Consider the following 139,632-nt stretch of genomic DNA (forward strand, 5'->3'; position numbering starts at 1 on the left):
TCCGAGCGAAAGGGTCTGGGGCCAGACAAGGGGTAGTGCTGGACAAGGCCCAGACCCTGTGCCCCGCTAGAGGCTGCTGCAGTGAAGAAAATTCTCCGTGAGCCAGGGGCCTAGCTCAGGGCACGGTCAGGCGGCTGTGTGTTTATTAGCCAGGTGGGCCAGGAGCATGGCTACATTCTGTGGGCTCTTGCAGTGGGTCAGAGGGGGTGGTGCCCAGGCAGGGGCAACAGCAGGGAAAAAGGAGCTCTGGGCTCACAAGGGCCACGTGCCAGCAATGATCGCCAGCATTTCCCGGAGCTAAAGCTTTACAGACTCCCCCACCCCCAACAAGTAACTGTCCTAGGAGTGGGAGCTATAAAGATGCCCATGTAGAGATGAGGAAAACAGCAGTGGCTGGGGACCAGGAATGATGTAGCACGGCCACCACCAAGGACAGAAATTCAAGGGGGAAGGCACCTTGGGTCCTCGTGTCCTTGAGGAGCTTGAATGGGGAGAGCGTAGGAGGATCTCTCTTCTTCACTGTGGGGGTGAGACACCCCACGACCAGACGCCCTCCTACTGGCTTCCCCTGCGGACCTGGTGTGCTATGGAGCTCTTTACACAGCCCCCTCCCGAGGGCCACCCCACCCAACATGTCCGTGGGAAGCACAGCCCAAGCCTCAGTTCGGTCTCCTGGAAGGTGGGGTTCTGGTACTCTCTTCCACTACTTTCTTTTACTCTTGGTGTGGCCCCGAGAGAAGGCGACATTGTCTAGGAAGAGCTGCACACCGGGCGCCAGGGTGCCCTCCAGTGCGAGCATGACCCGACCCCTTTCCAGGCCTGAGGGTGGGGCTCCTCCCACAGGGGAAACGGAGGCTGCCTAACCCAGCAGTGCGGAGCTGTCCACGGTGCTGACAGCGCCCAGCGTGCCCAGGACAGACCGCCACCCCACCGATGTGTCCAGGAAGGAGGAGCCACCTCCTGGAAGCTCCTATGCCCACCAAGGGACCCACTGGTTCCTTTCCTAACCCTGATCCTTCCCCCATCCTGGCTTGCAGCATGCTGGCCAGGAGGCTGGGTCAGGAAGGTGAGCACCAGGACCTGCCCGAGGTTGAGTCCCCTGGGTGTCCCACATCACGTACTGGGAAAACTATTGAAAGGACCACTACCTGAGGAAAAAAAGGGACAGAGGGGTCTCAGAGCCCCAAACCTGGCCCTAGCTTCCACAGGTGGCCCACGCCCACCCCTCCCACCCATCTTCACCAGAGCCTCCCACCCCCAACACAGGCCATGCCAAGGACTGACTGACTCCTCTTCCAGAACACAAATTTATTTGGCATTTGGATGAAATAGTTCTCACAGCATCTTAAGGATTAGTGCCAACCCAACCAAAAAGAAACCCAAACTAAAAACCCTTAGTGAAAGGAAAACATAAAAAACAGGCATTGAGACAATGTACAGATTCGACCCTCACTTCCACCAGGCAGGTCAGGTCCTGGGGGAGGGGGCCCCTCCCAAGACCTTGGCCTGTCCCTCTGGAGGCCCAGTGTGCACGGGGCAGAAAACCTGCCTCTCCCAGGGACACAAGTCACAGCCAGAGTTGGACTGTGGAACACAATCAGATCTCACAAAGGGTGCGACTAGACAGAAGGCCAAGGACAGCTGGGTGGCCCACGGGGTTCCCCTGGAAGCCCTCACAACTGCCTTCCAGCAGAGCTCCGCTCCTGGGGACACGGGCAGCAGGTAGCCTTCTGCCCAGCCCAAGGATGCCAGTGGGCTGGACACCCTCTGCAGCCCCCATGGCCTGCTTCAGGCCACCTTCTCCTTAGTACCTTCTCCATGCCTGTCCCCAGTAGTCCTTCAGTCTGCAAAGGAAGCTCCCCAGTTCCACGTATCTAGTACCAGCTACCTTGCCTCGCACACAGTGGGGGCCTGTGCTTGGGGGCCAGATCCTGTGGGGCTCCACTGGGGTGGTTGCTTCAAAGAAGGCCCACTCAGGATCCTCACCCAGCACCAGGGCCTGCAAATGCTGTTCTGGGACGCAGCTGCCCTGCACCCAGCACATGCTGACGGCACCACATACTTCCTGTTTTGTTTTCAGCAGCTGGCATGGGGCACATGTGCCCAGGATGCCATCTACCTCCTACAGGCTGAGCCCAAGGACAGGGAGTTCAGTGACAAAACTCACACCTCTGGCCGGCCTGTGGGACAACTCAAGAATCTCATTCCATACTGGAAGAACAAAATGGGCCTTCCACCTGAGGTGTGAGAATGTGCCCGGGGCTGAACTGTGCCTCCAAGGTCCACCACCACAGCAGCAGTCCCCGTGAGTCGGCTCTCCTGTGCTGCACGCTGGTCTGGAAAGGCTGGAAGGGCCACCAGGAGCAGGGCTCTGCACTCTCAGAAGAGGCACAGGCCCAGCCCCAGTGCTGCCCATGTGGCCACGGGTGGCCTGGGAAATGGAGGACTGAGTTCCCATGTACCACCGCCAGCTGCAAACACTTGGACACACATGTACACACACAGACACACGCACACACACAAAAGACCTAGACATTCAACATAGAAAAGATATGGATGTGCTGAAAAATCGCACAGAACCCGCTTAATCTCCAAACCTCAGAAATGCGAAAAGCCTGGTGTCAGGAGATGAGACCACTGCCCAGGAGTAGGCAACAGGGTCCCTCAGTCGAAAGGCCCCTGAGCAGGGCACCCAGCACCCTCTGCTGCTGAGGACAGGAAGGTGGCATACAGCCACCGGGCACTGGGGTCTAGCAGTGGCGGTGGCATGCAAGAAGTGGACTTTCAGGAGGTGGACACAGGCCAGGACTTTAATGTCAGTCACTCCCCCAAAGAAACAACCCTTTATGGCACTAAAAAGTGGGGTGGGGGCAGGCCAGGCCCAGGGGCAAATTTAACAGGAGGAGGGCTCCAGAGGGTAACAGAGAGGAGCTGGCTTAGCCCCAAGACCCAGCGGAGGACCCAGGGCCAGGACGCTCATGCAAGGCTAATGGCCTCAGCCTAGACCCAGAGCCGCCTCCTGGGGGGCCATGCACAGCGATGTTGGGGAGAAATCCAAAGGACTAGGGGTGGGGCTTTCTGGCACAGGACTGGGCTTTGCAGAGCCCAGCTGGAAAGACAGAGTGGAGAATTCAGCCTCCTTCCATGCTCTCCTTCTTAGGGTCTTGGAATCAGAGTCCCAGGCCAGCCGCCAGGCCGGGCAGGGTCAGCCTCGATATTCAAGCTCGACCTGTGGGGGGGACCACCCCCAGCGCAGCCACCGTAGCACCTCCAGGGCCACCTGCCCAGACAGCCCCGACAGCTCCCACGCACGGGTGCCCCGAAGTGCCTTCCTGAGCAGTGGCCAGTGAGGCACACCACAGCGGCAGCACTGGGGCGCAGTGGCTGGGTGGCAGGCCCTCTGGACGACGTGCTGCAGGGAGCAAGCCCACCAAAGCCCAGGGCAGTCTGGCCCCTGCCCAGGTCCGCAGTGCCTTTTTGTTCCCTACTTCTGAAACATGTGGTGTGAACAAATTTTGTCATTCTTCTGTCATTTAAAAAGAAAAAGACAGTGACCCAAAGCTACGCATGTTCTGAAGCCCTCAAGGAGATGCGGCACAGGCGCCTGCTCCCTCAGGAGGCTGGCGCAGTCTCTGAGCGCACTCGCACACCCCCGAGGGGTGCAGGAGTGTGGCTGAGTCCAGGCTCACACAGGGCCCTTCAAGTCCCCCTAGGGACCAGTTTTCCTGACAGCAGACGGGTGCTCCAGGCCGCTCAGGGTCGTGGGCTGGGCACCCTCTACACCACGGTGTTGAGGGAACTGCGGCTGTGGCTGCCACCTCCTGGCAGCGTCTCTGTGGCCGGGGGGGTCCCGCTCTGGGCAGGGTCAGGAGGCATGAGCAGGGTGCTGCTGCTGCTGTCAGCTGAGTCTTCCAGGTCTGCCAGAGAGACCCCTGTGGTGGGCAGAGGCTGCTCCAGGCGCCGGGGCGATGCCCCTTCGCTGTCACCATCCCCTGGGGTTGGCGGGCTGGCCTCTGTGGGCTCGAAGGCATCGTCATCTGCAGGAGGAGACAGGTGTGTCAGCGGGGGACGGGGGTGGCACGAGGGAAGAGGGCAGGGAAACAGGCTGGGGGTCGCTTCTCTCGCCTGAATGGTCCCACCGAGGCTGCGGTTCTGCTGTGCCCACCCCTCTCCCTCATCGCAGATGCAGGCTGTCTCGGTGCAAGGTGCAGGGGACAGCTGGTGTGTGGTGGGGGGCACACACTTCGGAAGAGTCCGGAAAAGGAACGCAGGGGTGAGAAAATCATCTCAGACTCAGCAGGGGTTGAATCAGGGCTCACGTGACATTCGGGAGTCAGCCAGTGGGAATATGGGGATAAGGGCCCAGAGTAGGCAGCCTACTTGCCTGGGAGAGCCTACTCCTTGGCATCATAGGCTCTCCTTGAACTCAGGGCGTGGGGCCCTTTATATGCCCCTCTCCTGGCCACCCCCCATGGCCCCAGCTGTCCTGCCAGGGGACCATTTGCTCCTCTGGTCTGTGGAGCGCCTGCGCCCCCAGCAGCATCCCCGGCAGGAAGCTTGTTCTACCCTGGTCCCCTTGACGGCAGATGGTGACAATGACCTGAGGGCTGGAGTGAAATCCAAATTTCTCCTGCCCACACCCTCCAGGGGCGGTACCAGCTGGCCAAATGAACAAACAGGACGAAGACCCCAGCAGAGCTGGCCTCACAACGCCATGCTGCTGTGCCGCGTGGGCGCGCCAAGAGCCAGCTGGCCTGGGGCAGGACACCGCCTGCGACGTACGGCGGGGTGTGTGTGTGTGTTTTACAGGGAGTGGCAGACACGGAAAGGGTGGGACATCTGCACTGCACACCGGGACAGGGACAAGCTAGGCAATGGGCAAGGCACCTGCAATTCCTTCTTTGCTGCGCAGCCCTGGGGGGAGCAGGCTCAGTAAGTGTCCCAACATCACAGAGCCAGTGTTTTCTTCCTGTGTCACAAAGCTTCCTCAGGACACGAGGGCTGTCACGTGGTATCTCTTCAGCTCACCACGTGTGCACAAGCGTCTTTACAGCCCCACACTTGGCTCTGGGCCAGCCCTGCCCCCAGGGGGCTGACGCCTGGTCTCCAGCTCTCCAGAGCCAGGACTGGGTGTCTGAGGGCTGTTTACTAATAGGTGTTCCCGGGAAGGATGCAAGGGGCAGTGTGACCACTGTCAGCGGTCACCTGCACACGCAATCCTGGGAAGAGCCTGTTCACCAAGAGGTGGCAGTTCGCTTTAAGGCGAAAACCAGAGATAGCAACAGAAGGCCGGAAGAGGTGGGGTCCACAGCCCTGTGCACCTGGGAGGACCCCAGGGCCTCAGGCCCTGCAGGCCAGGTGGCTGGTGGCAGGCTGCCCCTCTCCCTGTGGGGGAAGCACCTGCAGGGTCGTAGAACACGCTGTCGGGGTTGATGGAGGCCTCATAGGGTGGCGGTGGATCATCAGGCTGGTCAATGTCTGGGTACTTGTACGCAGTGTAGGGGGGTGGAGGGTCGTGGAAGTGGAAAGTCCCGCCTTCTCCATCATCAGAAAGGTGTAGCGGCGTGAGGCCTGTGCCGAACCCGTCTGGGCCGTAATCAAAGCCGGGGATCCTCCGGCCAAGGTTGAAGTGGTGCACTGGGCAACGGAAGCCAGAAACAAGCAACAGGGTCATGTCACTCGATGCCTACTTCCCCCAGGCCCAGGGTGCAGGCATCCTGACTGTAGCACTTCTGTGCCTAGCTGCCCACATGAGAGCCTTGAACTTGCCCAGGCCCCTCCCGTCGGCACCTCCCTGACCGTCACCTGAATGCAACAGGTCTTGCCTGCTGTGCTCCAGCCCTCGCCACACCCTTCCGCCTCTGACATGTTTCTGGGTGTCTAATCCATGACTGCCTTGGGGTTCTGCCCACCCTGCAGCTCAGTGAGAACTTAGGAAGGTCTCAGGAAAACTGTTGGCCACATGGATGTGGGGATGTCAGACCTGACCTGGGCTCCCTGGGAGGCGCCAAGGCCCCTAACTGAAGCTGGTGAGGTCACTCAGCATTCTCGCCACCTCGATTCTGAACTCTCTCCTGCCTCCTGCCCCACACAGGACTGGAGAGCCTAGGCTGGCTCACTGAGACACAGGGTGATTTCAGAAGTTCTTCTGGGGCCTTAAGTCACTGCAGGCAAATTGGACCAAGGGGGCTGACATGCACTAAGGTGCCTATGGCCACAGGCAACTGCTACTCCCTCTCCTGGCAGGAGCCTGGAGTCGGCTGGCACTGGAGGTACGCCCTTTCTCCACGTGCCCATGGCCTCTGATTTCGGGTCCTGCAAAGAGCTCCTCTAGTGCCCCAGGTGTGCCCTCAGCCCAGGAGCAGGTGGGTGGGTGGGACAGGGATGCCTTTTGGCACCCTCTCTTATGTCCTCCCCTTCCTCCCTGCCCCTTCCTGCTTCCTGTGTCCCCATCGCCCCTGGGGACACAGCCTTGGGCAGGCCTGCACTGTGACCATCACAGCAGGGGCTGGGGCACTCACGGTTTGCTCCAATCAGGGACTCGATGCGCTCCCGGCGCCTCTGGCGTAGCCGGTGGACCATGAAAAGCAGCAGGGACAGGATGAGGAAGGAGGAGATGCAGCTCACAATGAGGCGCATCCCGCTGGCCATGGAGTCGAACAGGCTATTCCCATCTGTTAGAGAAGAAGCTGCTTCAGGTGCTTCGTGCTGTGAGAAGGCACGGCCCCCACCACAGCATTGAGGACAAGGCAACCCACTGCCTGACGCACTCTCATCCCAGCGGAGACAAAAGAGCTGAAGATCAAGAACACTGCGGTAGCAGCACGAAGAGCAGCAGATCATGGGCCAGGAAACATTTTCTAATGTGACATGGGCGACGAGCTCCTCCGCCTGCTGCAGGTGTCAGAGAGGGGGCCTGGCCTCCCCCGGCTCATCTGTGTTGGGTGACCAAACACCTTCCTTCAAGAGCAGCAGCTCTCTGATACCTGCTGCATGCAAATGTCCAGGAAGCCTGGTGGGCAAGGAAGCCATGTTCCAGGACCAGCAACTCTGAACCCTTCTCCCCCTGGGACATTTAGCGATATCTAGAGACACTTTTGACCATCACTGGGAGGCGGGGGTCGGGGGGAAAGGTGTGTGAGGAGGTCCTACTGGTATCTGGCAGGTAGAGGCCAGGGACGCGCTCAACACCCTGCTGTGCACAAGCCAGCCCCACAGCACAGTGTTTGGCCCCAAATGTCAACAGCACCGAGGTGGAGACACCTTGCCTTGCCCTGTCACTCAGTGGGGTTTCGCAGGTGCTCACCGTGAAGCTGCTGAGCCATGATGCTCAAGGACGAGGCGTGAAGGAAGAGAACTTGTGCTGGCCAGGTGTCTAGATGTGAGAGCCACGGCCAGGTCCTTTCACCTAGGTGAGATGGGCCACTAGCACCGAGTCACTTGTGCTGGCCAGGTGTCTAGATGTGAGAGCCAGGAAGGGGTCCTGGGGATACCCGTCTCCACAGACAGAGGGCAGAGGCAGGAGGCATTGCGGGGAGAAGTGACCCGGAGCCCTTGGAAGCAGGAAACCTCTGCATGCATGGAAGGGCTGAGGACTATCAAGTCTCACCTCTGTGACAGCCACATGGGCAGGTCCCCAACCACACTTCACAGCCAACACAGGCCCCACGTGCGAGAGGCCAGGCTCTCAGGGCCCTCCTGCCGCTCTTGCCGGCCCAGTCTGCTCTGTGTCAACGCAGGTGGCCAGAGCTCACCCCTGCCCTGCACTCCCAGGACCAGAGAGCTTCCTCCGAAGCTGCATTTATTGGTGACAACACCTTGGAAATGAGCACATGGAAAGGGTACATCCTCTCACCAATCACCTGCGTTTTGTGAGGCCTTTAATCCTCTTCCAGTTTCAAGGGAACATTTCGGCCCTGCCCCGGGAGGAAGTCCATCAGCCTGGGGGCTGCTGACATGTCTTGTTAATTGGCAGCTAGCTCAGTGAGGTACCTCACGTACCTGCCCCTTTGCAATAACTAACTCATTAGTCCTAAAACAAACCCAAGGACATGGTCAAGATGCTTGATCATCTTTCTACAGTGGTCACCGGGAAGAGGCACGTCCTAGAACCAAGCCACATGTGGTCAGACACAAAGAGAGCACTTTCCAAGGAGCCAGAGGCCAGCCCAGGGGTCCCTGAGACCCATGACATGACTGGTCCTTCCACGAAGCTCTCGAATCCACACCTAGAGGACACGTCCTGCTAGGATAGATGCTGTTGGAACTAAAGGCACCCCTAAGTCCACCAGGCCTGATGGCCGGTCTGATGTCTGAGTCACCCCCAGTGCTCCCAGGCTAGATGTGAAGAGCTCCACAGTGTCATTGAACTTGGTGATCTCTGCTCACCAAATCTCTGCTGGAGAGCGCAGATGGGGCAGAAGCTTAGGAGGAATCTTGTGTCCTGGACCCTAACATGTGCTCTGCTACAGGCTGTTGCGCAGCGGGGCACCCAACAACAGGAGGGGAGAGCCCTGGGAGAGAGGCGCTGACACGCAGTTCGCCTGCCCGTTCGCCGTGGAGCCCAGCGTGGGCTCGCTGCTTCACCAGTGACCTCTGCTGAACGCCCTTTCAGGTGCTTGGCTGCCGACTTGCATTTTCTTTGGTGAGGTGTCACTTTAAACATTTTGCCCATTTTTTAAGAGGGTAGGTTGTTTTCTTTTTTGAAATATTTATTTTTCAACTTGTTGACGTACATTATATTAGTTCCAGGTGTACAACCCGGTGATTAGACATTTATGTAACTCAGGGATCACCTGATCAGTCTAGTCCCCACCTGACACCACACGGATTTTATAATACTATTGACCACGTTCCCTGTGCAGCACTTCACATTCCCCATGACTGTCCTGTAACCGCTGCTCTGTTTTTAGCCCCCTCACCTTCTTACCCTTTCCCCAGCCCCTCCCATCTGGCAAACATCAAAATCTTCTCTGTATCTACGAGTTCATCTGTTCCGCTTGCTATTTTCTTTTTTAGATTCTACATACAAATGAGACCATGTGGCACTGGTCTTTCTCTGTGTGACTTATTTCAGTCAGCACAATATCCCCTGGGTCCATCCACGCTGTTGCAGATGCAAGATTTCTTCCTTCTTTTTACGGCTGAGTCATACCCATCGTGTGTATGCGCCACCTCTCTATCCACTCGTCCATGACGGACACGGAGGCCGAACCTTGGCTGTTGTAAATAATGCTGGAATAAAGGCATGGGTGCACATGTCTTTTCAATGTAGTATTTTTGGTTTCTCTCAATAAATGCCAAGAAGTGGAACTGCTACCTTCTTTGTCTCTTGTTTTAAAGTCTATTTTGTCTGGTATAAGTATGGCTACCCTAGCTTTTTTTTCAGTTCCATTTTTACAAAGTATCTTTTCCACCTCTTTACTTTGAACGTGTGTCTTTCTGTCTGAAATGACTCTCAGAGACCGCATATGTAAGGGTCTTATTTTCTTTTCCAGTCAGCGACTGTATCTTTTGATTAGAGCATTCAACCCATTTGCATTTAAAGTAATTGTTGATAGACATGTATTTATTGCCATTTTTTTATTCCTATTTTTTATCTTTTCCCCCTCCTTCAAGAAGACATTTCTTGTAACACTGTTTTGGTGGTGATGGACTCCTTCACCTTTTTCTTGTCTGGGAAGCTCTTTATCTGTCCTTTGATTCTAAAGGAGCTTTGCTAGGTAGAGTAATCTTGGCTGTAGGTTCTTGCTTTTCATCACTTTGAGTATTCCACGCCAATTCCTTCTGGCCTGCAAAGTTTCTGTTGAGAAACAGCTGAACATCTTAAGGGAAATTCCTTGTAAATCACTGTTTTTCTCTTGCTGCTTTTAGTATTTTCTCTCTGAGGCCTGGCCAGGTAGCAGCTGGTTAGAGTGCTGTCCATACACACCAGGGAATGAGCTGATTTTTCTCTAAAATCAATCAAAAATGTTGTTTTTGTCTTTAACCTTTGGCATGTTAATTATGATGTGTCTTGGTGGGAGCCGCTTTGGGTGCATCTCGTTTGGGACTCTGCACCTCCGCCACCAGGGGAGGGAGGTCTTCTGACGTTATTTTTTCAAGCAGGTTTGAATCCCTCGCTCTCTCTCTCTTCTGGCACCCCCACGATGCGGCGGATGTGGTGCACTCGAAGTTGTCCCAGAGGATCCTTAACTAGTCCCATTTTTTTGGATTTTTTTTTCTTTTCTGATCAGGCGTTTTCTGCTTCTATCTTCTGAATCACTAATTTGATCCTCTGCTTCATCTACTCTACTTCTGGTTTCCTCTAACGTATGCCTCATTTCAGTTGTTATACTCTGCTTTTCCGTCTGACTCTTATATTTTCTATCTCCACGTTTGTTGAAGTTCTCACTAAGTTCATCTACTCTTTGCCTAAGTTCGTTCCACCTCCTTACAACCAGTGTCACCAGAACCCTGCATCTGGTAGATGGGTTGTCTCCCATTTTGTTTGTCCTCCTCCTGGAGTTTCACTCTGTCCTTTCATTTGAGATGCTTCGTTGTCTCCCCATTTGGGCAGCCTCTCTGTGTTTGTTTCCGTGTGGTAGGCAGAGCTGCTACATCTCCCGGTCTTGGGAAAGTGGCCTCATGTAGTAGTTGTGCTGTAGGGCCCAGAGGTGCAGCTTCCCAGGTCACCCAAGTGGAGGCACTTCCGATACACCCCCTCACCCCCATGTGGGCTGTATGCACCCTCCTACTGTAGTTGAGCCTTAATGGCTGTTGGCACGTCAATGGGATGGATTTATCCCCGGGCCATGAGCAGTGGCCACAACTAGTGCAAGGGCCGACCCCACAGAGCAGAACTCACTTAAATGTGTTGTTTGCGCACACATTTGGGTGGTTGGGTGACGCTCTGACTGAAGCTACCCACTGGGTGTGCTGGCTCTGGGGCTTCCTGGGAGGCACAGGCCAAGGTATCCCTGCCCAGGGTCACCCAGCATAAGCCACAAAATGATCTGCAGATGGCTGCCACTTGTGTTGGGCCCAGAGGTGCCTGGAAGGGGCTAAGAAGGAAACTAAGGCTGGATGCTGCTAATGCTGGACTTGGGGATGCTTAGCAAGAGGCACGAAGCATGCTGAAACCAGAAGCTGCTTTGCTTGTCATGTGTGGGGTCTTTGAGATTTTAGCAATGACCTGAGATAGGTCATTTGTATGCAAAAGCCACTAGGAATGGTGTGGGTGGGCCTGCAACCTGGACAGGGCAGGGTCTCAGTGGGTCACCAGGGTGGGCCAAACTGTGCTGGCCAGGTTGACGGAGACTCAGACTGGCACCAGCCTGCAAGCTCTGTGTGGGGAGGGCATAGTAAAGGAACAACAGCCTCTGCCAACACTTCTGCCTGGGAGAAAGCTGCCCCTCCAGTCCCCGCCCCAAAGCCAAACCATTCATTTTATCCCCACGGATCCCCAGCACTGTTTGAACTCCTGCCCCAGTGCTGGAGCTCGGAGCACAGAGCCAAGGTGAGTCTGTGCAAGCTCCTGCAGAGCAACGCCAGGGACTCGAGCAGCTCCCAGCCTCACTCAGCCACAACCCCCACGGGTTTTCACAGCAGCAGTCATGGGGACTTCTCTTCCCGGCACTAGAACCCTGGGCTGGAGAGCCTGGTGTAGGGCAGGAATCCTTGCTCCTCAGGGAAAACCTCCAAAGATGAGATATCCCAATTTTAACCACCACACGTGGCTGTGGGAACAGTCCATTCAGTGTCTCTGGCCCCCCTCCCAGTCTTGACATGGCTTCTTTAACTCAGGCGGTTCTCCATAATGGCTACTCTAGTTTATCTGTAATTATGATTCAGTTGTGGGAGGATAAGAGCACAGCATTTTCTTACTCTGCCACACTGACAGGAAGCCCCCAACTGGCAACCTGTTTTCTCCTTACTGAGCTTTTAGAGTTCTTTTATATACTCTGAACACAGACCCTTTGTCTGATTTGTATTTTGCAAATACTTTTCCTTAGTGGCTTATCTTTTCATTTCCTTAAATGTCTTTCAAAGAATAAAAATTTTCGATTTTACTGAAGTCTAATTTATCAGTTTTTCTTCTGAGGGCCATACATTTGATGTCGTGTCGGAAAGTGTCGCCTGGGTACCTCTGTCAGGGAAGAGTCGACCGTGTCAGTGCGGCAATACTTCTACACTCTGTTCTGTTCCACTGATCTACGTGTCCACCCTTTCGTGAATACCACGCTACTTCGACTACGACGACTGTAGAGTCATTTTAAACCAGGCACCGTGAAACCAACCTTGTTTTGTTTTGCTTTTTAAAGATTTTATTTATGTATTTTTAGAGAGGGGAAGGGAAGGAAAAAGAGATATCAATGTGTGGTTACCTCTCATGCACCCCATACTGGGGACCTGGTCTGCAACTCAGGTGCGTATCCTGACTGGGAATCAACTGGCAACCCTTTGGTTCGCAGCCCACTCTGAATCCGCTGAGCCACACCAGCCAGGGCAGCCTTGTTCTTTTTAAAAAATTGTTTGGCTGCCCTTACTGTTATGGTTCAGCGGATTAAGCACAGTCCTATCAACCAAAATGTCACAGGTTCGATTCCCAGTCAGAGCACATGCCTGGGTTGCAGGTGGGGTCCCCAGTAGGAGTCGTGCGAGAGGCAACCAACATGTATCTCTGGCACATTGAAGTTTCTTTCCCTCTCTTTCTCCCCCTCTTCCCTCTCTCTAAAATAAATTAAAAAAATCTTTTAAAAAATGCTTGGCTACTCTAATTCTTAAATTTACGTGGAAAGGCAAAGGCATCTACTTGCCAATGCCTACAAAAAGCATGCTGGCATTTTGGTTGGGACGGCATCGAACCTACGCTGACCTGGGGAGAGTTCACCTCCTAGTGACACCGAGTCTTCCGATGCAAGACTGTGGAATCTCTCTCTCTTCTTATTTACATCTGTAATTTTGGTTACCAGTGTCTTATTGTTTGTGGCGTAGAGATAGTGCACATACTTCGTAAGATTTATATCAAAGTATTTCATGATTTTTGGTGCTATTGTAAATGACAGTCTTTTTAAAATCTCAATTTCCAACTGCTGACAGGTAGAACAGGGTAGGACAAAAGGTCTACAGATGTTTGTATGAAGTATTAATAATAATGCAAGAATAAAATATGTGTTTTGCACACTCACAACTGCAAACCTATACCTGCCCCATCCTGCATATATAAATACAGTGGGTTTTTGTGTATTAGCCTTGTATCTGGACGCCCTGCTAACCAAAGTTATTAGTTTCCTGTAGATCCTCTGGGATTTTCTATGCAGACAATCATGTTGTCTACAAGAGAGGTCATTTCCTCGCTTCCTTCCTGATCTGGACGCCCTCCCATTTTCTGGCACTGCCCTTGATATCCTGTACAACTCCGGACAGAACAGCGAGAGCAGACACTCCTGCTTTGTTAAAATGGACACTGTCCCAGTGGCCCCAGTGTTGGTGTGGTGGCAGCATCTCTACCCTTGGGGCAGTGCGGACACTTTCCAGGCGAAGGCACTCGACTGGGGAGGCTGTCAGGAGCCTGCGGAAGCAAGACTGAAGCAAGGGGCAGGGGAAGACTCTGGCTGAGCTGCTCTGGCTACACGGGGGGAGTGGCCTGCAGCAGCTCTGGGCCTGCCCAGATGCCCTGAGGGCCCTGCTCAGGGGTTCTCAGAGATGGAAGAGCTCCCCAGGCCACACGTGCCTGTACAATATACGCCTGGTCACACACGGCCTCTGCCCTCTCTGCAGCCGTATGTGCACCTTTGACGGGGGCACCCCCTTCTGCTGCGTCCTAGGCAGCCTCTGACACTGCCCTGCCCTTTTGCCAGCAGCCTTCCTCCTGTGCGAGGACAGACAACTCTCCACTCGGGAGCAGTTCTGGCTGGGCCCTCCTGTGCCAGCTCCAGTTGTCACTGAACCAGCCCCTCTTCCACAGGGACCCCACCCATGCTGCTTTTCTGCAGAGTCTGTGAGTCCAGGGCCTTCCACAGTCTCTGCCCACGTCACTCTTGTACTGTGGCAGCCAAGAAAGAAAACAAATTCATGCTTTTGGTTTACATTTCTCCTGAGACCATGAATTCACAGAGATGCCAACTGCACTGGTGTGGGAACCGCCCAGTGCCCTGTGTGAAGTCCGAAGTGCCCTAAAGGTCCTGCAGAGCAGAAGCCCCACCTGCTGCTCTTTTTTTGGAAGTGGAAGGAATGTCACTCAGAGACCACATGGCTGCATAGTGTCCACCCACAAAGCGCCACCTGGTGGGGAGTTTTATCATGAAACTGAGGATAATGATTGATTATTTATTTTTCTTACAGATTCTAACAGAAAAAACTGATGATGACTGTAAGCAATGACAACTGTCACTGCCCACACATCACCATACTGAGAACAGAAAGGACTCAAATGGGGATGTTGGTTTGGAAGTCTTTCTCTTAGTCTTAAAAGGAGAGGAGAAAGACAGGCCTGAAGACATCAGTAACAGCTGATTTGGGAACATACAGCCCCACTGAAGTTCATTAGTGAATGAATGATACCTGTAACCTGAGAGCTAACCTGCAGGCAGCCGTTGGCGGAGGCCAGGTTCTGTGAGAGAGACACGCGCTCAGAGTATTTGCCATCACAGCTGGTGAGACAGCTGTGCATGCAAATGCTGCCACTGCGGCTACGCCATGTGTCGTGAGCTCTCACAAGTCCCCGCCACCGGGGAAGCCACAGGTCATGCAGCCTCTGGCCCCGAAGGGGGAGGCTGACTTGTGACCTACCATTGGTCTCACCTGGGTCCAGGCACATGAACTTGCAGCACTCCTTGGGGTCCTTGCGGTACTGCTGGCAGCCCTGCGGCCGTTCGCAGAGGGCAGCCACGCACATCTCTGGCTCCCCGCGATGGCAGGTGCAGCTCAGACACGGGTCGTCTCCCTTGGGGGTGAAGTAGAGCCCTTCATCCACCACGTTGTCCTTGATGTCGACACACGTTTGACCTGCAATGGCACACACACACACACACACACACAAACGTGTGTGTCACCAGCAGAACCAGCTCTGACTCACCCCACAAACGTGACAACGGAGGAGCTGGCGCGATCAGCCCGAAAGCCCTCTGTTACTGGTTGTTCAAGAGAGGTCACTGAAGCACTCTGCTAGGAGCCCGTGGCCATGCGCCTTGACAGCCAGGACGGAGGAGAGCATCAGACGCCAGGGGAAGACACATGGAAGGGTCTGGCTTTTGGGTCATGGAAGTTGTGAGCCAGGTACAGTGCGCCTGCTTCCGGCTACAAAACGGCAAGCCCACTCAAGGTCAACACCAAGGATCAGAAATTAGAAAACCACATTCTCACAAGAAGCACCGTTCCTTACAGCTCACTAAAGGAGCCGTGGTCAGGGTGGCTTACTTCTTTTACACAGAAACGAAGACTTCTCGTAGCAGTTCTCGGCATGCCAGCTGTGCAGGTCATGGTGGCGGAGGGTGGGGAAGTGGAAGCAGTGGAGCTGGGCGCAGAGCACGCTGTCACTTTCAGACATGGCCGAGGCGAGCTTGGGGTCTGGGGGCAGGAACACCTTTGAGGAACCTGTGGGGTAGTCAAAAGGGAGGGCCATTTCAATGTAATGTCAACACCCCAACCATGGGCAGTCTTTGTGGGGACCAAGGCCCTCCCAAACGGGACCACCAAGCAGAGTTCCTTCACAGTCTCCCTTAGCTTCACAGAGCACAGGTTTGGGCACTGGGCCGACCGAGGCCGTGCTCCTGTGGAGCCAGGGAGGTGAGCACACGAACAAACCACGCTGGGCTGAGAGCCAGAGGACTGTACTGGGCCGGGTATGTTTAAAGGTACAGCAACAACACGAAGGGGGAGTAATGGGTTATAACACAGTAATGAAAGTGTGTGAGTCCATAGGATAAAATGAACATAAGTAAGTAGGGGAAGGGAGAGAAAAGTTCTCCCTCACAACGGAGTATCGACTGTTACAGAAGGACTCAAGAAGGAGCCCACTGTCCTGCCACAAATGCATTACTGCAGGCAGAACTGTGGCTCCGACACCCACCAGGAGTCACCAGCAGGCCCGGTGAACTCCTGGAAAGCGCTGGCTCCCGGGGACCCACGCCCAGCTCCACAGAGCCTCTTTGTCATCCACTTAGCCACTGCCTTCCAAGCTGGAAGTCAGGTGATCAGAAACCACCTTGCAGCCCAGGTTGGGGTGCAGGGGTGTTGGGGGGGCAGGAACCCCTGAGCCTCTTTTCTAAGTCCCAAGAATCGAACACAGCCTCCCGGTCATTCTCCCTCAGGACTGAACAAATACTGGAAAGGCCCAGACCTGTAACAGGCACTCCGGGTGCACTGGGCAGCCACAGCTTGCCTGGTGGAGCTGACATTTGAGCGAGGGGTGTAAGTGGTGGAGACAGATGCCGAACAACAGAGTAAGTGAAGCATACACGTCGGAAAGTCAGGGCTGCTACAGCAAAAAGCAAGCTGGAGCCTGGAGGCGAAGGCAAGCCTCAGAGCAGAGAACGTAGGCAGAGGGGCACGTGACATTCCTGACGCTGCTTGGCTTGGGGGTCTCACACCATCCACAGGCTCACTGCCTTGCTAGGGATCAAGGGACACTGCATCTAGCCCTAGCCACAGCACAGCTCAGATTTATTACAGCGATGTGGCAAGGAAAGAGACAGCCCGGGGGGAGTCGGGAAAAATCCAGGCCAGGCTTTCCCAGCACTCGCCCTCCAGGGAGGAAGGTGCGGTGGAGCAGCAGGTCGTTGCCAGCAGCCTGCAACATGCCTTCGGCTCAGAAAAGCCTGGTGCTGACCCCTGCCCATCACAATTCCACACTCACTAAGGGAAGCAGGGGTTCACCAGAAATCCCTGTCTGTGCAGTCCAGGCTGCCTGGCACAGCAGGCTCCACCCAATCTCCAGGCGGCTCCAGGTGCCAGGCAGGGCTGGCCTGGCTACACTGCCTCCTCCTGTACTGCACTGGAATGAGCCCTCCCTGGGCCGGGCAGCAGTGGCCCAGGGAGGGCAGCAGTGGGAACAAAGGTGACCTGTGGGAAGGGCAGGCATCCCTGTGGCTGAAGAGGAGGGCCAGGGATCAGAGTGATGGAAGGGGAGAGCAGAGGGAAAGGGCACTGCAGGCCTTGGTGAGGACAGTGCCTTTGTGGGAGGGGAGTCATGAACAGCTGGGGACAGAGGAGTAGAGGACCCTTGGGCAGCCAGGTGAGGAGATGGGGGAGGGTGGGGGGGCGGCAGCAAGGAGGCCAGGCTGGCGGCGGCCGCAGTAAGGTAGGTGAGGGACAGCATATCTGGTGGCTGCGATCTGGCAACGAGAGGAGGTTCCGGATGTGTCTGAGAGGGTGGGAGGGACAAGAGGAGACAGGGAGGGCCCTACGTCTGGGGCCCCAGCAGAGTCCTCTATTTTAACGTTAGCTGCCTGACAGCCTTCCTTCTGAGTTTTGGATTTTTGAACTTCACTCGTCCTAGAAAGCTTGTCCTTCCCTCCCTAGCACATGCCAGCTGCACAGTTTGTATGCTCCTTTTTACGCCCTAATTGAAGTCCTCAACTATAAAGGAGGCTGGTTGGTCTAGAAATCTGGCCAGAAAGAACTCAGCCCGAAGAGGGTCCTGACCCTGGGGCGCCTGCCCATCATCACAGCCCTCCCCGTGATGTGGGGCCCATTCCTCTCCGTGTCCGCCGAACCAGGTACCCCAACAGGCCAGGCACCACTGATGAGAAGGCGTGGAGGGAGGAGAGGAGGCCCTAGCAGCATACCCCATTTGGGATGGTAGACCCTGATTTCAAACTCAACAATGCTTCTGAAAAATCAGGAAGGCTTACCTTTGAATGCTGCCACCTCCCAGTGACCCTCTAAGGAGTGGTTCTGGCCGGTGATGACATACTGGTAGCCAACCCACAACCTGCGAGAGGGCAGAAAGGCAGAGCACCTCAGCACGGCAGCAGGGAAGTGGCCACTGACCGTGCGCGAGCGCGTTTCAATAGTTGCATTGACCACTACAGTACTGAACTGCTACAGTACTAACCCCTGCCCATCACAACGAGGTTTAAAAGTTTTTGATACTTCATTTTAATAAAGTACATTACAATGCTAAACAATGAACTCACAGGTCAGAAAAAATTTTATCTTGACTGACTCCTGCCAAGACCGTCCTCATTCACTGATCTGATAAAGCGTTCACATCCTAGGCAGGGCCAACCTTACTCGGGGTGGACACAGAGCCCTGGGAACGCAGCTCTGTGAGTACACTGAAGGGAGACAATGGTGCCCTCTGAAGGAGTGACTTTCCCAGCACGTCAATTAATCTCGACAAAAACAAAAGCCCTGTAAGCACACACTGCAGTGGGGTGAAAGCTCGCTCACGGCCTCCTGCTGGGTCACCTGCTCGGGCCCAGCTCACCCAGGCCTGCAGCTGCTGCAGAGCGCACACCCCAGAGCACTGAGGGCCCGGTGTGCCCGGACCTGGGCGACTGCTACAGCCACTTGAGTGTGTGCCCCTCACCCCAGGTCCACTGCCGCTGGGGAGCCCTGGCAGGGTGCCACACTGCCCCTTTGGCCTACTGCCATACCCATGCCTGCCTTGAGAAGACAGAGGGCTTCCCCACTCATGGGGCTGAGCCCTCTCGGTTTATCATAAACTTACAACCACCCTATGAGCTAGGAGTTGTTTTTCTCACTTCGTAGCTGCAGAGAAAAAACAGCACGGTCTCAGTTTGCCAGTGTCATGGCTATGATGGCAGAGCCCAAGCCCAGGTCTGGTCTTAAAAGGAAGGCTGTGTTCCCCTGGTGCGGTCACCTTGTTCCTGTGGTGGCAGGGCAGCCTGTGCTGTCGCTGGGAGGGAGTGCAGGGTCTGGGACCCTGCAACTCACACTCCTGCCCCCAGTGGTGTGGACGGGGCAGCAGGAAGCTGCACACCACAGGTGTCTCACACACTTGTGCCCACGACCCAGGGGCTAGGAGATGCCGGCAGTCGGCCAGTCCCCGCAGTCCTTCTCAGTGCTGCAGAGCCTGGGGGTCAAGGGCCGGGCTCTGGAGTCAGACTGTCTGGGTGGGAACCCAGGCACAGCTCAGTGAGTGTGAGCCCACAGTCACGTGCTGGCCCACCTGGGCCTCCGCCTTCTTGCCCACTGGCCTCTGTGGTTTCTGGGAGGACTGAATGAATGAGCCCACGGAAGGCACTGAGCAGAGGGCCTGGCATAGCCCATCTTCTCAGCAGGGACTACTGCCCACCTGTGAACCCCCTGTACTGGGCCCACAAAGGCCCACACTGAGTAGCCCCTCTTGATGTGGGCTGGGTCCCCTTGTAGGTGAGCAGCAGCACCTGAACCTACTGAGGAGGACCAACAAAAGGGACTGGCCCAAGGGGACACAAGGTGGCAGCCCATCTCTGCCTTCCTAAGACCTCCCACCCCATCTCAATGCCCACTCCACACTCCGAATCTCTCTGTTTCCAGGGGGTGGAGCTGCTCTCCCAGCATTTGCCGGCTGCTGGCTCGGCTTTAGGATTGCCACAGTGACCAAGAGCCCATGTGCTTGGTGGGCTGTGGCCTGACCCTCAAGGCCCTCAATCCCCACCCAGGACTTACTTGTGCTGGTCCTGCCAAGCAAAACTCCGCTCTGGCTGGTCCCATTCCTGAGCCAGGACGAAACGCAGCTCCTGGTCAGTGGAGAAGGTGGCGAGGGAGCCGTTGACGCGCTGGCAGGTCTGCGCGGCATCCCAGTAGTTCTCCCCACTCAGGTAGACCCTGTAACAGCTGGCCGTGCCTTCATAGTGGTGCCACCCTGTCGGGCACTTCCCTAGGAAACATGAAGGACAGAGGGGAGTTGACCCCCAAAATTAGGATCCTCACTCCAAAACAAAATTATATATGCTGCTCAGAAATCACTCTCAAGAAATGGGGAAACTGAGGCTCAAGAGGAAAAGCTCTGCCTCTGAGACCACACACTAGGCGGAATGCCTGTTTCTCTGATACAGATGTAAGCAAGGGTCCGAGTGTATCCAGTGAATCCTCCGCTTCTATAAGGTCTTTAGTTTACTTGATAGTAAAGACTGGCTGCCGAGTTCTTCTGCTAAAGTAGATTTCATTCTCTGATTGAGTCTGGCTGACTAGGTGGCAGAACGGCCTACACCAGCTCCCTGCAAGGCCTGGCGGGAGTGAGCACGGAGGCTCCCTGCCCACACTGCCCTCATGGCCCTCACTGCCCCAACGCTGGCTTCCTGAGTCTACTCCTCAGCTCTCCTTTTCTGTCCACACGGGTGCTGGCCCGCACTCTGCTAAAACAGGGGCTCGGGAGACCAGAGCTGGAAGGGCCACTGAGATGGTGGGACCAACTCCTGCCTCCCACAGACGAGAAAACGAGGCCCCGGCGGTTCCACAGTGGGTGGAAGCCCAGCAGTCAGTCAAAGTCAGAGCCTCTGCTAGATGAGCCGGGCGATATCTCGTCAGGCGGACGCACCCCCGGGGTCGGCAAGGCTCCACGTCACACGCTGGCCGAGGATAAGGCCAGCGACCTGTCCTACAGAATCTGTAACCTTCAAATGGTGGGACACTTACCTCCTAACTATGAGTGCACTGGTGAACGGTAACAATTTTTTAAACAAAGCCAGTTAATAAAATAGAACTTTTTGATGTAGCTACGTCATGTGGAACTAGTAAAACTTCTTAAAGCTCATGTTCTGATTATTTAGAGCACGTGTGTGTGAGTTACGAACAGCGGGACTGAGATAACCAGAGAGGAAAGGTACCGCTGGCCCCCGAGCCAATAAGGCCCGCCCCAGCACAGCTGCTGTGCAGACAGCCGGGAGGGCCTGCTCTCCTGAAACGGAGCGCACAGGGAGGCCTTCATGGGAGACGGGAGCCAGCCCTCAGGACCACCGAGCAGGGGAAGGGGAGGCGTGTGGTGCGTGTGGCCCGGGTGAGAGTACAAGGGGATCAAGGGGATCACCAGGCCTTTTACTGCATGTTTTCTAAGTCCCTACAACCATGATGTGTTTAACCCGCCACAGCTCCCACACGTGGGTGTCATCCTGTCTCCGGGTTAGAGATGGGGACACCGAGGTGTGCAGAGGCCACGCGTCTCAGGGTTCTATTTTCCCTCCTCACCCACATCTTGGGATGAGAACAGAGCAAGTCCCCTGGGGACAGACGCCAGTAAGTGGGGGCAAGGGAGAGAGGGGACATCTTTATTTGCCTGTTGAACTTTGAGGAAGTACTCCCTAGGTGCTGCATCACCCACCCGGAAGAAAGCAGTACGTGATGAACAGAAAGCGCACGGGGCTGAGGGTCACGCTTCCACGGGCTGCCCCACTGGCGGTGTGGCCTGTCAGGGGCCGTCTCCTCACTCGCCAAGTTTGCATTACGCCCCTGTGAGAACCCCGGAGTTCTCAGTTATTCATGCCAAAGCTCCCCACAAGGAGCACTGAGCATCTGTGTGGTCAGGAGTGACAGGACCACCCAGCACCCAGGCCCAGCATCACGAGTCATGTCAGTTCCTCGCACTGCATCATGCCTACGCATGTCTGTTGGCTGTGGTTCTTCTGCCTTCCAACCTTCCTCAATTTTGTTATGTTCCTTTAAAATCTTACTGTCATAGGGAACCCGTGAGTAGTCACTTAAAAAAAAATGCTTATAAACACTGGTAGAGCCTTCCCAGCCACCAGCTGTACCTAGTTTCTTGGAGCCTGTTTCCATCTACGGAAGGGCTTTGCGGCCCTGCTCTGAAAGGCCGCTGTCTTGTGAAAACAAGCAGCCTGGCTCAAGGCCTCACCATTCTCGGCCTGGATGGCCTTGGGCGGGTCATGGTACAGCCTCTTAGCAAAGGAGGAGGATACCCGAACTCCCGGAAGGGCTGTTTAAAAAGACACCCCCCCCACGCCCTCTGCACAGCCAAGGGGCACCGGGAGAGCCAGGGACCGCATGGGGCTGTGGGGCTTCGGTCACCAGCAGGGCAGGTCTGCAACTTACTGCTGAAGCGAACAGGCTGCGCCACATTCACTGCGTGGAAATGCGTGGGGTCGCCACCTCGTGCCCGCCCCTGCCTCGAATCCACAGCCTCCTTCCCATGGTAAGGACGCGAATCCCCGGTCACTTCTGGAAGCAGAAAGAGAAGTGGCTGTGAGCACATTCTCGCAGCAGCGTGGTGAGACTACTCGAGGCTCAGAGGACCAGCTGTGGGTGTGACACACATCCCTTTATTCAGGTTTTAAGAGCTCTGTGAAACATTGCTGTTTGCATCAAAAGGGCCGCATGCGTGTCTTATTAAAACTAGCTCTCAGCAGTCTTCATTTCCCCCGCTACCGTGAAATGAAGTCTTCCCCTCAGCACAGTCTCTAACGGGCTGCTGCTGGCACAGCACAGGGTCAGCTGTTCCTGCTGACCCTCCCTCAGGAGCTCTAGGCTGCACGGAAGTTTCTTCCAGACCCTCAGCTGCCCTCCCACCCCCAGAGTGCCTGGGAGCCTCCCGTTAGCACGAAGGGGGAACTGCTGTGTGTGACCCTCTCGGCACTGGGCCTCGGTACATTCCTGCTGGGCTCCCTGTGCCTGGCATAGGACCTGTGTGCAGCAGGCCTTGATGCATGGTTGGCAGTGTTAGCAGGAGGCTGAGGACGAGGAAGAATTCTAGTTTTCTGTATCATGGTTTAAGAGTAACTTGCAGGGTGGTAACTTGCAGTCTCTCTCTGGGCTTCTCCAACACCCTGTGTAGGAAAGAGGCAGAGGCAATGTCCCACCTGAGCCACCCTCCTTCCCACTCTGCCTGCACAGGGGCACCTTGGTGCACAGCGAAGGCTACCTGGCGCAAGGTCCAGACAGACAGTGACAAATTGGGTTTGCACCGCTACACACGGACAGAACCACAGACAGCGAGCCCTCGGCATGCAAGGCTGGCCTGAGGCAGAGGATATGGAGGCGTGATTTGGCTTGGCAAGGGGCGTGGCATGGCGTGGGGACCGTGGTGATTTAAGGGCAAGGGGTTGCAGGGTAGGGCGGTGTCCCATAAACCCAACTTCCCTGACTCTGGCTGGCAATTAGCCCCACTGACTAAAGCTTCGCTAGCCATCTGGTTCTGCTAGTATCGCAGACTCTAATAACTGCTTTTATCATAAATAATCTACTTTTTCTCATTATAATATAACAACTATTCAATGTGAAATACTTGAAAACTATGTAAGTTTGAAAAGAAAAGAAATATTAATCATTTCTATGTCAGGTCCACCTTTCAGTCTCTTTTTTTCTACATAAATCTTTAAAAATAGATTTTTAGGGATCACATCAAGCATTCTATTCCAGGGTTTGCTTTGTAAGCTTAAGACTATAAATAGCCCTGGCTGGCATAGCTCAGTGGATTGAGTGCCAGCCTACAAACCATAGTGTCGCTGGTTCGATTCCCACTCAGGGCACATGCCTGGGTTGCCGGGGCCACGAGAGAGGCAACCACACACTGATGTTTCTCCTTCCCTTCCCATCTGTCTAAAAATAAAATAAATAAAATCTTAAAAAAAAATAAAGTGGCAATAGTTAAAAAAAAAAAAGTTTAGGTTGTTGGCATTATTCCATTACTCTGTGAAGCAATTACTCGTACAGAAATGTTTGTGCCTCATTATTTCCTTCTGAGACCTGGGCAGCTACGAGCCCTACCAGATTTGGTTCTGTCCCCTGCTAAGTATTCGGGAGAGTATTTCCAGCTTCATCTCAGGCCATGTGATGGGAATCAGGTGCCATTTGATTGTGAATCATTCTAATATATATAATGTTCTACCACCGTCTGAGATAAGCTCAACATAAAGCAAAGACCTCAAAGGAGAAGCATCTTTAAGGCTTTTGGAGCCACTTCACCACCAGCACAACCATCTCATGTGCTGCTTCCCCCGCAGAAGGCGCCTGAGGCTGTGGCTGCTCTCGGCCATCGCCCAGCCCCGGGGGCCAGCGACACCCTCTCTCTAGGACTGGAGTGCCCCACGCACACATCTTGAGCACACTGCTCCTGGGTGGAGATGGACAACTCAGGCACAGGGACAGTACCACAAAGCCCTCCTCTCCCTTTCCCTAGGCAGGCGGAGGATCAGGAAGGTGCCCACTGGCCTTCTGAGGGAGGGTGGACTTGGATGAGGGAGGCGGGCGGAAGCGCTTCCCAGCAGAGGGCACAGGTTGGGCACAGGCAGGCATGTCTGGGACAGGCTTGAGGACAAGCCTGGGTGTAGCAGAAGCTACGCCTAAATTTCACACCTCCCTTCTGTCTACTTAAATGAGCAAGACCTGTGATTCCACTTTGCGTCTTGGCCTCTTTCCCGGACCAACAACAGGCTCTGCCCGGGACAGGCCACAATGCAGAAATGGAGATAGACCTAAGACAGTGGTTTCGAACCTTTTTCATCTCACGACACACGGACTAATTACCAAAAATCTGTGGTGCACACAAAAATGGATTTTTTGCCAACCTGACCAAAAAAAGTGTGATTTTGATTCATTCACACTGGATGGCCATTGTTACAGTGACTCTTGTCATTTTTATTTGACAATCTAAGGGAAAAGAGGTCAGTGTCCTTGACTAAATAGTCAGATACTGTATGTTTTAAAAATTCTTATGGCGCCCTGGGTGAAAAACTGCTGATCTAGGACAGAGGGGCAAAAGAAAGAAAGGTAACAGGGTGTTCTGCGGGGTGACATGGGTACTGAATGCCAACAGGTGGCCTGGATGCCGACTCTGCGGGGGGGAAGCCATCTGCAGCACGCGGGTGAGGGGGCAACAGGTGAGACAGTTAAGGAAAGGCGGCCTAGTGGAGGTGGAAGAAGTTACTTTGTGCTGAGCAGGCTTCTCTGTGCTTTGGGTGCAATTTGGAGCCCTTCTCTTTTCCGTCACTCCTCTTCCTACCCAAATGTCCCCATCTATCCACTCATCACTCATTTATTCTGTGCCCCTTCCTTGCCGCCAAGGAAACCCGCCAGCACAGACATAGGCCTTTGTCAGCAAGTGGAAGGGCTTGGCCAAGGAGATGGTGATGACGGACCCGGGGTTTCCAAGTGTCCTGAGGAGCAGGAGATGGGGGCAGCTGGGAAGGAGGCAGAGCAAGGATTAGCATACTCAGAGACCCTGACGACCACCTCTGACCATCAAGAATTTGCTTCTGAGACCCAGACAGTATTTCACCACTACGGCCAGCTGGAGGGCGGGCAGCTCTCACAGCCAAGCCGATTCCCGGGCAGCAGCTCTGCAGACACCCCAAGCAACCTTCCGTCTCGCGCCAGTGGGACAGGTTCTCCCGTGGGGAATCAGGCCTGCACTGTACCTGGGCTGCTATGAGACTTGCTTTTGCTATAACTCCCTCACCCTGGATTGAGGCAACACATGTTTCCTGAGCATCTCTAACTTCTTAAGTCTGTGCTAAACCACCCAAGTATGGAGTGTTAACCAGTTCAACCACTTTCCCCCTGGAGCTGTAACACCCTTCTCTTTGAAGTAATTAGCAGCATTCTGTCCTTTGTTGTCTGTAAAAGGTGATCACCTACGGTGAACCTGTGCACTGTCAGTGAGGACCATCCTGGATGTAATGTGCCCAGAAAGGCAATAAAAGCCTGTCCAGGCAGGGGTCAGGCTCTCTCTGGTCCTCATGCCCTCTCTCACGTGGACAGTGGCCCTGCTGTCCCTTTTTCTCCACAGGATGTCTGTAGTCCATGTAAATTGGTCTACTGGTGCCACAGCACACGGATCCCACGGGCCGGGACCCGCATCACTCACCTAACTTCTGGGAAACTCTACGGATCTTCCACTCCAGTCCTCACCACTGCGAGGATCGCTCTGTTTTTCCATCCATAAGGGAGTCCCTCCCCACCTCAGTGTGCCAGGTACTGTCCCGGGCACAGGGAACAGAGCAGTGGGCAGGGAACAGCAGTGGATGATCCTGTTGCCCCTCAGCAATAAGACGCCCTCCTCTTCCATCCAGCAACTGGCTGTGACAGCCAAATCCAAGTGCATAATCCAACCCCAAGCCCAGGCACGAAGTCCTGCCATTGGTGCTCTTCTCTCTCAGATGTCCTCACCAGGACTTCAGAGCAGCTCCAGCCACCAAAGACTGAGTGGGAGCCTGCAGAAGGAGATGTGAAGCAGCCAGAAGCCAACATGGTTGACCTGCTACTGGAGAAAAGGAGTTAAGGGAAATGTTTAACCGGCGGGAGAGCAGGCTCAGAGTATTAGGAGACCAGCCTCTGAGCAGAAGCGGAACGTCGGGAGGTGGGGGCTCCTCCTCCAAGTCCACAGGTCCTGAGCCCCTGCCTCCACCTGACCCCCTGGGCAGCCACCTGCTCTCTTGGCTTTCAGCTCCACTGGGGCACCAGGCTTTCTGCTTCCCCAGCACACGCCTCAAGGGAAAGCTGGGGGCTGCTCGAGAGTCTCAAGCCCAATAGGCAAACTGAGTCAGGGCAGGGAGCGAGCGGCATGCAAGTAGAAGACAAAACGTGATTCTGATTTGTGTTTCTAGGACCTGTCCAAACAGGGCAAAAGACTAGAGCCTCTCCAGCACTCCAGGTTGTCAGAACACGCATCACTTCCCTACCCGATATCCAAACAGGTTTAGAATCATGGTCAAAAATCGGATGTTACTTGGGAAGTCAAATAGCGCCTGCTTACCAAGACAGGATTTCTAACATGAAAGAGCCTAAAAACATGAAATTCCTAATGGTATTTCCATCAGGTCACGCCTGTTCTTTAAACCGATGCTTCTCCCAGCTAGGGCCGCGGTGGCCTGGCTAATGAGAACGCCGCTGAGGCTCAGGTGGGCTGGCCCAGGGGCCGCCACCTTTGCTTCTGTCCCATCAGTTTTGAGACCCGTGCTTCTGAAATACCAACATGAGCACTTTTGTTCTCCCACTTCACCCCCCACGGGGACACACATAACACAGCACAGAGAGAATCACATCACTGCAAAAAGTCGGCCCTGTAGGCTCCAGAGCCTGCCTCCCTTCCATTGCTTCTGGGTTCACAAATGTCTCCCGCACAAGTTCACAGAGGGAGGGAGTGGCTTATCTTCTCTTACTGCCCCTGACAAGACCTGAAGCCACCAGATAGTCCTACTACACTCAAGCTGTGGCCTTGGGTCTCAACTGCCAGACGAGATATGGCAGAAGCAGACTGACCTGGGTAGAATACCTCACCCCACGTCTTAATTCTTCCCATGTTCATCACAAGATTAAGCAGAAAGCCCTGTTTACCCTCATCCCAGCCCCTTGTGCCCAACCCACTTCCCAGAGCCAACTGTTTTCCTTTATTTTTTCTGACATTTTCCTAACACTGACTTGTGTTAGGGTGGGTAATGGTTTAGCTCACACATGCTCTTACCTCCCCAGCAGAGTAGAATCAATTTCATAATTAAAGCCAGTAGAATAATGTAATAATGTATCTTCACTTGTGAGCCAAATAGGATACTAAGGTTATTTTAATTCTCTAACAACTTTCTCCCCCAGCCCAGAGTTAATATATGCATCAATTTTAAAATTTACTTGGTTTTCTGTACAGCAACCATTAATTTTTTTAGCTGCTATGTAGTAGATAACAATGGGTAGCAATAAAAATGTTAAACACTCAAAAAACGCTGCATCAGAGTCTCTTGCTCCGCTTTGTTTCCAGAAAGCCCCTCCTATGCCCCCACCTTCTAGCACCAGAGTGAATGGGTGGTGGACACCTGGGCTAGAGGAGGGCTGGCTGGGATCCTGGGGGCGGCCGTTCACTGCTCTCCTGTTCCGGGACCCCGTTTCCGGGACCCCAGCCATCTTCTCTCTTGCTTCACTCTCTTTTACAAGACCACACCTTCCTACGAAAGGGCAGGGCAACTTTATGAGTCTGTCCAGATCTGAAAATTTCTGAAAGTTGAAGCTTCTAGTTAAAGATATCATAATGAACAAACGTATTTATTAACCTCTAGCCTCTCCTGAAACTCATTAAAACAACAGCAATAGGACTTTTTAAAAGGCACACAGCCCCAAAGACAGACAGAATGTGGAAGAGGATGACAAAGCTCTAAAAACTGGAAAGCAGAGGACGAAGTGGTCATTGACTCAGAGGAGGCAGCCACACCTTGTAATTTGCCTGGGGACGATGCCTGTTCATGCTGCTGTCCTAGGACCCTATTCTGAAGTTTTTAGTATTTGCCAGTCTCAAAATTGTTTTATTTTAGAAGCAAGTATCACTCTAAACTTATTTGAGCCCAAAAAGCTAAATCCTAGGCCAACAGCTTTGAAAGTGGAAAAGGAAGGAATCTGGTAATATTTAGCAAAAGTACATACACACTGACCCAGCAATTTAACATTTAAGAATTCACAATGAAGACACATCCCGGACAACTTGGGGGCGGGGCACACACACGCACAAGGTTGTTCATTGTGGCATTACGCTTAATGGCAAGGCACTGAGCCCATACACAGAATGCCGGTTAGACAAAGCGCGGTACGTCCATAGGACGGAGTGCAATACAGCTGCAAAAAAGAACTGAAAAGATCCTATGAATTAACAGAGTGACTTCAACAACATCTTGTTAAATTAAAAAAGGAAGAAAATCACAGTGCAGAGAATATACACTGTAAAATACCTGTTTATGTAAGAAAGGGGCAAAAAAAGGGAAGTAAAATATGCATATTTTCTTATTTTTGTGATAATTTTTTAAAAAGCAAAACCAAAAACTCAGGAAAGATAAGCCAGAGACTATTCAAAATACCTATAGGAAATGAGTGGGAACAGAGCAAAGGGACAGGAAATAGAACTTCTAAGAATATGCTTTTATGTAATTATGATTTCTGAATCTTGCCATGAGACTGTAGACTGTAAAGGGGTGAATTTGATGGTATATGAATTTATATTTCAATACCAAAGTTAAAGTAAATTAAAATAACAAGATGAGGCAGTCCTAAAACTGGATACAAACACCATTAAATGTTAACATAATCCAACAGAAGACAAGAGGACGAATCTTAATGACTTTTGAGCAGAGAAGAGACTACACACCCACCGTGGGAAACAGCCTAGCAACATAAAGAACGGAAAAGAAGCCCCGGACTTTACCCAGCAGATTTGCTCTTGGTAGTAGTACAGGAGTAGTAATTCCAAAGATGTGTAATGTGTATTTCAGGACTGGCCAAATGAGTACACATACAGAGGGTATTGGAAACCAGGGTTCTTACTGTGGGACAGAGAGATATAAACATGAGATGCACGGAGGAGAGGCGAACTCTAGTGCAGATTAGAATCGGAATAGGAGGTGTCAGTAAGTATGAACTTACTATTTTTAAAAAAGGTTTTCTAGCTATATCCAATGAAAGTGCCTAGAAACAAAGAAACCCAGATAACTATGAGCACAGCTAACACTCAGATCTTGGTTTTTAAATACCATTCCTCACTAAAAGGAACAGGCCTCCTTAGAAAAATGGCCGCCTCCAGGCCTGGAACATCTTGTGATGCCATGAAACAGGAAAGCTCCTTACAGGAAATACCATTTACTACGAATCATCAAGAAAACACTTGGGAGTAAGGTTGTTTGACAACAGCTAGAATACCACGCCAGATTTGTTCATTACTTATTTCACAGATTATCCTTCATTCCAAAAGGGGAAAACACATTTCCAGTAATGAAGGCATACATTAGCTCAACCAAGTGATCAAATTTAACATCATCGATAATGGGACAAACTGACCTCACGTGCCCCCTGACATGATACTTCGTGACCCGCTTAAAAAGTCTCACTCTGAAGCACCATGGAGCTTGGGCAAGAACAAGCACCTTAAGAAAGGCGGCAAAAGGGGAGCCAAGAAGAAAGTGGCTGACCCATTTTCTAAGAAAGACTGGTGCGAAGTGAAAGCACCAGCTATGTGCAATGTAGGAAATACTGGGAAAACACAAGGCACCAGCCCACGTCTGACTGGTCTCAAGGGCTGTTTTGGAGTGAGCCTGGCTGACGTGCAGAATGACGAAGCTGCACTTAGAAAACTCACGCTAATTACTGAGGAGGGCGTGCTGGGCAAAACTGCCTGACTCACCCCCACGGCACGGATCTTGCCTGTGACAAAATGTGCTCCACGGTCAAAAAATGGAAGGCCCGCCTGGGCCAGTGGCTCGGCTGGTTGGAGTGTCGTCCTGTAGGCCAAAAGGTTATGGGTTCGATCCCTCCCCACGTATGGGAGGCAACTGATTGATGCTTCTTTCTCACAGCAACGTGTGTGTGTGTGTGTGTGTGTGTGTCTCTCTCTCTCTCTCTCCCTTTCTCTCTAAAACCCAATAAACACACCCTCAGGCGAGGGTTTAAAAAAACAACAACAAAACCCGGCAGACCATGACTGAAGCTCACCATGACTGAAGCTCACGCTGATGTCAAGACTGGCGATGGTTATCTACTCCATCTGGTCTGTGCTGGTTTTACTAAAAAACACAACAATCGGACTCAGAAGACCTCCTATGCTCAGCATCACCGTGCCCGCCAAATCCAGATCATGGAAGTCCTCACTGAGAGGTGCAGGCGAACGACTTGAAAGAAGTAACTGGTCAGTAACTGGTTCTAGACGGCACTGGAAAAGGCAGAGGAGAGGCCTGCCATCTGTTCACCGGCTCCACGAGGTCTTTGTTAGAAAAGCCAAAATGCCGGAGAAGCCCAAGGCTGAACTGGGAAACTCAAGGAGCTACGTGGTGAAGGTCGCCGTTCTGTAAAAGCTACTGGGGGTGGGATGGGGGCTGAAGTAGAACGGATGGATATGAGCCCCCAGTCCAAAAATCTGTTTAAATTTCAGACATTTAATGGTGACAAATAAAAAATCCCATTTGTGATGTTTAAAAAAAAAAAAGTCTCACCTAAATGAATCATGAGTAAATAGACAAGTCAAAATGGAAAGACATTCTACAAAACTGGCCTGGACTCTTCAAATATGTCAGTGATGTGTACAATCAATTAAGAGAAAAAAAGCTAGGACACTTCTTGATTAAAAAACAAAGCAAGATGGTGAGAACCTATGATATGTCACTTCTGAATAAATCCTGGCTTTAAAGAAACAAAACAAAAACCAGAGCCTGTAAAAACCATTTTTGGGGCACAATTTTAAAAATTTCAACACGGGCTATATATATAATACAAGAGTGCAGTAAGTTTTTTTTTCCGTGTGCGAGTGTATTGTGATTATTATGGGCCTGTTCTCATTCTTAGATGACAGATGCTGTAAGTGTGTGTGTAAAATGTCTATCAGTAACACACTCTCAACAGGTTCAGGAAAAAAACCTATGTAGAGAAAGCAGTTGTGGCAAAATGCCATCAGCTGGTGAATGCAGGTAAAGGCTGTGTGAGCATTCATTGTACTATTCTTGTAGCTTTTCTGCAGAGCTGAGATGTCTCACATTAACATTCAGGGGAGAAGACAGCTGACACGCCCAGACCCAGACCCCATCCTCCGCACTTGGTGTGGTCAGGCAACCCTCCCCTCCCCCCACTCTAGCAAAATATGGGTGAGTTACTGATAAGGAGGTAAAGAGGTGTTGCTGGGCTGTGGGACAAGTTCAGCTGAAAGTCAGAGTTCTGCATTTAGAGAAGGGAGGGCAGACTCCCAGCTCCTTCTCTGCTAAACTCCTAGCACCCAGGCCTCCAAGCAGAATGAACATTCCTCTATGGGAAAATCTGGCCAGCCCAAATAAAAAGTCCAAACGGGGAGGAGATCCCTGGTGGAGATGGTCCAGTCGGTTCACCCTCCAGGGAGGCCGGGAGGTTCAAGGGGCTCCGCCCTATGTGGCAGACAGGCCAGGACCACCCACGTGAGTGAGGGGAGTCTTCAAATGAGAGACCAAGACCATGAAGGAAAACAGAACGTAAAAAACGAGTATAAGATAGATGAAAAGTTAAACACACTGTTAACATCCTCAAAGTGAGACTATATTGTACCCACAGAACAAGACAACACCCTTCCAAAGAAAAAGCTCTCTTGAAAATAAATGCAAACATGACAGCAAAAATAAAAGCTCCTTAAAAGGTGTGGTGCAAGTAGAAACTTCCTAAAAGCAAAATAAAAAGATGAAGAGATGGCAAACTGGAGAGACTAAAAAAGCTGAACATTAGTGCCAGAGCTCCAATTTCCAATAACCGGAGTTGTAGAAACAAAGACTAAATACATGGAGGAGAAAAAAAACTAGTGGTTTCTTTCCCTAAGCTGAAAGGCATGTGTTTCCAAAATAAAAGGTCCACTTAGTGGCCAGCACAAGGTACCAAAATCACAATTTCCAGGGAGAAAAAAACAGGTCACGTACCTTCAAAGAACCATCAATAATGTTGGGAGCTTGTAAAAGATGGAGGAAAATCTTCAAAACTATAGGGGAAAAGGATTTCTAGCTTATAGTTCTAAAATTCAGCCCAACCTATCATATTCAAGGATAAAATAAAGGCATTTTCAAACAAGGAATCAAGAACTTTTGTCTCCTGTGTTCCTTTTCTGCAGAAGGAATCGGAGGAGGCAGTACACCACTTAAATGAGGGAGTAACCCGAAACAGGAAACGGGAAGTGAGAGAGAGACACAGGGAGGAGATGATGTCGATGATGCCGAAGGGACGGCCCTCGAGGGTAGGGGGACAGCGGGCGGCAGGCCCTGCCAGCCCTCCCTGACCAGTGAGTGCAGTCAGAGGTCTCCAGGAGAGAAGGGTACAAAGCGACTCTGGCAGAGTCTGTGACAGATCTACAACTGGGGGGAAATTAGGACAGAGGTCCTGCTAAGGAGATCTTAATTGGCAGTTTTTTAAAGTTAAACATAAACTTACAACATGACCCAGAATTTCTACTCCTCCGTATTTGCCCAAGAGAAACGCAAGCATATGTCCCATCAAAAACGTGTACACTGAGGTTCGCAGCAGCTTCATCCACAAAGGGGAAGCCACTGAAGTCCCCACCAGAAACGGAATGGCTACACAAACTGGCGTCATCCACGGAAGGGTGAGGAAAGGGACAGACTACTGACGCGTGGATGAACCTCAAAAACAGTACGCTAAGCGAAAGCAGCCAGGAACAAAACAACACCAATTATATGATTCATTTTATGTGAAGTGTCCAGAAGAGCAATTCTGTAAGAGACAGAAAACAGATGAGTAGGTCACTGGGAATGGGGGAGGGAACAGGGAGTAACTGCAAATGGACGTGGGGAACTTTTAAGGGAGATGAAAGTTTTCTAAAATCACCGTGGCAGATAGCTGCAGAATTCGGTTAATTTATCAAAAGTCACTGATCTGTAAACTTTTAAAACCAGTGAATCTTGTGGTACAGAAATTATATCAATAAAGCTGTTATAAGTTGAAAGACTAACAGGACACATACAAGTTTTTTTAAAGTATGTAATAGGTTTAAATAAAAGTAAACAAAAAGAAAACGACATGGGCGAACCTTAAAAACAGTATGCTAAGTGAAAGACGCCAGACACAAGCAACCACAGGGCGTGTGACTTCAGATCTTCACGCACAGAGGAGGCAAATCCATAGAGACCCAGGCAGACTAGCGGCTGCCCCGGGCTTAGGCTTGGCAAGAAAGGGAGAGTGCCTGCTCACCATTCTGGGGTGACAATAATGTTCTAAAATTAATTGTGGGATGGCCGTACAACTCTGTGAATATTCTAAAAACCACTATGTGATAATGCAGCCTCCCTAAGAACACAGGACCGCCCTGGTCCTTTGCCCACTGGGGAGCCTGACACTTCGAGGTGCCTGTGCGGAGCCCTAGCTCCTCAGGAACAGAGCTCCTTTGTTCGGGACCTCGCCCTGTGCATCTCCATCGGGCTGTTGATTCGTATCCTCACGTCCTTTGTAGTAAGCCAGTAATCTAGAAACCAGACAGGGCGTTCTCCTGATTCTGTGAGCCATTCTAACAAACTAACTGAGCATAAGGAGGGGATCTTTGAAGCCTCCAATCTACGGCTGGTCAGTCAGAAGCACAGGTCAGAGAGCCTGGGCTTGTGGGTGGTGCCATGAAAGAATGTTCAATTTTTACAAATGCTTTTTCTGCATTTAGATGCTCGTGTGTATCCTCCCCCAACCCAATAATCTGTTATTCTTTTAGTGTGGTGTATATATATTGATTTGAGCTTGCTGAACCATCTTCGTATTACAAGAACAAATGCATTTGGTCACGGCGTATAATCCTTTCCATGCGCTCTTAAATGGTTTGCTAGTATTGTCCAGGATTTTTGCATCAGTGTTCATGGGATACTGGCCTTTAATTTTCCTTTGGCAGGTTATGTTTCTAGGAACTTGTCCATTTCGTCTAGGTTATTATCCAATTTGTTGATACACAATTATATTCTCTTATAATCCTTTTTACTTTTACAAAACTGTTAGTAACATCCCAACATAGTTATCTGGACGTTCTCTCTTTAGTTAACCTAGCTAAAGGTTTGTCTATTTTGTTGATCTTTGGTTTTACTGTTTTTTTCTCAACTCTTTTCCTTCCTCTATCTTCTGCTACCTTTGGGTTTAGTTTATTCTTTTTCTAGTTCCTTAAAGTGTAAAGTTAGGTTGTCGATCTGAAATCTTTCTTTTTAAAATTTAAGCATTTACAACTATGCATTTCTCTCGGCGTTTTTGGTGCCTCCCATTAGTTTCGCTCTGTTGTTTTCATTTTCACTTGTCTCAAGATATTTTCTAATTTGCTTTGTAATTTCCTCTTGACACTGACCTCTTAAGAGTGTGTTGGTGAAATTCCATGTGTGTATGCATTTTCTAATGTCCTTCTGTTAGCTTCCAGTTTCATTCTATTGCGATTAATAAATCTTTTAAATTTATTAAGACTTGCTTTGTAGCCTGATATATGGTCTATCCTGAGAAATGCTTCATGTGCACCGGAGGAAAAAATGCGTATTCCTCTGCTGTTGGGTGAGCCTCAAGTCCCCAAGGTCTGCTCACCTTTCTCTGTTCATTTTGTTCCAAAGACTAATTGTTACTTCGGGGTGGTCATGGGGGCGCTGGACTCCCCTGTGGCCAGGTTGGCGGTGAGGGAAGGTGCTTACACTGAGCAGGTGAAAAGCCCTCCCCTACCTGTCAGACTGGGGTGGGACCAGGGGAAGACAGGTGCATGCACTATAGAAGTCAAAATGGTGGCAGGGGGAGGTGCTGGACCAAAGCAACCTGTCAATCTAGCCTGGGGAAGGAAGGGATGGGTTGGGAGGTGGACCCACACAAAGCATGGGACAATTTGGGAAGCTGGTTGATCATTTTGAAAGAGCACCTGGCCTGTTCCTCACCCAAGTTAATACAGTCCTAGGGGAACAAAGAAACGCTTGCTCTCTGCTGCTCCTGGCTAGCTGGCTTGTGACCTGCACTCTGATGGCGGACTTGCCTGTTCTCTTCCCATGGTCCATGGACAGACAGGAGGGTGACTGTCTCTTTTTTGCCGAGCGTACCCTCTCTAACCATAGTGTGCGACCTTGCAGCCCAGCAGCTCCACACAGGAGGGAGCCTGAAACAGACAGCAGCTGGGAACAAGCTAGGCCACCTGGATGACCACACAGCGACTGCTGTGGGCTTCAAAGGACTGTATTTTAAGTTGGAGCAGGGCCCTGGCTGGTGTGGCTCAGTTGGTTGGGCGTCATCCTTCCAGGTGGGGTCACTGGTTCGATTCCCAGTCAGGGCACACTGCCTGGGTTGCAGGCCTGATCCCCGGTTGGGGCACGCAGGAGAGGCGGCCTATCAATATTTCTTTCACACATTGATGTTTCTCTCCCTTTTCTCCCTACTTTCCCTGTTCTCTCAAACAATGAATAAACAAAATCTTAAAAAATAAACTGGAGCAGCAATTCTGGACACTGGCTTTTGTCTTGGTATTGCTGAGGAGACAGGCTTTGAGATGGGGAGTCTGCCGTCCTCCCAGATCACATAGCACCTGAATGAAACTTCCCTTTTACACCAGCACCTGCCTCCGTGTAGCTTTTGGGGTGGCAGGCAGGCCAACACCCTTTTTTGTTTGGTAACACACTGTATTTTGCCATGTATAATGTGTGCCCACGTTTTTGTGCACATCACACACGGGATTATCATACCCACGGTATGTAATCATTATGCCCGTGTATAGTGTGCATCCTTATTTTTCCCTCAAAAAATTGGGCAAGAAGTGCATGTTATACATGGCAAAATATGTAATTTCAAATGTCATTTTCAAGTTCATTCAGTTCTGGCTGTGGCCGGGTAGCTCAGTTGGTTAGTGTCACCCTGATATGCCAACTTTGTGGGTTCCGTGGTCAGGGCGCATATTAAGAAGCAACCAATGGTCCTGGCTGGTGTGGCTCAGTGGTTGAGTGCCTGCTTGCGAATCAAGGGGTCACAGGTTTGATTCCCGGTCTAGAGCGCATGCCTGGGTTGCGGGCCAGGTCCCCAGTAGGGGGCGCATGAGAAGCAACCACATATTGCTGTTTCTCTCCTTTCCTTCCCCTCTCTAAATAAATAAATAAAATCTTAAAAAAAAAAAAAGCAGCAACCACTGAATGCATAAATAAGTGGAACAACAAATTGATGTTTCTCTCTGCCCACCTAAGAAAAATCCATTTTAAAAAAGTTTTTTAAAAAACATTCGTTTAGTCTTTCTTCTGCCCGTTGAACCCCACTAGTGCATTTTTCCATTCAGTTATCGTATTTGTCTGGTTCCTTCTAATAATTTCTTTCTCTTTGTTGGTATTCTCATTTTTTCCATATATTGTTTTCCCAGTTACCCTTAGTTTTTTGTATTTTCCTTTAGCCCTTTGAGCCCATTCAATATAGTTTTAAAGCCTTTGTCTAATATGTCAGGGCTAGTTTTTGCTACTTACTTTTATTCTTTTAAGTGAGCCAGGTGTTCCTGTCTGGTTCCATGCCTGGTGATTTTGCTGTCGTTGAAAATTAGGCATGGGAAGGAAGAGCCACCTCTCCTAGTCTTCGCAGACTAGCCTTGCACTGGGGAAGACTTCCACTAATTAGCAGGCTTGTTCTGAGCTTAGAGCCTTCTCAAGTCTTTTCTGCACTTACATCTTATCTGGGCCTAAGTGTGAGCTTTTTTGATTCCTAAATAGACCTAACTGCTTTAAATGTCTTAACTTCTCCGACAGTGCCAGCCAACTTCTCAAAGGCCTTAGATATTCTATTGTATTCCTCCACCATTAGTCCTTTGCCCCAGGCATCTGAAGCTCTGTGGGCCCCCACTCCACCTCTGTAACAGTTTCCTGAATTGTTTCCTGAATTGTTTCCCCTGCTTTTCACAGCCTGAAATCTGGGTTACGCTGGTTTTCCCTGCTTGAGCTCTGAGTCACAGGGAAATCAGTGGCTCAGGCAATCTCCAGACAGGTTAAAATGTTTCAAGTCAAGTCTGCCCTGTTGCCTCCCTCCTGTTAGAGGCAGGCAATTAGGTATTGGGCTGTTGCTTCCTCAGACCTATATGCCAGGTGGGGAAGGAGTTGGGGGGCAAAGGTGAGTTGATGATACAAAATTTCCTACCATTTGAATGTGGCTTTTTCTTGACTGGGTGCTCCTGTGGCTGGGTGTCCAACCCACTGCCCAGGATGGCTATGAATGCGGTCCAACACAAAACCGTAAATTTACTTAAAATCTTTTTTTGCTCACAGTTTTCATCAGTGTTTGTGTATTTAATGTGTGGCCCAAGACAACTCTTCTTCCAGTGTGGCCCAGAGACACCAAAAGGTTGACACCCCTGCGTGTAGACCTCTGACTATTTCTAGGGCTTCTAAAGTTATTTTAGCCAGTCTCTAGTTGCTTTTTAAAATTTTTCCTAAATATTTTATTTTTTTATTTTTAGAGATAAGGGAAGGGAAGGAGACAGAGGAAGAGAAACATCAATCGGTTGCCTCTCACCCCCCCCCCCCCCCCCAGGGACCTGACCTGCAACCCAGGCATGTGCCCTGACTGGGAATCGAACTGGTGACCTTTCTGTTTGCAGGCTGGCACTCAATCCACTGAGCCACACCAGCCATGGCTCTAGTTGCTTTTTAAAAATGTATCTGTAGGGGAATGAGGACTTGGAATTTCCTAGACTGCCATTTTGCTAATGTCAGAGTATATTTTTAAAGTTTTCTTTTATTCCCTGAATTTATTATAAAACAAGAATAGCTGCTAATATGTACTGAGGCACTATTCTGTGCCGTGCTCCGTTCCAAGAACTGTCTGCGGGAGGTGAAGTTCCCAAAGCAGCCTGCCCACAGGGCCACAGCCAGTGGAGGCAGGGGTACCAGCCCCAGCAGCTTGGTTCCAGGCCCTCGCATTTAACCACCGCTTTACACGCATCAGAGTTGGCCACCCCAAGCCACTCTGTTCTGGCCCTTTTGGCCTAGAATGCTTTGCCCAGAGTCTGGTGAGCATGCCGCGGATGTTTTCTTCCAGTCTAGAACACTTGCTGCCTCTCATGCTTAGGAGGAAGGTAGTCCAGCTTCCCAGAGGCTCTGTGAACACTAAAGGCCAGGTGTTGGTAGGGTCAGGTGAGCCTCAAGGTGGGGACCAGAACCCTCCATTATGTTGTCACCTTACACCTCTTCCATGTCGTGCAAGTTTCTCCAGGAGAGACCCCTCCAATCCCCTGCCTGGGGAAACATCTGGGTGCCAGCAATGGGGGGCAGGGCAGAAGAGATGGCCGAGGTTCTCACTTGCCCCCACAGAGAATTTACTTTAATTCCTCTGTTTTCCACCTGCATGGCTCCCCTCTGCTGGGCCTGATGCCTCCTATTTTGCTAACTGTTAAGTCCAGGCGCTAATGGAAATACAATGCAAGCCACATTTCAACAAAAGATGAATTTTCATTTCATTTAACCCAGTATATTCAAAATACTGTAATTCCAACATGTAATCAATATAAAAAAGTATTAATGAGACATTTCACTTTTTTAAAACTCAGTCTTTAATATCAGATGCACACTGGACACTTTAGCGCACCTTCGTTCCAAAAGGCCAGTTCAAGTGCTCGACAGCCCTGTGTCACCCATGGCCACCGCACGGGCCAGCGTGGGTTTGGAAAATAAACTTCAGATCCACTGGTGGGAGGAGAAGTCACCCAGCTGTGATGAGTGAGGAAGGGAGGCGGACGGGGAAGAGCATTCCACCGCTCCTGTTCTGCCTCCGCCCCAGGTGCCGCCAGCAGTGGCACTGAGAACTTCCACGTCTGTCAGGGTTCTGCTGGTCAAGCAGGTCACTCCCTCGTGTTCTTTCTCTCAAGGAAGCCCACGGTTGCAGTTTCTGTGCTATGCTAAGTCGGTTTCACTCTCTCATCTATGGGCTTTTCTTAAAAAAAAAAAAAAATGACTGTATAATATCTGAAATACTGCAAAGAATATACATGAAAAATAATGCCTAATAATAAAACAGTTACAAGCACCCACCCCCACCTGACTTCAGAACTCAAACTCAGCTTAGGACTGACTACGTGCTTGCTTCTTCTAGTCTTATTCCTCTGTCTCCCCACCAGGGAGGGACTAGGAGTGCAAATTTTGTATATCACTGTATTACCTTTTTTTTCCTTTCAGTTTACCATACATGTATATATCTGTAAATAAGATAATAGTCAGTTTTGCTTGTGTTTATTGTGCTATATGGACTTTTTGGCAAACTGCCTTTGTCACCTACATTCTGGTTTTAAGATTCATCCATGTAGCTGCAAGAACCTGCCATTCCCTTGCTGTCTGGGTTCGGAACGCGCCAACGAGTGAATGCAGACGTTTGGGTTGTCCCAAGACGCAGACCAGTATGAGCGGTGCTGTAAGAGTTCCTCTCGAGCGTCCCCAAGCAGAAACCCAGGATCAGAGCCGGAGGAGCTGGGCATTCCACAGGCCGTCGGCCTCCTCACCCCTCCTCCAGTACAGCAGACCCTCCTAGGCCTCAGTGAGCCTGCTCACACTGTCATTGTCATCACGCCCTCAATGGTCAGGGCCTAAAACATGCCATCTGCTCAGAATCTGGGCTCCCGTAGGTCAGACTTTATTATTCTGTTTGGGGAGAAGATACAGGAACCTACGTAACGTCAAGTCAACACTTAAAGTACGCGACTTGGAACCCTCTGTACCAACCACATGACCCGAGGAGAAGTCAGATGAGTCCCTGCCTTCAGCAAGTCCACACCACATGGAGCAACGAGCAAGGTGAACCATGATGAGGCGCCCACCGTTGTTCTCAGTATCTATAGCAGGGCCATTATCACACACAACCTTAAGAGCTAAGCCAAAGACGCTATGAAAGCAGCAGGTAAGCCATGCTTCTGTTTTAAAACAAGCCAAGAACCATTTGGTTCTTCGTTGAGAAAATTCCGCAGGAGGCTAGATATGAAGTTTCATCCTGTAAGTCAGAGCAGGTGGCACTCCCAGGCACAATCACCGGTTCCTCACCAGGCTACCAGCACCTAGTACCCACATCTCAAGTACTGGGAAGGTCACGCCCTCGGCTGTGACCCAAGGAATGACCAGGTAGGCTCTCAGACACAGGCCTATCCCAGAAGTCCCTAACCCAGACAGCAGCATCCTGCCTCTCATTTGGAAAGGCAGACGGCTCGACTACAGACATGCACATCCAGTGAAGGACGAACAGGCACAGGGATGATTAAAAGGAGTCCTTTTCCAGGGGTCCTCTTTACAGGCAAATACAGTCCGAAGACACCACCTCTATTTCTTATTCTGGGACCCCCCCCCCCCCCCCCCACGCACTATCCCAAGCTCCAATGTGGAATTCCACTTGATGTGCCTCCTGATGCCCTGGCTGGATTTCATCAGTTTTCCTCAGCACTTGGCCTATAGGAACCACAGCGCTCCTGTCATTGGCTGAAGGCTGAAGAGAAGCCCACACTAGGCCAGGCCCCCTGGGGAAGAGGACTGGTCTCCTGCCCTGAGGGAGGCTCAGCCTGGAAGGAGAGATCAAGCACTGCACAGTGATGGTAAGAATTACCAGAGGCTCTATCTATGGGCGGTTGGAGAGAGAAGGGCAGGTGCTGGCAGAAGCCACCCTACAGCCAGCGGCCCAGAGATGCTTGCTTGTCGTGGAACCATCTAGCCAAGCCTGGAAGGATGGGGCAGGACATGTCCACGCAGAAACGAACAAGGGGATTCCAGGAGGGGAGAAAGGTATAAACAAAGCATGTGGCTAGGAAATTCTTAATGGGGTGAGCACAGGAAAGAGCCTCCCTGAGTCGTTGAGGGGAAAATAGGGATAAACTGCTTTGGCAAAAGACAAGGCAGACTGTGAAGAAATTCGAATGCAAGGCTGAAGAGTTTAGGTCTGAGACTGTCACGCTGGAATAAGACACACCTTCCTCTTAGGGCCTTTATCAGAACCACCTGGGTCTTAAACACATTAGCGTGTGCGTGAGTGTCTGTCTCACACACATGCAGGAGCACACACGAGACACTACAACCCAAGCTGAGAGCCAGGGATGCAGTGCACACCATTACTCGTGGGTGTGTTAGCCTCTCTGAGGGCGCTGGACCAGAAGCCAGGCGGAACCCCAGCAACTCAGACTTCTGTGGCGTTCCCTCTCTACGCAACGTGCATCATCGGGAGAGAACCCCCAGTGAAAAGTGACCAGTGACTGAGTGAGCAGGATGGAGGGGGAGCCAAGGTCCGTCTAAATGACCCTCAGCAGGGTTCCAGCCATGTCGCGAAGGCACCCACCTCCGAAGCCGGGCAAGAGGGAAGCAAGAGGCCGCCACACTTCAGGGCGCTGCTCTCAGGGCCAGAGGCACCTCTCAAAACATGGCATCACAGGCGCCCCTCACGCCTCCCCACAGCCCTGACCCTGCCATCTCACAAGTTCTGAGATCCATCTGTGTTGGGCATCTTTCTTAAAAAGACAGAGAAAGAGAGGGGAGGAGGTGCTCAAAATAACCTTCCAGCGCATGGATATAGTAGCATGGGGTGCTGGATGACACCATCTCCCCAATGGGACGCAGGGGCCATGTGCTTCTGCCTGCCCGACACACTCACCTGGACAGTCGGCTTCGTCGCTCTCATCCTCACAAGTCACCCAGCCGTCACACTGCCAGGGGAGGGGGATGCACTGGATGGTGCCGCTGCGACAGGCAAACTGCCCAGGGTTGCACCACAGCTCTGTGAAACCAAAGGGCAAGAGGCCATTGAGGAAGCGGCAGTAGCAGTGGAGACCTGGAGCGGCCAGCTGCCACTGCCCGGTCCTGCCACTGCCCGGATCCCGTGAGCGTGAGCCGGACACCAAGCAGCCTGACGACAGCCCGCCTCCTCGGGGGTCTGCACACATGCCCTAAGGACGAGCCAAGAGCTGTGCCCCAAATGCCACAGGTCCCCAGAGCATCGCATCCCCCCAAGACATTGACCTTCACGCTCAAACTCAAACATACATCGCCACGTTTCTGCTCCGCGTCTGCCTGCGTTGCTCGGCAGGGAGACAGAAACAAGAGGGCACACTTCTCTCTCCTGAGGGGTTCTGGGTCAATAGAGAAGACACACACACTCCATACACACGCACGGACACACACACACACTAGGTCACCACCACAGGGGCGCTCGATGTGACGGAGACTCTGCCTCCACCTGCGGGGCTGGGGTGCTTCTTAAAGACGGTGGGATGTGAGCAGGGTTCCCCAGGCAGGTGGACGGTTTCAGAGGCACACATGCCATAGTAGGAAGGGAGGAGCAATCCAGAGACAGCAGGGCTTAAGGGAATATCGCAGGGCAGCAGGGCATGCCAGTTACACTGTGTGGAGTCACTGGAGATGAGGTGGGAAATGTAAGAAGGACCAGCCTGCGGAGGCTGTGAGGGAAGGATAATTCTGACCTTTATTTGGTATGCTGTATCTATATTTTAAGCAGATATCACTGGCAATGGTTTCTGGAAGCAATTAAAATAGGGGACCAGAGAAAAATATTAAATAGCCAAGAAAGGTCTTGAACTGAAGCAGGGGTTGGCGAATTGCAGCCCACGAGCCAACTCTTGCCCTGCCCGCTGTTTTTTTAAAATAAAGTTTTCTTGGAACACAGCCACAAACATACATAGTCTGTCTGCTTTTGAGCTACAACAGCAGCGTTGGGTGGGTGCACCAGAGACCGTATGACCTGCAACGCTGAAAACAGTTACTCTCTGGTCCTTCAAGAAAAAGTTGGCAGACTCTAGGACTGAGGTGGCAGCTGATAAATGGGCAAACCTTGGAACCCGTGGGAAACACTGAGGTGCGAGGGACAAAGTCCTGCACACCGGTGTGATGACACAGGAAGAATGGATGGAGTTGAAGGAATGAATTTAACTGTCCACCTGCAACACGGAGTACATAAAACCCCAGTCCTTCGGCACTGGTGGTCGGTCATCGGGCGAGACAGAGCAGTGATTCCCTGAGAGTCGGGAAACACGCAAGTGAGCCTAACTGCCCAAAGAACGTTTCCAGGCGACAGAGCAGGCGGAGGGACTCCAAGGGGACCCGGAAGACTCTTGGGGATGAGCGGAAGTGGCTAAAACCTAGGGGAAACTAAGGCAGGTAGCACTCACAGCGCAGCACTGTGGGATCACAGGAAGAGAAAGAGCGCACAGACAAGACTCTGGAAAGGCACGGAAGGACCCTGGGGCAGTAGGCATGGTGCTGATCAGTGTATGGTGGGAGGAAACCACCCCAGGCTGTGCAAAGAACCACCCGAAAGGGTAAGAGGGAAGAGTAACCAAAATTCAGCAGGACCACAAACAATCCCTGTTCTGCAGCAGTCAGAAACTCCTAACTTGTGGGACATGGATTCAAGTACTCAGAATAGTTTTGCATCATTAGTGGGGGAAAAAACGAACTCCAGACTAAATGCTGCTCAGTCCTAACAGAGATTAAAAGCAAGGCCTGATGAAATCAGCCCTGGCTGGCGTGACTTAGTGGATTGAACTCTGGCCTGTGAACCAAAAAGGTCGCTGGTTCAATTCCCAGTCAGGGCGCATGCCTGGGTTGCTGTCCAGGTCCCCAGTTGGGGGTGTGCGAGAGGCAACAGATGGATGTACCGACCACACATTGATGTTTTCCTCCCTCTCTCTCCCCCTTCCCCTCTCTCTAAAAGTAAATAATAAAATCTTAAAAACTATAAATGTTAAAAACGATAACAACAACAACAATCGTCTGACATCCTGGGGAAGGTTCTCTCCCTTCCTGAGTCACCTGCAGTACAGGAGTCACCTGCAGTACAGGGGCTGTTCGGAAATCAATCCAGTGTGTGAGTCACTGGTTCACACAGGTGAATCACGCACTTGCAAAGCATTTACTGAGCTCCTACTCTGAGCCAGGCAACTCTCCAGGTGCCTGGCCAGAGTGGTAAACAAAGCAGGGTAAACCCGGGACCTGTACTGTGTGGGGGAGACTGACGTAGTCAGCTGCTCAGCACGTCGGCCAGGGGTTCTGCCGGCTCCAATGGGCCTCACTAGCTGTGAGTCGACATGCCTTTCCTGTCTTCCTTAGTATCCTCTTGAGGACCTTTGTAAAGCATCCAAAACAATTTCTGCCTCAAAGTTGCTCAAACAGTCACCTCCTCTTCCCAGTACTGGCTTTGCCAAGGCCCCTGTCCCAGGCCCTCTGCTGTGATGACTGTCCCCTGGGTGTAAAGCGGGAGAGCTAAGCGGGCTCTTCTAGCCAATGGACTGTTGCCGCTGTTTGAAATAACCCCCACCCCCACCAAGTAAGTGCAAGGCCACAGCACCAACGAGAACCTTTATCACATTAGCTCTCCCCAAGCCTTCTGCTCCCAATACCCTTTTACACACTTAAAATTTCTGAGAACCCAGAAGATCTTCTTTAGTTTATGTGGGTTAAACATATGGACACTTACTGTGTTAGAAATCAAAACTGAGAAATGTTTTTAAACACAAGAGTCCCAAGCTCGTGCTCAACAGGTTACACACAGAGCTGCTGTGTTTCAGCAATCCCACTCCTAGGTACGTGTCCAAGAGCGCTGAAAGCAGGGACTCGCACACACCCATGCACTGGTGTCCACAGCAGCGTTACTCACCCCGGCCCAGGGCGGACACAACCCCAGCGTTCATCAACAGATGAATGGATAAGCAAAATGGGGCATCGCTACCCTAGGCAACATTACTGGGTCGTAAAAAGCAGGAAACTGACACATGCTACAAAATGGATGAAGCTACAGGACGTTCTGCTGGGTGAAAATAAGCAAGACAGTGCAGGACAAATGCTATGTGACTCCACTTACATGAGGTCCCTCCCCAGAGTAGTCAAATTCGTAGGGACACAGCTGCCGGGGGCTGGGGCAGAGGTGATGGGTATGAGTTGCGGTGTGGGAACGAACGCTGGGTGCCAGCCACACAACACTGTCGACGATGTGCTTGACGCTGCTGAGGTGCACGTTTAACAGTGATGAAAGTGGTAACTTTTGTTTCTTTTTTCTATGTACTTACTGACTGAGCTTAGAGAGAGAGGAACGGAAAGAAAGAGAGAGAGGAACATCCAACCGCTGTTCCACTTATTCATGCGCTCACTGGTTGACTCCTGTATGTGCCTTGACAGGGGACCGAACACACAGCCCTGGTGTACTGGGCCGGCGCTCCACCCGACTGAGCTACCTAGCAATGTCCAAAGTGCTTAAAATTTATGTTATGTGTATTTTACCACAACTTTAAAAAACCCTTTAAACAAGAGAGAAAAGGAATCCCAAGCACACATCCCATTTAGCTGTCAATACATGTCAGGCAGCCTCTGGCAATGCCACTGTGCACTTGTGAGAGAGTAAGAGCGACAGGCAAATGGCACCTCGGGGTCAGAACTGCTATTAAGAACATAGTTTTGACCTTGCAGAGCCCCCTTCCCAGACCCCTGGCCACACTTGAAGAACTGCCGCTTTAAATTATGCAATGTGTGGGAATTAAAGGGTTCATGCCCTGTAGAAATTCACAAGTCCCCGCAATACAGTCTTTCTCCAGATTCCATTCGTTCTTTGTCAGCAGGCCTTGGCCTCATTTTGAATTATGTAAACTGAGCTGTCTTAAATTACTGTGTGAAATTTAATATGCTGTTTCAGTTTTCAGAATTGATTTCTCAACGTTTTCCCACAAAGAAATAGAGGAAGACAGCATCGCGGAAGCACACGTGTCCAGTGACATTGCTCAGGAAGTGAAAAAATGTCCTGCCAAGAAATGCAGAAGAGAACGCTACCCCATGGCTTCCCTCTGCCCACAGCCCGCTCCACAGCCTCTACTAGTGGACAGAGATCCTTAGACACGGCCCCTGCACCATGCTGGAGCACCCACCCTGGGACCAGAGGCCCCAGGTTCCCGGTGGGCAGCGTGGCCTCCATCAGGTTGTTGCGGCATTCTTCCCTGGAAAGAGCTAACACCTGCTTCCCAGCAGGGCAGGGAGTTCCCACGGGTCCTCGTTCTGCCCCCCACACAGGGCAGTGCGGGGGCAGAGGCAGTTAACCAACACAACACTTAGAGCCAGAAGGGAGAGATGTGAAAATAAGTGCTGGCTGGGCCCTGCTGTACAAGTGACATGACAGCTTTAGAAGGAGAGCTCCCATGGGATGCTGGGTCCTCTCCAGCACCATGGACCTTGGGCCAGCTGCCTCTTCTCTGGACGCCTTCAAGAGGGGACAGAGACCATTGATGACAACAGAGATCACTAAAAACACAGAGGGAATCCCTGCTAAGCAGGCCTTCTGAAGAAGGGTTACCTGTGTCCTGAGGTAAGAAGGTGAAAATGTGGGGCTTAAACTGGGCCTCAGAATAGGCAGCACCTGAACCACCAGTGAACGTGGGGAAGGCCTACTGGCCAAGGGCCCAGCCTGGACAAGCGCCACCAAGCAGGAAAGGAGCTCTCTGCTTGGCTGGGGCTCAGCAGGACTTAAGACCTAACGGGACCGCAGGACCAGATGGCTTCTGCGGATGCGCCTTGGCTCCAGGGGTGGATGCTGCTGGCACTGGAGGAGCGCTCTATCAGAACACCAACTGGCAGCAGGACGGAAAATGGACTCGGGAAGGCCAACTAGGTGAGGAAAAGCACTGCCAGGCACGTGCAACAATCCACGGCGGTCACTCTAGAACAGACTGTGACTGTGCTACAACCTCTCACCGTCCCTACAGTGCTCTAAGTGCCATCTGACCTTTCCTGAGGTGAAGGAACACCTCCCTCCACGCAGGTTCTCAGGAGCCCTGGTTCGGCAGTCTCTGCAGCTCCCCCTGTAGTCCCTCTGGCCCTTTCGTGGTGACTGTCATTTCATGGCTCCAACAGGCCTGCCTGCAACCTCGTTGCTCCTGCAGCTTCCTGGCACAATGTGTCGGCCTTGAAAGAGGACGCAATGACCTGTCCCAAGAGAAACTACAGGACCCAACTCTCAGACCAGTGAAGCCCCACATCAGCAATGACACCTGCTCAGCCTAGTTGGGCTTCATTCCTTCACCTCTGAAAATGGGGGTGATCGTCCTTGCCCTGCTGTCCTAATTTTTGAGTTGGGCAGGGGGTGGGGAGGAGGGTCATAAGGCCCAAAGGAGAAATCCACTAAAACAGTGCTTGGCTGCTGAACAGTTTCATGTATTCAACCCCCTGGAATAATCCTTGAGGACCACTGAAAAGGCAAATGCTCTCAGAGGGACCCACAGGGGGAAAGGGAAGATGGGAGCAGTAACCAGAGAACAGGGGCTTTGCACAGCATGGCCCGCCGCTGGGTCTCAGAAGCAAAGTCCAGTTATGGCTGCTGTTAGCAGCAGGCCTGAGCATCCCTCAGCTCTGGCAGGTGCCAGGGTTGCAGCAGGAAGGTGGCCAGCATCTAAACATCAAGCTGGAAGGAGCTCAGAGCCCAACCGGCCCCATGATTTTCACACGAGGGCCCAGAGCTCAAGGGGAAGTAAGACCTGTGTAGCTCAGAGAAAACTGAAGGACTGAAGCTTTACGAGTAAAACGCAAGGGAAGGCCAGACACTGCTTGAACCCCCCATCTAGTCCAGCACCTGCTCCATGTCCCATGCCAAGCTGGCAGCAGCAGGACGGAGGCCAGAAACTAGGCTCTGTGCTCTCACCCGGACCCCCATGCCCAAAGCCAGCGCAGCTAAGAAGGACAGGTCGGGATTTGGGGTGGAATCAAAGCTCCCCCTGCCAGGATGCCCTTCATTCTGATTCGGGGTGTGGCCAACCCATCCTCCTTCAAAGGACTGGGTCCAAATTTCTGATTCGGACCCATTTCCTCTTTGTTAAGACAGAAGACAGGACTTAGGAAATGCTGCGCCTCCAAAGAGGCCAGCCAAGCAAAGCCCCAGGGGACCAGGAGCGCCTGCCTGCCAATGGGGACCTGGACACTGGGAACACAACACTCCTGTTGTGTGTGTGTGTTTTAAAATCCTCACCCGAGGATATGTTTATTGACTTTAGAGAGAGAGGGAGAAAGAGAGACAGAAAAACACTGATGTGAGGGAGAAACATCGACTGGCTGCTTCCCACACGTGCCTCAACCAGGGATCAAACCAGCAACCTAGGTACGTGCCCTGACTGGGAATTGAACCCACAACCTTTTGGTATATAAGATGACACTCCAATCAACAGAGCTATCCGACCAGGGCTCCTGCTGTGTGTAGTTTTGAAATACATCCACAAGTTCTTTGATATGCCTTTGTAAATGCCTGTAGCTCCCCAAGCACTACCACCACCGAACCCATTCCCAAATAGCCCCTGGGGCACAAAGAGAATCAACACTCAGTCAGCTCTCCAGTGGGAGGGGAGGCTCATCTGACCACTGTGCATGAGAAGAGGCAGGTGACCAGCTAGCTCAGGGGGGCTGCAGAGCTCAGGGGGAGTGTCAGCTACTTTCTCCTATCAGCCAAAGAGTCACACCAGAACAAAGTGACAAGGCCGAACTCCAGTATTTACTTCTCATAAATAACACGAATTATCTACATCCAAGAGAGAAAGCCACCATCACCTGCTCCCTTCTACCCTCAGATGCTGCCCAACCTGGACACCAGCTTGTCACCCCCGATTGGCCCTCCAGTTAACTTCTCCTTAGGTAGACGCTTGGGGAAAAAGGCCCTGGGTCAATTAAGTCATCCTCGAAGAGGAGGGAGAGGAACTAAGGAAAAGGATGTGACTGGAATAAGAGGCAGGTTCACCAAAATTCTATGAAATGAATGACACTTCAAAAACATAACAGCAACCTGCAGTGAGTCTGTATTTTATGAAGGCTGATGTGCAGGAGGGGTCAGGAGGTATATACTTGGGACTAAGACAGGGCAAGAGGGCGAGGCAGACCTGGAGGGATAGCTACCTCGCACGTGACGTAACATCTGCCAACAGACACTCACACCTCATCTGACGACAGCCACAGCACAGTACAGCCGGTTCATCGCAAGAGAAACACAGCTGCGGTGAAAGCAGACTCCTGAATATTCACTTTGCACGTGCCAGGCAGTGAATCAAATACATTATTATTATTATATTTAAATCCTTAAGACAGAGCCATTACCTCCTTCAATAAGTGCAGCTGCATGCCAGCTGAGGGTCAGGCACTGTGCTACAGGCAAGTGAAAAAAGCAAATCAAAACAACACAAGGTTCCCACCTTCATGGAGCTCAAAGTCTCGTCGGGAGGCTGATCTTCCCAACCTTGAGGGAGCAAAGGTTTCATAGAGAAACACAGAAAGCGTGACTATAAAAGAAAAAAAATTGATAACATGGATTTCTTCAAAACTAACCACTTCTTTGACCAGGAGCTCACTGCAGCTACACAGGTCAACAGAACAGAATACGGAGCCCAGAGAGTAAACGCACAAAGTGCCCACCTGCTTTTTGACAAGGTGCCAAAACAATTCAGTGGAGAAAGGTAATCTCTCAACAAGTGATGGTGGAATAACTCGACATCCTCTAATCAAATGATATCCACTTATCAAAAATGAACCTCAATCCATATCTCATACCAGATATAATAACTCGACATCCTCTAATCAAATGATATCCACTTATCAAAAATGAACCTCAATCCATATCTCATACCAGATATAAAAAGCACAAAACACATCAAAGGCTTAAATAAGACCTAAGACTACAAAACTTCTAGCAAAGGCATATAACCTTTGTGAACTTGGGTTAGGCAGAGTGCTTACATACATCACCGAAAACAAGATCTATAAAAGAAAAAATGTTATAAACTGGCTTCGTCCAAGGCTCAGTGGTTGTCAGGTGGGAACCTCGGGGTGGGGGGGGCGGTGACCACAAAGTGGCAGCAAGAGGGAACTGGTGACGGACCATGTCCTGTATCTTACCTGTGGGGTTGATCCCACAGCTCTACGCATTTGTCAAAGCTCGAAAATGATACACCGAAGAGTGAGTTTTGGTGTACTAAATTAAAAATAAAACAGATAACCAATGTCATGCCAATAAATTCAATAGAAAAGTAAAAAAAATTTTAAATAATAAATAAATAAAACATTTTAAAAGTGCAGTTGAACAAATTAATGGGTAGGTCATTGAAAATATCTGCAACATATCTAAGAACTTTTAACTGGAATATACAAAGAATTTCTACAATTCAATAATAAATATAAATATAAAAAGGCAAACCACCTCATAAAAGTGGCTAAATGCATTGAAGAGATGCTTCTCAAAAGAAGATAAGTGAATGGTTACCAAGACGTGAAAAAGTGTTTGCTACCATCACTCCCTGGGAAATGCAGTTAAAACCACAGGAGGGTGGGCCCTGACCCGTGTAGGCCAGCTGGCCGAGCGCCATTCCGCAAAGCCATGGGTCGCTGGTTCGATTCCTGGGTTGCGGGCCAGATCCCCGGTTGGGGGCATACAAGAGGCAACCCATCAATGTTTCTTTCACACATAGATGTTTCTCTCCCTTTCTTTCTTCCTCCCCTCCCCTCTAAAAATAATAAATGAGTAATTAAAATCTTTTTTTTAAAAAAGTGATTTGCAAAAATCTCAATCAATGACAAAACTAGGACAACCAGATCTCAGAACTCTTAAAATTAAAAATGATTCATTTTAACATATTAAATTATTATCACAAAATAACTTTTAAGATAAACTTTTGATTTTTGGATAAGTTTAGGTTTACAGAAAAGTTCCCACATGCCCCTTAGCCAGTTTCCCGTTAGTATCTCACACTACTGCTAGGTCGGATAGATAGTAAAGCAAGGCGGGAGGGGAGGGAGACTGTCTCACGTATTAATTCAGCAGCCCTGAGCCTGGTCTGATAAGACTGCCAGGTGTTCCAAACATCACAAGAAAAACCTTGATAGCACAGGAGGAGGGAGCCCTTGAGGATCCGTATGCGTGGTTTCCACTACCTGGTAAAGAAAGTCTTTGAAACTGTGTATTAATCCCAAGGTCTGGAAAGGCAAGGAGAGGGAACCTAGAAGGCTACAAGCATAAAACCCCCAAAATCCCAACAGACGGAGCACTCAGACCAGCTGGGTGCCCGCTTGCAGCCTCATTCTCAAGTGTATTTCAAAAATAAACTTGCTATCTCATTTCCCCTGTACGTACTGTCTCTCGCCTGAATTCTTCTATTGTGAGCTCGACAAAAGCTGAGGAGGGAGAGCCCCCTAACTCGGCTCTCCCCAGGAACCTTACTGTGGCACATCTGTCACAACTAGCAAATCATTATCAGTACATTTCTATGAACTGAATTCCAGACTATTCAAATTCTACTAGTTATTTCATCAATGTCATTTTCCTGTTCTAGGATTAAATCCAGGACTTAGGTTACAAAGTAATTACCTTGTAACTTGTGTTACAAAGTAATTTCTAATACAGTGTATCAGAAAATACTGTGGTTAACACCCTGACTGGAGCATGGAGCATCGCCCCCGTACACCAAAAGGATGAGGCTTCAATTCCTGGTCAGGGCACAGACCTAGGCTGTGGGTTTGATCCCCAGTCGGGAATGTACGGCAGGCAATCCACAGATGTCTCTCCCCCTCTTCCCACCGCCCCCCTTCCCCTCTCTCTCAAATCAATAAACATATCCTTGCTTGAGGCGACAAGAAATTTTAATAAGACATTAAGTTTAACAAAATAATTAATAGTATTTATTAATACCCAAAATCTAAAGAATGCCAATTGTTACAAATTTTACTTGGACTTTCTTTTTACTGACACATAATTCTCTTCTTAACACAAAAGCGAAACTGGAAAAAATATTTTAAGCAAATAGCAATATATACGAATGAGAGTTGACATATTAAACTATAAATATCTACTCCAAAAAATGTTTTTAATTCACTCATGAAAATATTACAACCTATTTGAAATGAGATGTTTCCTTACAAACTACTGTAATGAAATAGAAGCCTGTTATAAAAATGAAACTACAATAAATACCTCTCTCAATATTATTTATTTAATAAAAGTGGTTTCAAATCAATATGGTTTTGAACCTACCTAGCAGAGAACTAATCCTAGCAGAGAAGATTTTTGACCCAGTACTTTGAGTATATACCATCAGCCTGAATTCAAAAAGAGCTGAAATAAAAATCCAAAATTCTACTCAGTTGCTTCACTGTTGGTAGTGGTAACGGGGGCGCCACTCCTGAAAGTATTCTGTGTGCACCGCAGGAGTAAGCAAATGAGTACATCTACTGATGTTGAGGGAAGCCAGTTTTATCACCATAGAAAAGGAGAGGTACAGATACGAAAAGGGGAAAGCTAGTAAGATCCTGGGGTACTGGGTTGGAACTAAAACTGTATGAAGCTACATCAAAAGACACACACACAGGCACGAGCACAGAGACAGGCGCAGGCGCACAGACCCCAGGTGCACTAAATGCTCTAGCAGTAGCAGCATCCAAACAGCCATAAGCACACCTAGCACCAACATCTTCATCTCTAAATACCACCGCCCACTGAAAGGAACCAGCGCTCCACGGAAAGGTGCCTGGGACAGGAAAGATACAAGATGAGCCTGGTGATAAGGAATGCTTAGAATGGATGGGGACGTGTCAGAAGAATACAGAAGCCAGTCTGAAGGGGTTTCCACTGTCCAAATCAGTTGTAATATAATCATCAAAATGAATGATAATAATAGACTATACAACACACTGAATAAAAAGAAAAATCCATGAATCCATACTGACACTAAAATAAAAACAGAAACCTCTTTTTTATAGTAGACTACTACTGAACGAACGGTGAGAGAAAAATCACCGTTTAACAATCATCACAGTGGTAACCGATTCAGACAAAAATCAACAGATGCGTAGAACCACTGGGCGAGGCTATGTGCCTTCCTATTTGGTACCTGACAATCCCAAAGAGGGAGAGGCACCTTTCCAGTACAGAAATACAGCTGAAGCCCCTTTCCATGACCAAGGTTAATATGGCCATTCCTGGGACAAAATGACAGGCTGTGTCTCCCGATGCATGTCCTAAGGAGGATTCAATGCCTGCCAAAAATGCACCAACTCAATCTGATCACCCAAAATGAGGACTATTCTATAAAACAGCCTGCTTCTCTTTAAAATGTCCATGGCATGAAAGACAAAAAAAGCTAGAGAGCTGTTCCAGATGTTAAAAGGTTAAATGCACATGGCAATTAAATACAACACACGATCCCAGATTAGATCCTGGATTGAGGAAAAAACACGTTGTAAATGGACAGCTGGCAACATGAGGATGTGGCTGAGAGCACTGCATCAATGTTTAGCTTCCTAAGTTCGGTAACTGTGCCCTGTTTGTAAGAATGGCCTTGCCGTCAGGAAGTACACACCGAGGGATTCAGAAATGAAGGGTCATGATTGATGTCTGCAACTTAGTTTCAAGCAGTTCTGAAAAAAGTGTGTGCACACAGATACTGTATCAGTGCGCGCATGCTGAGAGCCTGTGCGAATGTGGTGAGGCAAATGTTAACTGGTGAACTTAGGTGAACTGTACACAGCTGGAGTTCACACTATTCTTGCAACTTTTCTGTAAGTATGAGATTTTGCCAAAGTAAAAAGTTTTTTTTAAAATGAAATATCCCATTTTACTCTGAAAGGAGATGTTTTGAAATCTTCATTATTTTTGGAATTAAGGCCTCCTCATACCAGTAAAAAAATGCAGACCAGGAGATCTTTAGGATTTGGTTTCATTTTTGCCTTCAAGGCAAAATTAATATTGTTCATGTTTAAGTTCCCCAAAATGTCCACTCTAATTCTAAATTATCCTTGGTGAAATTAAGCCATTTAGATAAATAAGCACAAAAATCTGAGTTCTAGTACAAAGACATGTAAAAACTGAAGTCCAAACTGGAGTTACTGCAGATCTAGTTTCCAAATGAGACAAACCCACGAGAGCCGGGGAAGTCCGCTGAAAGCACTGCCTGTGCACTTCATGCGCTGGGTCCCCCAGCCTACACGATCTCTACCTGCAAATCTCACTAAATTGCAGCCTCCAGTTAATGACAAGCTTGATATGAGGTCTCTAAGGTAACTTACAAAGATCCTCAAAACACTGTCAAATAAAAACTGTATAAAAAGCATTAATTCCGTTTACACAAAATACTCTGTGTATGAACGTTTTCCTGACTGTCCTGAGCTTTCACTGTGGCTCACCACGACAGTATGCACACACACCCTTCACACCAACAGGGTGGAGGAAATCTGATGATTGTGTCCCCTTCCCAGGGGTGGCCAACAAACCATTAAGGGCTGCAGCAAAAGCCTGGGCCCCAAGCGAGCCTCGTCCCTTTCAGGTACTTCTAGTCCTCTTGTTCTGTCCCCTAAGACAAAGCTTTGCACAGATTCCGATCGACCCACGGACCCCAGAGGTGGCCAGTGACACTCAAAAGGACTCTGCATCAGGAAACCTGATGTCAACCTAAGTGTGCAGGGGTCCTGGCAGCTCATGTGTCCTGGCTGGCCTTCCAGGATGCCCTCTGCAGTAGTTTCTGCCCCATGCCCAATGCCCTGGGCAGTCCCAAGCAATGCTCTCCACAGTGATGAACTCCTAAGGCAGGGGTGTCAAAATCATTTTTACCGGGGGCCACATCAGCCTCTCAGTTGCCTTCAAAGGGCCGAATATAATTTTAGGACTGTATAAATGTAACTACTCCTTAACTAGGGAGCAAGGAGCTCTACATTCGGCCCTTTGAAGGCAAATGCAAGGCTCATGTGACCCCTGGTGAAAATGAGTTTGATACCCCTCTCCTAAGGAAAGTCCCCCAGGGAACAAGGTTTCTGAGACAAGGTGGGAGTGCAGGGTGGGCCTGGACGCTGTCTTGGCCCAGCACACCCGGCAGGGCTCTGCTCTCAGCTCTGTCCTGTCTAACAGAGCAGTCCACAGCGGACGCCAGGCAGACAAGAATCTCATCAAACTGATGGCTACCTGCCAGGGATCCACAGGGAGGGACCAGAAGAGCGAGGGGCACTAAGGACAACAACCAATCCAGGCTCACTTAAGTGACAGCCACACCAGGCAAGAGGAGGGGAAGAAGGCCAAGAGGAGAGCATGTGCAGTCCCCCACACCACCACCTCTTAAGCAAGGCTTGCGCTGGGCAATGGCCTGTGAAAGGGCAGGTCACTCCCGCATGCAGGGGGCAGTCTGCTCTTAAAGCCTCAGTGCCAGGCAAGTCCATGAGAGTGGCAACCAGGCCCTGGGGCTCCAAACTGCAGGAGCCCCCTAGCCCCTCCAAACCCCAGGCTAGGTGTCTGGTGAACTTCAGTGAGGATCCATGCTTGTGAGAAGCCCTCACCTGCCCTCACCTCTCAGCTCAGCCCATATCTGCAGAAGCAAGCTCCCCACAGTGTGAGGCCCAGGCCAGCTGGCTCTGCAGCACCCCCCCAACCAAATCCTCCATAGGCATTCTTGCAGTCAGCCACAAGGCCCTCGTCCTCACCCCCACCCCAGGGGCAGCTGCAAGGCCTGCTGGCTAAGGGAGCTATTGCTCTTTATGTCAAAATATAAATAGCCATTTGTGCCATTTACTCAGTAACTGATTTCTGAGTGCCCACTCTGTGCCAGACCAGGCCCAGGGGGCACAGCATGAACGTGACAAAGAGCAAAACATATCACTAGGAACAATCCTAGCCCTGTCCAAAGTGCTGCGGCTGTTTGGTGGCTCTCCACAAGCTAATAACCCCCCTCCCCCTGCCCAGGCCATCAGAAACGGCCAGGCTCTTTCAGCACTATGTATCACACACTGCTGAAGGCCACTGTGCTCTGCGGTCTGGGTGGGGGACGATGACACATGAACCGGACCTTCTCCTGATAAATATGCCCTTGTGTGAGCGCGCGAAGTCCTGCTTACAGTTTAAGGGGGTGTCCCTGCACTCCCCAATATCCATTCACGGATAACATTTACAGTTGGCCTTTATGAAGCATTTGCTTTATATCTGACACTTCTCGGAACTTTATACCTGCCCATTTTAATTCTCACAACATCTCTATGAAGCTCTGTTATCTCCATGTTACAGATAAGGAAACTGAGGCACAGAGAAGTCACAGACTGGGGAGCAGAGCAAGACTTGATACCAAGCAGTGTGGCTCTAGGGTCCGTGTTCTCAAACCACAATACTGGACTTACCTTGACCTAAGCGCAGCCACTCTCTACATACAGACAGCTCATTTAAAGTAACGCCAGACCTGGGCTTTCCTTCCTCCCAGGTCGATGGCTAGAAGCCCCAGGACACTCTGGGTCCCAGCCAGCTGTACTCCAACCACTGCCAACATGCCACTGACCCTCCCTTGGACTTGCCCTGCCTAGACTGTGGCCCATCTTGGAGCAGCAGGACTGTCTTTTTGCTAAACCTCCTACGTCAATTGGTAAATCACACAGAAACAAAAATATCGGTTACATAAAAACCATACCGTGATCTCATCCTTCCCTTTGGCAAACTGTTGCCCCAAAAGAAGGTTCTTGGGATTACTGACCTGCTCTGCAGGAAGGAGAAGGGACTGGTCACCAACTTTTCAGCAACCAAAACACAAAAGCGCATGTGACAAGGGAACAACCTAGCAGCACGCCAAGGGGAAGACATGTAATCAGTGTCTGCCTATCTGCTGGGTCCTAAATGTCACTGACACATTCCTCTTAGAGTCAAGAACCTACTAGGTGTTTCCTTATGCCAAAGAGAGGAAGAGGGATAGAGGTAAGGTATCACGTGTGCAGGAGGGCCCACACCTAGATCACCTCCCAGGATGAGTGAGTTCATTAGGTGCCGCAGAACTGCCAGGAGACGGCCAGGAGAAGATGGTGCCAAGGGGCTAGGCCTGGAAAGCCGGGCAAGGCTGCAGGCGAGAGTGATCTGGACCAGAGCAACAGCAAGACACAGCCTAAGAGGAGCGAGAAGGTACAGACGCATTTGCCAAAGTGTGTGACAACAGCACATTCTTCATTCCTAAGTCTAGAACCACCAACCGAAACACTAACCCTCACTAGCGGCCACCTGGGCCAACCGGAGCTTTAACCACAGCACATCCTGTGCCCTCAACCCCAACTGTGGTTGACACCGTGCCCAGCACACAGCAGGTGACAGTGATGGCTTGTTACAGGCTGAATGCAGGGGGAGCGTCACCGAACATCTCTCAGGGGCACTAAGTACCAGGAGCCTGCTCCGCTCTCTGAAGTGGAATTGTTCAGATGGAAAGGGCCATGACATGCGCAACTTGCTGTCAAATTGTTCAGAAAGCAATCATGTGCCTGCGCACATTTCTAAGCATGACTACGGACACGGGGGGTAAGGTAAATAAAATAAAATGCTAACAATAGTACATCTAGTACAGGACGCTCAAGTGTTCTTTGCACTAATTGTATTTTTGAAATTTTTCTGTAAGTTTGAGATTATCCCCCCAAATATTTATTTATTTTTTTAAAAGACAATTCATTAACTAGTGAGGTTGGAAAGTGTAACACTACTTCCCACCCAAAAAGAATGAAATTGTAAAGCCCAAAGCCCAGTCTGCTAGCCGGGAAAGTTTAGTGTTACAGGGTGGCAGGCTGTAGAGGAAAGAGCTCCCAACTCAGAAGGCACCTGGCCAGCCCAGGTGCAGGCTCAACTTTCCAGCTACTTCCATAAGCGTCGGCCACTTCTGTTTATAAAATATCCACACTCTTGCCCTGGCTGGTGTGGCTCAGTGGATTGAGCACGGGCCTGCAAACCAAAGTGCCACCAGTTTGATTCCCAGTCAGGGCACATGCCTGGGTTGTGGGCCAGGTCCCCAATGGGGGACACGAGAGAGGCAACTACACAGGTTTCTCTCCCTCTCTTTCTTTTTCACTCCCTTCTCCTCTCTCTAAAAATAAATAAATTAAATCTTTAAAAAAAAATCCACACTCTTCCTATTCATTAACCAGTATGTTGCTCCTTACAAAAAAACCCAGACTCTTTCTATTCGCTGACATGATATCACAGTCAGTGGCTCCTAACTGCCCCTCTATTTGTCGTCCTTTGGCAGAGACCCTCCACCTTGCTTTCTCACCACATCCCCGCAGACACAATAATGCACATCTTCGTTGGTCACTATGGTCAATTAACCACAAAAGGAATTTTGGGGCAGGGTTGGTTCTCTCTCAGACCAGATTATTCAGATGGAAAAAGCTTCAGCATCCCTCCCTGGCAAATCATGGGGTCCATCGGGAGAACAGAAGCGGTGTGGGGCTCCACAGCAGGGCGAAAGGATGGCAGGACATTACACAAGCCCCTAGAAAGGTACATGATGGGTCAGGCCAGACTTCTAGGACTGAGTGTCATCTCAGCCCTTAGCTTAATGAGCTCTCCATATTCCAATTTCCCCATTTGTAAATGGGGCTAGTAACAGTATCTACCCCACAGGGACTGCTTGAGTTCACTTAATCAACACGTGTGTTGGTGATACAACAGCGCTTGGCATGTAACATTCCCAAGCAGTATCAGACATGCATTTAAAAGAAACTTTGGCAAAAAGTCAAGTTCAGCACTCTCGTGTTGCCCGTTGTCCCCATTCTGTGAAAGGCCTCATGCCCTGGCCTGCATCAGAGAGCAGCCAAAGGTGGCTTAGTCTCTGTCCTCAAGGGTTCCACCTGGCAGAAATCAGAGGGCACCCTCCACACCCGCCTGCCTGCCTGCCTGCCTCCCTCCCTCCTTCCTGGGAAACAGGTTCTGACTGGTGCCCTCCTCACACCCAAGTATGTGTCTCAGTCAGGATTCCAACAGAAAGAACACAGGCAAAGACTAAAGAAGCATCCCCTCGAGAAGGCCAGCCAGCAGACGCCTGCCTGGAAGGACACAGAGTACACAGCACACAAGAACGTCACCCGGAGTGAGACGTGACCTCGCTGTCCAAAGTCAGGAAACCAGTGGAAATCCCCCAATTTCGCAGAGCAAGATACCACTGGGGCCACTAAGAAGTTCTGTCTGACCTGGAGAGTCCTGGAACGAAAGAGTAACTGGGCTGCCTCTGCCAGGGCTGCCTCCCTGCCCCAACTCAGACCTAAGCATGATGTCTTCTGTGAAGCCCTCCCTTGCTTCCCAGATACAAAGGGTCGTCACCTCTGCCACCTGCCTGGGCCCCCACATTCAGTGGAATAATTTACACCTCATTTCTCCTTCCACACCTAAAGGGCACTCCCAGAGGGGGGGGTTTATTTTCTCCATTTGAGTATCCCCAGTGATGGGCAGGCATTGAACACTGAGATGCTTGTTTAAATGGCTGCTGGCCAGTTGGCAGGATATGGAGACAGCCAGAAAAGGAGTTGGGAACATTCGTCACTTCTATCATCCAGGCAGGAGATGCAGGACCTGGAACCAGAGGCACCCCAAGGAAGATAGGCATGCGTGATTCATGGCTTCACCCCTCAGAGTCTAGAGACCTGATGTGCAAAGCTGGGACCCAGGAGCCAGAATAGAATGATGTCTCACCTCTCTACAGGTGAAGACATATTTTCCAAAGGACTTCATCACAACAACCCACAATCCATTGGCTCTGCTCCCCAAGAGCCCATACAGTACCCTCCTAGACAGATGGCCCTTTTCCTGGCTTCCATTCCTGCCAAGGCTGCTGTCCCAGAACTAGTCACCCTGCTGTCCAGAGAACATCAAAAGCAGTGAGCAACCAGCTCTACTCAGGGAGTCCAGATTACTATCACTGGAGAAACTCCAGGTTGAGTGTGGGCCCAGGGCCTCGGCCACCAGGTAGACCTTAGGGAACAGAGAGGTTCAGCGCGTCTGAGGTAGGAGCCCGGCTGGGGCACAGTGGAGGGCCCCACACAGCCGTGCTCCCAACCTGCCTTCACCCACTGAGGCCTGGCAGTGCTCACAGAAGATGGACCCGAGCACTTACACCCTCGTGGATCCCTTCTGGCATCAATAAAAGAAAAAAAGTTGTTAAGAATCATACCTCGGCCCTGGCCGAGTAGCTTAGTTGGTTAGTGTCATCCTGATATGCCAAGATCGCCACTTCTATCCCTGGTCTGGGCACGCACAAGAATCAACGCATAAGTGCAAAAATAAGTGAACAACAAAAATCGTTCTCTCTCTAAAAAAATTCAATTAAGAAAGCCCTACTTTTCCACTGCATTGTTATACAAATGAATGCTTATATATATGTACAGTACATTTTTTAACCTACAAGGTTTTTCATTTTTCTGCTTATTTTAAAAGAAATCACATTGTCACAGGCTCCTAAAAGCACTGTGGGCCCCAGCATTGTGTCTCCTGTCCCTGTTAGACAAACCGGCCCTGCATTTGGGGGTTTGATTTTCTTGCTGCAGTTCGGAGAAGGGGTACACCAGAAACAGGTAGAGAAAAATTGTCTAGGACCTTCTAGCTGCCGCGATTCTGCCTCCCCATCACAGGCTTTTTTATAGAAACACACGTTCCAAGGAGAGTTCCAAAGGCATTTAATCATCAAATACAAGGCGCAGTCCTAAGTACCTGGCACTGTCCAGGCTCCTACTACTGTGACACACCTGCGGGGCAACGCGGTAGTCTCTGTCCCAGGACAGGCCCGCTCGCGATGCTGGGTAACCTCCTAGGACCTCCTCGGGGCAGGTCTCTGCGCAGAGTACTTCTCGACTGTAACACCTCACTAAGTGACAATAAGCGACACGGCTACCGCTTTCCAGCCGAGGGGTTTCCAGAGATTGACGCTGGCCAACAACTAACTGCTGGGCGGAAGCAAGGAAACCAGGTGTCTCCACGAGATGCTCTCTCGACCCCCAGCACTCGAGCCTAACCCCAGCCGCTGGACCAGCAAAGTGGGCGAGTCCAGAGCACAGCTCCGGGGCTAGAGAACTCCATCACTATCGCTTCCGTCAACCTCAAAGCATGTAGTGCTCCACAGACGTGGACCCAAAGGCAACATCCCTCGAGAACAAAGTTCCATGGTGCGCGAGGCGCTCGAGCCCAGGTAAACTCAGGGCGTGTTCCCGGAGGTGCACGGTCTGGGGCGGGTGATGCCGCGGTCCCCGAGGACTCGGCCCAGCCAGGTGGAAGGAGGTCCCGGGCTGCTCGTGCCTCGCACGCCCCGCCCCCGGCCGGCCGGCCGCCCCGCCCCCCCGCGTCGCGCACCTGGTCGCAGCGGCTCGGTGACGGTGAGCACGAGCAGGAAGAGCAGCAGGAAGGCACCGCTGTCTGCCTTGGGCACCATTTATCCTCCGTTCATCGTCCCCGGGGCGGCCGCGTGACCCCGCGGGGAGGCCAGACCGGGCCTGGCTGAGGGTCGGGTGACCGGGCCGGTACGGGACCTGGGACAGGGCCGGATACGAAGAGGCGGCGAGAGAGGGGCTCCGGCTGGGCCGTGGCTGCACTGGGCCGCGGACTGGTGTGCACCCTCGGCCACAGCCTCCGGTTCCGACTCCTGCTCCGCGCAAGATGGCGGCCGTCTTGCTCTGCTTCGCGACGCTCCGCCTCCCGCCCTCTACACTGGCGCCCGCCAATGAGCGCCGAGGCGGGGCGGGGCCTGCGCGTTCCAAGTTTGTGCCGGCCATTGGACGAGCTGGGGCGGAGCCTGAGCCGTCGGGGCCGAGAGGGGCGAGGCCTAAGATACGGACAGTGAGGGGCGGGCCCGACGGGGGTGGGACCTAAGGAGTGAAGTGTACCATTGGCTAAACAAAGAGGTGGGGCTCGGGGTTGATACCTGTGCGGTAGGGGCTCCGAAGGGCCTGGGATCGTAGGGCGCAGGGCAGGGGCGGTGGGGGAGGGGCAATGGGACGATCCAGAAGACGGACGCAGAAAGCGGCAGGGCACAGTGGGGCCGAAATGTGGGGAGAGGAGGGGCCGGGAGTGGCCCACGGGGCAGAGCGTGAAAGAAGACGGACGGGACATAAAGGGTCTTCAACACCTTGCACACCTGCAGGCCGAGATCCGGTTCGCTGCGTAAGAGTGCGCCCTACTGTGGTCTTTAGGAAGGTCTCCAAAGAACGGTGAGGAAAACTGGAAGGCCCCGAACTATCTTGGAGGAAGCGGGGAAGGAGGATCAATAGTCTGAGGTACACGCAGGTGTGACTTCACCAGCACACTCAACTGAAAATGCTTCAAACAGATGAGGAAATAGCCTAAAGGAGTGCCATACGAAGAGAGCTGACAGGGAAACCCCATTCTAGAGAGACCCTGTAGTAAAGCTGGCTCTGGAGGAAAGGCTCTGCCTACACAATGGAGAAGGAAGGAAAGGAACATTGGGCAAAGCTGCTGCCACATCAGGCCACATCTGCATAGAGGAAAGCCACTGGGGACAATGCTCCAAGTACTGATTTTGCACCTGTTATCAGGAACAAGGTGATCACGAGAGGGGACCCAGCAGATAGGGTGTTCTTAGCAGGAGAGAGGAGCAAGCTCTCCAAAGGAAGGACCATCATCCGTGCACACAAGGCCTGGCACAGGGTGAGGGCTGGAAAAGAGGGTGAAGATGGGAGCAGAGAAAGGGGAGGACCACCACTGGTGAGGATCCATCCCCACCTCCAGCCCCACAGGCTCACTCCCCGGGAGTAGGCCTCTCAAGCTCCCTTAAGGCATGGTTCTCCTGAGTGTCTCTTAACCCTGGGACACTCAGGGTCATCTGAGAGAAAGGCACCCATACCCCCTGGGCAGATACGGCCAAGGTTAAACCCAAGGGTAGGCCAGACCTACCTGCATCTGCTCCTCAGCGTGGCCCTGAGCAGGTGCTAGACAAAGGGGCTGTCACAGCAGAAGGCTTCACTGCTGGCAGAAGCTGGTCCCCATCCAATGCTGACAGCTCCACTTGCACTGTCCTCCAGGGAGCATTCCAGGAGCAGCTGATGGCACTCAAAGCAAGATCCAGGTCCAGCCTCTGTCCCAGCCCCAGATCTGCCCTGGGAGCCCGGCCAGGGCTACGGTCTGGGCAGACCCCCAAGAGGGGAACACAGAGCCAAAGCAGACATCGCTGCCAGTTGTCCCCTGCACAGAGTCACTGTCAGAGAAGCAGGCCGGCAAGGTTTTGGATGAGGAAGGAGAACTACAATGAGGTGAAGAGTCCAGTCAAACCATGCAGGAGAGGGCACAGTTCTGGCTTCCTGAAGGCAGTGACCCCCAGGCCTGGAGTCTTTGCCCCTGCTGCCCCTCCTCCACCCTTCACCTTGCTGCATGGCCTGCATGCCACCCGTGTAGACACAGGCAAGGGCCTCTAGGACTTAAGAGAAAATATCAGGGATATTGCTGCCCAGCTCCTTGCCTGTGGGGTCACTGTGGCCTACACCTAACATCACTGCCTTTCTTAAGGTTGCCCTCTCTACACTACCCTTCCCAGGTTCCAGTGATCATCCCTCCCTTCTTCCGGGAGAGTGTGACTACCACTGGGGTTTCCTACACTCTGCTCCCACCTCAGCAAAGTATGCCCTTATTAACCCCTCAGACTGCCCCAACTGGAGTATGCCTCGCTTCACGCTAGGACAAGCACCTGCCCTGGGTTTCCCGGGCTGCAGTAATTAGCTCTGCTGCTCAACGAGCAGTCCTTGGTTTGGAGGCATGGTGTCCCCACAGACCCCTGCTACCTTTGGTCCCAGCCAAATGCAAGGCCACTCTCTGTGGGCTTTCAGACTGCTGCAGCCCAGTGGCTAGCCTTCCAGGGTTCTGAGTCCAAGTGGCTTAAGCCATTCCCCAGGGGGTTCCTTTATGACTTCACCCACGGAAGTCACTTGGGAAACAATGCTGAATGTTCCACCCCAGAGTCTGGGCCTCTAAGGAGGCAGGGACAGCAGGCAAGGCCAGCCCAGAGGACTCTCTGTTCACAGTGTAAATGAGGACACTGCTGGCCCATGTCTTGCAAGGATGTAGAGGGCAGCCTCAGAGGCACTGGGTGCTCCTGGCACCATGGATGATGCTGCCATCCTTAAGCGACGAGGCTACATCATGGGAATAAACTTGGGAGAGGGCTCATATGCAAAAGTCAAATCCGCTTACTCTGAGCGCCTAAAGTTCAATGTGGCGGTCAAGATCATCGACCGCAAGAAAGCCCCCACAGACTTCTTGGAGAAATTCCTTCCCCGGGAAATTGAGATTCTAACCATGCTAAACCACCGCTTCATCATCAAGACCTATGAGATCTTCGAGACATCGGATGGCAAGGTTTATATTGTCATGGAGCTCGGGGTCCAGGGTGACCTCCTTGAATTCATCAAAACCCGGGGAGCTCTGCATGAAGATGACGCTCGTAAGAAGTTCCACCAGCTCTCCTCAGCCGTCAAGTACTGCCACGACCTGGACATTGTCCACCGAGACCTCAAGTGCGAGAACCTTCTCCTTGACAAGGACTTCAACATCAAGCTATCTGACTTCGGTTTCTCTAAGCGCTGCCTAAGGGATGACGGTGGCCGAACAACACTCAGCAAGACCTTCTGCGGGTCGGCGGCTTATGCAGCCCCTGAGGTCCTACAAGGCATCCCTTACCAGCCCAAGGTCTATGACATCTGGAGCCTGGGCGTGATCCTCTACATCATGGTCTGTGGCTCCATGCCCTATGATGACTCTAATATCAAGAAGATGCTGCGCATCCAGAAGGAGCACCGCATCGACTTCCCTCGCTTCAAGAACTTGACGGGTGAGTGCAAGGACCTCATCTACCGCATGCTACAACCAGACGTCAACCGGCGGCTGCGCATTGATGAGATCCTCAGCCACTGCTGGGTGCAGCCTAAGGCCCGGGGCCTGTTCTCCGCAGCCATCAACAAGGACGGGGAGACCTCCCAGGAAGCTGAGCCCTCAAGGACCGCTGAGCCTGTCTCTGACAAGAAGTCTGTCCCCAAGCTGGAGCCCCAGGAGGAGGCACAGCCTGAGGTGAAGCCAGAGTCAAAACCCAAAGAGGAGACGCTGCAAGTACAGGTGTCAAAGCCTGTGGGGACCACCAGCCTCACCCTGTTAGGCGAGCAGCCGAACAAGGAGACAGTAGAAGGGGGCTCCCCGAAGCCTCCAGAGACACACAGCTAGTGAGCTTCTTTGCATGGCCCAGGGGCTGGCAGGGAATGAGGTAGAGGTCACGGCTTCAAGCCTGAGCTCCAAAAAAAGTCAAGGGACAAGCGAGTGAAGGGAAGATGATCCCAGATAAACCGCTATTTTCGTCAGTTTATTTTCCCTCCCTTTGAACTTGGTAACCTACATGGTAAAGAAGGAATAAATCACTATATTAACACAGACTCTAGGGTGAATGTCTTTGCCCCAGCTGACTGGGGTCATCCAGGGAGAAGATCCATCCCACCTCACCCCACCCCAAGTTTGGAAAATGCATCCCAGTGTGCTCAACCCTGACCATGACCAGAGGCCCTGGACCAGAGCAGAGAGCTGAGTGAGGAAGATGCTGCTTTGACAGGCAGGCCATGAGTACAGTATTGGGTGGAGAGGGGATAAAGAGAGGACAGGACCAAGGAGGCAAGGTGACTGCTTGTAGATGACAGGTGGGATGGGAGGAGGACCCAAAAGGCTGCTGGTGTGGAGGGACCTGCAGAGGGCAGATAGACCAGCTTCTTAGACTCTTGAGCTCCCCACCCTGATGGGCAACCCAGTTTTTCTGCTCTGTTCACCAGGAGTTCCCCTGTGTCCAACCAGCTCCCAGTTATCAACGGTTCCCTGAGTCACCCCACCCTGTGGCCATTCCCCCAGCCCAGAGGAAACAGGGGGCTCCGCTGGACAGCCCAGCCACACTCCAGCCTGCGTGTTCCACAACTACCCTGGGGCCTTGACCACACCCTGTTCCCCCCTGGTTCCAGTCTGTCCCCAGGAGTGCCGATCCCTGCCAGAGTAGACAAGCTGATACCAGTGAGTAGGAGACCGGACAGGTGTCCTCACAATGCCTGCCTGGCTCTTTGGCCATCTGTGTCCCACAGAGGGAGCAGGCTTGCACTCAGCATCACCAACCGCAGTGGTCTGCAGGGCCCTGCCCGCCCTTTCCTATGCAGTCCTCACCTCTGCCGTGATGGCCCTTTCTCTTCGTGCCCTGCACTCGCTCTGACAGCCTCATGCCGACCTGCAGGAAGTGAGACCCAACCTGCAACCCTCGCCCAAGTTAGTTCACCACTCTGCTGGGCTCCTCCCTTCCCACAGCCACCTTCGCACACACTGTGTCCTCCTATCTCCGCGTGTGTGCGTGCGCCTGTGTGTGTGATGGCTCAGCTACCACCGAGGCCTCATCCTTACCTTGGCATTGCCTCCCACAGCACCCAGTCTGGCTCCCTCTGCTGAGCAAGGATCCCAGTGCCTGGCCTTTGAGGTCCTCCCAGGTCTGGCCTCTTCCTGGCCTTGCAGCATCTTCCCTCACCCCCACACCTGCCATACACATTATAATCATGCTTGTGGATGCATTCCTGTGGAACTTGCCTCTCTCTCCAGCCTCAGCTGAGGGGTCATGGCCTCCACAAGGCTTTCTGGGGGCCCCAACAGTACTCAGCAGCCAGCCACTGAGCTCTGCCACAGCAGGCCAGTGAGTGCCCAGGGCCCAGGCACATATCAGGCCGTCCAGTTCTCAGAGAAGACTGAAGGCTCCTGGAGCCCAGTCATGCAGCTTGTCCAGTGGTGGAGTGGAATTACAGAGCGCCGAGTGGACCTGAGATGGGGACGTCCCAAGGAGAGGCTCATGAACCTCCTCCTCTCGGTCACATCAGTCCTCAGGGCAGCGGGCAGCGGGTGGAAAGAGGGTCCCCGAGTCTCACTGCAGCCCTGAGGTGAGTCTGGGCAAGAGGGGCTGCAGGAAGGAGCACTTACTGTGTGCTTTCCAGGTGGGGAAACAGCTCAGAGAGGGCAGCCAACTTGTTGAATCACACATGGAGCATGGAGTGGCAGCCTGAGTCACTGAAGCAGATCCAGCTCCCCAGGAGGCCTCATATGCTGGCCATGCCTGTAAACTGCTCAACCCTGGACTCAGCCCTGGCTTAGACCCCTTCAGTGACTGCACCCCCAAAGGCTTTAGGGTGAAGACCCTCAACATGGATTCTGTGACCCACAGTGCTCCCTACTGTCCCTGTATCCTCTCAACACTGTCCATTCAGGCCATCACGTGCACCTGCAGTCCTCGTCTGCCTGCACGTGGCCAACTCCTAAGACCTCAGCCTTCCCAGACCTCCCAGCCTCCCCACGTCCAGTCCCCAGTCCATCGGAGTGACGATGAACCTCCTTGGCCTCTGGGCTCCAGGAAGGCATGGGTCCTTTCTAGGTCATCAGTGTACCCCAGGCCCTGGAAGTGACCCTCAAATGCTTATGGGGTGAGTAGACAAGTGGTTGCCCAATTATGGAGGAAACTGAAGCTCAGGAGTGCCCTTCTCAGGGTCTGCAGGTCTCTGACCCACAGGACTGCAGTTCAAGAGCCCCGCTGGACATCCGCTGGTCCAATCTAACACTCCTGCCTCCCACATACCGGGAATCCCTGCCTCAGCATGCACATCCTGGGCAAAGCTGCCTGCCCCATGACTCTGCATGATGCTGAGACCCGCCGCCTTCACCACGTCCAAGAACCAAAGAGGCCACACTGTCCAGGAAAGAGCAGGTATGAGGCCATAGAATCCACACTGTGGGGTCAGTGGAGTCGGTCAAAAAGGAAGGTACGCAGGAGCATCGCAGACAGAACATTTGGGGCACAGGAGAAGCAGGGGTCATCCTCACCCAGCTGTGGGTCCTGGCCTACAAATCGTCACAGCCAGCCCCTTCTGGGACACAGAGCAGTCAAGTATTGGTCATTGAGGCTAAAAAGAGCCCCCAGAAGAAAGAGGGCCTCAGGGAGAAAGCAGCTCTTGGGAGGCCTGGCTGCTGGAGGGTAGTCGCCTACTGTGGGCCCACCCTGCTGGACACAGTCACTCCCACCTGTCACCTGCACTCTGGCTGCCCTGCCCCTGCCATCTTCCACATGGATCTGCAGACACAGAGGGCTCCCCACAGGCTCCAGGCGCACCCACATGGCCACGCTCTGGTCCACGTGACATCTATCTGCCGGCCATGTCTTGCCCCTCGTCAACCCGGTGGAGCCCTACTGATCCTCTGCACGCCAGCTCCATCGTCAGTCCCTGCGGGCCCACACAGAAGCAGGCCTTCCTCCCTCTCCCCGAAACACAGAGCACATGGCACACCGGTCCTGACAACTTGCTGCGTGTGGACATGGGATGCCTGTGGCGGAAAACAAATGAGCCACAGGGCTTCCGAAGTGCCCAAGGAGATGTATAGAGGAGACCTTATATTCCAACGCAGAACTCCATCCATGTGCCCTGAGAAAGGGTTTTCACATTGTTTCCGGGTGCAAAAGGAGGTCTGAGAGATGCGAGCAAGGCGCTTTCCCAGGGTCCGACAGCTACAACATGTCACTCCTCACAAAGACCCAAACTGACATAACTGAGGACCCTTCCCCACCCAGGTGCTTGCTCTTCACAGTTGATTCTCTGGGTGCTGCTGGACCTCGGCACCCCCAGGAGCCCCAGCACCCAGGCTCTGCCCAGGGCCCCGCCTGGTCACGGATCAGCGGACTAGTTGTCTCCCTCTGTTGCCTGGAGTCCCCAGACCCACCCTTAGCCAGCCTCTTGCCTGGTTGAAGGCACCAGCCTCCACTCACCCCAAAGCCCATTCTCTATGCTGCCATCTTAAAACGTGCTGTGGGCCACAGCTCTCCTTGCCCTGTGCCCTGCAATGGCTGCCCATCACTCAGGGAAAAGCCCCCACCGACATTTTCCGCCACCTCCCTCCTGTTTGTGGAACTCCGCCAATCTCAGAACAAGCCCTCTCCTCTCCCAGGCTCTTCCCTACCTGGATGTCTCATCACCTCCTCCTCTACCTGACTGAAGCCCAACTCATCCTGCAGGGCCACCCCAGTCCTCGGAACACATCTGCCAGCCTGGGACCCACAGCACCCCAGAGCCCTGCCTACCCTTCCACCCCTCACGTGTCCCGCCCACCGCAGCAGCAGCAGCACTGATCCACCCAGCTTGGACCCCAAACAGAAGCTGCTCTTGTCCGCTAAGCTTGGAACCACCGCCAGCGTGGCCAGACCAGAGCAGTCCCTCCCAGGCACTGCCAGTCCCGAGGACACAAGCCCTAGATGGAGATTTCCTCATATCCCAGAGAAGCTGCTGGAAACTGGCCCCAGTGGGATAGGAACCAATGCAGAGTCAGTCCTCATAGCCAGGAGAGGAAAACCAGCACAGGGCTGGTGCACCAGCTGGACCTAGGCAGCCCCCATCTTCGGCCTGACTCGTGACGGGGAAACCTTGACGAGGAGGAACAGGGAGGGTTACCACAGTCCTGGGTGCCAGCGTCCTTCCAGTGGGTGGCAAGTAGCACTCCTATCAGGTCAGCCTGGCTTCAGGGTTCTAGGGGCCCTGTTCCCCCTAGTCCAGGCTCCACTCCTGGCTGCCTGGCTTTATGACTTCACAGGCTGAAGTCACATGGAGATAATGCTGAGCATTCCACAAGTCCAGGCCAGCCCAGCCAGACGGCTCCCCACACTGTAAATGAGGACGATGCCTGCTGGCCCACGTGGGGAGGGGATGTAGGAGGCAGAGGCGCCGGCCGCTCCTGGCACCATGGATGATGCCGCGGTCCTAAGGAAGAAGGGTTACATCGCGGGCATCAATCTTGGCAAGGGCTCCTACGCAAAAGTCAAATCAGCCTACTCTGAGCGCCTCAAGTTCAATGTGGCGGTCAAGATCATTGACCGCAAAAAGACCCCCACTGACTTTGTGGAGAGATTCCTTCCTCGGGAAATGGACATCCTGGCAACTGTCAACCACCGCTCCATCATCAAGACCTATGAGATCTTTGAGACCTCAGATGGGCGCATCTACATCGTCATGGAGCTTGGTGTCCAGGGTGACCTCCTTGAGTTCATCAAGTGCCAGGGGGCCCTGCACGAGGATGTGGCACGTAAGATGTTCCGCCAGCTCTCCTCGGCCGTCAAGTACTGCCACGACCTGGATGTTGTCCACAGAGACCTCAAGTGCGAGAACCTTCTCCTTGACAAGGACTTCAACATCAAGCTATCTGACTTCGGTTTCTCCAAGCGCTGCCTGAGGGACTGCAGCGGGCGCATCACCCTCAGCAAGACCTTCTGCGGGTCAGCAGCGTACGCGGCCCCCGAGGTCCTGCAGGGCATCCCCTACCAGCCCAAGGTCTATGACATCTGGAGCCTGGGTGTGATCCTCTACATCATGGTCTGTGGCTCCATGCCCTATGATGATTCCGACATCAAGAAGATGCTGCGCATCCAGAAGGAGCATCGCATTGACTTCCCTCGCTCCAAGAACCTGACGGGTGAGTGCAAGGACCTCATCTACCGCATCCTGCAACCAGACGTCAACCGGCGGCTGCACATTGACGAGATCCTCAGCCACTCGTGGCTGCAGCCCCCCAAGCCAAAAGCCATGTCTTCTGCCTCATTAAAGAGGGAGGGTGAGGGCAAGTACCGGGCCGATTGCAAACTGGACACCCGGCCAGGCTCACGGCCTGAGCACCGGCCCGAGCACCGGCCCGAGCACCGGCCTGAACACCGGCAGGACCACAAGCTGGGGGCCAAAACCCAGCACCGGATGCTGGTGGTGCCTGAGAACGAGGACAAAATGGAGGACAGGCTGGCCGAGACCTCCAGGGCAAAAGACCATCATGCCTCAGGAGCCGAGGTGTGGAAGGCAGGTACCTAGGGCACAGAAGGCGGGGGCAGGGCATGGTGCATGGTGGCACCCACGTAAGCTAAGTAGGCAGGTAGGAGCTGAAGAAGGCACAGGTGCAAGGAACAAGTAAAATCTGTCAATTAAACCACTATTTTGATTACGTTCTATTAGCTTTCTTCCACTTAGCAAAGACGTTAATTACTGACCACCAAATAAACCACAAAGTGTAAACAAGCATCAAGAGTGCCCCCTGAGGAGTCTTTTTCTCCAGGACTCAGCCAGCCACCCTCCATGCGGCACGGGGGTCTCCAGCATAGGGGTCCAGAGACCGGTGCTCAGGAGTAGTTACTCGCAGAGAGGCTTTGTGGGCAAGGAGAAGGTTGCAGCCATGGACCATCCACCAAGCTCCCACTGGCCTCTGTGACTTGCCGTGCCCAGCGCCTCCAGGGCTGGCCAGGTACATGTATCTCCATCTCAGGCACAGCCCAGCCCACTGACCCCATCCCGCTCCCTCACACAACCCTTCCTTAAACTTCTCCTCTCCCTTTCCCCCCTCCCCTCTCCTCGGAGCGTCCCCCTCATCCCCCAGGCAGGCAACCCCAGCTGAGACTTCTGACCAGCACCCTCTTGCCCTGATCACCCCACTTAGAGCCCAATTTTGTCACCTGTCATTTCCCAGAGCACACTCCCAATAGGTCAGCCAAGTGCTGTAAGTCACCAGCACCTGGCCTTGGGTAGCCTTGCCTGGACCGCGTTCCTCTATGCCTCTCACTCGCACCCACTCAGACCTGTCTCCCCCCTTCCAAAGGACACCCTCAGGCCCAGGGCCACCCTTCCCTATGGGGGAAAAGCACCAAAATGCACATGTTCCAGTCCCAGCCCTTGGTCCAAGCTCACCTGCTAAGCCCGCCACCAGCCCCCTCTGTGGGTCCTAGGGCACAGCCAGGGCTCAGCCCCCAGGAGCATGCAGGAACTCACTGTCCAGGAGCGCAGGCTAGTGGCGCCCACCAGGAGCAGCCCTGCACCAGCCTCCAGAGGACACTAGCCCTCCCGGAGGGCAGAAGAGGACCAGTGCAGGAGTACCCAGGAAGATGGCCTAGTGCAGGGCTGGCTGTACTCGAAGCAGGACTCCAGCCTCAGGGATTCCAGGTTGCCTCCCTGAGCAGCGAGGCCTCAAAGGCACAATCTGACCCCAGCTGGGACCAGAAGAGACCTATGTGGCAAGCAGCCACAGTCTTGGGCCCCTCACCTGCATGTGAAGCAGCTGATCCTGGGCCTCCTGGGAGTCGGGCAGCAAAGCCCTCAGGCTGCTGAGAAAATGCTGGCTGATGGTACAAACAGCACTGTCAGGTCTGCATGCAGCCAGGCCCCACTGCAACACTGTGGCCAGGTTACTATTGCCTGGGGCTGCTCCTGGTGGGAGTAACCAGGTGAGACTGGTGACTCAGCAGCCTAAGGCTGGCAGTGCTGGAGCACTGGGGGAGAAGGGCAGGAAGAAGGAGACAGCCCTGTCCCACCTGAGCTGGAAGCCAGGCGCTTGGAGGTCACAGTGAGGCCACTGGGTACTTCATGCAGGAGTGTGGACTGACACCCAAGTAGGACTCATGCAGCCCTGTCACTGGCAAACCATGCAGGCCAGCCAGGCCTAGCTGGGGAGGCTGCAGACCTGGGCCCAGCACCCCAGGTGGACCCTAGAGGCTGAACTCCCAAGGGCTCTGTCCCACCGTCAGAGGAACAAAACTTGGAGCATGGGTGGGGGAGTCATAGACCAACATGCTGTGTGCTTAGCTCAGAAGGTTTTAAGCCCAGGAGTGCCACAGCAAACAATGCAGGTGGTGGCAGGAAAGGCCACACATTCTGGCCCTCCGAGGGTCACCCCACAGAGTGACAGCCTCCCCAGGAGGCCCACCGTCCTGAGACCTCAATGCAGGCCGAGGGATGGCCACGGGGCCGCGCAGGCAGTGGGACGGAGAGTTGGCCCGCAGACTGTGCTGGGTGTTCTTTACTTCTTGTTACACAGAAACGGGCACGGGTTTCCATAGAAAAAGGCTTAGCAAAGCCCCGGGATGCACAAGGGCCACAGGGTGGGTCCCGTGCCAGCCTGGCTGTGACATGGCACCGTTCTTCCGAGGCTCCTGGGACAGTTATGCTTTTGGCCCGGGCCTGGGTCCCCAGAAGGCCGGGTCCTCTGCTGGCTGGACAGCTGCCCTGCGGGCTCCACAAATCTCCCCTGAGCCCGGCCCGGGCCTGGCCCTAGAAGAAGTCTGAGGCTTTGCGCCGGGCAGGGAGCTGCAGCAGGTTGTCCGTGATGGAGGCCGGGTCCTGGCTGAGGGGGGTGCGTGTGGCGGAGCCAGGTGCTGGTGTGCTCGTCGGGGTCTGGGGCCCGCCGGCTGGGGTCTTGAGGTGGGCTGAGCGTGCTGGGGATGGCGTGTAGCTGGCGCGCAGGGCCCGGTCTGTGTACTTGCTGGCTGTCCTGCTCACAAGGCGCTGTAGGGCCGGGGACATGGCTGGGCTCAGGCCTTTGGGGGTGAGGCTGGGGTGGGGGGTGAACGAGAGGGGCAGGAAAGAAAAGAGGGTAGGGTTAGGTTGGATGGGGCACCACCAGCAGCAGGGGCTGCTATAGCCCCACAGAAGGACACGTGGGAGACTCGTGGTCATCCTGGGCAGGGGACGCCAGCAGCCTGGCATAGCGCAGCATGGCCAAACCTGAGGATGAGTGCTGCTGCTGCCCTTGGCTGCGGGGATGGGGTGAACCCCCACTTTCTCTACGGGGAATGATGACACCCATCTTCACAGGGCTGACAGGAGCTCACGGTGGAACAACAGGCCTAAAGGTGCCTCCTAGGGATGTGCCTAAGAGCGGGTTGTAGAAAAGGTGGAGAGGGCCTCGCTCTGGACCACAGGAGCTGCCACAGGACCCACGGAAGGACCCTTGGGCCGGCCCTGCAGACTAATGTCCACACTGGCAGCTGGGGCCGAGTGGGAGCAGGGAGAAACCCCCACCAGGGTCAGGAGCCCCTCACCTGGCCAGGTTCTCAGTCACTCTCCGCAAGGCCTCCTGCTTCTTGGCCCGGTTCTTGGCAGCGGCCTCATTGGCCATCTTCAGCCCCAGCCGCTCCCTGCGGCCCGGCTCCAAGATCTGCAAAGCAGGTGTGTGGGTGGCCAGTGGCAGCCTGCTGCTGAGCCAGGCAGTCCCTCGCTGCTGGAGGGGCTGCCTCTTCCCAGAGCCCCTATAACCCCAACATCACCTCCCCTAAAAGCTCCCTGGAGAACTCCCAACCAGCTAGGTGAGCTGCCCACCCCACCTGTCATCATGGTTTTCTCAAAGCTGGCACTGCTAAGTTAGGAACTTCACAATCCTTTAAAAAAGAAGAGGGTCTTATTTTAATCTGCTGCCCTCTGCTTATCTGCCTTTACCGACCGTCTGTATTTCTTTTGAGAAGTTCCCAAAACGTGTCCTTGGCCTATTTTTCTGACAAGGTGCTTACCTTGTTTTTTTGTTTAGTTGTTTTTTACTTACAGGAGTTTTATCCACGTTGGTTCTATTGTGCTGTGCCATACAAATTCCTTTTCGGCTATTTTAGTTTTACGTGTGCCTTTCAGCTGTACTTCAGTCTGTCACTTCCACAGAGCGTAAGCCAGACGTCACTTCCTCTGCTTTCAGTTTACAAAGCCCTTTCTACCTTAAAGCCAGATCAAATACTGACCACCATTCTCTCCTAACTTCTTTATGCTTACTGTTTTATATTTAACTCATCCAACTCTCTGGAACACATTCTGCTGGACAGGTTAAGGACCTGGTTCACTTCATTTCCAAATTACTACTCGGCACCACGTGAGAGCATCTCTAACACCCCGTATGTAAGTTCTGACTTGGACCGAGGTTTGTTTCAAAACTTTCCTTTTTTTTTTTGTTGACCGGCAGGTTCTGGGCCCAGGGGCACATCCAACACATCTATGGCTTTTGTATCAGACAGCATAGGCTCCTCTCTGTCATTCCTCTCTCAGGGTCTTTTGTTGTTGTTGTTGTTATCTTTGCAACACATTTTAGAACCAAGGTACCAAAAACCTCTGCATAGGTCCTGTCTGGACACGCTACCCCTCTGAACTCCACAGGGTGCGAGGCACGGTACGTCCTACACTGAGGAGGCCACAGGACAGAGCCCACACCCCCGCTTGGGGGGGGGGGGAGTCAGCAGTGTTCTCCTGACGTGAGTCTGTGGTTTCTTTGCAAAAGCTAAGTTCTTCCCGGTTATTCTAAATTTCTGTCGCTACAGTGAGTGAGCTCTCTTTTTCTGCTGCACTTCAAACTGACTGCTGCCAGCACTAAGGGACTGGTTCAAGACGACCGACCCAGCCTCCTACACAGGCCCTCTGCATCAACCCCGGACCCCAAGCCCAGTTCTTTGGGCTGTTAGAGCAATGCAAGCCTGCGCCCTTTGTCTCTGTGACGACACCAACCATGGCCGCCCTCCACCTCCCAGCACTCCACAGTTAGTACAGGCAGCAACCACACCTGGACGACAGGACTGCATGCTCCCAACTTTTGGGGGCTTCTCCTCTTTCCCCTTCCACACCACACCAGTCACTCAGTTTCCTCACAAACTGCGTGGAGACCGGAGCACCTCATCTTCCCAACGCCACTGCTGGGCCGGGCCCCACTGACCTGCCCACTTGCCCATACCATCCTAGGCCACCCCATCTCTGCCAGAGGCCTCTCTGTGCAAACACACAGCCCTCCTGGGGACACACACCACCCCATGTGGAACACTGCGGCTCTGGGACCCTTCCCAGACCTCAGGCCTGCAGCACAGTCGGAGCTCTGGATCTGCCTCCGCCTCTGAGACCACTGTCACCTTTGAGCAGCCCGTCCCCTCAAAGAAGCCACACCCACCACACCCCTGCCCTGCCCGGCTGCCTCACTCTGCCAGTCCTTCCTTGACAAAGCCACCCATCTACCCAAGCCTGTCCTCACTGTCATGACCCCACTCAGCAGGGCAGTGCCTGAGCAGGTGCGCGGCCTGGCACGTGGCCCCATGGCCTGGCTGGCTGGTCAGCCCTGCTTCGACCGCCGGCAGCTGGGCCCTGCACGGAGCCCAAGGTGCTCAAGACCACACATCGCCCGAGGTCCCACCTGTGCTCCCTCACCATGACACACCTTGAAGGCTGGCCCCGGTGTCCTGTCCACGTAGGGGGTCTCTGATCCTTCCACTCTCAGGGGTGTGTTCTCAACCTCCCCCCAGGTCATTAGCGGGGACTCGTTCACACCTGCAGAGAGAGAGCCCACAGCCACTTCAGGCAGGGCGACCCAGGCAGGGGCGCAGCCAGGCCCACCCTCCCACCACAGCCATGCCCCCACCCCTGTGCACATTCCAGCTCACAAACACCTGGCGGCAGCTGGGCCTCTGTCCTTCCCCAGGACTCTGGAACCCTGACATCTCTGCCCTCTGAGAGGGAAGCAGCAAGGCCATTATGGGCACAGGGCGGGCACAGGGCAAGCCTAGGGCCCTACAGCCGTGGGGCTTGGCTTGGAGGGGGCTCTCTGGAGAAGCTGGGCAGGGTCAGCGAGGCCCCCATCCTAGCACAGGGCCAGGGGAACCTCCTAGGGGTCACCGATGGCACCCCAGCCCAAGGGAGGAGACACTTAGGGGCTTCCAGAGCTCCTGTATCTCCCAGGACCCTGGGCAAACCTGTGGCGCCTCCACACGCCCTAGCCTGTGTTGTGGCAACCAGTTCCCCAGAGCGCAAAGGCCAGTGCATGAGAGGGTACAGGGACGGTGTGTGTACTGGGACACTGGCCCCAAAGTTCATACACCTTCTGTGTGAGGAAACACAGGGCTGGAGCCCAGAGACCCTCCTTACAAGGCTCTCTAAACTTAGGTTTGTAAGCATGGGGCGCCTGCTAACACGGGCCCCAGAACTAAGAAACATTATCCCAGGACGGAGGGGATGTCCAGCCCCAGCCCGGGCCAGTGGCAGGAGGTGGGTGGCCCGAGAGAGGGGCACACAATCCTGCAGCTCCCCGAGGCCAAACTTGCCCACCGCGCACAGGCCAGGCATGGCCTCTGGAGGCTCCAGGTGCACCCAGCCTCCTGCCGATGACGACCTGCCTTCCACACAGCAAGGCACCTGCTGGCAGCCCACTAGACAACGCCGCCCTTACTGCGAAGCAGGCCTCAGGCCTCCCCTGTGCCCCTCACCACGCCAGTCTGTCCAGCAGAGCCCCCCAAAACCTCTGGTTCCGACAAACTCGGTCTGTCCCGCTCAGCTTTGGGTGAGGGACAGAGACCACCCACTAAATGGGCCAGGCCCCCCACACATCACCAGCAAGGTCTGCCTGAGAGTCCAGCCCTGTCCTTGCGGATGGGTACCGGATCTCTGAGTCATAAAAGGCATGTGGCAGACCCAGGGGAGCACCAAGAGTGGCCAGGGCCAACGGAGCAGCCCACCTCCCTCCAGGCAGTCCCGCAGGGGGGCCAGCTTGCCAGCAGGTGCATTTCTCACCAGGGGCAGGAGAAGGGGTGGCGACAAATCCAAATCCGCCGACACGAGGGGACTCCTGGGGGATCAGCTCCTTGCCATCAGGGCCCACCTTGCCCTGTTTGTGCTGGAACAAGCAGAGAGGCTAGTGTCAGGGGGCACTACTCTCGTCCACTGGCGGAAGGGCAGGGGCACAGTGGAAACACTTCACTCCCCCGCAGAGCACAGCTGGGGCTCTGGGTCTGGTAGCCCCGTTGGGGAGAAAGAGAGGGAGGACTTGGCCCCTGCAAAGACCTTGAGGACCTGTGACAGCAGGTGTCCAAAGAAGGAAGCTCCCCTCAGTCCTCTCCCTCCATGCAGGCGGCACATGGCCACACCCCACATGGGATACTTTCAGGGGCTCCTGACTTCAGGCCCCCGCGGGGGCCACACTAACCACGGGTGCCTGTGCTCTGATCTCTTCCCGTAAAGCCCCTGAAAGAGCCTCTAGAGCAGTCTCCCACCTCCGACCCCATGACCACCAAAGGCACCATCACACGGGAACTCTCAGGCTCAGAAACCTTTGCCATCTGCCATGCCAAGCCCCCCACCCCAGCCCGCCCACCCACCGGCTGGGCCTAGTGCAGAGGTGCAGGTCTGGCCACACTGGCCCAGCTCGTGGCAGCTGATTTTGTCTCTGCCTTTGCCTCCCAAGGGAGATGGCACAGAACTGGACCCACGGAATGTGTCTGACCAAAACAGCACCCCAATGTGTACAGAAGACTTGGGACCCTGCCACAGAGGAGCTCCAAACACTTTTGCACAGCTGAGCTCCGCCAAGCCCAAGAATGGTCCTAATATAAGAGGAATAGCCAAGAAAGAAAAGGTCATTTCTGCCCACAGCCAGCCCACTGTTGGCTCCCGACACCCACCTGGGCATTGAGGGCAGCGGCCTGCTGCAGCTGAGACCTGCTCAGGGCCTGGCTGAAGGGGTCCCTGAGGAAGCGAGTATTCTTATGCACCACCTGCCGGGGCTTCTTAAACAGCTGCTCCTCGTCAGGGACACCTGGCAGACCAAGGAGAGGGCAGCAGGTACCAGATGGGTGGGCAGGCTCCACCCCCTCCCAATGACAGAGGCCCAGTGAGGGCCTGAGAGAGGCCAAGTCACTCCCCACTGAACAGAAGCACGAAACCTACTTCAGCCTCCACATCACAGAACCGAACAAACCTGGAGAGGGCTTCACTCTCTCACTTACTTCACACATGGGCCCACCCGCCCCAAGACAGACCAGGACCCCTCCGAGGCCCAGAATGCAAGGGAACACAGACGCATACCCTGGAGGCCAGATCCACACAGAGCCCCGCCCACACCGCCTGCTCACCCTCTGGGTAGTACATGAGGGAGTTCTTGGCTCTATATTTCCAGGTCTCCACACCAGCCTGGCTGCTCTCAATGGCTTGGTGCTCTGCCGATGGAAGTGCGAGATTATCTTTCTGCCTCTGCCTCACAGAAGGAAAAGAGAGGGTGAGGGCCCCCAGGCACTGTGCCCTGGCCCTGGGACTCCCCCACCCCAACAGAGGGTGCTTCTGCCCCTGCACTCCAGGGCACCTTCTCAAACTCCTCCTCGGCCTGGTAGAGCCAGGCGTGGCGTGCCCGGCTCTTCTCCTTGGCCACCTCCATGATCTCCTGGAAGGAGGCGTTGTCCTCGCTTGTGTACCGGCTCAGGAAGACATCCAGGCTGGGCAGGGGCTCCTTCTCCTCCTCTTCGCCAGCCTGTCCTGCTCAGGGTACAGGGTGGGTGACACAGAACCGTGAGTGGCAGCAACAGCACTCTGCAGTCTGTCAGTCCCAGGGACCACAATGCCCTACAAGCAGGGCTAGCAGGCTCACACCTGGCCCTGGGTCTGTCTGAGAGCCCAGACTGCCAGACAGCTCCCCACCTGCTGGATGCCGAGGGAAGTGTGCGCGCTGACTCCGACTGGAAGGGGGGGCACCCAGGAGTTAGAGAAAGAGCAGTGATCACAGGGGGTCTCCCCACCCAGGCTGTGCCAGTCCTGTAGGACCTGCCTCCGAAGCCCAGGCCCTCTCTCCACCCCTGGGATTTCCTTACCTCGACTGCTCCATCCCCCTTCCTGTGGTACAAGTGCGTCGCTGTCACCTAAGGCTCCTGCCTTACTAGTGGACCTGGAGGCAGGGACCCCACACAGCAAGTGCCCTGGATGGGGCCTCACAGGCACTGGGCTGCAACCCCAGCCACCAGCGGAAGTGGCACCCCCACTGAGGTGGAACCCGTGCACTGTGCTGGGTGGTGCAGACTTCAGCGAGGCTGTCAGGAGGAGGGCCTTTTCTTCCACTCTAGTGACAGCCCTGACCGCCTGCTACCACCCGCTAGACTGTGCAAAGCACAGTGACTAAAAGTTCAGGACCCGGGGTCAGGAAGATGAGGACTCAAACCCCATTCCGCCACAACCGGCTCGGAGACCTACGGAAAGTACTGCCTTCCTGAGCCTCAGTTTTCTCCCCTAGGACTGTGAGCGATGATGGCACCACTAGGTCACTGAAAAGATTCCTTATCTACTGACCCGTAAGAGGTATTTAGAAAACAAAGAATCTGCAAATTGGAGAACCAAGATGGCGGCGTAGGTAGACACACTGCGCCTCCTCCCACAACCAGAACTGACAGAGAATCGAACAGCAAGGGGGACCGACACCAAGGAAATAGAAAATAAACATTCATCCAGACTGGTAGGAGGGGCGGAGACGGGCACTGGGGTGGAGAGGACTCGCGTGGCTGTGGCGGGACTGAGACTGGCGGAGTATGGGACAAATGGCGCAGGCAGTCCGAGCACTAGCAGACCCTGCGGCCCCACATTTGCACAGATAAACCCAGAGGGCCGGACTCAAGAGTGGCGGAGAACGGGGCAGGCAGAGCAGTGGGTAGCACCCTGTGGCACCACATTCGCCCACAGATAAACCGGATGAACGGCGGGGAGCGAGGCAGACCACGCAACCCAGGGCTCCAGCTCCGGGAAATAAAGCCTCAAACCTCTGATTGAAAGCGCCCCTGGGGGTTGGGGCGGCAGCAGGAGACTCCCAGCCTCACAGGAGAGGTCGTTGGAGAGACCCACAGGGGCCTAGAGTGTGCACAGGCCCACCCACTCGGGAACCAGCACCAGAGGGGCCCAGTTTGATTGTGGGTATCGAAGTGAAAGACTGAAATCCGGAGGAGAGTGAAGCGGGCGCCATTGCTCCCACTTGGCCCCTCCCCCACGCACAGCGTCACAACGCAGCGACCAGCATTACCCCGCCCCCGTGAACACCTAAGGCTCCGCCCCTTAAAGTAATAGACGCGTCAAGACAAACAAACAAAAAAAAATGGCCCAAATGACAGAACATTTCAAAGCTCCAGAAAAAATACAGCTAAGCGACGAAGAGATAGCCAACCTATCGGATGCACAGTTCAAAACACTGGTTATCAAGATGCTCACACACTTGGTTGAATCTGTTCGAAAAACAGATGAAAAAATGAAGCCTATGTTAAGAGAAACAAAGGAAAATGTACAGGGAACCAATAGTGATGCGAAGGAAACTGGGACTCAAATCAATGGTGTGGACCAGAAGGAAGAAACAAACATCCAACCAGAAAAGAATGAAGAAACAAGAACTTGGAAAAATGAGGAGAGGCTTAGGAACCTCCCGGACGCCTTGAAACGTTCCAACATCCGAATTATAGGGGTGCCAGAAGGAGAAGAGGAAGAACAAAAAATTGAAAACTTATTTGAACAAATAATGAAGGAGAACTTCCCTAATCTGGCAAAGGAAATAGACTTCCGGGAAGTCCAGGAAGCTCAGAGAGTCCCAAAGAAGCTGGACCCAAGGAGGAACACACCAAGGCACATCCTAATTCCATTACCCAAGATTAAACGCAAGGACCTACATCCAAGATTACTGTATCCAGAAAGCTATCATTTAGAATGGAAGGGAAGATAAAGTGCTTTTCAGATAAGGTCAAGTTAGGTATAATAAGGTCACCAAGCCCTTATTATATGAAATGTTAAAGGGAGTTACCTAAGAAAAAGAAGATCAAAAATAGGAACAGTAAAAATGACAGCAAACTCACAGTTATTAACGACCACACATAAAACAAAAACGAGGGCAAACTAGGCAAACAACTAGAACATGAGGGTTGTCAATAAAGGAGTGGGAGGGGGAGAGGGGGGTGAAGGTACAGAGAATAAGTAGCATTGATGATAGGTGGAAAATAGACAGGGGGAGGGTAAAAATAGTGTAGGAAATGTAGAAGCCAAAGAACTTATAAGTATGACCCATGGACATGCACTATGGGGGGGGAATGTGGGAGGGAGGGGGGTGGGCAGGATGGAGTGGAGTGGGGGGGGAAATGGGACAACTGTAATAGCATAATCAATAAATATATTAAAAAAAAAAAGAATCTGCAAATTGCCTGTGATTCAAGTGCCATATGCAAAGGAGGATCACTCTCCAAGGAGACCACACAAGGGACTGTGCTAATGGCAGGAAGAGCTGGCTTTTAGAGCAGAAAACAGCACGTTTCTGCGAGCACACAGGGCATCCATGTAGGGCATCACACCGGAGACCAGAACCTGAGAACTGCACCTCGTCCATCTGCACGGGTGCTGCCGTTCTGCTCCTGATGAGGACACTGAACGACTGTGAGGACATCCCGTAGCATGTGGAACGCTTATGTTCCACAGAACGCAGAATGCTCTGAGTTCTAGAACGTTCAGAATGTCCTAGAAAGACACCCTCATGAAGTTGAGATGTATCACACACACCTCAATAAATGTCTTCGCAAAGAAAACATTTGTTTGTTCTACACGTACTTGTGGAAAACTCACATCACAGCATGAGCTGTTCTAGACGTAGATGTAAGCAAGACAAAGAACCTGCTCCAGTGGAGGGGAGAGACAATTGAACAGAAATGCCTTTTTAAGTGCCATGGCCTGCAATGGGAAAACAAAACCAGGAAAACACAGAACATCGGGGGCGGTATGAAAAACCAGGAAAACACAGAGCATCGGGGGCGGTGTGACTTCACACTGGGAGGTCAGGAAAGGGTTCCCTGAATGGGTGACATCTGAGCAGAGACTTGGAGAAAGAGGAGTGGCCTGTGCAGTTATCCAAGGGAAGTGGCCAACTTGGAAGAAACGAGTACAGAGGCACCTTAAGGAGACAGCAAGGAAAGGAGCCCTCTGAGGCCCATGAAGCCCACCCGGCCGGGGCTGGCATGCAGTAAGCAGGCGGTAGGAGAGGACGCAAGATTTCCATACCGCAGAGGAGGACCAGAGGCTCAGAGGACTGCCCCACATTTGGGAGCTGGACCCAGAGCTTCTGTCTCTTAGACCGTGCTCTTTGACCCAACAGGCTGCCATTTAGACACGGAGACACAGCAGGGACAAGGTATGACCTGCCTCTGGACCACCCTCACAGGGTGAGATTCCCTGGCAATCCCACCCACGTGACAGAAAGGGAGCATTCACTCACCATCACCGTCCTCCAGGCCCCGGCCTCGGCCCCGGGGCTTGTGGCTCACCACTCCAGTGGCGGTGTGCACCTCAGGGGTTTCAAATGTGGCTGGAGTCACATCTGGGGTTAGAGAGGAAATGGGGGTTAGAGTGAGCCCGAGGCAACAATTCAGCTGGCGTTCCTATCTCTGCCAGCAACAGGGGTCCTCTTACAGGGTGGCGGGGGCTCTCGGGACATCTTGCCCAGCGCAGAGCCAAACTTGATGGCAATCTGGCGCATCCGTTCCAAGTCTCCATTCTCCTCGGCCTCCAGGTATTCCTTCTGTGCCTGCAGCTTTTCCACGTCAGGGAAGAAGTCTCTCTGGATGACTGTCTGGAGGCCCTGTCAGGAGGGATCAGAACCAGGGTCAGAGCAGCCAACTGGGTTCCCCTGCCTCTCAGTCAACCAACATACATGCAAAGACCTACCTCCATTGCTGAGCCCCGCCCCAACCTCTGTCCAGCCCAGTGATCCCCAGAGCTTAGGGGCATTTTCTGATGCGGATAACATCCCCTGCGGCCTTGCCGCAACATCTGACATTACTAAGCTCCCCTCTGTCATGAAACCCTTCTCTCTGCGCTCACGAACTGGTCACTCTCATTCTCATTCGCTGGCCTCACTTCCACACCAGCTAGACCAATGTGAGTGTTGCCACCTTCATGCCAACAGTGACCTCCTACTTCCAACACAAACCCTTTACCCGAACGACTTCAGCCGGTCACCCCACCACCGGCACCAGCTGAGCCCCCCAACTCTGCACCTCCAGCCAGACCTTGCTCCTCAGCTGCACATCTGTGCCCCCAGCTGTTCACTAATGCCACTGGGAGGGCTCCCAAACTGAACCAGTCCCAAACCCAACGGACTCCGATCTCCGTGCCAGCTCCTCCTCCTGACTCTCTGTGGTAAGATTAAGACCTATTTCAAGGTGCCACAATCGCAGCCTCTTTCCAGGACCCTCATTCAGCCTTTGCACTTGCTATTACCAGTCTCTAGAAAGTTCTCTCTGCCACTAGCCTTCCAAACTCTTACTGATGCTTAAATAGAAAACCTCGCTTCCCTAACCCCCACCACATACGAGCAGAACTGCCTCCCCTCTCCCCTGACAAGCCTGCTACTGCCTCCTCCATCAAGCACACCCCCTGCACTGTGTTTATCTGGCTCTCGTACTGCCCACACCCTGAGGGCAAGGACTCCGGCTGCTGCACCTCCGCGAGGGGACCAGAGTGCCACCACCTGTGAGGAGGAGGTACCCGAGAGGAGGGCAAGGCTAAGGGGGGACGAGGATGGACCCAGAAGTCGCTGGCGTCCACACTGAGGTCTTACCTCAATGTACTCTTCTTCGTCCAAGACCCGCTGCTTCCTGATCGCAGCCCCGGCCTCCCCTGCCGCCCGCTTCCTCCCGGGGTGAGACGCGGTGGAGAGCAACAGGGCCCCGGGAGACGCACTAGGCGTCTCCATCACTGTCCCAGGACCTCTCAGCAGGCACGTCACAGCGTCAGAGGGGCGGGCTTGTGCTAGCTGCACAGCGGCTTCCAACAGTTGGCCAATGGGGGTGCCGTGCGTTTCGAAGGCCGACCCGCGCTCCGAGATGACGTCACAAGCCCTCCTCCTGATGGGAATTGTAGTCTTCCCGCTCCGCGCTGTTTCTGTGTATCTGGGGTGTGGGCACTAGACGGCGCTGTGGTGGTGGGGTTAAGGGACGTGTCATTGACGCTAAACATGAAAAGTTCCCGCACTGAGTAAGGCCTTGTAATTCCAATTTGCAAATAATCACTGCGTATGCTTCTATATTATTAACAAAAACACACTCTTCAGAAAATTTGGTTATATACACGTTTCAAAGCTTTTATTCAGACTTTATGTAAGAAAAGAACGTAAGACAATTCTTTCTTGGTAGTTATCTAACAAAAAAAAAAAGAAAGAAAGAAAGAAAAAGAAAAATACGATGTTTCGATAAAGAAATGTCTAGTTAGAAATTATCAGGCCCCTCAATGCCAGAGTGGCCTTCCCAGAAGAGGGCTAATTCTCATTGAAACGGACCAGAAAATCACCTAAGCATTTTTCAAGACTGATCATTTCTTCCCAAAAGAACGTTGTGGACTACGTCCAACAACTAAGCTTTGCCCCAGAATGATTTAGTACAGGAGACAGTCACTCTTTTATTCATTGGTACAGTTCCTGCCCTCAGGAAGCCTACAGTGCAATGAGGAAGACAGACTCTGGTCAGGTCTCCCTGAACAAGCTTAGAATTGCAGTTGACGGGAGCAAGAAAAAGTTTCTACTTGAAATATCTCACCTAGGGACATTCAGGGGAAGTTTCCCTGGGTAGGATGTGATTGCAGATCCAAGAGATGAGCAGGCACTGATCAGGTGGGCAGGGAAGAAAGCATGGGCAAAGGCCCGGCATCAGGAGGGAGACCTTTGGGTATGCAGAGTACAAGGAGCAGTGAGGTGTGAGGTGAGTCCCGAGTGGCAGGCCAGGCTGCATGGGATGGAACGTTGCGGGTCGTGGGGAGTTTTGTCTTTTCTGCAGGGGCAATGGGAAGCCCCTGGAGTGCTGTAGTCAGGGGAGGGGCAGGTTCAGACTTGCAGACTTTCTGGAGAATGAACTGAAGAGAAACCAGAGTGGAGAGAGGTGGCAAGACCGGAGGTGGCTGCAACCATCAAGGTGAGAGATGATGCAGATTTTTGTCAGGTTGGTGCAATTGAAGCTGGGGAGATTCTGGGGTTATTTTTGGAAGTGAGGTTGACTTGCTATTGGCCTGTGTCTAGTGGGTGAGGGAGAGGAGAGGGCAGGATGAATGGCACCCCTCTGGTTCATGTACCTGGTGTGCACGGGGGAAGAGCTTGCCTTCCCGGGACAAGGTAACTTAGAGGAGCTGTGCGCTTCCCGGTGGAGTAGTCAAAGGAACAGCTGGACGTAAGTATCCAGCTCAGGGGAGAGGCCTGATCTAGAGTTGTAAACATGGCAGCTGAGAATGGAAGAGATAAACTGGGGTGACGATGGAGATGAGAGTGGGGTGCCTGGGACTCAGCCTCAAGGACATCTATGTTAATGGCCGACCGTGGAGGTGAGCCTGCCCAAGAGCAGCGAGAGAAAAAGGAGAACAATCAAAAGGGCAACATGGCCACTGGTCCCTTGAAGGTGGAGCTCTGGCCCTGGTGGCCCCACACAATGACAAATAGCCACTCAGCCAAGGAGGGCGAGGGCCCTGGAACCCAGCAAGGTGAGGGTGTTCCAACCTTGCAGGGGAGCTCTGCAGGCGGACTGTGAGGAGGCCAAGGATAAGGCCAGGATTCAGGGAAAGGAGCTTTACGGCAGCCAGAAGTGTGCGTCCTGGGAGGTGAGGCAGCAGCTGCTGTCGTGGAGGCACTGGGCAGTGTTAGGGCACCCCTGGCTGGGGACACCATGCCTGCTGGGTGTTATCTGAGCTGGCCAGCCCCGGACGGTCCCAAGAAGTGCAGCCCTGATTTCTGTGACTTTTATAGGTGAACTGTGTCCTGCCAGATCCTCCTCCCAAACTCCCTCCAGGACCTGCGAAGGGGCAGGACAAAGTCCTTAAGCCAGATGAGGGGGATGTTAGATTCCTTGGGCCCAATGCTTGGTCTACTTGGGGAAATGAAGCCATGTTTTCACACTATCCTTCACCCTGTGGGGCAGGATCATGGAGGAAGACACCGCGGCATGGACCCCACCCCCACCCCAGGGAGGAAGCCAAGGACCCCCACCCATGAAGCAGCACCTAGAGGCCAGTGCAGACCCCCAGGGTGCCAGGCCACTATGGGTGGGGCAGTATGCTCTGCCGAGGGGCACCTTGGTGCAGGGACTGAGTGCTCACTGGCGCTGTGCGCCCCCATTCCCTGGGAAGTGGACAGCAGAGGCTGGTTCTGGGTGGGTGTGGGAATGGAGCCAGGGCAGACTTCGACGCGACTGCTTTGGCGGTGTTTTTAGTTGTTTATTTTTCGTTATTGCGATAGGTTCACAGCATTCGGGGGGTGGGGTGGGGGCGGTGTGGACAGACCTTCCAACTTCCTCATTCTGAAGGTCTGGGACAGAACCCAGGGCAGCCCCTTCCAAGCCGCAGCGCCCCCAGGATGCGCGCACACGACCCACCCCGCCTCAAGCGGGCTGTAGGCCCGGTCAGGGGGCAGGGAGATGCCCAGGCTGAAGAGAGGTGGGCGGCCCGCAGGCCCCCCAAACAGGAGGATTCTGGGCCCGGTGTTGACAGAAGGCAGTTCCTGTCCTGGGGCGGCCTTAGCGCCTGGGAGGAAGGGTGAGGGAGCCGGCCTGCTTGGTGCTCTATCCCCGTTCTTCCAGGGAATCTCCGGGTCTTCTGGCCCGCTCGCCATTGGGGAGGAGAGCGCACCTTGGGCTCGGTGTCCTCTCCTTTCACGGGCCTGGGGCACAGCGGCACAGGCACGATCCTGCAGAGGGGCTCCTGCGTCCGGCACTGGCTCCGGGACACAGGCAGCGATGCACATGGGAGGATGTAGGAGTCTTCCCGCAACTCCTTTTCGGGCGGGACTGCCTATTCTCTGAGCCTGCCCGTAGGGGGCCAAGCCCAGGAGTAGCTCGCAGGGGATCAGCAGCTCTCCTTGGGGGGCTTCTTGGCTCCGGGCAGGAGCCTCGCGGCCGCGGACGCCCGTTTCTGGTGTCGCCATTTGGCCCGGCGGTTCTTGAACCAGACCTGAGCAGAAGGAGGGGACAGCTCAGGCAGGACCCGAGTCCCGCCGTGCTGCCGCAGGTGGACCTGGAGATGTGGGGTCCCGCGAGTGTGTGGGCGAACGAGGGCTACGGAGTCCGAACTGCGGAGCGGCTACGAGCCACGGTCTCGGTCGCGGGACAGAAACCCCTTTCTCACTCGGGCCAGCCATCCCTTCCCAACCCCCTCCCACCCTCGCCGCCGCCCCGGGGCGCCCCGGGAGCTCCTTCTGCTGCTTTGTGCTCTTCTGAGCCTCCCAAATTCTGGAACAGGAAGGCGCGCCTCCTGTACAATACGGGAAAATAAAGTTTAAAACAGAAGAGGCCCTGGCCGGGTAGCTCGCTTGGTTAGAGCGTCCTCCAGAGACGCCATGGCTGTGGATTTGGTCCCAGGTCAGGGCACATGGAAGGATCAACCCATGAATGCATAAATAAGCGAAACTACAAATCCGTATCTGTCTCTTTCTCTCGCCCACACTCTCTCTAAAAGTCAGTAAATTAAAAAAAAAAAAAACAAACCCAAAACTAGGCGTGCTTACTCTCTAGTTCCAGCGATATTTCCCCACACGTGCCTGTCGCCGTCCACCCCTCCCGCTGAACCCGCCCCTCGCCCCGCTGGACCCCGGGCCTCCCTCGATTCCTCCCGCCGCCACGCCAGCCCCCTGCGCCAGGGCCGTCCTTTCCAAGGGAGAAAGGAAGCCAGCCTGCCTGGACCCTTTGGGACCCTCCGGCAGTACAGCGGGCGGGCCCCCACCTCCACGCGCTCCTCGCGCAGGCGGATGCGGCCAGCCAGGCGCTCGCGCGTGCCCACGTCGGGGTACTGGTTCTGCACGAAGAGCGCCTCCAGCGCCTGCAGCTGCTCCTCGCTGAAGATGGTGCGGTGGCGCCGCGTGCGCCGCTGCGGGCCCGGGCCACCAGCGCCGGACAGCACCCCGGAGCTTCCCGGCGGCACGGCCAAGGGCAAGGTCGCGGAGGGCGCCAGCCTCAGTGGCCACGGCAGCCGCGCGCCTGCGGGACGAGAGTGCAATGAGGCGCGGGGCGGGGGTCACGTTCCTCACCAACCTCGCTGCGACCCCGGGTCCCACTCACCCAGCCCGGCGGCCGGCTCCGGGGGCCTGCGGGGGCCGCAGCAGCAGCAGCAAGTGCAGGGCGTGGACTCAGGCACCCCGGGCTCCCCGGGCTCCGCGGGGCTTCGGCGGCCAGCCGGCTGCGGTGGGCGGGCGGCCCGGGCCGGGGGGCTCCGCTCGGGCAAGCTGGAGAGGATGTGCTCGATAGAGAAGGGGCAGGGCCGCCCCGGGCCCCTACGGCTCGACGCGCCCCCCACTGCCGCCATGCCGGCCCCGCCGGGCCGCCGCCGCCTCTGAAATTTATACGTCGGAGCGGAGCGCGCCGTAATCCTCAGACCGGGCGCCTGGTCCACGCGGGCTAATCCCGCCGCGTGGTCAGTAGCGCGCTAATCCCTGACTGCGGCGGCGGCGGAAAATCCTGCCCCGCAAGGGCGCGCGAGGGGTCGGAAGGCCCTCGGGGAGGGGTCTGCAGGAAGCCCTGGGGCTCAGGTGTGTTCTCTGTCCCGCTGGGGACGTGCTGTGGGGAAAGCGCGGAGGGCGCCTCCCTTGCCCGCAGGGTCTGGCGGTCAACGCCCTTGTTGCTGCTAGGGTAGCGGCCCTGAGACGCCCTGAGGCTGGGAGCCCTCTCAGAGTGGCGGTGCCTTCTGGCTAGACTCTGGGTCCCCCTCCCTGTGGCCAGGGCGGCCAGGGCTGCTCCTAGTCCCCTTCCGGGCGCTACCGAGGCGGATGAACAGGTCTGGAGAAACCCACAGCAACTGCGCAAAACCAGCCCCCAAACCTGCTGGGCTCCAACCGCGAGTCGGGCCTGGCACCATCGGCAGCCCCACAATCCCGCCTTTCTGGGACCCCAAACCTCCCACCCCCTTCAGAGCCGGGCCTCAGCCTTCTGGAGGAAACGGGGACAAGGGCAGGAGCTATGTCCGGTTATCACCAAACCCTGCAACCCCCCCTCTCCCCGCCACCCCGTGCCCCCAATTCTCTGCCTTCCCTCCGGGATCAGAGGACCCTTCTGGACTCCATCCAAGCCCCCCACGCTCCCAATGCTCCGGGAAAACCCATCCTCCTGCTTTCCTGTATGTCCCAGAATCCCCCCCAAAAACATTACTCTTGCATCACCCTCCTCACAGCTATGCTTCTCAAGAGCTGACTCTGGTGGGCTTTCCGCCTACTCCAGTTTTGTCTCCGCACCCCCCTCCCCATGATAATACCCGCACTTTGCCAAATTCAGAGGAGACTGTTTCATTTCAGTTAGGAACCATTGGACAGCTGGCCAGGCACTTCCGTCTAAGACCCTCCTTCCGGATCTCTGAAAAGATATGGTTGGCACACAGGACAGAGCAACGGACTGCCAATTTATACCACAATGGTCTTCCTGAGGGACCTTCCATAGGTTCCTTCAGTCTCCCTGGATTTGTTAATCTGGAGGCTCAGTGAAGGAGATGCACTCTGTGAGTGCAGAATGGCCCTGCCTCCTGGTTACAGGATGGCTGCCATGGCCCCAGACCTCCCATCTCTTTCCACAGGTCCTTTAGGATGACTGTAAAAACCTTTCCTAGTTGACCTGCCTCCCAGAACCACATGCTCACCATTAGCTCAGAGAGGACTTAGGGTGTCACTACCTGTCAAAGTCAATGAGTTCTACTGGAGTGGGGACAACAGTGTCAGTGGTCAGGAAGGCTGTGCCCTGCTCCTCCCAGGCCTGGCTGTTTCTTTACCCCTCCCCATTCTCTCCCTTGGTGATCTCCTCCAGCCTTGGAACTTGGGACACCATCTCTGAGACAGTGATTCCTGAGTTCGCACTTCCAGCACTTCCCTGCTCCAGGCCAGCATCTCCTGAAGTCTGTCTGCTCCACGTCTCCCTTTTAATCACCAATTAACATCTCCAGCCACTGTGCCTGAAACAGACTCCAGATCTTCTTAAAACCCATCTGTTGCCTGGTATCCCCCACCTTGGTAAGTGGCGCACCTACCCACCTATCCACCTGGGTCAACACACCCTCTCTCCATCTCTCCACTTCTGCATATATGCTGTCTCTTTGCCAGCCCACCTTGGTAAGGGGCCCACTGTGGTGCTTTTTAAACACGCCGGAGAATTTGACACACCTCTCCTCAAGAGGTGAAAGCTAGTTCCCTTCTCCTTGAACATGGGCTGGCTCAACGGCTTGCTTCTAACTTCTAGAATGCAACAGAAGGGACCCTGATTTCTGAGACCAGGTCATACAGCTAGGGGATGCAGCTTCTCCACCTCCATTTCTCTATTTACCTATCTGTTTATCTAACTTGGGGGGCTTGCTCTTTGAACCCAGCTGCCATGCTGCGAAAAGGCACCAGCGACCACAAGGGGAGGACAGGCAGAGGCGTTCGAGCCAGCAGCCCCTGCTGAAGGACCAGCCAGTAGCCAGCACGAAGCACCACGGGGAGTGAGGAAGACTCCTGTCCCAGCCACCTTTGACTACCATCGCATGAGAAACCAGAAATGAGGCCTGCACGAGGTAACAACGAGATGACTGTAAGTTAGAGGGGGTTGGTTATGTAGCTCTAGATAACCAGACAGGTTTGGCACTGGAATGGGGATGCTGCCTATACAAACCCTAAATCACATGGTCTTGGCTTTGGGACTGGAGGGACCAGCTGAGATTGACAGTGTGTCACAGAGGAAAGTGAGGAAAATGCTATTGGAACACGGAGGGAAGGAGACCCTTGTTATAGAGTGGCAAGAATTTAGCAACATTGTCGCCTGCAGTAGAGCAAGAAATAGAAAATTGGGAATGTACGTAATGAATGAGATAGATGAGCTAGATCGGGAGATGCCCAGGGGGGTGTTCGAGCAGCTGCCTGACCTCCTAGCTGCCTACAATGGATGGAAGGGAGAACTGAGAGGCAGAGGGGAATGTTCAACACCAAGAGGCCAGCCCGCTGAGTTAAACACATGCTGCCTGCATGAGCTAGCACTTCCGTTCCTGGGGATTCACCCTCGAGACGTGAAAACTTCTGTTCACACAAAGTGCTGCCCCTGAGTGTTCAGGGCAGCTTTATTAATCATCGCTAAAGCTTAGAAACAGCCAGAAGTCCATCAGCTGGTGAGTGGATGAATGCGCCATGCTGAGTCAAAGAAGCCAGCCAGTCTCAACAGTCTCCCTACTGTGTAATTGCACTTATGTGACACGTTGGAAAAGGCATCCGCAGAGAGACAGAGACCAGATCAGTGGCCGGGCGGGGGGGGGGGGGGGGGGGGGAGAGGACCAGGAGGGAGGTTTTTTTAGGTGAGGGCACACCAAAGGGGGACAGGAAAGGGAGAGGAAGATGCTGAGAGAGAGGCTGGCTCCACTCTAGTTTGGCGTGTCTGGGGCCACCCTGAGTGAGGTCGGGGTGCACTGCCTCCCCTGCCAGGGTGGCTCCCATCTGGCCGATGCTCCTGAGCAGCAGACAGTTGTGAGCCCCCAGCTCACATCTTGGGGGTGGAGCGGCTCTGGGTGGGGCAGAGGGCCCTCACCCCAGCCTTGCTGTGCTTAGGTTCACAGCATTCAGACTCCCCAGCATTCTGGTTGGTCACAATTCCTCGGCAGATATAGGAGAGGAAGGCTGGTGGGATGGGCTTCTGCCTCTGATGCTTGACTTCCTTGTGAGGCTGTTACCAGACTCCCCTGCCCAGGAGTGGCGAGTGCGGCTGGAGGCCTGCAGGGCTCACCCGATGGGTGGATCTGGATCCTCCTCCTTGAGATGTCCAGAGGAAGGAAGATCTAACACCCCTGCTCCCAAGATCTGAGCCCAGTACCTCTGCCAGTGTGGGGACCCCTTTGCTTGCTGTCAGGAGGGGCCGGTGACCCAACAGCTGTCTGAGTTTCTGTTTTGTGCCCCTGTTACTGTGGTTCTGGTGGAAGTACCCTCTCCAAGACCCAGAACCTAAAGCTGCGAGGATGCGAACATAGAGTCCCCAGGTGGTTCCCTGGGAATACTGGTGGGCGGGGCTCCCCACCTCCACCCCAGGTCCAGACCCCCGTATCCCACTAGTTGGAAAGCCAGCACCATGTCACGCCAGCTCTCCTTGACTCCCTTGTCTCTGAAGTTCTATCCTGGCTGTCCAGGCCCCTGCACCAGCCTACTCAACTGTTTGCTGTGGCCCCGGGACCCCCGTCTCCTTTTCCTCAGCACTTCTCCCTCCACACAACATGGATGACATGGTGGTCCTCAGAAGCCCTGTCCTGCGGGAACTTTCCCCTTATCCTGCTGTTCAGGGCCACCAGAGGTGGCAGCAAATGAGGCCATCTGGGGGTGGCAGTCACTTGCTCATGCAGCTTACTCATGTCCTCTGGATTTGCTGGGAGCTGATCCTGGCGATGCCTCTTCCAGTGTGTGACAGTACCCTAAAATTTGGTGGCTCTGACAGTACCTAGCTCGGATGAGCCATTCTGGCCACGTGGTCCCTTGATAGCCCAAGGTCAGATGCTCAGTTCCTGCCAGGGGCCAGTCACAGCCAGGAGCTAGTTCACGAATGGCGTGCGGCAAGGCCTCCTCACTCCAGAACCTTAGGAGTTCGCACTGCAGCTCTCCCACTAGAAACTCCCTGAGGCCCTACATAACATCGTGCTCTGCTGTCGCATTTGTCCCGGGCTCTGCCAGGTCCCAGGCGGGCTCAGGGCTGGGGAGGCAAAGCCAGGGCCTGCCTGCTTCAGACTCCTTTTCTGCTCTGGGCTCTGCTCAAAGCTGGCACGCTCTGTCTCATCCAACCAATGGCTGGCGGCACTGCTGCCTCCAAAACCCAGAGAAGCCTCCATGCAGCGTGCTCCTTCTCCGTGGAGGAGGTGCAGGGTGCGATGGCTTGTCCTTCACTTTGAGGGGGTGTTCCCACAGGGAGCATCCAGCGCAGAGCCACGGGGCTTCTAGGAACTTGGTTTATTTATGTTTTTATTGTTGGGTAGTGAGAGTTCTTTACTAGTCGAGATACAAGCCCTTATCAGATATGCGACCACAGATATTTTCTCCCATTCTATGGGCTGTTTTTCACTTTCTTGATAGTGCCCATTAAACACAAAATGTTAAATTTTTTAGTAAGTCAAATTAATTTTTCCTTTGGTTGCTTGTGCTTTTGGCATTATATCTAAGCAACAACAAGTCCAAGGTCATGAAGGTTTGCCCCAACATTTTACAGTTTTAAAAACTGTAAGTTTTCTATTTTCAGCTCTTACACTGATACATTTTGAGTGAATTTTCATATATGATGTGAGGTAAGGGTCCAGTTTTATTCTTTTGCATGTGGCTGTCCAGTCGCCCCAGTATCATTCGTTGTAGAGATCACTCTCCCCTGGTGTATTGCTTTGGTGCTGCTGTTGAAGATCAACTGGCCGTAAATGAGAGAACTTATTTATTCTGAATTATGCTCCCTTGACTCTATTGCCTCCCCTAATGGCAGTACCACACTGTCTTTTTTGGCAGTATATATTTTTATTATAGTTTTTCCATTACCATTTATCCCCCTTATACCCTCTTCCACCTCTTAGACTGTCTTTTTTTTTTAAAGATTTATTTATTTATTTATTTTTAGAAAGAGGGGGAGGGGGAGAGGGAGTGAAACATCAGTGTGTGGTTGCCTCTGGGGTGCCCCCTACTGGGGATCTGGCCCGAAACCCAGGCCTGTGCCCTCTACTGGGAACTGAACTGGCGACCCTTTGGTTCGCAGGCTGGCGCTCAATCCACTGAGCCACACCAGCCAGGGCTGCACTGCTGTCTTAACGTTAATTTTTCCAATGCATAAACATGGGCTGTCTTCCATTTACTTAACTCCTCTTTACTTTAGTTACGTTTTGTAATTTTCAAAGTATAGGTTTTCCACTTGTTCGGTTAAATTATTTTGTTCTTTTTAATGTTATTACAAATGGAATGGTTATATTCATTTTCAGATTGTTCATTGCCAGTGTATAGAAATACAATTGATTTTTTTATTGTATTTTTTCATTACCGTTTATCCTCATTATCCCCCTTATCCCTTCTCCCCCACCACTACAGTTGATTTTTGACCTCGATCTTCTATCTTGCAACCTGACGGACTTGTTTATTAAATCTAATAGTTTTCTTTTTGTGTGTTGTGGATTCCGTAAGATTTTCTATATACGAGATCATGTTATCTGTGAACACAGATCTCTATTTCTTCACAAGCTGAATGCCTTCTACTCCATTTTCTTGCCTAATTGCCATGACTAGAACCTCCAATTCAATGTCAAACAGAAGTGGTGAGGGTGGGCATGATCTGGGAGGGAAAGGATTCAGTCTCCATCGTGATGTATGATGTTAGCCGTGGATTTTTCGTAGGTGCCAGGTTGAGGAGATTCCCTTGTATTTTTAATTTGCTGAGTGTTCTATCGTGAAGGGATGTTGTATGATCCACCCAGTGTTTGCAGGAGCCAGACTAATGAATTAAACAAGGATTTGCTAGAGACCACCATCCTGCATTCCTTACGTCTTTAACCATGACATTCCCGTCTGATGTTCTTCCTGGGAGACAGCATCATCATCATCATCATCATCATCATCTTTGGTAGAGGGGCAGTTCAGGAACTGTCACAAAATAGGTCCTACTCTGACCTTCACAAACCACTGTGGAAGTTCTGTCAGATGCTAAGTGTGTATACTCCAAATATACATCCAGAAACTGGAGAAATAGCCAGCAGGAGGTTATGAAGCCTGTGCGCATTGGAACCAGGCCAGTACTCCATTCAGTGCCCGACCCCTCTCCACCCCGTTCTATCAGGGAAGCCAGGACAGCACTTAGGGTCCCAGGCGTCACTGTGAACCTGGAGCCTGAATCCAGCGGCTCTGTGTACGCAGCAGCTCTGATGGGATCTGGGTTTTCCCTTTCCTCCGTGTACAGTTACCCGGAAAAATGGACGTAGGTCCTGTTGCAGAAGGATTAGGGGCATCGCTCCTCTAAACGTTTCCCACGGTGCCGCTGGATCCTTCCTCACGGGGCCAGCAGCAGAGACGGGTAGATAAGACCTGGGCCTGAGGATTTAATTGGCTAGAAATTGGGGAAGACATCATGACAGTCCACGGGTTCAGGCAACCTTGTCCTTTTGCGCTTCCATTATTTTTATTTGTTCTTTAATGTGATGAAATATACATAGCATAGAATTTACTGTTTTAACCATTTTTTAAAAAAAATCCTCACCCTAGAACATGCTCACTGATTTCAGAGAGAAGGGGAAGGAGGGCAGGGAGAGAGACACTAAAGTGGGAGAGGAGCATCAGTGGGTTGCCTCTCACACATGCCCTGGCCAGGGACCGAACCCATGAACTTTTGGTTTACGGGATGATGTTTCAACCAACTGAGCAACCTGGTGAGGGCTGTTTTAACCATTTGGAAGTGTACAATTGAGTATCATTAAGGCTGTTCACAATGTTGTATAACCATCGTCGCTGTCACTTCTGGAACATGTCCCTCATCCCTTATAGACACTCTGCACTCATTCAACAGCCACATTGTCTCCTCTCCTTAGTGCCAGACCATCAGGGGTTATGACTGAATTCAACTGAATGCATATACCTCATTTTCATTTTCATTTTTTAAAGATTTTATTTATTTATACTTAGAGAGAGAAGAAGAGAGGGAGAATGAGAGGGAGAGAAACATCGATCAGTTGCCTCTCCCAGGAGCCCCAGCTGGGGACTGAACCTGCAAGTCAGGTGCGCGCCCTGACGGGGAATTGAACCAGTGACCTTTTGCTTTGCAGAATGACGCCCAACCACATGCCAGGCCCCCAGTGGGGGGGGTGCGAGAGGCAACCACTCATTGATGTTTCTCTCCCTCTCTTTATCTCTCCCCTCCCCTCTCTCTAAAAATAAATAAATAAAATCTTTTTTTTTTTAAATAAAGGAAAGAGAAACACTGTCTCTATAGGCAGATGACATAATACTTGCAGTGGAAATATAAAAAGGAACAACTACTTTGGAAAATAATGTGCCAGTTTCCTATGAAGTTAAACACACCTATATGATCCAGCCATTCCAAGCCTAGTGATTTACCCAAGGGAATGGAAAAGTGAAAGCTTTCTATTTGAGTGTTAATAGCAGTTTTATTTGTACTAGCCTTAAACAAGAAACAACCCAAATGTCCATCAACAGATGAACTGATAAATGGACTGAATGAAACCCAATTAAATACTACTCAGAAAACTCTTGATATGAGCCCCTTCCGGCCCATTCCTGGCTGCTTTCCCTGCCTCACGCCCTCTCCAAAGTGAGCCTGCCGCAGCAGCAGCGGTCTCTGCAAACACAAATCCAATCATGGTGCCCCTCTGCTTCAGAGTCTCAGGATAAGAGGATCAGCTGCCCGGCTCCAGCAGTCCCTCAGCCCCTGTGCTCTGCCACCTCCGTCCATCTGCCCCATTGGGCCTCTGCCTCCTCTCTCCAGCTGCCCGGGCTCCAAGTCAGCTCCTCCAATTCCCACGGCTTGCAGCCAGCCTGGCCCCTCTAGCCACCCTGGGGCTCAGTGTGGCCTTGGAAGAGGAGCCCTCTCAGCTTACCCCACCTGCCCTTCACCGCAGGTCTCAGGCTCCAGCCACCCACACATGCTGCCTGACAATCGTAGCTGCCATCACTTCTGTTTCCCAGACTGAAGACCAGGCCCAGCTGCTTCCAGGACTGGTCAAAGCCGGTCAGTGCTAAAAGGGTGGGGCAGGGCCTGTTGTGTGGGTGTGGGGGAGTGGTGTGGCAGGTAGTGGGAAGGGCTGGGGGAGCTTCAGGGGCCATGGAGGAATGGATGTGCAGATGAGTGCTGAGAGGCTACTGGCTTTGGATAGTCAGAGGCCAGCACTGAAAGGCAGGCCTAGCAAGGTCCAGGGCTGGTTTGGGGGTTAGGTCCAAACAAGTGCAGGGCTGAGGCTAGAGGGGAGTGGGGGTGTGTGTGGTCCCTCAGCATTCAGCTGAGATGGCAGCCAGGTTGGGGGGGAGGGGGTCCTGGTTGCGGCCCAGGGCTAGGGAAGTGGACACGGATGGAGGTGGGGAGCCAGGGCTGGCCTCTGTCCTGGAGGCCTCTCCCCCCCTCTCCCTCCTCCCCCTACTGGGGCCTCTTTCCTGCCTTCCTCCACAGCCTGCAGCGGGCGATGGCATCAGGATTCCCCTGATTGCTTTCTTTCACCGAGGTGCCTTTCTCTGCAGCAAAAGCCCGCTAATGCCGCCTTTATCACGGAATTAGGGGATTTAGGACCGATCTCACAAAGAGGCCCTCGATAGAGGCGGTAATCAAACGCCAATCGGCCCGATCTCGAACGGGACCGAGAAGAAAGCGAGAGCTGGGGATTAGCGTGGACCCGCGGCCCGCCAGGCTGAGATAGCATCGCCCCGCAGCCAGGCTGAAGCCGCCAGGGAGGCTGGCTGCGGCCACGGAGAAAGGCCGGCTTAGCTGCTTGGCGCTGGGGATTCTGAAGCCATTAGGGGGGATTAGCACCCGGGTTAATCTGCTTTGGCCGCTCAATTGTCAGCAGGGAACAGAGGTGGACGGGAGGTGGACACCTAAGGGGAGCAACCATGGTACCTCTGTAGTCCAGGCCCTGGTCTCCGTTTCCCCCACTGTCCCCAGGCCATACCTGGTCCTGATGGCCAGAGAGAAGAATGAACACCACGGTTGGCCCACGCTGATGTATAGATCTGGCCCACCAGGTGTGTGTGGAGCCTGCTCTTGGCTCCAGCCTTTGCAAAGTCTGCCAGCCTTCCATGGAGATTGGGGACGCCCCTGCCCACTCCCCCTGTCCACCTTGTCACCCTTCCCTTCTCCTGTCCAACAGAAAGAAGGACACTTTCCTCGCCTCACTCCACCTTTGTGACCCTGGGTCACATCCCTTCCTGGGCCGCCTCACTGAGCTTGGGCTCCTCAGCCAGGCACACGTCCCTTCCCAGCAGATGTGGCCCAAAAGCAGGTCTCAGACTGAGGGTGCCAGCTGAGGACGCCGACCAGCACACAGAGCCACCACTTGCAGACTCCCCATCTTTCCCTTGGGGACCCTTCCCAGGTAGGGACCCCCAAGGGGCATGTTTGTTCATCCACTAGCTGACAGAGCTGATGCGATGGCCACCTGCTGTCTCCCCCATCACTTATCTCCAGGCACCTCTCACTAGATGGGGCAGGGCAGGGCTGTGCAAGCCTGGGGCTCCTAGCCCCCAGAGGGGTCCTTTGTCTGTGCCTGGGTCTTCCCGTCTGAGAAGTGGGGCTGGCTGAGGAGGAAAGCTCCCAGGGGAGGAGCCACTGTGGGCACCGCTGCCTCCTGTAGGGGTACCCACCCAGCCCCCAATCCCTTTGGGTTGCAAATGACAGGCTCCCACAGTGGGGGACTTAGAGGGGTGACCCTGCACTGTCGGGGTTCCCTAGCCTCCTCCACCATGGGGATGTGGCAAGGCCACCATGCTTTACATGAGCCGGTGGATGGCAACGGGTAGCTGGACTGGGGTTGGCTGGTAAGGTAGAATAGGCAAGGGTTAGCAATGGAGGGAGGCTGAAGGAGCCCTCTTGGCCCCTGACCTTTTACTCCTTGCCCATGGCTGAGACTGCGGACACAGGAACAAAAGCTGCAGGGGGAGAAAATGACACGGAGACCCTCCCTTCCGGCACTTGGTAGTGGCAGTGACCAGGGTCTCTCTAGCCCAGATTCTGTGGAGGGACACAGGGGTGAGCCACGGGGCCAGGCTCTTTCCTCAGGGGGCTTAGGTCTGAGGACACCAGAAGGGGGCTCGGCGGGAAACGGGACCGTGCCCCCTACCTGCGCAAGGATCAGGCAGGGCCTGAAGGACAGTGACAATTACAGGTCGAGGGTGAGGAAACGTGTTCAGGGAGAGGGGACGGCAGCTGTGCAGAGGTCTGGGGGTGAAGAGAGGGCAGGCGGGTCTGGGGAAACAGGCATCTCCAGGCGGCGGCGGGGCCTGGGAAGGCGGCCCCTCAGGCTGGCGCGGCAGGAGGGGCCCTTGGCAGCGCTCCGTCTGAGCGGTCGGTCGTCGGGGCAGGCGCCACAGTGACTCGGGGAGCGGCTGGGTGTTGGGACGTTGCAGGCGAGGTTGGAGCGCTGGCGGTGAAATATGAGGACCAGGGCCTGCAGGCAGTGACCGTGACGAGAGCCGGCCAGCCTAGTCACCCAGCTCAAAGGCTGAGCGCGCGCCCGTGATGTCATCAGCGTGCGCCGCCCCCGACTTCCGGGAGCGAGCAGAGCTCTCCCGGCTCCTCCTGGAGCGCCACCTGGCATGCGGAGAGGCAGTGCAAACCGGCTCCTTCTTCAAAAATGGGCCCCGGGAAGCCTACTGGGTACCTCCCGCGCCCACGGACCCCGGTCTCCGGCTTCCAGAACTCGGGGCTGAGAGAGGCCCCGATGGTCTGCGGGCTTTAGCAGCCGACCCCGAGGCGCAGATGAGTGACCGTCGGGGCGACCCTCCTCTCAGCTCTGACAGGCGTTAACCCCTCTCCCGTGACCTGGTCCGACCCGCAGGATAAGCTCCCGGGTTACGATCGCGGGCAGTTCATTTACCTTCCCTCCAACGCAACCCTGGGGCAAGTCACCTAGGCACCTCGGCACCGAGAGAAGGGTGCCTCGCCAGGTCACGGGCAGCGGGGTGGAGGGGGGACTCCGGGGTGCGGGCCTCCAGGGACCAACGAGCAGGCCGATAAGACAGCTTCAGACGCTCCAACCCGGTTAGCCTGCTTAAAATGCCCAAGGCCCCGGTAGCTTCCTGAGGCAGTGCTTTCCAGCCTGCCGGTGGGCAGCAGGCCAATGTAGGCATCTGGGCAGTGCTCAGGGGCAGAGGGGGTGGCATGGCTTATCCCTTGAGGTCACTTCAGGAAGATGACACCCCTGGGCCAAGTGGGGCCTCCCAGGTCAGGCTCAGGCCAATGGAAAATTGAGAGGTGGGTGTGGCTAACCAGACAGAGGAGACAAAGGTGACAACAGTTTGGGAGGGGCAGGGGTCAAGGCCTGGCCCAACCTGGCCAGAGAGGGGAAGCTGCTCTCAGGGATGTTTGCCAGGTAGGTGTGGGAGGAGGGGATCTACAAGGCCACACCAGGGACTATCATGTTTTCTGTAAATCACCCACATTGTTGGCCTTGGCCACGGATCCTGAGTGTTCTCAGGGGCCCTTCTGTGGTCCTTCTCCACTGCGCCTGCGTCTCCATCCCTGTCCTGGTGTGCCCAGTCCCTGTTCCCAGGTCTTCAGCAGGCATGAGCTCCTTAGGCCCCCTAATTTTGTGCCCCTTACCAGAAACCCCTGACAGGGTATCTGAAAACACGTAGGAACTAGAAAGTCCAGCGGAAAATACTCCAGCATCCCCAGTTGAGATTGTGTTTGCTGTGAAGGCCGAGGGCACAACCTGAAAAACAGAATTCTCTTTGTTGGGCTAACAGGAGACACCATTTGTCAGGAGTGACTGTATTCTTGTGTGTGTGTGTGTGTGTGTGTATTAAGTGCTGATTGCCGTTTTGTTACCTACTGAAGGACACAGGAAAACCCAGGGGCCACCCATGCAGTAGTGCCACCCAGTGAGGAAAGGGTTCATGGAAGTTGGGGTTGGGGGCTGGAGGGCAGCTGCCTGAGGGCCTTTGCCTAGAGGGGCTAGCCACACAGTAGTGAGGATGGGGCTGGAGGCTGGCTGAGCCCTGCCCCAGAAGCAGCCACCACCCCGCCCTCCACTCCCTTGCTCTGTCTCTGGGAGGCCTTTGTCCTTCCTGGGCACATTCTGTGATCCCAGGCTGGAGGCCCTGCCAGATGGTGAAGGCTGCCCGAGGCTGAGTGGAGGCGGGCTGTGGCTTCCAGCTGGGCACAGAGGCTCTGATCGTGGGAGGAATATGGTGAGTTTGGGTCTCCACACTTTACATCTCACGTCTCTCCTGGCACAGCAGGCACAGCCGCCTCCTCCCCGACCCTGGCCTGTGACCAGGCTGGAAGTATAGTCTGTTCTGCGTCCTAATTACTTGTAGTTCTGCCCATATCTCTGTTCTTTTTGCTCCCACTGTGGCTGCAGCAGGCAGTGGTTCTAGTTCCAGTAGCCTGGCATCTGCACAGGTTCCTGCCCTTTGCCTCCTCTCTGCAGCCTTTGGGTCTGTTGAATGCAGCTGGGTTCCCTCCTGGCCCCTGCCTGCCGCTCCAGCTGCTCTCCTGCTCACTTCCCTTCAGCCTGGTTGGCTTTCAGCCGAGACACAGCAAGCTCTTTCCTGCACGCAGGATACCCCTCCCTGCCGGCACCCCTTCCCTCAGGTCTCAGCACCAGAAACAGGCTGTGCACTTTTGGGGCAATGTGTGAACGGGAGGGTTCCAACATGCAGGCGGCAGCTCCCTGCTCACAGTCCCAGGGCACTCAGCCCCAGCGTGGTCAACTCTGCCTGCTGTCCACATTGTGCTGTGAGGCACAGCAGGGGGCCCTAGAGCTATGGCAGGGCTCCTGCCACTCCTGAGTACAGGTCCTCATGTCCTCCTCTCAGCCAAAGGTAGGCTTGGTCCCTTTCTTCCTGTGGAGGGGACAGGAACAGGACTCTGGGGTGCTGGTGTATAGCCAGTGAGTGGATGCCATCCCTGGAGGTCAGTGTTGGGGGGGCATTAAGTCCCCTCAGGGCCTAGCTACTGGGCTTTGCCCTCTCTAGGAACTGCCTGGACACCTGAGACTGCAAACTACCTCTTGCAACCCAAAGAAGAAAGCTACCACACGTGGGCCTACTGTGTTAAGCATTGTTCTAAGCACCTTACAAAGATCACATCATTTCATCCCCCAAACCCACTGGGGTGGGTTCCTGTGTCACCCAATGTTGCAGGTTAGGAACTGGAAGTTAGGTGACTTGCCCAAGGTCACACAGTGAACAATAGGGAGCCAGGGTTCTGCCCCTACACTTGTCACAGAGGCTGTGGCCAGGACAGCAGGTGCCGGGGTGGCTGTATGCCCCTCTCGCCTCAGTAGTCTGTGCTGTGGGACAGCGCCACCCACCACCTGCTTTCATCCCCACAGGAAAGCCTTTGCTGACCTGGTGGCCTGCGGTTGAGGCTCCAGCCTCCAGAGTTCCTGCACACCCTGGTGTATGTGGGTGAACAGCCCTTGGTCCCTTTGGGCAGGCAAACCTTGCTGCTGGGCCCTTCCTCCTCCATTGTGGTTAAGACTGGCACGTCTCCTGTGAACACCGAGAGCCACAGCCCAGTCCTTCAAAACCCTGTGTTCCCTTGCCCTCCAAGCCAACATCAGGCTTTCAGATCTACCCGACTCCTGGGATCCAGGTGCTGTTACCACAGGGGACACTCTCCCCCAGAAGGAACAGTTCCAGGGAGGGGACCTTCCTACTGGGAGGCTTCTGCTGGCAAGTTACTTCCCAGCCTGAGCCAAACCTCTTCATTACTTTTACCCATGGAGTTGCCCCATAGGAAGGCCCCTCCTGCTTCCACACAGCCAGGGGTGCTGGCTCACCCCATCCTGCTCTCGGTCTCCTCCACTTGGCTCGCGGGTTGTGGCTCCCAGCTCCTGATATGAGGTGGTGGAAAGAGCCCTGGGGATTCTCTTCCCGGCCCCTCAGATCAGGAGCTGAGAACCACAACCCGCGAGCCCTGTTGGGCTCCCACCGGTGGTGTCTGGATCCTGGGATTCCAGCAAGAGGGACACCTACCTCTGAGGTTCAGGGCTGTGGGATAAGTAACCAGTAGGGCCCTGGTTAGAAGGCTCCACCCACTCCTGCCCCAGGGCAGCTGCCTCCCAACCTGAGTGGAGTGAGGAAAGGCCCCCCTGCTCAGAGCCTCAGGGGACTAGAAATGGTAACATACCATTTTACAGAGAAACCAAGAGGGAGGGAGGGAGGTGGGCGTAATGACAGGTTGAGGGACAAACAAGAGCCCGGCAGCACTGTCCCCCAGGCCCAGCCAGTGGCACAGGGCAGTTTTCTCCTCTGCCCACGCAGTACTGCCTTCCAGTGACCCCACAGGCTCTTAGCCACAGGCAAGGCCTGGATGGGATGCAGATGTTCCTTGGCCTGGTGTCAGGCCTCTCAGAGACACTAAGGCTACAGCTACCTCACCCACTGGCTTGCCCACTGCCTGGCTTCCCTGTCCCCCTGCCAATATCCACAGATGAGGTGGGCTTGACCGTCACAAAGGTGTGGCCATTGCTGCCCACCCACAGAAGGGCTCACACAGGAACAGGAGGGTGTGACAGGATCCGGTTTATTCTGCCTTGGGAGGGTGGTCCTGAGAGTGGAGGGTACCACCCTGTCCCAGGCGGAGGGAGGGCCCAAGGGCCAGTTAAGGCCAGTGGCGGGAGAAGCGGGGGGCATGCAGCCCCTGGAATGCAGTGAGGCCAGGCTGAGGCCTGGAGGCAGCTGTGGTAGGCCGGGGGCAGGTGCCTCTGCTGCCCATGGTGAAAGGCATCGGGCTGGGACTGAGCCATGGCGACAGGGCCGTGGACCCAGGCTACAGAGGCACACCGGGAAGTGGGACACGGGGTCACACAACACAGAACATGAACCACAGGCACAGGGACACACCCAGCCTCTGCTGAAGACATGGACACAATGGTGGTATTATACAGACCACAAGGGACACACAGTACTATGGGACACATGCACTCAGTGGCCACAGGGGATAGGCCCAGGCCACAGAGCGCAAGGGACAGGGAAGGGGGCCTTTTGGCACGACTGCACTGGAACCATGAGAAGGGGGGGGGGCTGGTGCGGAGCCGCCTGCAGGCATCCCCACGCAGACCCTTCGGGCGGGGTCAGTCTGTCTTCCACACTTTGTTGAGCAGCTTCACCACCTCGTCGTAGATGATGAACACGATGGCCACGTCCAGGCAGACCCGGCCCAGGCGGGGGACAGTGCCCTTATAAAACCTTAGTAGGGTGGGAGAAAAAAGTAGGTGAGGAGGCAGATGAAGGACTGCCCCTGGACAGTGGGGGTGGGTCTAGATGCTAGAGGGGGTGAAGTCTAGCAAGAAGGCCAGGGAGGGCCTGGGATGGGGACAACAGCCCTCTCTCCCCCCACTCACGCCTTGAGCCCCTCGTTCTTCAGAATCTGCAGGCCACAGTCCCACGTGCTCCGGTATTTGCTGGCCTCCAGGCCCTGTGAGACACCAGCGCACCGCAGGGTTCAGCAGCCAGGCGCTGTCCCAAGCTCCCCTCCCTCCTTCCCGGCTCTACCCCACCTGCATCCGAGTTTTGATCACGTCCAGAGGAGTGTTCCCGAAGACACTGGCTGCACCCGCAATAACTCCAAACGCCCCGGTGATCAGTGGGTTCATGGGCTTGTTGGGGTTGTCCCCTACATGTGGGCGGGGTTGCAATCAGAAGGCGATGGGAAGGTAAAGGGGCCAACTCTGAGGACTGGGGAGGAGCATGGACTAGGGACTATGCAAGTGGGGGCCTCAGGGGGCAGGATCCTGGCAGGGGAGCCCAAAAGTGTGTGGAGATGGGGTGTCGGGGCAGCAGACACACCTCGATACCAGTTGCGCAGGGAGGTCATGACGAAGAAGCGGATGGCTTGGTTGGATCCCTGCTTTAGCACAGTGGCTGTGAGGCCCTGGTATGTCCCCTTCAGCCCTGGGGGCGGGAAGGCATGGGGGTTAGCCCCAGCAGGGGGCTGGGGGAGGCTACACAGAGAAGTGCCAAGGCAGGAAGGGGAAGTGAGCACACATCCTTTCCATCCTGGCTGAGGTCCGACCCTACCTGAAGAGTAAGGTCAAATGACTCACCTTGTTCTCGCACAATCTCCCTGACCCCATGGAAGAATCCTCTGTATTTGGGGTTGGGGGAGGTCTGGTCATGGATGAACTTCACCTGAGACAGAGAAAAGCAAAGGAGCTGGCTCCCAGGGTGCCACTGGTGTGGCCCCTTGGCTTGCAGGTCCAGAGCCCACCGAGGTCAGTCAGGCCATGGTTGAAGATACACCTTTTCATCTAGACACAGGGCCAACCGAGGCTGTTGTGGAGCTTGAGGCCCAGGAGCTGAGAGGGCCTGCCTCAGCAGGGAGCCTCGGCGGTTGTGTTTGCTGGTATTGCCCATAGCTAAGGCAGTACCAGAAAATACATGCTGTTTTCTGTTTATAAAAGTGTTTTTAAGAAACTTACCATCTTCCCACTGCTTTCAGGACAGAGTCCAGCCTCTACAGGAGGCCCATCCTGCAGGCCTCCTGCACACAGCTTTCCAGGCAGTTCCCCCTGCACACCTTGCCCCCTCCTGCTGGACCTTCCCAACCTCAACATTTCCACTGGATACAGGGCCACAGGGCCACCCCAGCCTCCACCACCCCAGGTCCCCTCAGCATGCTTTGTCCCTACAGGGAACCTCCTCACCTTGATGGTCTCCATTGGGCACACGACCACCACAGCCTCAGCTACCCCGGCGCCCAGGCCACATAGCAGCCCGCGGGTACTGTCCAGCCGTCCCTGGGCGTCCCGCATGTGGTTGCTGAGAAACTCAAACATCCCGAACCTTGGGGCGGAAGGCAGTAGGGTGAGAGGGGCTGCCACTGCCCATAGCACCCTCCGGAGGCCGCCCCCACCCCGAGCCCTCCTCACCTGACCGCGGCCTTGGGGATGGAGCCATAGAGCAGGGAGCTGAGGCCTCGATAAAGGCCCAGGACGCCATGGTTGCGGACTGTCTGACGCACGCAGTCCCCTGGGGGAGGGGGCGATCAGTGACTCCCGCCGCACTCCGCGTCCGCCCCCTGGAGCTCCCTGCCGCTGCCCCCTGCTCACCAATGCCCCGGTAGCGCGGCGGGTGCGAGCGCTCGTCCAGCTGCAGCTGCGTCTTCACGTACTCGGTGGGGAAGGTGATGCAAATTTCGATGCCTCCTGCCAAGCCGCCTGCGGGAACCGGGGACTCCTGGCCTGACACCCCCGCCCGGGCGCCCCGCCCCCTGCCGCCCGGGCCCCTCCCCCGCCCCGGACTTTGTCCGACCAGGACCCTATGCCCCACCCCCGTTGCCCCGCCGAGGCTCGTTGGGGTGACACACTGGGTGAGCGCCCGCGAACTGGCTGGGGAACAGGGCCGCGCCCCCAGCCCAACCCGGAAGTAGGGAGGGTTCTAGGCATCCCGGACCCGTTTGGAAGCACGGCGGGACCGGCGGGACAGCTGGGCCTTGGATTCGGGTCTTCGAGGAGCCCACCTGCTAGGATGGCTTTCCCCGGGTGCGTCAGCTTGGCCTTTCCGGACGCGGGCGCGGCCGCCGCCAGATCGCGGGGCGCCGCCATTGCGGGGAGGCGGGAGGCGGGAGGCGGGGCACCCGGCATCAGCCGCGGGTCCGAGCCTCCTGCACTTCACGCTGTCTGCAGAGGCGGTGGTGACCGGTGGTTAAGTCTGGGGGCGGGGCGGCCGCGTCAGCTCATGGTCTCCGCCTCGCGTGGTTCGAGTCGGTCTCCGCCCCAGACCCGCCCCGGGGGCCGGGAAACTGAGGCCGGGGCGGGGCCGGCAACCCAGCCAATGGCCAAACCGGTCCGGGATAACCATGCTCTGTGGGGCTGGGGGCGGGGACCTTGGGGGGCGGTGCCTCATCCGCCGGGAGCTGCGGTTCAAAGTGCTGTCCCCCTGCTCTGGCTCCTATGGCTCGGTGGATTGAGCGCCAGGCTGCATTCTCAGAGCACATTCCTGGGTTGCGGACAAAATCCCCGTTGAGAGCGTGTGAATTAATTGATGTATCTCTCACACATCAATTTTTCTCTCCCTTTCTCCCTCCCTTCCCCTGTCTTTAAAAATAAGTAAATAAAATCTTAAAAAACAAAACAAAACAGAAAACGAAGTGCAATCCCCTAGGCTGGTGCAGGAAGGAGCAGGCTTGGGGTCTGTGCTTCAGCCCTGTATGGCCTGACCTACAGGCATGGCGGTGGAGCCCCATCCTTACTGTTTGAGAGTTTGGCCTTCCCACACCCACGGGCCCAGCGGTTACCATGGGCAGTGCACACGGTTGGCAGGTCCCCCACCCTCCAACCCACACTAGCACCAAGCAGGGAAACTTTGCCTTGATAAACCGACTTTAATATTCATTATAGGCAGGAGGCTCAAAGCCAGGAGGGGGGCAGCTCCAGCAGTGCTGAGGAGAGAGAGGGCACCCCTCCCCCAAGCGCAGGGAGTCAATGCAATCAAGAACTGCCGGAGGATCTGGAGGCTTGAACTGACCTCCCTGCCTGGCGCCTGGAGTTGGTCGTCTTCGGTAGTCAGGCATTCTAGGATGGCTCAGTGGCTGCCATCACTGGGCTTCAGCAAAAGAAAAAATAACATCCAGGTGTCCCGGCCTTTCATCCGGGTCCTCTGTGCTCCTTGGAGAGGTTAATAACTCGGCAGAGGGAGTGTCGCCATTGAGGGACCGCTACACGCTGAAGTAGTACACAGGAGGCTGAGCGAAGGCAGAGCGCCTGCCCCCCGCAGGGAAAGCCGTCCAGCAGGTCCAGCAGCAGGGCCTGCTGTCCGAGTCAGCTGCTGGCCTGCACGGAGAGACACCAAGGGTGAGCAGGGCTCCTGCTGCCCCCTAGTGGCTCAGGGTTCAGACCAGCCCTAACCACCCAGAGCTGGTGCCTGGAGGAAAGGACTGTGGGAGCTGCTATTGTGGGGCTAGCTCCAGAGGCTGGCCAGGCTAGAGGGTAAGCTCATCCCCAAGTGAGGCATTTACTTTGCTCAGCTGGCTGGGTCTCACTCATGCCCATCAATATCTAAAAACACCTGATTGACATTAATGGTGGCTGGGCACCATGACTCCCAAGGAGCACAGTCTCCCTGGGAGACTCAGGTGGTGTGTGCTCATGTTGCACGTTTAGACCTACGTCAGTCCTGCACATGCACTCTGGCACCCATCAGCCTCTCTGTGTGTTGGACACCAAGTGATCTGTATACCAAACGGCCAGGCCAGTCAGGCAGGCTCTACAGTACAAAGCCAACAACAACCTTGCTGTCAGGGCCCAGGCAGGGGCATCCCCACCAGAAGGCAGTTGCCCTCGGAGCAGGGAAGACTGGTGGTGCCTTTCAACATTCATGGATCACTGACCTCTACACCTGGTAGCCATCGTGGTCCTTCATCCCCAGCCCTGTCCACTCCTGCCCCAGTCTGAAGCCCAGTGGTGTAAATTGCCTCCCCTTCCTAGGGGACAGGAGCTATGGGATGCCACCTACTAAATAGGAGAGAAACGGGCTCTACCACATGCTTCTCTCGCTTGTACACACTCTCCTAGGCCTCCAGTCTATCTATCTGCAACGAGGCAAGAGCCTGCGAATGCCCACCTGACAGGCCACGTGCAGCGTGGGCCTGGAGGTAAACTTGGGAGTCAAGCACATAGCCTCCAGGAGGGTTAGAGCTGAAGATAGGCACACACAACATTGCTGAACCAGCAGTGACCGCCACCTCACTCCACAAAGTGAGGCCTCTCTAACCAGGTGGCGATGTGAGTGCCCAGTGTGGACCTGGTGGGCCCCAGCTGCTGTTCCAGCCCAGTATTTCCCAGGTGGGCACTTGACCACCGGGCACACTGGATCCGTGGGCTGCAACCACAGGCTGTGAGTGTGGCATGGCTCACAAGGCTGTGTTCTCCTCTGGGGACAAGGACACCACCAAACAATGCAGTGGTTCCAGTCCAGGCTTCTCACCCCTTCTGAGACTGGTCACCTTATACCTGGGACCCTTTGGCTGGCAGCAAGGATGCACCACCTGAGAGGCAGGGGCTGTGATAGCCATCTGAGGACAAGCAGCACTTTGCCCTTCCTCAAAGCTTCGCCAGGTGCAGTGCCTGCATGCTGGTGCAGACAGACAGACGGATGGAGCGGGAACGGAGTGAGGTTGTGCCATGGGGGATTAGGGTATACAGCACTGTGCTAGTAGGGGTGACAGCAACTGTGTGTCTGCGACACCCCCCCCCCCGCCCCCCACCAAACGAGCACTTAGGTAGGAAAGAAGAAACAATTATGTGCCCTGTGTGCTCTCAGGTCTGGGAGTGCTCAGGCCAGGAGCCAGAAACCCAGCAGAGACAGCTCTGATGCTAGCCCTGTGGGCTGCTTTCCTCTTCCCTCCATGGGGCCTGGGATGAGGCGAGGAAGGAGCAAGGCAGCTGTCCTCTCACAACCCTTCCTCTCTGCCACCAGCTGGCTGTACTGGGAGAGCCCTGGGCGGGGCGGAGGTTCTCAGAGAGATGGCCCTCGAGCTTCTCAGAGGAGTGAAGAGGTCTGGGATCCAGGTCTCTAGTCAGGAAGGGGCTGTGGCATTCTTGTCTGGGCTCCTTTGCCCCCAGCAGCGTCCCAGCTCAAGCCAAGAACCAGCCCATACCCCATCCACTGCCAGAGAAATCCCTCGTGAGCACCTCCTCTCCCCACCAGGACAGGAACCTGATCCGGGGCTGGTGGAAGCGTGTGTGGCAGCTCTGCTTTCTAGGACTAGGGAAGGTGTCTGGGGACCCTGGACCGGGGGCCAGAGTCCTTCTAACAAGAAGGCACACTTTATGGGTCCCTCCTTCTGCAGAAGGGCAATGACCTTGGATAGCCCTGGGAACAGCCCTTGCCAGGGGCTGGGCAGCTCCCTGGAGGCTCTGCATGTGGCAGGCAGAGGAAGCTCTTGCAGGCCAAAGCTGGTAGCACCAGACTCTGCCCACCCCCTCCTGTTTCTTCCCTAACATCCATACTAACCCTGGGAGGCTCTCCCTTCCATGCACACTGAAACAAGCCTCAGCTGGTAGCTTCTTGGCATCATGGGGCCCCCATCTGGCTGGATAGGCAAGTAGGCACTGCTGAGCAATTGCTTTTCTGCAGGCATAGAAACAAACTGGCCCAGATGACGTGGGTCTCTGGACAGTGGTTACAGCTAGGCCCTAGAGAGTGACTCCCAGGGCTTCAACACACAGGGAGTTGAAACCAGACACTGCCACTCTGTTAAACAACTCATCAACCTACAAAGAAAGCCAGTGTGGGACAGTAGGGACATGAAGTGACATCTGGAGTGGCAGAAGCAATGTTCTAAGACATGAGTATGACCCCTGGGCCAGGGAGACATGGGTCTAAGTGCTACCCCCCTTCACATGTCAGCTTTGGACCTGAACTTCAGTGTCTATGGCTGTAAAGGGGTGGCTGCCTCCCTCATTAAGGCGTTAAAAGCTAAAATACGTGTTAACATTCCTGTTAAACATTCCTCCAATAGCCAATAGCTGGCGCTGAGAGAGCGTGGCCCACACCAGGTAGCCCTGGGCCTTCTGCAGGTGAGGGGGTGAGCGAGCACACTGCATGCCCCCAGCGGCGTGAGGGAGAACTGCTGCGAGGGCAAGTTCTCAGTTTTGCCCAGCTTCCCCCGCCCCCTGCTACGGTGATTTTCTAGAAATAATAACTTGGGTAGAAAACCATTAAGTATGAAGGCTAGAGGCCTCTCTCCCAACCTCAGCTTGGGCTGGTCAGGAAATCGGGGCTGACCTCCAACAGGCCACTGCAGGGCCTCTGTAGACCAGAGGCTGAGTCGCAGCCAGGGGCCAGGGAGCCACAGAAGGCAGGTTACTCGCTTTGCTAAAGTACTCCCTCATCACCTGGGTGAAGCAGGGCACGGCCAGGTCCACCAGGCTGGGACTCCAGGCCAGCTCCGGCATCACATTAAGGGAAGCAGGTCATGGCAGATGAAGAGCGAGGCCGCGAAGCACTCCCACTTGCCACGGCAGCCACTTCTCTGCCAGCTGGCGTCCCTTGACTCCGGAGTGTGCTGCATGGCGTCCTGCAACCGAGGCAACCGAGCTCAGCCACCTTGTCTTCCTGGGCTGGCAGGGTACGGGGACAGTGCCAAGCTCCATGAAGGCCCTCTCCTCATCCGTGCAGGGTTCCCTGTACCTCAGCTCCCGCCTGGTAGACAAAGTACCACCTCCAGGAGGGCTGAGGAGGGCAACAAGCATGGGCTTGGCAGCTTGATCTTGCAGAGCTGCTGAACTAACTGCCCAAGGGAGGCGGCACACACAACGCAGGTGCCCTGGGAGGCGAGACCCAGCCTCAGGGCCCCGCAGCACACAGAGGGGGTGCACGGGCACGGAAGGGGACGGTGACAGTGCCAGCAGGGCCTGCTGTGAAAGCCTGAGCCGCTGTGCTCGGGCCAACAGCCAGCACTGTCCTTCCAAAGTCAGCATGGAGCAGCTACAGGGGACACTCTAGTGCTCAAGAAATGGCGATTTGCCTTTGCTTCCTGACACAAGGAAGCCCCTCAAAATTCCCTGATCAGCCCTGGCCAGGTGGCTCAGTAGGTCGGAGCATCGTCCCACACACCAAAAGGTTGTGGGTTTGATAGCCGGGTGAGGATTTAAAAAAAAAAAAAGTCCCTAATCACTACTTTCATATTTGGCAAATTTCTTAGTCTAAAACAATCGAAAACATTATACCCACCCCGTGCTTAGTCATCAGTAAATTAGCCATTTCTATAACCATCCTCTGTTTTTAGCTACAATAGCAAGAACTGAATAACTGGGGTTGCCAACGTGTGTTAGCTCCCTCAGCCTCTGCAACCATTGGCACTCAGCTGATGTGAAATTTCACACGTAGCACAGCTGGTGTGAAATGCAGTGTGGTTGCCCACTGTGACTACCGCCACCCAGGGACAGCTACAGGATACTGTCCTTACAACTCCTCGAGCTCACTTGGTCACCGCCAACACGAGGCTCTGAGGTCCCTCTGGAGGCTGACCTGAGACCCAAAGCCCTGTAGGTTAGCCTGTGGCCTGCCCCTTGATCCGCCTCCAGGAAGGATCCAATCCCACCCGCTTGCTGCTTTGTTTGCCAAGTCCCGCCTTGTCCCCACACTTCCTACAAGGCACCAGGTCTCTCTCTTTATAAGATTTTAATCCTCGCCTGAGGAATATGTTTACTGAGTGTTTAGAGATAGAAGAAGGGGGAGAGAAATATGAAAGAGAAACGTGTGCACACCCTAGCTGGGGATTGAACCTGCAACCCTTTAGTGTCCAGGATGCCGCTCCAACCAACCAAGGCACCGGGCCAGGGCTCTCTCTTTTTTACCACCAAAGTCAATGGAGACTCAAGTGAAAGCTCCAGGACACCTTCAGGTCCTGTCTCCCCAGACATCAGACGCCAACGCGTCCCTCTCCCTATAGTGTCCTCCAGTCCAGTTGAGCCTCTTAGCTGGCTTGTTTCAACCCGCACCTGGAAGGAGCCTCTTCTCTTCCTCCTCAGGCCTTGTGGGCTGTCTCATGAACTCCCATAGCCTCCACTACCACACCAAAAAGTGGGTGTTTCCAGAACCTGGCAGCTTCCTGGAGGCTCAGATGCAATAAGCCCCACAGGGGACATCTCAGACTGTGCCCTCCTCCCACAGCCTGGAACCAAGGTGGAGCCTGAGATTCTCCCACACCTCCCCACTCCTAGTTACCACACCACCCATGTCACAGTCAGGGCATCTCTCCAGCTCCTGCCAAATCCCTGCCAGCTCCTGCCAGGGCCCTGCTCCCACCCCTGGCCCTGCTGGTTCTGGCCCATGACTTCACCCCTACAGACGACTGTTCTTCACTTGTGGGCAAGGTGGGCCCATGAACCTCTCACCTGTCTACACACCTGTGTGTGGGTCCCCTAGCCCTCACCTGCCTGTGTCCTGACACCTTCCCTCACGCCCTGCCTGTCCCAATGTTCCTCAGCAGTCCTAGTTACTGTCCCCTCTGCTCAGCTGGCTCCCCAGGTACAATGTGTACACTTCCAGGCAGTCCTCCTGCTCTACTTTCACCCGCAGCTCTGCGATCTGGAAAGCACACTTCCCGCCGCCCCACGACTGTTACAGGAGCAGCAGTCACCACTCAGCCTCTCTGGGGTGACCTGATGTAACGTCCACTCTCCCAGGGCTGCTACCCGGGGCGGCACCCCTGCCAGGGCACTTGTGTGTGTGTGGGGAGGGAGCTGAGCATTGTGGGCTCGTTAGCACCAGCACCCTTGCCCCCATCTACTAGATGTAGCATTGCACCCTCAGGCGTGACAGCTAAGTATCCTCTGGGGGTCAAAGTCACCCCTGACTCAGAACCACTGTACTGGAAAGGATACCAACCACTTTCTTCCTGGGTTCTCCTCCTGGTGCACGCCGCTCTGAGTGCCATTGCTGGCTGGGGGAGAACGGACGCCCCTCTGGCAGTGCTCACAGCACTGCTTGGTCACTCACTTCCTGCCCCAGTTTGTGAGAAGCCTGTGCATTCGAGACCCTGGTGTACCACTGGCAGGACAGGGCCGCTTCCCTCTGGTGTGTCAGAGACCCAGTGCCGCCTGCCAGGGCCAGCACCTAAACACTGTGACATGCAGTCCCAGAGCTTCTGCAGCATTTCCTCTTAGCTCCCTCTACAGGGGCCCTGTCAGCATCTCAGGAAGGACCATAAGAACTGTCACTAAGGACGAGGAGATGTCACGTGACAGCCCCAAACTGGAGGTGACAACTCAGTGAGAAGCTCAAGGTACCCTGACACTAAGGGTCTCTGGCATCAGCCCATGTGCTGTGAGAAGGAGGTGTCTGTCCTGGGAAGGCACTCAGGAGTGCTGAGGACAGCTATGGAAGTACCACCTCCAGGTCAAGCTCACGGCTCTTAGGGGCTCCTGGCACACCAGAACCTTGGAAATCGGCTCAGCCATGCAGCATGTTACACAAGGCCTTCTTGTGCAAGTGCACTTTAGCCCACGGGGGAGATGCCAGGCAGAGGGGTGGCAATGCCTTGCGGGCCAGGGATCTCTCCAGCAGCGCCCCCTGACCGGCAGATGCCTGGGCCCGGATCTGGACCCCCGGGCAGTACCAAGCCGCTGCTCAACAGCGGAAACACCTATTGTGAATGTGATTTTAACTTAGGGGTTATTAATTCCCCAAATTTGCTAGGAAGCAAAGTAGGGGCCAAGTGAACGCAACCACACTGTGTTTAGGGAGAGCAAAACTCACAAACAACTGCTAGGAAAATAATCAACCATTTGAGAGCAAATCTTTCAATCCAAATAACTTTCAAGGGCTATATGTTGACAATAGATATTCATCTTCTGGATTGCTCCCAACCCTCATCCTGTGTTTTTTTTTTTTTTTTTTTTTTTACATTTTTAAAATTGTTTATCAAGTAAAACCCTGTGTTCTAAAAACGCTACCTCCTTAACTTCATGTCACCACCACGAGGGTTTCCTGGTGGAGGGCTGTGAGCGCCCCCGACCCCCTACACACAAGCATCGGGCAGCATACAGGGGTGGGCAAGCAGGGTACTGGGACCAACCCTGAAGAAACGGTCTTTTTAGCAGAGCTCTGGTCCATTGGTTCTCGCCCTTGTACAGATACGCGGCAGTGTGCCTGAACTGGATCAGCGGGGCTTCTCCAGCCGCTGGGCCAGGCGATGTTGTCAAAGTTGTTGCAGGCGTAGACAGATGCTCTCAAACCCCGGGAGGTCACCGGCTTTCTGCAGGTGAGGGACATGGTGGAGCAGACACCAGGTATTACTCAGTACTGGTTGCCGCCACCACGGCCCCAGAAAGGTCTCTGTCCATCTACCCGAGGGGCCCCTTGGTGTCCACACCCATCCTGTGCAAGAGCAGCCTGCTGAGGACACACTGGCTGGTACAGACAGAGGCTCCCCAGTCCCTGAGCACCCAAGGCCAGTATCATGGCACCCTGAGACACGGGAGGAGGCCGCAGCAGCCTTCTGATAGGGCTCCTTTCCCCACACCCCCCGATAATCCTCCTCTTCCATCAGCAGGTGGTTGAACACCTCATTCACACACTTTCTGTGGCTCTGGACTGACCTCAGGTAAGGCTTCACCAGGGGCAACTGGCCTGCCTGAGTAGGGAGAACGAGCAGGACACTCAGACAAGTCTTCAGGGAACCGCTGGGTTGGGGGCCCTATAACATGCTGATAGGCTGGTCCTCTAGAGTCGACCAGCCCTACAATCACGCATGCAAAGAGGGCTGCTGGGTTACTCAGTAGACGCCAATTTCGACCGTGGACATTTTAGTGGGAAATGCTGCAGAAGCTCTGGCCATCAGTGATGCGATCACTGCTCTCTCATGCCCTGGTCTTATCTGTGAGGCATGTCATGGGACCCAAGACACCATGCTGACCACCACCTCTCCTCAGGAATCTGCTGATCCTGACTGTCATCAAGGTGGACCGAACGCGGGTTGGGGACACATCAGCTACCTACCTGGACAGCCACAACCTCCAGAGAGCACTACGAAACAAAAAGCACTGGCTCTGGCCGGGTAGCTCAGTTGGTTAGAGCATCGTCCTGATGCGCCAAGGTTGCAGGTCCAACCCCCAGCCAGGGCGCATACAAGAAGCAACCAATAAATGCACAAATAAGTGGAACAAACAAATTGATGTTTTTCTCTCTTTCCAATCAAAAGAAGAAAAAGAAAAAAAAAGCAACAGGAACTACCGCCTCAACTATGGCACATCATCAACTTTAAAAAGCATCCTGGTACTGGAGTTAAATGTGAAAAAAGCCACCTAGAACTGTCAGGTATGAGTTTTCCAGTGTGTGCCAGGGCACAAGAATGTGTGATCTGCCTGCCTTTCCACCAGCAACTGGCAAGACACCAGACTCCTCACACCACCGTGCTGATTACTGTGCATGTGCGGGACCTCGGGGCCAAGTGTTCCTTCTAACAGCTCCCAGTGAGGGCAGATGCTGAGACCTGGCTGGACACGCCACCTGCCGCCCAGGCCTTCCCTCAGCAGCCATATGTGGAATAGAAGGCACATGAGTCCCTGACCCAGAAGACAGGAGAGGAGCCCACCCCCACCCCCGTGGGAGCAGCAGGGCGGACATGCAGTCAGCTCCCTTCCCTGGCAGACAGCAAATGGGAGACCTGAGGGCAAATTATTCACCCAAGGCCACCACAAAACGAGGACACTCAGAGCAAAAGGTCCAGGGCCTGAAGATAGGGAGCTCACACCCTTACCAGCTAACGTGTGCACGGAGCTCACAGAGCAGCAGTCTGGAAACCAGAAACGCAAAACAGCAGAGGCCTGTGCGATGCTCACGCCCAGATACGACGCCTCCCACCAGTTTTTGGTGGCTGGTGGAACAGCCTGGGCTTCTGGTTTAGCCCATCTAGACTACAGGGGGTGGCAGCTCCTGGGAAGGCGGGCACCCGGGGGCAGACCTGGGTTCATGTCTCCCCCTGCAGATGTTCACTGCCCCTCTGTCAGATGCTTGAATTCCTCTGGGGCTGGCAGTGTTGGGGGAGACACATGAAGGAAAAAAATCCTGGGTGGTGAAAAATATTAAAAAATACAACAGGAAATGGTGGTAGACAGGGTCTGGGAGTCCTGAGCTGATGGGGTTGAAGGAGAGCAAACGGCAAGGTCCAGCTGCAAAGGGCCCAGCATGGGAGTGCGGTGAGGAGAGCATGGTCCTGGGAGGCTAGAGTGGCAGGAGGGGCAGGAGAGGCAGGCAGGGCCACAGCGGCACGTGGACCCACCCTGCCCTTAGCCTACGCATGCGGCCTCGGGCCAGTCACCACCTTTCCTAAGCGTCACCTCCCTTTGTGCAGACAGAATGAACCCCCCGGTGCAGCGGTGCAGACATGCCCTGGGGTGGCACACTGGTGCTCCTTCCACCTGCCCCTGGGACAGGCCTGGCAGAAGCAGGCAGGAGGCTGCACTCAGGTGCCTTCTTACCTTGGCAATGGTGTCCTTGAACTGCCCATCTCTCCAGGCATCTGGGGTGACTGATCATGGTGAGGATGCATTGTCATACTCCTCGTACCTGTCACAGAGGAACACCAGCTCCGCCCAGAGATGGGCTTGCCCTGTGGCTCTCAGCACCTGGTAGGACAATATAACCGAGGGTCAGGCTGGTGCCACGCGTGCATGTGGCAGCCAGAACCTAGAGGAGGGCTGAATTACCTTTGGGAGGTTGACACGGGACCAGAAGAACTCCAGGTGCTTCAGCATCTTCTGTGGCTTTGCCCTGCAGTAGAGAATGGCCAGCTCTGTGAACATGCCCATGTGGGCCTGCTCCAGGCCCAGGGCTGCCTCCACCAGGGACATCAGCTCCCTGAAGTTGCCCCAATCCTGACAGACCAAAAGCCACACTCGGGATCAGGGCAAACACACCGGGACACAGCCTCCCTGCAGGAGAACCCACTCCCAAGGACAGAAGGCATGCGATGACTGCAGGTCCTTGTGTCCAGCCCCAGCTCCCTCTTGGTTATGCACCCTGGTGACACCCTGCCTGGCATGCCTGAACCCTGAGTCTGCCTGGCTGCCTTCACACTAATGACCACAAACCTCGAGGGCCACCCCAGAGGACCATGTTATACCCTCCTCATTCCTGTCCTAACTCTCTGTGGATAGATAACCTTGCTTCTGTGTCACTGAGAAAACGGAAGCCATTAGAAGAAAATGCTGCATTTACTCACCTTCCAGCGCCTATACCCATGCTGTTTGTGCTAGAACCCACCGAGCCTGGAGCTCTAGGTCCCGCTGCCTCCCACCTACCAAGGCCACTGCACCGGCAACTCCCCATGTTCTCTCTCGGCATCAGCACCCCTCTCTATACACTGTCTTCAGCAAACATCCTGCTACTTCTCCCTTCCCAAAATGCCATTTCTCGACCCCATGTCCCATTTTTCTACACCTTTTTGCAGCAAAAACTCCTAAGAGCCGTTCCTGTTCCCTATTCTTGAGAGCCCACCCAGACAGGCTGTCTTGCCCCAGGACTCACAGTCACCAGTGTCCCCTCCCCTCAGCTCTCCTCCTGCCACCTTGTGGGCAGCAGGACCCACCCAATGACCACTCCCCCTCCTGAGTGCATCTGTTCACCTGGCTGCCCAGACCCCATGTCTCTGGAGTTCCTTCCTACTTTAGTCCAACTCGCGCGGGAGGCCCGGCTCAGTCTGTGACCTTGTCTTTGTCCACACTCACCCTGGTGGCGGCAGTCAGTCTTCGTGTGCCTTCTATATGCCAACGCGCCCATTTTATTTCTCCAGCTGGGTGTCTTCGGTGAGTACCAGACCCCTCTTCCCACTGCCTACCTGCCAGTTCTACACAATCATCAAACTGGCAACTCAGTCGGAGTATGTTTGAACCTGGATTCCTGTCCTTTCCTCCACACGGTTCCCACCTTCAGTCTTCACCGTGCCCTCTGATGGTAACTATTTCCAGTTCAAGCTAAAAACAAATGGAGTTGTCTTTGGCCTTTCTCTTTTACCCCACACCCATTCTGCTAGCACATTGAAAAAAGCCCCCCAAACCTGATCACCCGATGACTTCTCACCCCTGCATTACCACCACCCCAGAAGCTCTTTCGGCTTTCACCTGCCCAAACGTGAAGAGTCAGTTCTAGGTACAGAAGCCGGAAAGGGCTCCCCACCCTTCAGGTCCTGCACCCTACCACGAGTACAGCCTGAGTCCCTCATGATGGCTTCTTGCCCCGCCCCCCCGCCTCCTTCCCCCTTGAATACTTGGTCTGTCAACCACACCACAGCAAGTGTAACTACAACAGCAACGTGGAGAGCCCCCATGCTTCCACAGTTCTCCTGAGGTTCCCTCTCCTGGACTCCTGCATATGCCTGTCTCTCCAGCACTCAATAATCATACCCTCTGTGGGTACACACTCGGGGGACCTGGGGTACGGGCTGTGGCTCTGCCATACGATTGGCCCAAAGTTTTCGGCAAGTTACCCAAGGGTTGTCTCCACATGCAAACCACTGAATGGGCTTCTGAAAGTAACTTTCTGAAAGAGGGAGAGTACTATTAAAAATACGAATATCAGCCAGCAATAAAATCCGGATTTCTACCACAGCAATCTGAGTTAATTCATAGAAGGTGTCCAGCACGTGAAGGGATTTCCCACAGGGACAAGGCTTCACCTACGCTTAGCACACATGTGACACATACCAGGGAAGGACTGCCCCTTATGTGCAGCGTTTAGGTGTCACTCATCATCTCCACTGCCAGCAGAGGTCATCTCTGGCCAGCGCCTAGTTAGTTACCTGGCAAAAGCGCACCAGCTCCTCCAGATCACTGGCGTGAATGACACAGTTGTGCCAGGCAGACTCCTGCCCATCCACATCAGCGAAGCACACCCAGGGGAGGGACGGCCAGATAGCGTGAGCACCCCAAGACCGAGCACGGCACCCAACAGCTGCTTCCAGGGATGCAACTGCAAATGCAGAAAAATCAACAAACGAGATGTTTTAAGTTGGATTCTGAACAAGGAGTAACTATAGGATGCGTTGCATGAGATCGGGGTAAAAAATGGTGATGTTTCTAATCTGCAGGCCACGGGGGTGTTTGACACCATGGGGGAAAGAGGGCCCCTGCATTACTTCTGAGGCCTGAGATGTGGAGGTCTGTTTCAGTGACATGGAAGCGATGCTGGAATTTCAGCTTGGGGGTTTGAAAAGGATTTAACGAAGCTCAGGAATAACCGCCATCAGGGCGCATTCATCTGGGTGCTGTTCATACAGGAGGAGCCTGCTTCCGTAACCGCTTTTGAAACCGTGCTTTTGTTTTAGGCGCTGTACAGAATGCACACTTAATAACAAATCGTAAGAAGTGAAGAAACGCCGTATGTGGAAAGATGCTTCTGTTCGAAAGGGCACAGGAGGGGACCCTTGGGCTGCACTTCTTTTGAGGGCTGACCAGGAAGACACCCTCCTCCTCAAGCAGAGCTGGCTTTTCTCGAAGTTTCCCTACCTCTCTGTCTTCTATATACATCATGTATTTTCATCATACATATGTACACATCATATGTACATATGCACACACACACACACATGACATACATTCATGGTAGGTAAGGCAGGAAATACTGATGAACAGAAATCATCACACAACCCAGAGAAAAGATGTTGTTACTGCAAGACAAGACCTCTGCCCACTGGATCCCACGTGACGTACACTGGTGCCCACCTGCTCTCTTTCATTCACATGTATAGTGGAGCTACAGGGGACATTCTTCTTAAAATACTTCTCACAGAATACTGGAAACATTCCCTCCTGTAACTTTGCCCATTCACTCTTTAAAGAAAGATTTCTTTTTTGTTTTTAGAGAGAGGGGAAGAGAGGGAGTAAGAGAAACATCAACTGGTTGCCTGTTGTACACGCCCCGACTGGGGACCGAACCTGCAACCCAGGCAAGTGCCCTGACCAGGAATCAAACTGTCCATCTTTTGCTTTGCAGGAAGACACCACACTGGTCAGGGCATTCATTTTTTAAAAAATAAACATGCCCTCAATCCTTCTACTCTTACAAAGCAATTGTCCCACTTTTTTTTTTTTAATCCTCACCAGGACATGCCCATTGATCGTAGAGAAAGGGGAAGGGAGACAGGGAGCGAGAGGGAGATAAACATTGATGTGAGAGAGAAACATCAATTGGTTGATTGTCATGTGTGCCCTGACCAGGGACAGAACCCGCAACCTAGGTATGTGCCGCAACTGAGAATAGAACCCACTACCCTTTGGTTTACATGACAATGTTCCAACCAACTGAGCCACACTGGCCAGGGGTGCCTGTTAATTTTGAACAGCAGGGTAGAACTGCAATGTATATACTATTCAACCAAAATCCTGATAATGGTTTGATTTTAATCTTTTATTAAACAATGCTTTGGAGATTCATTGAAGCTAAACCCTTTACATCTCTCTGTGCAAACTTTTTCCCACTCACAGATGATTCTGACATTTTCAGAGAGCCGCTTCAAGACAACTTGCCCTACCAACTTACCACAAAAAGCCAATAATGTCACTTGGCACTAATTATGCTCATAAGGTGACATGATTTTAAAAAATATTTTAAGTTATGATACTACCTTATAATACTGATAATTCCATGCTATTAAGATAGCTTCTGGGGGCTGATTGGTCCCGCATGGGGTTCCTTGGGACCTTTGCTACAACCACAAATGCCAGCTGACAAAGGTCTCCATGCCAACCCGGAGGACTTGCAATCCTGTTGGGGCAAGGCAGGCATCCAGACTCTTCCATGTGGCACAAGGGTGCGGGGCACAGGAGGGAGGACAAGGAGGGGAGGTGTGGTAGGTGCACTCTCCTGGAGACTTCCCACACTTACCTCTTTTCATGCACGCGTGTAGTTGGCCTTGTGGCTGCCATCCACGGCTGCCTGATGCTCCCTGAGGTGGACCAGGGGGAAGCCAGGCGGGCAGTTAGAACACCAGTGTACAGCAGCTTGGTGGCCTTGAACATTCCCTCCTTGTAACAGCCTGTCTTCTACCTAAGGACAACTGGTGAGCCCTGCTGAGACCTTCTCAAACAGGAAGATTCCCCAGGGCTGGTTTGAAGTTCCTGGGTGGCAGGGGTATTTTGCTTTCCAAGGAGGTGAGTGTCTTGCTGATCACACAGTAGCCTGGGCCACCACAGAACTCCTGGAGGATGAGACATGCCCCCAGCTGCTGGACCTGCTCTCCACCGGCCTGCTCCTGCACGTGCCGGCTGTCATCTCCCACATCTGCACCCCAGGAGGCCCAGTCCCTCCTTTCCTTCCCATTAACAACTGCCCTCCATGAATCTTGTGCAAGCCGTCACCCACCAGCCCTCCTTGCTGCCTTCAGCACGTCTTCCTCATTCATTGATAGCTTTAGCTCTAACTTTCTGTGCTGTGGGGGCCTAGTATTCCTCATGACAACAGTTGGTCACTGTCAGAGAGCTACCACTCCCGAGGAACCCTGGCATAAGAACCCACTCTCTTCTTACTGCCTCCCCTTCTTTCGGCCCACTGCCTCAAGCACCCTAACTCTGGCCCCACATCCCCACCTAGCCTACGCTCCTCCCAGCTGGCTATCTCTGGGCAAGCTGTGTGGCTTCACCCTCACTCTCTCAGTTGTACTTGCTCCTACCCGCTTGATGAAACCCAGGTTCTGCTTAGGAAAGTCCTCTGCCGACTCACCCCTGGGACTGCTGAGCTAAACACAGACAGCCAAACCCCGGAGTGCCAACTGGTCTTTGTGGAACTTCATAATCTAACCTCAGAGGAGCGCCCAACACTGGCAATCCTACTCCCTTAGTCCACATACTCTGTCTTTGTCATCCATTTGCTATCTTTTCTCCTCAAATCTCTAACAGCTCAGGTTGTGTACTGGCTTCCAAGCAAACAGGCACAACCAGCAGAGCCCTTCCACAAGCACCAGGACAGTGCCTGCCCCCTCACCTGGTCACCAAGGCCAACCCTACTGTCCCACGTGACCCCAGCCCTGTTCATCTGCTCCGGTCCACTGTCCCAGCCAGTCCCTTCAGCGATTTCACCCTGTGCTAAATCACTCCTACAAGCTTCAGGAACCACTCCTCTTCCCCCCAGCTCGAAACCAAACCAGACCAGACCACCTTAACTCTGATCTCGGCTCAGCATCTCGGTGGTCTCGGCTCGGCACCACTCTGTTTCCACCACCCTCTCCTTCAGAGCAGCACTTCTCAGCGGAGGTGCTGTGGGTCTCAGAGCTCTCCTCGCTCTCTGGAGCCTGCTGCAATCGGGCTTCTGCAGACTCTTCGGCAGGTCGTCACACACAGGTCTCCAGCTCGTCACATGCAGTGTTGGGCTATCGCTCTCCCTGAGAGCCGCCTACTGGGTGCCCTGGATATTGCCCCCTGCTTCTCTCTCATTTCCTGGGCCCCTTTCCAACTCCACGACTTCCTGTCGCTGAGCTGTGGTGTGCCCTAGTCTCAGGTTTCAGCACTCCCCGCGCCCCCCACTCCCACATGTATACTGAAGGCTGCTACATGTACGGATCTAGTCTAGGGTTCTCCTTGGAGAACCAACCCCTGTATCCAGCTGGATAGACCCTTTGTGGATATTGACTAGAGGCAAACTTGTCACAGGGTGAGTCCTAACCGCCCCCCACGGCAGGGTCACACACTGCCCCCATCAGTGAGCACAAGTCCATCTGTCCAGAAGGACTGTCCTATACCCGAAAGCATGGAGTCACCTTGCTCCCTTCTTTCCATATGCACTCCGCCAGTAGCCCTGGCAGCTCCACCTTCAGGCTCGCCAGAAGCTCTGCCACTCAACTCTTGCCTAGATTACTGAACTGTCTTTTATCTGCTTTTGTTGAGAGCTAGGAAAGAGGGCTAGCCAATTTTAAGCATTGCTAAGCAGAAAACCTCTTGAAGGTCACCAGAATAGATAGGGGAGAGAAACAACATTGTTGGCCAAAGTAAGGGTAAAGGTAAACAATACGTGATTTGCAGAGGGCTTATTCTGAGTTACAGCCAATTAGAGGGCCATAAAACTTTGGGTGCCAGACTCATCTCGGGTCTGGACCCTTATCTTTAAACTGAGGGTACAAATTAAGTGGGACAGACAGATGGTTCTTATCAACAGAAGACAGACAGATAGTTCCTCCTGACCCCAGAGCTATGCAGAGATAACCGAAACTCCCACTTTTGTAACTTGCTTGCTTGCTTCTCACCGTATAAAAGAGCTAGCCTGTGAGCGTTCGGCGCGACTCCCCTTTGCAGCTTTAACGGGCACCCTGGGAGTTCGCCCCTGCGCAGGTAAAAATAAAGTACCATCTAAGTGTACTCCACACGTCTCCATTTGATTTTCTGCTCGCGTACGGGATACAACATTTGGAGGCCCCAGCGGGATCTCCCTTTTGGGAGTTTTGCTTTCGGAGACTGGGTGGACAGTTCGAACTCAGTAAGTAATTTGTCAGGATCCTGTTTTGGTTTTGGTTTCAGTCCTCCGGAGGCTTTGCCCTGAGGTAGTAGGCAGGACGCTGCCGGTACCCTACCCAGGGGTTCGGAGAATAGTGGGACGCCACTTCCGAATATAGGTTTTGTCTCTGTGCCGAGCGGCCTTGTTGTGTTTGTCTGTGTTATGTTGTCGGAGGTATGTTATTAATGTAGTGAGAATGAGAGTGTGATTGTGTCTGTGGCTCCACCGGCATCAGCCTACGGAGCGTGCGTGGGCCCCAACCTGCGGTTCCTTAGTCTGTCATATGGCATAACGGCTGGGAGTTTAACCCGAATTCTACGCGGGCAGCCTTAGCTAAGACAGACCTGAGTCCTCGCGAGAGGAGAGGCCAGGCGGGCGAGGCGAATATCCTCCGACCTCGTTAGCTGTTTGTCTCGATATTGTGCTTGTCTCAGTTATGTGAAACTAACCCTTGTGAAAATGGGCCAGCGGGAGTCCACCCCCGAACTCCCCGCTTGATTGCATCTTGAATAACTTTTCTGATTTCCAGCGCCGTGCATGCGGCTACGGGAGCGTGCAGCTCGATCCGGAGTTCCTGCAGACTCTTTGCCAGCTAGAGTGGCCGACTTTTGGTGTCGGATGGCCTGCAGAGGGGACTTTCGACCTCCCGGTATTGTTTGCAGTTCGGGCCACAGTTTATAGAGCCCCACACCCCGATCAGATAGTTTACATCAATGTGTGGGTAGATATAGCCCCAGACAAGCCAGGCTATATTCAGAAATGTCTAAGAAGGGGTGCTTCCCGCGGAAGAACGGTTCTGTTGGCCGCGGGAAGAGGAAAACAAAAAGAAATTCCCGGAGCCCTCCGCGCCGAGAGGGCGGAGGGTGCCTAAACTCTACCCCCACCACTACCAGGACCTGGGGAGGACATGTTAGACCCCTTGAATGTGCTCCCTCCCTACCCTAGGAGGGAAGTGCCGCATTCTACCCAGCCGGAGGAGGGAGGGACACTCTCAAGCCCTCCTCACACCCGAGGGGGAACTAGAGAAGGGGAGGAGGCTCTAGAATTCCCAGCACCTCCGGCACTTCTGCCACTCCGTGAGGCACCGCCCGGACCGGGTGCCCCTGCTGGAGCACCCCCTCGGTTGATATATGTTCCTTTCTCCACTAGTGATCTGTATAATTAGAAACACCAGAATCCCCCATTTTCTGAGAAACCGCAGGGATTAATTTCCCTACTAGAAACTATATTTAGGACTCACCAGCCAACCTGGGATGATTGTCAGACTCTATTTACCTCAGAAGAAAGGGAAAGAATTTATAGGGAGGTTGCAAAGATTGTGTTGGGAGAAGGGGAGGGAGGAATCTCCCACTGCTTTCCTAGAAAGATTACTACAGGCAGGTGCGGTAGTTCTTAGGAGCAATAGGATAGTGCCGCCTCTGGATTCTTGGGTTTGCAGAATTGGCCAAGCCTCTCCATGAACTTACGAGGGGAAAAGAGGGAAATATAACTTGAACTGAAAAAGAGAACCAAGCCTTTGAGGCGCTTAAGGCAGCTTAGGTATCTGCACCTGCCAAATTTAGGAAAGCCGTTCCAGCCGTTTGTGGCAGAAAACGGAGGCATTGCAAAGGGAGTGCTGAGCCAGGCTTTAGGACCCTGGAGAAGGCCCGTGGCCTATTTGTCCAAGAGATTGGACCCAGTAGCCTCAGGGTGGCCAGCCTGCTTACTAGCTCTAGTTGCCACAGCCATGCTAGTGAAGGAGGCCAGCAAGCTCACCCTTGGACAGAATTTGCAGATAATTGGGGAGCATCATATAGAGAGAATTTTGAAATCCTCTCCTGATCGCTGGTTGTCTAATGCACGGCTAACTCAGTACCAGGTGCAGTTGCTGAATTCCCCATCAGTCCAGTTCCTGAAAAGTGCCGCCTTGAATCCAGCCACCCTGCTTCCAGCCCCTGATCCAACCATCATGCATAGCTGCCATGAAATATTAGAGCAGGTCACAGGCATGCGCCCAGACTTGCGGGATGAGGCATACAAAAAACCAGAGCTCGCTCTGTTCTCGGATAGCAGTAGTTTCCTTAGGGAAGGGCAGCGGTACACGGGGGGCTGCGGTAACCACGGAAACTGAAGTCCTTTGGCAGCAAGCCCTGCCAAAAGGAACTTCAGCCCAGAGGGCGGAGTTGATGGGGCGTTTGCAAGGTCTAATCTTAAGAAAGCTGCAGGATGTCCCTGCATATCTAGGGACTTTGAGTAGAAGATGCCTGTACTGGTAGGGACTTTTGGCTGCCACGTACTGAGTTTAAGTGCTGAGTTTAAGTACAGTCCTTCCCAGGGTGGGAAAGGAGCAGGGATTAAAGGTAGACTGTAGTTAAATCTGGATGGGCAAAAATATGTAGAAAGGTTGTGAAAGTTTTAAACCTGGAGGAAAGGAAACCTCAACTACTTGTTTTCTGGTTTTATGGTAATGTAGTTTCATTTTGCTTCCGTTTCTAATCAGAAACCCCCTGTATCTGAAGACCTAGTTAGGGTCACCTGAAGACCTAGTGAAGGTCGCCTGTAACCGGTTGGAGAGAATGCCTTTGCCACTCAGGACCCAGGAAGGGTCATTTGGGCCTGATGTGTGTTTCAGCCTGAGGCAAAGGAGCATGTCTCTGCCAAGAGACGGGACCTGAATGGCATGTCTCTGCGGAGGCTCCAGTAGACGCACCGGTGCAAGAGGATGCCTCTACCTGTGTGCTGTTCTTATAGAACTCCGTCTGTGTTTTAGATTTTGTTCTGTATCTTCTCTGAAAAGAAAATTGAGGATTCCAGGGATAGTTAAAACTTCACACTCTGTAGGAAAGTGAACAAGGGAAAGTGCAAGATATGTAAATGAAGATGTATGAAAGGATACAGAAGGTTAGTGGATGTTGCAGAAAGTCTATGGGAAGCTGTAAAGATAGAAGAGGGTTTGTAAAAAGGTGTGTAAAAGGTTATAAAAGTTTGTGAAAGTTTTGGAAAGAAAGTGTGTGGGGCCAGTAATAGAAGGTATAAGGCATAGAGATGCAATCTTAGTAGATATCAGAAGGAAAAGAATTTTCCTTCGCACTTGGTATTTTTCTCCCTACCTGATCCCTCCAGAATTTGGCATTCTGAAGGAGTGAGTAATGACATAAGGTTTCTCTGCATAAATCCATTAAGACCAGTCATTAATAGTTTGTTAACCGATGCTTTGACTGGAATGTCACGCCTGAAGGAGGCATGTCTGGGTTCTGGTTGTCACCAGGAAGCCCCGAGGAACTGGGATTGACTTGAGAAGCTAGCAAAAGCCCACAGGAAGAAGCCTGGCACCTTGGTTGATTGTGTGGTTCGTGGTAGTCTTTCCAGGGAAGGAACGAAGGTTGCTTTCCTGAAAGATGGATAAAAAGGAACCTGTAGGCACAACGAAAGCCTCAAGGATTTAAGTGAAACAACTGGTACAGGTGAAGCCAGGTGGCAGATGTGTGGCTCTGCTTCTGTGCCCTGAGGGGCAGACTGAAGTCAGTCTAAAGGTTCCCTGAGTGAGTTCCAGCGAAGCGAACTTAAAGATCATAGGCGATCCAGGCTGCTCTTGGTGTGTTTATGCAAACGAACAGGCAGAATTAAAAGTTGGACTCAAAGTAGTCTCTTTAATAACGATGAGGGTGATCTTAAGGAGAAAAATCATGGTCTAAGGAAAATCACAATGCTCAGTATTGGATATAGGAATCATGCAGCTGTCTTGAAAGTTTGCTTTCATTTGAAAGTTGAAACTGGGTTTGTAATATTACCGAAGATGTTCAATTTACAGGCACGAAGGGCCTGTCAAATTGCCATTGCTGTATGTCATCGCAGCAAGGGCCTTGCAACTGAATGCCTTCCCAAAAGACAGTCTCACCAGCATAGAGACTGGCTTGGGAGTGGTTGTGTAAATTAACCTGCGTGTTCCTCCTTCTGTTTTCATAGGGCGTGGGACTATGGCCTCATTACCTGAGAGAATGGTTGCAATATAGGCCTCACTTAAGGAGCCCATCTTCATCATCTACCCCTGAGACTCAGCTAGTTTGGTTAAACTAGGTAGTTAGGTTAGTAAAGGGTTTGAGAGATCTGTGGGCTTCACTTCAGAGCTTATCTTCCCTTTTCTGTCCTAATAGCCAAGACAGAAAGGGCCCAGAGACCTGAAAGGAGAGAAATCCTGATATATTCCCCTCAGCCTGAGTGAAGTGTAGTGAGCCACAGGGTTTTGGATAGGTGTAGCATGTCTCATACACCTTCCTCCAGATAAGCCATTCTTTACCTAGGTGCCTGCCTTTCTGATTCGGTAATTATGATTTAATTGTGCCTTCCAACTCTCTTGCCAAATCTGTCACCTCCAGAATACGACGAGGATGCCAACTGTCCAGTAATGCCAGCCTTTGGACACCGAGCCTGCAACTTCGCAGTGACAGCCAACTGACTTGGATTAAATAAGGTCCTTCCCCTTACAGGAAAGGACTCCCTCCGTGCTGCACCCCCTTTCAGGGCACCCCTGACCCAAGGTTAGGTAGGACAACGTCCATGTCCAGCCGGAAGCAGTTACAAGAAGATGAGACCTTCGCCCATTGTCCTTTATATAATTATAAAGGGGTTATATATCTGAAAGGAAGGATTGAAGCAGGGTGCCGCCAAGAGGAGGGCCCCGGAAGGGATTTGTAATAGGGTCCAGAACTCAAGGTGTACCATTCCTAGGCCCCTTACTCATAATTCTTCTGGGGATTAAGCCTAGGGCCTTGCATCCTACAGACCCTAGTTCAGAATCTAGAAGCCACAGTCACTCGTACTGCAGTAGCTAAGGTGCTGGCCCTTCAGAATTATCAGCATCAGTACCAGAAACTAAGGCAGTTTACTGATACCCAGAACTATGGCCAGCTCTATAGTGATGCTAAAGGAGCCGAGAACAACTTTTTGCATCAAAAGGGGGGAATATAGTAGATAATGGTTTAGTTAGTATGCTGCTCCCAGTTACTATGCTGCTTCCAGGTTGCCCCTGGCTGCTTACTTACAGGTTCAGTGAGCCCAGGTGGCACTAAGGGAACCTGTGCTCAGGTTTGGGGAGGAAGTGAACCCCTAGGCTCTATAAGCTGAGCCTGCATGAATATTAGGAATTGGATACTAAGCCATGTAGGTACACCACCATTTTAGGTAAGCCGATTATAGAAATGTTGTTTAACAACAAGGAACATGACCCACTCCTCCGAAAAGAATCCAGGATTACTGAAAGCCCCTGAGGGCATTTGGTTTATATGCCTCCAAGGAATATATCTTTGTTTGCCACCAATTTCTTATCAAGAATTTCGTGTAACTGGGTACATAATTCCCCAAGTGTATCTCTATGCAGGAAACCCAGATTTTGTTCTCCCCTCTAGGACTAGGAAAAAAAAACTCCCCTTCTTATACCCATAGTAGCCACTGTTAGGATCTTAGGGTCCCCCGCACTCAGTGCCGCAGCCCTCATTCGGGAGATTTAGAGTTAAGGCAGCTTTTGCAGACTTTCTCTAAGGACATATCTCTGCTGCAAGATCAGGTAGCTGATTTAGAAAGACTGGTAGACTCCTTAGCAGAGGTAGCTGTCCAAAATCGGAGAGGATTAGATGTATTGTTCTTAAGGAAAGAAGGATTATGTGCAGCATTAGGAGAAACTTGTTGCTTTTATGCTAATCATTCAGGGATAATTAGAGATAGTATCAAGGTCTTAACCCAGAGACTAAAAGAATGAGAAAATCTAGAAGAACCAACGCAGGAATCTATTAAGATGTCCCCATAGTTGACTACCCTGATTTCCTCTATTAGTGGGCCTTTATTAATTATACTCCTCTGTTTAACCTGTGGCCCCATCATTAGTATGATTCAAGGATTTGACTCATAAGTGCCAACAAGGAAATGGGGGAATGTTGAGAGCTAGGAAAGAGGGCTAGCCAATTTTAAGCATTGCTAAGCAGAAAACCTCTTGAAGGTCACCAGAATAGATAGGGGAGAGAAACAACATTGTTGGCCAAAGTAAGGGTAAAGGTAAACAATACGTGATTTGCAGAGGGCTTATTCTGAGTTACAGCCAATTAGAGGGCCATAAAACTTTGGGTGCCAGACTCATCTCGGGTCTGGACCCTTATCTTTAAACTGAGGGTACAAATTAAGTGGGACAGACAGATGGTTCTTATCAACAGAAGACAGACAGATAGTTCCTCCTGACCCCAGAGCTATGCAGAGATAACCGAAACTCCCACTTTTGTAACTTGCTTGCTTGCTTCTCACCGTATAAAAGAGCTAGCCTGTGAGCGTTCGGCGCGACTCCCCTTTGCAGCTTTAACGGGCACCCTGGGAGTTCGCCCCTGCGCAGGTAAAAATAAAGTACCATCTAAGTGCACTCCACACGTCTCCATTTGATTTTCTGCTCGCGTACGGGATACAACACTTTCACTGCTTCCGCTGCTGTCCTTCCGTCTGTTTTCAGCACAGCAACCAGAGAGGTTCTGTGAACACCTAGATCAGATCACATCCCTGCTCAGCCCAGAATCCTCCAGACTCACCCAGAGTGGAAGCCGGTGTCCTGACTACAGCCCACGAGTCCCGACAAACAGTGCCAACTGCCTCTCCCCACAGTTGCCTCTTTGGCTTGACCTCCAAGCCCTCTGGAGTTGGATTGTTCTGCTTCAGCCCCCAGGGCTGCCCCTGCACTGCTTCTGGAACCTACCCAAACACTCCCTCTTCCTTGGTAATGGGATGCAGCCTCAAGCCCTCCCCTCTGGGCCACCTTCTCCACCCCCCTGAGAACAGTGCCGCTCACCTTTACACCCACTGCCTGCCCTGACTCGCCCACGCCTCCCTGCTGCACTTCGTCCCTTCACACCTCCCACGTAAGACACCACAGACTTCTTGAGTGGGCAAAAATTTGACTATTTTCACTGTTGCATGCACAGCCCCCACCCTGGCACAAGGTAGATGCTTGATAAAAGTTTGTTGAATGGATGAATAAAGAAAGTATTATATCTAAGGAAATACAGGGAATTTACAAGAAATCCAGGGGAAATGAGTTAAATGACATCATGGAGATGCAGTCAGCAGAAAGCAGACCGTGAGGCTGAATTGTGCTGACTCCATCCTGAAGGACTGCGGGAGGTGGTGAGCACACCAGGCCTCGCTTGGTGTGCTCCCCGCCTGGGCTAAGAACGAGACACACTGTCCTCGTTCCCCAGTCTGCCCAGTCTCAGGTGGGATTTAGCTTCCGTATGGCCCGGGGCAGGTCTTCTGACTACCGTGTTTAACAGACTCCCCCCGCCCCCAGGAGAATCCTGCTCTGAATTCGGAGGGGGATTTGGGCAAGGTTTTGTTTTCTAACACTTTTATTCATTTTCTGATAGTAATTGTAAAAGTGTGTTCACTGATTAAAAGAAGACTTGGCTAACTCAGGCAAGTAAAAGGAAAATATGGTATTGCCCAATTTCAAATCTTAGCAGTTTCCGCTGTCCCATCTTGGGCGTTTTTCTGGGCTGATATGTTCATTATATTGCACGTGCAGGGTTTCACTCTGCTGAAACTTATCTGAAAGGTTTTTCTGTTACAAAGAAATTTTCTTCTTCCATTCAGGATGTTCGCTGTCTTTTTGTTTTGCTGGCTGTTTCCTTTGCTGTGCAAAAGCTTTTTAGTTTGATGTAGTCCCACCCGTTTACTTTTTCTTTTGTTTCCTTTGCCAGAGGACATAGATCAGAAAATACGTTGCTCAGAGAAATGCCAGAGATTTTCCTGTGTTTTCTACTAGGAGCTTTATGGTTTCGAGTCTTGCATTTAAGTCTTTAATCCATTTTAAGTTTATTCTTGTATATGGTATAAGAAGGTGGTCTAGTTTCATTTTTTCCACGTATCTGTCCAATTTCCCCACCGCCATTTATTGAATAGACTGTCTTTAGCCCATTGCATGTTCTTCCCTCCTTTGTCAAATGTCAATTGCTCATACAGATGTGGGTTTACTTCTGGGCTCCCTATTCTCTTCCATTGATCTATAGGCACGTTTTAATGCCAGTACCATGCTGTTTTGATTACTGTAGCCTTATGGTATAGTTTGATAACAGGTAGGGTGATACCTCCAACTTTGTTTTTCTTTCTCAAGATTGCTGTGGCTCTCCAGGGTCTTTTGTGGTTCCATATAAATTTTGGGGTTATTTGTTCTAGTCCTATAAATTATAGCATTAGTATTTTGATATTAATTGAGTTGAATCTATACATTGCTTGGGGTAGAGTAAGGACATTTTAATGTTAATTTTTTTCCTATTCATGAACACAGTATACGCTCCCATTTACTTGTATCTTCTTCAATTTCTTTCTTCGGTTTCTTTATAATTTTCCAAGTACAGGTCTTTTACCTCCTTGGTTAAATTTACTCCTAGGTATTTTATTTTTGGTGCAATGTAAAGGGGATTGTTTTCTTAGCTTCCCTTTCTGATAGTTCATTACTGATGTAAAAAATACAACTGATTTCTGAATATTTATTTTGTATCCTGCTACTTGACTGAATTCATCAGTTCTAGTAGCTTTTTGGTGTTTTTGGATTGTTTAGGGTTCTCTATATACAGTATCTTATCATCAGCAAATAATGAGTTTTACTTCTTCCTTTCTAATTTAGATGACTGTTATTGCTGTGGCTAGGGCTTCTAGTACTATGTTGAATAAGAGTGGTGAAAGCAGATAGCCCTGACTTGTTCCTGTTCTTAAGGGAAACGCTTTTGGCTTTTCCCATTGAGTATGATGTTAGTTATGGGTTTGTCATATAGGGCCTTTACTATGCTGTGGTATTGTCCATCTATTCCCACTTTCCTGAAAGTTTCTATCTTAAAGGGGTACTGGATTTTATCAAATGCTTTTTCAGCATCTGTTAATATGATCACATGATTTTATAAAAATCCTCACCCAAGGATAGGTTTAGTGACTTGAGAGAATGAGAAGGGAGTAGGGAGGGAGGGAGAAGGAGAGGGAAAGGGAAAAGGAGGGGGAGAGGGAGAAACACTGATGTGAGAGAAACATCAATCAGTTGCCTCCTGTAAGTGCCTGTCCAGAGATCAGATCTGGAACCTAGGTATGTGCCCTGACCAGGGATTGAACCTGCAACCTTTTGCTGTAGGGGACGGCGGCGCTCCAACCAACTGAAACAGACGCACAGGCACAGAGAACAAACTGATGGTTGCCTGATGGGAGGGAGGTTGGGGGTGCCAGGTGAAAATGGTAAAGGAGTTAAGAAGTTCAATGTGGCAGTTGCAAAACAGTCACCAGGATATAAAGTACAGACTGCATAGGGAATACAGTAAACAATATGATAACTGCGTACAGAGCTAGGTGAGGACTAGACTTTTTGGAGGGATCACTTTGTAAAGTACACACTTGTCTAGCCACTACGCTCTCACACTTGAAACGAATACAAAACAAGGCTGAATGCAACCTACAACTGAAAAATAAAAAATAAAAATAAATACAACTTATGAATTGTTTTTAAAAAACTGACACTGGGGAAAACATAAAAAGAAATTACTCACTTGACAGTCCCATGGTTGCTCTCTTTAAGGGGCTTGGGGACAGCAGACTGACTGAGAGGGAGATTTACACAGGACCTTGGTGACAGCGCCAACTGCCTGTATGAGGGACACCACACTCTTGGTGCACTGAGCATCCCCAGGTTTTCATGCCTCTGTGCCTTTGAGGATGCTAGTCCTTTTTCCTCCTGCATATGTCTCCTTCCCAGGCTCATTCACAGCCTTATCCCGGGGCCCAGCACATGGATGCTAAATAATTCACCAGTAAAGAAGTTACTTATTTTAGGCAGTCATATTTGGTTTATCTGCAAATCTATTTTAAAAAATATATTTTATATTTCAAACATGTCAGCAAGCTTTCCCTAGCTCAAAGAGGGAGCTTTGTAAGTGGTGCCTATGAAGAAGGATGTCACCAAGGTCTTTTATAGAATTTACCTGAAATTCTAAGACTAGGAGAGTTCAGGATAGTTTAGAAACTACACGTTTTTAGTGCCTAATAGAACCTCTCAAATTACACCACTGCGGGTGTTCTGTATTTTAAAACCAAAACGTAAGACCCTATATTTGTCCCTGTTAAATGTCAGCTAGTTGGACTGCAGCCTGTGAAGATCTGTTTGGATTCTAATTCTGTCGCTGCACGTTGCTATGCCGGCTCTGTGGCTCCTTGTTTAGGCAGCCAAGGGTGATGGTGATCTCTCCCTGGGCGTGGAGGCCACCAGCGGGCCGCGAGCAAGAAGAGCGGCAGGAGAAAATGCAGAAGAAGAGACTGAAGGCAGCAGATTAGGTGAAGCAGCAAGGAAAAAAATACAGGAAGAGCAGGGAAGAGCAAAGGAATACTTGTAGGATGGAGGCAGGTGATGACAACTACCGTCCCAGGAGGATACTAATAAACATACTGTCACTTAGATGCTATGATCTGTCTGTGACCCTGAAAGGAAGTGCTTCAAACTGTAATAAGTTACAAAAGCAGGAGAATATTTACAGTAGGATTGGTTTTTTAAAATCATTTTTTGACAATATAGTGGTGTCTACGGGGGAGAGAAACCCAGGAAGGCTTCAGTTTAAATTTATACTTTCTGTATAGGGCCATTCTCCCATGTATATGTATTACTTGAAAGCTTGTTTCTGATAGACTTTTGCCCCGGCTACAGAACGCGCAAGAACCGGTGGAGAGGAACACTGACAAAGGTCCTTCTAGGACCCAACTAACTAAAAAACAAAAACAAAAACAAAACATGGTACATAGTGGTGATTTGTTTTTCCAGGGAAGCCCTATTCAAATTCATTTAACGTGTGGTCACTCACCACGCCACTGTCGTGGGCACTCTCACAAAGGCTCACCCCCCCCACACCCTCGGGGGGCAGGTGGTTACTTTCCTCACTTTGTAAATAAGAAAGTCAGAAGGTAAACAATTGGCCCAGTATCTACTTCCAGCACAAGGACTGTAAGTGTGCCAACAGGCAAAATTTCACAGCTTACACAAGACCTTAAAAAAAGTTTGACACAGGTGTACAATTTCAGGACACCGAGCCTACTGTCGTTTGTCTCAGTGTATCAGAACCGTTTCAGCCCTGGCTGGTGTGGCTCGGTTGGTCGGAGCATCATCCGGTAAACTGAAAGTCTGCGGGTTCTATTCCTAGTCAGGGCACATACCTAGCTTGTGGGCTCAGTCCCCAGTTAGGGTGCGTACAGGAGGCAGCTGATGGATGTTTCCCTCTCACATCCATGTTTCTCTCCCTCTCTCTCACCCTCCCGTGCCCTCCCTCTAAAATCAGTAAGCATGTCCTTGGGTGAGGATTAAGAAAAATAAACCATTTCATAAACCATTTTGGTTTATGGCTACATAAACCAAACATATTGGGCTGTGGGTACAGTGTCGCCTTTTCAGAGTGACCTCCCAGAGGCCTCTACAGCAGACATAGGTGCTCATGAACTGTTTTCAGTTCAAGCTCAATGGACTCCTTAAGAGTTTTGCTTTCCTTACTCACAGGTAAAAGCCTTCAAACATCAACCTCTTTCTTCAAGTATGAATAATGAACAACATACAGAAGATTGGTTCAATCTTCTGTATGTTGTGTGTGAGACTCACCTGGCAAGAACCACCAAAGCCCCACCCTCACCTCTCAGAGATTCTGATTTAACATTTGAGGTGGGCACCTGCCCAGGTGTTTTTAAGGTCCAGACTAGGCTGAGAAACACAGCTTAAGACCAGCGACCACCTTGCTCCTATAATTTACATAGATCGCTTTGGAAGACTCTATCTACTATTAAGAACATCACCTAAGAGATACACCACATAATCTAATCCTTGAGGGGACGTGTTTATAAGTTCTCTGCGTACTGAGCGGTGCCACATTTCAAACCTCTTACAAAACTAGCAGCTGCTTTTTAATACAGCTGGGAGAAAGTTACCTGGGGCTCATAACTGAATTTATAGGCCACTGAATGAATGGTTCAGTGATTCCTCTTCTGAATCAAGGTGTCATCAGTTCTTGGCTGTTTAGCATTTTTCCATTCTCAGAAATCACAGACACCAACAACATTGCAACTCAGATACCGGAATTTTTTTAAAAGTTCAAAAAGTATGTATAATATAAGGAAAATATTTCTGCAGAACCAGTCCTCCTCTCCAAACCAGTGTGACAGGAATAAATAAAGCTAAATAAATCACTACGACCTCCAGCTGAAGTGGCAGGGATACTGTATCCCAAGGCCCTGTATGTGAAAGTGCGGCTTCTGCTCTAGGCGCACCCCTGAAGATGGGAGTAGACTACGAGTTTGCGCACACCAATTTCTATGTCCCCAGTGACCGTTATAAGATTACTGTTTTTGCCCTGACAGGTGTGGCTCAGTGAGTTGGGTGTCATCCCACGGACTAAAAGGTCACCGGTTCCTTTCCCAGTTGAGGAACGTGTCTGGGTTGGACAAAGCCCCCTATTGGGGGCGTTCGAGAGGCAACTGATTGATGTTTTTCTCTTTCTCTCTTTCTCCCTCCCTGTCCCTCTCTCTAAAAATAAATAAAATCTTTAAAATGAAATTACTGTTTATCTTCTGGGAAAAATCTGCCCTGAGAATATCACAGGAAATACATCAAAATTGAAAACAGAAAGAAAAATTACATTCTTACAGTAAGATTCACAAGTGTATAGTATCTAGAATTATTTTTCCACATATGGCATGGAAACTAAGGTCTAGAGAAAAAACTGAGTTGAAATGAAGAGTACCGGTGTTTCATCAGTCTATGCTTTCCCCTTCCAGATACGTACAACTGAAGAACCGGTTTCTACTCCTTTTCTCAAGGCATTTTTGGTTTAGGGGAGTGATCAGGTGCACAGATGGGAGGCAGAAACAAAGCAAAGTCAGTAACAGTCACAGGTGAGCAGTCTGGAGAGCCTGGAAAAGCCCACGAATCTGGTCACCAGACAATCTACACTGTAATTAATCGGTCATTGATGAAATTGGTTTCGGAGATCTGAGGGCCGATTACCTACCAGGCAGCGGGACTACAACTGCAAACGAGAGGAGAGCCTGACCTCTCTGAGGTCGCAGTCCAGCAGGAACAATGAGTAGCTATAATACCATGGGATGAGGGCCATCATAATGAAGTCCCAAAGGACACAGGGGCACAGAGGAAGGGCTCTGACGAGTCAGGGACAGCTTCGAGAGAGAGTGGCATTTAAGAAGACACTAGAAGGCTCAGTAGGACTTGGTTAGGGGTGAAGGGAAGAATGGGTTCTGGAAGGAGGCAATAGCATGTTGAAAAGCCCACGAGTAAGGGTGTTGGGCTCCAGAAAAGTCCGGGAGGCCAATAAGGCGAGCAGTGGGTGCTAAGCAAGTGCTGAATTATGCAGGGTTTTACAGAGTACTTGGGAATCTGGCATTGTCTTTCTTTCTTTTTAAAAAGATTTTATTTATTTATCTTAGAGAGATGGGAAGGAAAGGAGAAAGAAAAGGAGAGAAACATTGATGTGCAAGAGATACATCAATTGGTTGACTCTTGCACGCCCTCAACTGGGGACCTGGCCCTCAACCCAGGCATGTGCCCTGACCAGGAATCGAACCTGTGATGTTTTGGTTCACAGGCCAGCGCTCAATCCACTGAGCCACACCAGCCAGGGCAGAGTCTGGCATTTTCATCCTGAAGGCAACAGGGAACCATTCACTGACAGACTAAGTAGCTGTATATGCTTTGAGAAGATCTCTTTGCCAGGGTGCTGGAGAATGGACTGGAGGAGGGGAAGCTTAGAGGCAGACGATCAGAGACAAAGTACAGACACCTAGGTGACACTCTGGCATAGTCTGGGGAAGCGGTGGTCACGATGAGAATGGGAGAATAATGCCAAAAATAAACGGGAGGAAGAACCAACAGGCTACGGAGAAGTCATCACGTTTGACTGGATGTGGTGTCATCCAGCCTCTTGACTGGAAACCAGAGAAGATACATGTTTGGGGCAAAAGATGAACCCTATTTCTGAACATGACGTGTCTTAGGAACTTATGGATCACCCGATGGCCTTGTCCAACAGACAGCTGTCATAATGGCAGTAACAAGTACCAAGGACACACTGCTTTATTAATACCAGTCACTGTTCAACACTTTACATTCGTCACATCTGTGAACTCAAACCTTCACAATAACTCTGTGAGGTAAGAACTATCTATACCTTTTACCTTTATTTTATAGATGTAGAGATGGAGCACAAAAAAGATCACCCAAGTTGCCCCAAATCACACGGCCAGTAAGTGCATCTGTGCGGGTTCAAACCCTTCTCTTTGGCCCCAGTCTGTGCTCTCAACCAGAGTTTGCTACTGCCTCTCCTGCATGCAGCTCTGAGGCTCAGCAAAATATGCAGCCTGTCTGGGAACACCAAGCATAGGAGATGCACACAAATCACCCAGTACGGCATGCTGAAGGGAAAGATTAAGGGGCTCAAGACAGACCCCAGGCTCACGCATAAGAGGCACCTGCAAAGGAAACTAGGGTGTGGGCCCAGAGGCAGGAGAAAGCTGGGAGACTGTGGTACCACCAAAAGAAGCAGGAGACAGTGAAGCACAGTGTCAAATGCAGCTGGAAAGTCACGGAAGATGCCCGTGATGCTGGGGTTTGAGTTTATTTCTTAGCAGGGCATCAAACTACAGGCTGTTTTTGTATGGCCCAACTACAAAAGGGGCTTTACAGGCTGTAGAAGGTCTAACAAAAAGGGAAGAATATGCGACAAGAGACAGTATGTGTCCTCAAAGCTGAACATACAAGTATATACTGTCTGGTTGTGAAACAAAAGATGACGTGTGACCTCGGCAAGAACAGACGCAGGGGAAGAATGGAGACGAAAAGCAGACTGAGGGTTACTGAGGAACGTAAGAGAAGTGATGGAGGGAGAAGGCAAGTCTTTCAGGACATCTGGCTGTGAAGTATGAGCTTCAAGGGGACAAGTGAGAGGAGTTTGCTGTAAACACGGAAGAGATATAAGCATCGTTAAATACAAGCTGGAAGAAGCCGCCAACAGGAAATGGGTGAAAGTACAGGAGAAGATGCTACTGAGCAAGGCCCTGTTACCGGGGGAAGGATGGAGGACCCAGAACACAGACAAGAAAAAGAACCCCGCTTTGGAGGTAACAAGAAGGCAGGAAAGGTCAACTGCACCCCGTTTGTAAGGCTGCGTGTGCGTGAAGGTGAGGAACGTGTCAGCTTACGCCTTCTGTTTCTCCAATCATCCATCTTCTGGCAGCAGGTGTCAAATCTACAGAATGGGAGGATTGAACAGTCACTCCCCGGCTCCCAGGGCCTTTCACATCGGGTATCGAGCTAAAAGTGCACTGTGT

General features: G+C 53.0%; 7 protein-coding genes across 10 annotated transcripts in view; 2 read left to right on the top strand and 5 right to left on the bottom strand.

The window, feature by feature from the left end:
• Window positions 1-1,293: 1,293 nt before the first annotated feature.
• On the bottom strand, window positions 1,294-61,750 carry DGCR2 (DiGeorge syndrome critical region gene 2). Of its 4 annotated transcripts, none has more exons than XM_053927773.1 (10): window positions 61,417-61,750; window positions 41,938-42,060; window positions 21,979-22,104; window positions 19,600-19,810; window positions 17,835-17,914; window positions 15,400-15,576; window positions 14,785-14,988; window positions 6,522-6,674; window positions 5,401-5,637; window positions 1,294-4,037 (listed from the first exon to the last, which is right to left on the bottom strand). In XM_053927773.1, the coding sequence occupies exons 1-10, from the start codon at window positions 61,493-61,495 to the stop codon at window positions 3,778-3,780; spliced, it is 1,650 nt and encodes a 549-aa protein (XP_053783748.1). In that variant the 5' UTR covers window positions 61,496-61,750; the 3' UTR covers window positions 1,294-3,777. The 4 variants fall into 4 exon arrangements, with proteins under 4 accessions (XP_053783748.1, XP_053783747.1, XP_053783750.1 ...); XM_053927772.1 differs by having other exon boundaries at window positions 14,773-14,988; XM_053927775.1 differs by lacking the exon at window positions 41,938-42,060.
• A 2,422-nt stretch (window positions 61,751-64,172) lies between these two features.
• On the top strand, window positions 64,173-65,425 carry LOC112301945 (testis-specific serine/threonine-protein kinase 1-like). The gene has a single exon (XM_024557524.3). The coding sequence runs from the start codon at window positions 64,174-64,176 to the stop codon at window positions 65,284-65,286; it is 1,113 nt and encodes a 370-aa protein (XP_024413292.1). The 5' UTR covers window position 64,173; the 3' UTR covers window positions 65,287-65,425.
• Window positions 65,426-69,745: 4,320 nt separating this feature from the next.
• Window positions 69,746-71,095, top strand: TSSK2 (testis specific serine kinase 2). The gene has a single exon (XM_024557523.2). It carries the CDS (start codon window positions 69,852-69,854, stop codon window positions 70,962-70,964), a length of 1,113 nt encoding a protein of 370 aa, XP_024413291.2. The 5' UTR covers window positions 69,746-69,851; the 3' UTR covers window positions 70,965-71,095.
• A 1,823-nt stretch (window positions 71,096-72,918) lies between these two features.
• Window positions 72,919-84,454, bottom strand: ESS2 (ess-2 splicing factor homolog). Its single transcript, XM_024557316.4, has 10 exons — window positions 84,262-84,454; window positions 83,112-83,280; window positions 82,918-83,019; window positions 79,003-79,172; window positions 78,776-78,893; window positions 78,326-78,459; window positions 77,439-77,541; window positions 76,093-76,202; window positions 73,958-74,073; window positions 72,919-73,467 (listed from the first exon to the last, which is right to left on the bottom strand). Exons 1-10 carry the CDS (start codon window positions 84,394-84,396, stop codon window positions 73,188-73,190), a joined length of 1,437 nt encoding a protein of 478 aa, XP_024413084.1. The 5' UTR covers window positions 84,397-84,454; the 3' UTR covers window positions 72,919-73,187.
• Window positions 84,455-87,521: 3,067 nt separating this feature from the next.
• On the bottom strand, window positions 87,522-88,973 carry GSC2 (goosecoid homeobox 2). The gene is made up of 3 exons (XM_053928177.1): window positions 88,730-88,973; window positions 88,395-88,648; window positions 87,522-87,626 (listed from the first exon to the last, which is right to left on the bottom strand). The coding sequence occupies exons 1-3, from the start codon at window positions 88,971-88,973 to the stop codon at window positions 87,522-87,524; spliced, it is 603 nt and encodes a 200-aa protein (XP_053784152.1).
• A 14,878-nt stretch (window positions 88,974-103,851) lies between these two features.
• Window positions 103,852-107,051, bottom strand: SLC25A1 (solute carrier family 25 member 1). The gene is made up of 9 exons (XM_024557331.3): window positions 106,805-107,051; window positions 106,395-106,502; window positions 106,215-106,314; window positions 105,990-106,128; window positions 105,390-105,474; window positions 105,133-105,237; window positions 104,844-104,959; window positions 104,688-104,761; window positions 103,852-104,532 (listed from the first exon to the last, which is right to left on the bottom strand). Exons 1-9 carry the CDS (start codon window positions 106,926-106,928, stop codon window positions 104,418-104,420), a joined length of 966 nt encoding a protein of 321 aa, XP_024413099.3. The 5' UTR covers window positions 106,929-107,051; the 3' UTR covers window positions 103,852-104,417.
• Window positions 107,052-107,168: 117 nt separating this feature from the next.
• CLTCL1 (clathrin heavy chain like 1) overlaps window positions 107,169-139,632 on the bottom strand; it is a 34,020-nt gene continuing 1,556 nt past the window's right edge. The window contains exons 2-6 of the mRNA XM_045192719.2: window positions 119,591-119,760; window positions 117,501-117,564; window positions 117,273-117,419; window positions 107,812-108,116; window positions 107,169-107,283 (exon numbers count right to left, since the gene is read on the bottom strand). Coding sequence (XP_045048654.2) covers window positions 117,327-117,419; window positions 117,501-117,564; window positions 119,591-119,760 — 327 coding nt within the window. The 3' untranslated portion in view covers window positions 107,169-107,283; window positions 107,812-108,116; window positions 117,273-117,326. The remainder of the gene's footprint in view (window positions 107,284-107,811; window positions 108,117-117,272; window positions 117,420-117,500; window positions 117,565-119,590; window positions 119,761-139,632) is intronic.

The sequence above is a fragment of the Desmodus rotundus genome, chromosome 7 (assembly GCF_022682495.2).
Source record: "Desmodus rotundus isolate HL8 chromosome 7, HLdesRot8A.1, whole genome shotgun sequence".
In the NCBI taxonomy this organism is placed as follows: Eukaryota; Metazoa; Chordata; class Mammalia; order Chiroptera; family Phyllostomidae; genus Desmodus; species Desmodus rotundus.

Coding starts and splice junctions, on each gene's coding strand:
- DGCR2 (XM_053927772.1), bottom strand. CDS start 61,495: ATGGTGCCCAAGGCAGACAGCGGTGCCTTCCTGCTGCTCTTCCTGCTC. Junction 6,675..14,772: donor GGACCCAGGTGAGACCAATG/GTAGGTCACAAG, acceptor CTTCTCTAACAG/ATGGGAATAGCCTGTTCGAC. Junction 5,638..6,521: donor GTCCCTGATTGGAGCAAACC/GTGAGTGCCCCA, acceptor TCCGTTGCCCAG/TGCACCACTTCAACCTTGGC.
- LOC112301945 (XM_024557524.3), top strand. CDS start 64,174: ATGGATGATGCTGCCATCCTTAAGCGACGAGGCTACATCATGGGAATA.
- TSSK2 (XM_024557523.2), top strand. CDS start 69,852: ATGGATGATGCCGCGGTCCTAAGGAAGAAGGGTTACATCGCGGGCATC.
- ESS2 (XM_024557316.4), bottom strand. CDS start 84,396: ATGGAGACGCCTAGTGCGTCTCCCGGGGCCCTGTTGCTCTCCACCGCG. Junction 78,894..79,002: donor CCGAGGAGGAGTTTGAGAAG/GTGCCCTGGAGT, acceptor TCTGTGAGGCAG/AGGCAGAAAGATAATCTCGC. Junction 77,542..78,325: donor CCGCTGCCCTCAATGCCCAG/GTGGGTGTCGGG, acceptor TGCTTGTTCCAG/CACAAACAGGGCAAGGTGGG.
- GSC2 (XM_053928177.1), bottom strand. CDS start 88,973: ATGGCGGCAGTGGGGGGCGCGTCGAGCCGTAGGGGCCCGGGGCGGCCC. Junction 88,649..88,729: donor GGAGCCGGCCGCCGGGCTGG/GTGAGTGGGACC, acceptor CTCGTCCCGCAG/GCGCGCGGCTGCCGTGGCCA. Junction 87,627..88,394: donor TGCGCGAGGAGCGCGTGGAG/GTGGGGGCCCGC, acceptor CCTTCTGCTCAG/GTCTGGTTCAAGAACCGCCG.
- SLC25A1 (XM_024557331.3), bottom strand. CDS start 106,928: ATGCCGGGTGCCCCGCCTCCCGCCTCCCGCCTCCCCGCAATGGCGGCG. Junction 106,503..106,804: donor GGGGAAAGCCATCCTAGCAG/GTGGGCTCCTCG, acceptor CGGTTCCCGCAG/GCGGCTTGGCAGGAGGCATC. Junction 104,533..104,687: donor AAGAACGAGGGGCTCAAGGC/GTGAGTGGGGGG, acceptor CACCCTACTAAG/GTTTTATAAGGGCACTGTCC.